The sequence below is a fragment of the Pipistrellus kuhlii genome, unplaced genomic scaffold (genome assembly GCF_014108245.1).
Source record: "Pipistrellus kuhlii isolate mPipKuh1 unplaced genomic scaffold, mPipKuh1.p scaffold_m20_p_123, whole genome shotgun sequence".
In the NCBI taxonomy this organism is placed as follows: Eukaryota; Metazoa; Chordata; class Mammalia; order Chiroptera; family Vespertilionidae; genus Pipistrellus; species Pipistrellus kuhlii.
In genome coordinates this window covers 265,001-377,500 of record NW_023425431.1, presented here as the reverse complement: position 1 = coordinate 377,500, position 112,500 = coordinate 265,001, and the positions used below count along the sequence as shown (strand labels likewise).

At 55.8% G+C, this 112,500-nt stretch overlaps 10 protein-coding genes across 13 annotated transcripts in view; 5 read left to right on the top strand and 5 right to left on the bottom strand.

Moving 5' to 3' along the window:
* Positions 1-7,493, top strand: part of NLRP8 (NLR family pyrin domain containing 8) — an 11,751-nt gene extending 4,258 nt beyond the window's left edge. The window contains exons 4-9 of the mRNA XM_036434459.1: positions 403-570; positions 1,537-1,689; positions 2,935-3,105; positions 5,188-5,358; positions 6,515-6,685; positions 7,349-7,493. Coding sequence (XP_036290352.1) covers positions 403-570; positions 1,537-1,689; positions 2,935-3,105; positions 5,188-5,358; positions 6,515-6,685; positions 7,349-7,493 — 979 coding nt within the window. The remainder of the gene's footprint in view (positions 1-402; positions 571-1,536; positions 1,690-2,934; positions 3,106-5,187; positions 5,359-6,514; positions 6,686-7,348) is intronic.
* A 9,066-nt stretch (positions 7,494-16,559) lies between these two features.
* NLRP5 (NLR family pyrin domain containing 5) lies at positions 16,560-33,241 on the top strand. The gene is made up of 15 exons (XM_045580384.1): positions 16,560-16,848; positions 17,509-17,586; positions 19,278-19,334; positions 19,993-20,049; positions 20,755-20,811; positions 21,729-22,648; positions 23,579-24,267; positions 25,128-25,322; positions 26,039-26,206; positions 27,115-27,285; positions 28,508-28,678; positions 29,588-29,758; positions 30,806-30,976; positions 31,812-31,982; positions 33,074-33,241. The coding sequence occupies exons 1-15, from the start codon at positions 16,560-16,562 to the stop codon at positions 33,213-33,215; spliced, it is 3,507 nt and encodes a 1,168-aa protein (XP_045436340.1). The 3' UTR covers positions 33,216-33,241.
* A 3,825-nt stretch (positions 33,242-37,066) lies between these two features.
* Positions 37,067-48,756, bottom strand: ZNF787 (zinc finger protein 787). 2 transcript variants are annotated; one of them, XM_036434445.2, is made up of 3 exons: positions 48,344-48,756; positions 40,320-40,407; positions 37,067-38,199 (listed from the first exon to the last, which is right to left on the bottom strand). In XM_036434445.2, the coding sequence occupies exons 2-3, from the start codon at positions 40,396-40,398 to the stop codon at positions 37,127-37,129; spliced, it is 1,152 nt and encodes a 383-aa protein (XP_036290338.1). In that variant the 5' UTR covers positions 40,399-40,407; positions 48,344-48,756; the 3' UTR covers positions 37,067-37,126. The 2 variants fall into 2 exon arrangements, with proteins under 2 accessions (XP_036290338.1, XP_045436339.1); XM_045580383.1 differs by lacking the exon at positions 48,344-48,756 and adding an exon at positions 43,313-43,440.
* A 7,926-nt stretch (positions 48,757-56,682) lies between these two features.
* On the top strand, positions 56,683-64,954 carry ZNF444 (zinc finger protein 444). 3 transcript variants are annotated; one of them, XM_036434444.2, is made up of 4 exons: positions 56,683-56,861; positions 59,964-60,317; positions 62,273-62,357; positions 63,722-64,954. In XM_036434444.2, the coding sequence occupies exons 1-4, from the start codon at positions 56,811-56,813 to the stop codon at positions 64,333-64,335; spliced, it is 1,104 nt and encodes a 367-aa protein (XP_036290337.1). In that variant the 5' UTR covers positions 56,683-56,810; the 3' UTR covers positions 64,336-64,954. The 3 variants fall into 3 exon arrangements, with proteins under 3 accessions (XP_036290337.1, XP_045436338.1, XP_045436337.1); XM_045580382.1 differs by lacking the exon at positions 56,683-56,861 and adding an exon at positions 57,407-57,422; XM_045580381.1 differs by lacking the exon at positions 56,683-56,861 and adding an exon at positions 58,589-58,634.
* A 2,635-nt stretch (positions 64,955-67,589) lies between these two features.
* On the bottom strand, positions 67,590-69,002 carry LOC118716933 (zinc finger and SCAN domain-containing protein 5B-like). Its single transcript, XM_036434439.2, is given in 3 exon segments — positions 67,590-67,845; positions 67,848-68,336; positions 68,791-69,002. Coding segments are annotated over 3 exon segments (723 nt in total). The 5' UTR covers positions 68,855-69,002; the 3' UTR covers positions 67,590-67,675.
* A 3,463-nt stretch (positions 69,003-72,465) lies between these two features.
* On the bottom strand, positions 72,466-78,270 carry LOC118716950 (AMMECR1-like protein). Its single transcript, XM_036434457.1, has 3 exons — positions 77,567-78,270; positions 75,033-75,056; positions 72,466-72,484 (listed from the first exon to the last, which is right to left on the bottom strand). Exons 1-3 carry the CDS (start codon positions 78,268-78,270, stop codon positions 72,466-72,468), a joined length of 747 nt encoding a protein of 248 aa, XP_036290350.1.
* Positions 78,271-82,244: 3,974 nt separating this feature from the next.
* LOC118716949 (AMMECR1-like protein) lies at positions 82,245-83,102 on the bottom strand. The gene has a single exon (XM_036434456.1). It carries the CDS (start codon positions 83,100-83,102, stop codon positions 82,245-82,247), a length of 858 nt encoding a protein of 285 aa, XP_036290349.1.
* Positions 83,103-86,131: 3,029 nt separating this feature from the next.
* LOC118716948 (zinc finger and SCAN domain-containing protein 5B) lies at positions 86,132-89,604 on the bottom strand. Its single transcript, XM_036434455.2, has 3 exons — positions 89,171-89,604; positions 88,392-88,574; positions 86,132-87,016 (listed from the first exon to the last, which is right to left on the bottom strand). Exons 1-3 carry the CDS (start codon positions 89,567-89,569, stop codon positions 86,132-86,134), a joined length of 1,467 nt encoding a protein of 488 aa, XP_036290348.2. The 5' UTR covers positions 89,570-89,604.
* Positions 89,605-98,404: 8,800 nt separating this feature from the next.
* Positions 98,405-101,779, top strand: LOC118716947 (zinc finger and SCAN domain-containing protein 5B). Its single transcript, XM_036434453.1, has 3 exons — positions 98,405-98,788; positions 99,362-99,544; positions 100,895-101,779. The coding sequence occupies exons 1-3, from the start codon at positions 98,405-98,407 to the stop codon at positions 101,777-101,779; spliced, it is 1,452 nt and encodes a 483-aa protein (XP_036290346.1).
* Positions 101,780-107,108: 5,329 nt separating this feature from the next.
* LOC118716930 (AMMECR1-like protein) lies at positions 107,109-107,855 on the top strand. The gene has a single exon (XM_036434437.1). The coding sequence runs from the start codon at positions 107,109-107,111 to the stop codon at positions 107,853-107,855; it is 747 nt and encodes a 248-aa protein (XP_036290330.1).
* The last annotated feature ends 4,645 nt before the right edge of the window (positions 107,856-112,500 follow it).

Here is a 112,500-nt window from a genome sequence, read left to right as displayed (position 1 = left end):
TTCCCCCTAAAATTTTAAATTATATATTATATTATATTATATTATATTATATTATATTATATTATATTGATTTTTTTTACAGAGAGGAAGGGAGAGGGAGAGAGAGTTAGAAACATCGATGAGAGAGAAACATCCATCAGCGGCCTCCTGCACATCCGCCACTGGAGATTTGCTGCAACCAACGTACATGCCCTTGACGGGAACTGAACATGGGACCCTTCAGTCCTCAGACTGACACTCCATCCACTGAGCCACACCTATTAGGGCTGGGCCTTTCTCCTTAGAGGGAGCCTTACTGGCCTCACCACGGGGTCTGCGATGGTCACTAGGGTGGGAGTTGACTGGCCCACTTTCTCCAGTGTCCCCTCTAACGCCGCCCCCACATCCCTCCCGCCCACACAGACCGGAAGGCACCAACTGGCGCCTCTGCTGGTGGGAGGAGCTCTGCTCGGCGCTGTCCCAGCAGAACCTGGAGGCCCTGTCCCTGACCAACAGCGTCGTGGAGCTGGACGCCGTGCAGGCCCTGGCCGCCGCCCTGGACAGCCCCGGCTGCAGACTGCACACTCTGAGGTGAGCAGCCCCAGCCTGGTCCCCCGGGGCCGCCTCGAGGGGCACACGGTGCGTTCTGCTGTGACACCCGCCCCTCAGAGAGTCACCAAAACGGTGATTCCTCGTGCTTGGTGAGCTGGGGTGTCGTCCCATCCATGCACCAGAAGGTTGGGGGTTCGATTCCCGGTCGGTTGGTCGGTCAGTCAGGGTGTATGCAGGGGGCCCTCTCTCACCGCGTCTGGTGGGTGGTGAGGAAGCAAAGCTTCTCTCTCTCGGCAAACGCCATGCAGATAACGGCGTGAACTGTCCTCCCTGAGGGGGGCATCGGATCCCCCAAGAACTGATCCATCTCACACCTGCAAGGTTGTGCCCTTTGACCATCATCTCCCCCCCACCCCCATTCCCGGTAACCACCCTTCTGGTCTCCGGTCTGACGTTTCCTGCAGCTGGAAAAGGACAATGAGGTGGTAATACCCTAGGCCAGTGGTCGGCAAACTCATGAGTGCATAGAGCCAAATGTCAACAGGACAACGATGGACATTTCTTTCTTTAAAAAAAAAATAATAATTTTTTTTTTTTAGTGATTTTTTTACAAAGAGGAAGGGAGAGGGGTAGAGAGATAGAAGCCTTGATGAGAGAGAAACATCGATCAGCTGCCTCCTGCACACCCCCTACTGGGGATGTGCCTGCAACCAAGGTACATGCCCTTGACCAGAATCGAATCCAGGACCCCTCAGTCCGCAGGCCGAAGCTCTATCCACTGAGCCACACCGGTTTCGGCTCAGACTCTATCTTTAGAGCCAATGGTTGGAGAGCCGGTGTTGGCCCCAAGGGTGCATCCCCCCGTTTCCGCTGATAACTCATCGCCAGGGTCCGGGGCGGGGGAAGGTGCAGGCGACCCGGAGCCGCCCTGCGGGGGGAGGTGGAGGGGGTCTGTGGGCGCCGGCTCCCCGGGGATCTGAGTCCCGACGTCCATGTGGCCCCCAGGTTGGAAGGCTGCTGGTTCGCCCCGGGAGGTTTGCTGGAGTTAGCCAGGGACCTCTCACGGAACCTGAGGCTGAAGACGCTGTTGGTACGGAGGGTGCGCCTGGAGGACGCCGAGGCCTCTTTCCTGGCCGAGGCCCAGTGGGAGAGGCTGGCGTGAGTGCTGTTCTTTTTTTTTTTTAACTATATTTTAGCCGAAACTGGTTTGGCTCAGTGGTAGAGCTTCGGTCTGTGGACTGAAGGGTTCCAGGTTCAATTCCAGTCAGGGGCATGTACGTTGGTTGCGGGCACATCCCCAGTAGGGGGTGTGCAAGAGGCTGATTTGCATACTCACTCCTGATTGGCTGGTGGGCATTGCTAAGGTGCGGTTAATTTGCATCTTACTCTTTCATTAGTGTAGATATTAGATATTATTATATATATTATTATATATATTATTATATACATTAGATTTTATATATATATATATATATATATATATATATATATATATATTAGCCTATATAATGAAAGCCTAATGTGCTAAGTGTCTGGTTGACCAGTCGGCCGTTCAGCCAACCAAAGCGCGTCATGTGCTGATGACATGCTAAGGCTGCTCAACTGCTCGCTATGATGTGCACTCACCACCAGGGGGCAGATGCTCCAACCAGTAGGTTAGCTTGGTGCTGGAATCAGGCCAATCAGGACGGAGTGAGATGAGCTGGACACACCCTGGAGCCCTCCCGTGGTCTCTCCCTGCTGGCCAACCTCCCACATCGCTCCCCATCCCGATTGTGCACCCATGGGGTCCCTCGGCCTGGCCTGCACCCTCTCGCAATCTGGGACCCCTCATGGGGTGTCAGAGAGCCGGGTTCAGCCCGATCCCACAGGCCAGGCCGAGGGACCCCACTGGTGCACAAATTCATGCACTGGGCCTCTAGTATGTATTATGTATATATTATATATTATATCACATATAATGTAGTATATAGTATTATATATATAACGAATTACATATAATATATCCTATATCATAGTGCTATGTATAACCTATAGTTATATATTATTTATAATTATGTATTGTTTATTTTATATCTTTAATGTAAATGTCATATAGATAGATGATAGATAGATATAATGCAGTTATGCCTACTAGTGTGGCTTAGTGTTTGAGTTTTGACCCCTGAACCGAGAGGTCCCTGGTTCGATTCCTGGACAAGACACATGCCTGACTTTCAGGCTCGATCCCTGATGGGGGGCATGCAGGAGGCAGCTGGCTGATGATTCGCTCTCATCGACGTCACTCTCTCTCTCTCTCTCCCTCTCCCTTCCTCCCTCTCTGAAATCAGTAAAAGTGTATTTCTGAGAAGCCCACCCGGCGGTGGGCAAGCAGTGAGCGGCCTCCCTCTGTGTCCGCCCCAGGCTGGAGTGCTGTGACCACAAGCTGCTCTCCCACCAGAGCCTCATCCTCCCTCTCCGCAGCAACCACAGGCTGACCCACCTGAGCCTGGCCGAGAACGCCCTGAGCTACCACGGCGCCCGGGACCTGTGGTGCGCCCTGCAGAAAGCCCGGTGCCCGCTGCAGAGGCTCGTGTGAGTCCAGGGGCTCTGCCCCGATAGGATAATGCATATCATAATAACGTATATAATAGCATATATAATAACGTATATAATAATGTATACAGGGCGTACAGCACAGCGCGGGGAACAGAGGCACAACCCCTCTCTCTCTCTCTCTCTCTCTCTCTCTCTCTCTCTCTCTCTCCATATATAGATAGATAGATAGATAGATAGATAAAAGCCTAATGTGCTAACTGCCCCTCCCACTGTTCGATGGCTTGAGCAGTCGCTATGATGCACACTGACCACCAGGGGGCAGACACCTGATTGATAAGTTAGCTTGCTGCTGGGTCTGGCTGGTTGGGACTGGGTGAGATGGGGCCGGACATGCCCTGGAGCCCTTCCCTAGCCAGGGTGGAGTCCCAGATTGCCAGAGGGCACAGACAGGCCAAGGGACCCCACCGGTACACAAATTCGTCCCCTGAGCCTCTAGTATTATAGTAACGAGGGATGGGACCAGGTGGGGACTAGACTTATTAGGGGGTCCCCTTGCTAAGTTACATACATGTCTAATCATTATGTGATACCCCTGAAACGGATATAATATGGAATGTCAACTGTCATTGAAAAATAAGTCTTTTTAAAAAATGTATTTTATTGATTTTTTACAGAGAGAAAGAGAGAGGTATAGAGAGTTAGAAACATCGATGAGAGATACATCGATCAGCTGCCTCTTGCACACCCCCTACCGGGGATGTGCCTACAACCAAGGTACATGCCCTTGACCGGAATCAGTCCGCAGACCGACGCTCTATCCACTGAGTCAAACCGGTTTCAGCAGTCTTTTCTTTTTTTTTCTTTTTTTAAGTTGGCTGGCCCTGCCAGTATGGGTCAGTGGTTAGAGTGTTGACCCAAACACCAAAGGGTCACAGGTTTGATTCCTGCTCCAGGACATGTATCTAGGTTGCAGGTTTGATCCCTGGCCTGGCCTGGGTGCATGTGGGAGGCAACCAATTGATGTGTCTCTCTCACATCAATGTTTTTCTCTCTCTCTTCCTCTACTCTCTAACAACAACAACAACAACAAAAATCAATGGAAAAACATCCTGGGGTGAGGATTAGCTACAATGACAAAAAGCACCTCAAACCTACGGACACTTTTTAGTATCCCCAAAGAAGCAGGAAATGGGGCCACTGCTTTGGGACAATCGTCTCACGGCTCCTAAAAGGGCAAAACGTACAACGTACGAGTCAGCAGCTCCACCCCTAGGTACTCACGCCGGAGAAATGGAAACCTGAGTCTGTACCAGGATGTGCACACAGCTGGTCACAGCTGCATCGGTCATGGCCGCCCACACGTGCAAGCAAGCCAAGGGCCCCTTGGCTGGTGGACGGGCAAACAAAGTGGAATAGTATTGGGTCGTGAAAAAGAACCAAGAGCCGAGAAGTGCCACGGTGTGCGTGAATCTTAGAAATAGTATGATCTGTGAGGGAAGCCAGGCCACACAGACCACAGGGTCCATGACCCCATGCACACTGAGTGGCCAGATTATGATGATCTCTGAACGCATAATTTGGCCATTCAATGTGTGTGTGTATGTGTGTGTGTGTGTGTGTGTGTGTGTGTGTGTATACATGAATCCGTGCATGGGTGGGGTCCGGCCAGCCTGGCCAGGGACAAGAAACATGGGCAGTTGGCCAGCCTGCCTGCTGATAGAACTCCTGGTCAAGGGGACAATTTGCACATTAGCCTTTTATTCTACAGGATATACACTGAGTGACCAGATTATTAGGCGTTCAGAGGTCATCATCATCTGGCCACTCAGTGTATATATCACGCGTCCAGAGCTAGCAAATCTGTCACTCGTCAGTGAACATGGGGGGCGTAGACATTCTTTCTGACTGATGTTTCGGGATTGCTAGGATATGTTTCCAGAAGTGGGATCAAACGGCAGTTCCATTTTTTTAAAATTTTTTATTTGAGGGTTAGTTCCATTTTTGAGGAAACTCCATAGTGTGTTCGGCAGTGTCTGCAGTAGTCTGCATTCCCACCAGCAGTGCACGATAGTGGAAGGGTGTGTGGGATGGCTCTTCCCTCCTTTGTTCCCTCCGCAGGCTGAGGAGCTGCAGCCTGACCGCCAGCTGCTGCTGGGAGGCGGCCCGCACGCTGGTCCGGATCGCCACCCTGCGGAGCCTGGACCTCAGCTTCAACCGGCTGATGGACGAGGGGCTGGCCCTGTTCTGCGAGGCCCTGCAGGACTGGGACTCCGGGCTCCAGGTGCTCGAGTGAGTGGTTCCCCCACCCCCACCTTCACCCCCCCCATCCCCATCCCTGCTGTGAGACCAGAGCATCCCGACATCCCCCCCCTGAAAGGTCCCAGATTGTGAGAGGGCACAGGCCAGGCTGAGGGACCCCCATAGTGCAGATGGGGGCTGGGGAGGGACTGCGTGAGGGCTCCAGGGCGTATCCAGCCTGTCTTGCTCAGTCCCAATCCACCAGACCCCAGCAGCAAGCTAACCTACCGGTTGGAGTGTCTGCCCCCCTGGTGGTCAGGGCACATCATAGCAGTCAAATAGCCTTAGCATATTATAAGTTTATTATGCTTTGATTGGTTGAACAGCCAACTGGTCAACCAGACACTTAACATATTAGGCTTTTATTATATAGGATATATCTTTATTGATTTCAGAGAGGAAGGAAGAGGGAGGGAGGGAGGGAGAGAGAGAGAGAGAGAGAGAGAAACATCAACGATGAGAGAGAATTATGGATTGGCTGTCTCCTGCATGCCCCCCTACTGGGGATCAATCCTGCAAATCGGGCATGTGTCCTGACTGGGAATGGAACTGTGACCTCCTGGCTCATAGGTAGACGCTCCACCACTGAGCCACACCGTTGCTTCTTGTGTATTCCCTGAGGATCAAACCTGCAACCTAGGATGACACTCTAAGCAACTAAGCTCCCCACCAGGGCAGCATTCAATTTTTGAAGGATAGACACGGAGTGGCCAGACGATGATGATGATCTCTGAACACATAATAACCTGGCCACTCAGTGTAAATCCTGTAGAATAAAAGGCTAATATGCAAACTGTCCCCTTGACCAGGAGTTTGACCAGCAGGCAAGCCAGCCAATCACCCATGTCCCCTCCCCCTGGCCAGGCTGGCTGGACCCCACCCATGCACGGATTCATGCTCCGAGCCTCCTATATAATAATCTGAGATCATAATCATCTGGCCACTCAGTGTAGATGGCTCATACCATCGTGGAGTTAGGGATGGCATAGCCCACTCTGAATAACACACAAAGCAACGGACCCAACACCTCAGCATACATTTTGGGGGAGGGGCCCACCCGGAGTGAGCTTTCCGGGCAGGACCATTGTCCGGCTGAGGCCTCAGGCGTGGGCATGGGGACGCTCCAGCCGCCTGTGTCCGCCCGCAGGCTGGAGCGATGCTCCCTCACCACCTACTGCGACCAGGCCCTGGCCCACCTGCTCTGCACCCTCCAGGGCCTGAGGCACCTGGACCTGAGCAGGAACCAGCTGGGGCTCCGGACCATCCAGCGCCTGCATGAGACCTTCCACTGGCGGGCGCGGGCCACGAGAGTCGTCCTGTGAGTGTCCGGGGGACCTCCGCCCCTTCCTCCTCCTCTTCCTCCTTTCCCTCCCCCTCCCCCTTTTCCTCCTCCCCCTTCTCCCCTTCCTCCTCCTCTTCCTCCTTTCCCTCCCCCTCCCCCTTTTCCTCCTCCCCCTTCTCCCCTTCCTCCTCCTCTTCCTCCCTCTCCTCCCCTTCCTCCCCTCCCTCCCCCTCCTCCTCCCCCTCCCCCTTTTCCTCCTCCTCCTCCTCCCCCTTTTCCTCCTCCTCCTCCCCCTTTTCCTCCTCCTCCTCCTCCCCCTTTTCCTCCTCCTCCTCCCCTGTTTCCTCCTCCTTCCCCTTTTCCTCCTCCTCCTCCTCCTCCTCCCCCCCTTTTTCCTCCTCCTCCTTCTCCTCTTTCTCCTCCTCCTCCTCCTCCTGCTCCTCCTCCTCCTCCTGCTCCTCTTCCTCCCCTCTGCAGGGACAGACCGGGGTCGCCCTGGGCCCCTTCTGCAGGGACAGACGCGGGATCTCCCTGAGCGCCCCCCCCCCCCTGCAGGGACAGACCCGGGGTCTCCCTGGGCCCCTCTGCAGGGACAGACCCAGGGTCTCCCTGGGCCCCTCTGCAGGGTCTCTCTCTCCCCCAGAGGCGGGCCTGCCCTCTGTCCCCTCCGGGCGGACCCAGAGCCCTGTCTTCCCGCAGGGAGCGGAAGCCTCCGCGCAGGGTGCACTTGGCGCTGCGGCTGGAGGGGCCGCCGGTGGACGGCGCGGTGCTGAGGATCCTGCAGGACCTGGAGGAGGGCTCCTTCCCGGGGCCGCACGCGGGGGCGGGCCCCCCGACGCCCTGAGGGACCCGGGGCGGCTCCCCGTGGGAGATGGGGTTCGGGGTGCGGATTCGGTTCTGATGGAGGGCAACCCTGCAGGAGGCAACCGACCTGTGGGTCTCTCTCTCTCTTCTCCTCTCGCCCTCCCCCCGCCATTTGTGTCTGCGGGCCCTTCTGTGTCTGGAATCGCACAGTTGGGTGTGGGGCAGGCGTGACCCCCACAGGCGCCCGGGAGGGACTGAGGTGGCTGGTGGGGTCCCAGCCCCCAGCCTCGGCTGTGCCTGTGCCTTTGGACACGTCCCGGCCCGTTAGCTGGGCTGTGGGGAACGCAGGTTCGCTTTTTAGGTTATTTAATTAAGCTTGTACACGAGTGTTTACATTTGTACCTGAGTGTTGAATTAAACTTGTACACGGATGTCATTTGCAAACTTGCCGGGTGTCCTTTATCCATCCGCTGTTCGAAGGATATTTCCCAGGGGGACAGAGCGGGGGGGGGGGGGCTCTCCCCACTGCCCTTGTCTGGTTCTTTTCTATTTTATTTTTTCATAAACTTATTTATTTCATTCGTTCATCTCTTTGTTGTTAATCCTCCCTCGAAGATATTTTTTCCATTGATTTTTTATACACTTATTTTATTGATTTTTTACAGAGAGGGAGAGAGAGTCATAAACATCAATGAGAGAGAATCATCAATCAGCTGCCTCCTGCACACCCTCCTCTGGGGATGTGCCCACAACCAAGGTACATGCCCTTGACCGGGATCGAACCTGGGACCCTTGAGTACAAAGGCCAACTCTCTATCCACTGAGCCAAACTAGTTAGGGCTTTATTGATTTTTAAAGAGAGTGGAAGGAGGAAAGACAGGGGGAGAGAGAGAGAGAGAGAGAGAAGGTAAACATCCATGTGAGAGAGACCCATTGGTTGGCTGCCTCCTGTAGGCGTGCCCTTGACCAGAACCAAACCCAATGCCCTTTGGTCCTTGAGTGGATGCTCTGACCAGAGAAAAACTGGCCCGGCCTCTTCTGTGAATATATATATTTACTTATTTTAAACATTGGAGAGAGGAAGGGAGAGGGACAGAGAGCAAGCAACACCAATGGCTGCCTCCTGCAGGCCCCCTAATGGAGAATCGAGCCCACAGCCCTGGGCATGTGCCCAACCAGGCGATAGAACCTGGAACCCAGGTTTGTGCCGACGGGGGATCAAACCTGCAACCCTTTGGTGTACGGGGTGACACTCCAACCAACTGAGCCACACCGGCCAGGGCAATAGTCGTGTGTGTGTATGTGTGTATGTGTGTGTGTGTGTTTTACTTTTCAATCACAGTGAACATTCAACACTATGTTCTATGAGTTTCAGGTGACCCCCACCCCATTCCGAAGAGTAGGCAAAAAGAAAGCCCTAGCTGGTGTGGCTCAGTGGATAGAACGTCGGCCTACAGACTGAAGGGTCCCAGGTTCGATTCCCATCAAGGGCACAGGCCCGGGTTTTGGGCTCCATCCCCAGTAGGGGGTGTGCAGGAGGCATGCAATCCATGATTCTCTCGCTTCACTGATATTTCTCTCTCCCTCTCCCTTCGTCTCTGAAATCAAATATATATATATATATATATATATATATATATATATATATATATATATATATATATATATATATTGGAAAGGCCCACCCAAAGCCAAGCTCTGATGTGAACATGCTTTAGTCTGTTCTCCAGAGCCCAGAATTTCACAGCTGGAGCTGATCCCGATGCCTCACTAAGAGCCCCAACCCCCGCCCCCCCAATAAGTGAAGGTCTAGCTGAGGTCATTGGGAAGCCAGAGACCCCACCCGCTGAGGTGCTCCCCAAAATGGCCTAGGAGACATCTCTTTCCTGAAGCAATGAGGACACATTCCTGGGGAAGACCAGGGCTGGATGGGAGTAGGACAGAGCTCCCCGGTCTTGGTGGCACGTTAATTGACACGGGGACCTTTAAACATGCATGGGGGTGGGGGGCAATAGGGGGTAAGGACACATATGTAATGCCTTCATCAATAAAGGAAATTGTGCCATGCCAGCCCAGCCAAGTGTGAGCCTGAGAGGAGGCGGTGAAGGACGGAGAAGAGACAGACAAGAGAATGAAAGCTGGGTCCCAGTGGGACCCTGTTCTCTCTGAAGGAGAGCAAGCGACAGCATCACGGATGGACAACAAGTCGAGTCTTTATTTTACAGCCGATGCCCCCGGCAAAGGAAGGGCGTGGTCAGGATGTTTACAGCGTTCCCGTGGGTTTCCATCCTCCTCAGTTACATGCACCTGGTCCAGAGTTGTTCACTTGCAGCCGACATCACTCAGCACTAGGGGCCATGTGTTCGGGCCACAGGTTCAAGCTCACAACCGCAGCTGCTGGCTATCTTGGTGCTGGTTGGCTCTGCCCTTCACGCTGGGACGTGCACATCTCATTTTTTTAAAATTATATTTTATTGATTTCTTACAGAGAGAAAGGGAGAGTTAGAAACATCGATGAAAGGAACATTGGATCAGCTGCCTCCCGCACACCCCTCCCTGGGGATGTGCCCACAACCAAGGTATATGCCCTTGATCGGAATTGAACCTGGCACTCTTCAGTCCGCAGGCCGACGCTCTGTCCACTGAGCCACACCGGTTTCAGCCCCATTGAATTTTCAATAGGGTGGAAGGGAGGGGGAGAAACAGAAATGTTGGTATGAGAGAGACACATGGATTGGTTGCCTCCCGCAGGAGGGGGATGGAACCTGTAACCAAAATACGTAACCTTGACCAGAATTGAACCCAGGCCCTGCAGTCCGAGGGCTGGTGCTCTATCCACTGCACCAAACTAGGGCTCATTGAAGTTTCTATCTCTCTATCCCTCTCCCTTCCTCTTTCTAACATCAATACAAATATTATAGCCGAAACCGGTTTGGCTCAGTGGATAGAGCGTCGGCCTGTGGACTGAAGGGTCCCAGGTTCGATTCCAGTCAAGGGAATGCATCTTGGTTGCGGGCACATCCCCAATGGGGGGCGTGCAGAAGCAGCTGGTCGATGTTTCTCTCTCATAGATGTTTCTAACTCTCCCTCTCCCTTCCCCTCTATAAAAAAAATCAATAAAAATATATTTAAAAAAAAAACACACGTGCACACACACACACAGTTACGGCTGCAGGATGCACAGGTGAAGGCCATGGTCGCCTGGAGGCCCTGGCACAGCTGCCCCTCATTGACCGGGCCTCGCCCTCCCCTGCCCCAGGCGGCCAATGGCTGGAGGCAGCCAGGGGCCCGTGGCCACGTGACCACCCAGGACTCCCCAAAGGCCCTCTGCAGGTGGGCTGGCTTGGCGCTGACCTTGGCCGTGAGGACGGGAGGGTATCGGTGAGTGTGAGCCCCCTCAGGTCTGGTCTCAGCGCCTTTCCTTCTCTCTCAAACACTCAGACCTGCTTGTGGGGTCCTGGCCTGGGTCCCAACCCTCCCCTGGGTCTCCCCCTCCCCTGGGCCCCCACCATCCCCACGGAGGCCCTCAGAGCCCAGAGCCACCTGGAGAAAGAACAGCGGTCCCGTCTCCCAAGCAGAACGCTCCCATGTGGGGCTCTTAGGGGCCTGCCTCGCCCTTCCAGTCTCTGCGTCTAACCCTGAGGAAGGAGCCTGGGTGCTGGGGCTCAAGGTCAAAGTCAGGGTCACAGAGGTGGTGGGAGGCGGGGGGTGGCTGTGTCCGCGGTGCTCACGTGAACTGTGGCTCAGCCACGCGCCCTGAAGGGGCTCTCTGTCCTGGGAGGAAGCGGTGGCCGGTGAGGGGACCCGCTGGGGAGGCTGGGACCCCCTCTGAAACCTCACAGTAATGGGAACAGGCTATGTGGGGTCCCTGGAGACCCTGTGATGTCCTCAGGAGGGAAAGGGTGGGGGGCAGGGGAGAGAAACATGGCTCCCCATTGTGTTTGCTTTCTCTAAAATACAGACGGTATCTCCCGTGAAAGCATCTTTTAGGGGAAGCTGGTGGATATAAATGGGTTTTACTAACATGATTGAGCTGCTACCTTTACCACCATCTATTAATGACAGACAGATGGGGGCGGGGGAGAGAGAGAGAGGAGGAGGGAGGAGAGAGGAGAGAGAAATGGGGAGAGACAGAGATAGGGATAGAGCCATGTTCGGCAAACCATGGCTTGAGAGCCACCTGCGGCTCTTTGGCCCCTTGGGTGCGGCTCTTCCACAAAACACCACGGCCTGGGTGAGTCTGTGTTGAAGAAGTGGCGTTAGAAGAAGGTTAAGTTTAAAAAATGTTGGCTTTCCAAAGAAATGTCAATCGTACTGTTGATACGTGGCTCTGTGGACTCATGAGTTTGCCGACCACTGAGATGTGGTGAGAGACAATGTGGGGAGGGAGGGAGGAGGAGAGATGAGGGAGAGAGCCATGAACTCTCTCCCTCTCCCTCTTGTCTCGTCATTTAGTCTCAAAATAGCCTTCACCTCCCAGCTTGCTTGTTTGTTTTTTTTTGTTTGTTTTTGTTTTTGTTTTCAGTTGAGACAGCACTGGTTAATAAAATGATGTAGGTTTCAGGGGTAAAATTCTACATCACCTATGTGTTGTGTGTTCACCCCCCCCCCCCCAAGGCTCCTGGCATCACCATTCCTCCCCCCTTAACCTTTTTCTACCCCCACCCCCTACCCCCTCCGGTAATCGCCCTGCTGTGGTCTGGGAGAGATTAAGCAAAGAAAAAACTTGCCTGGCGGGAGCAGGGTGCAGGGGGTCGATAGGGGAAAAGAGGGAACTGGGGTGGTACACCTGTCATACTCTCAACAGTAAAAATAAATTTCAAAAGAAAAGAACAAACTCAGCGGAAACCGTTTTTGGCTCAGTGGATAGAGCGTCGGCCTGCAGACTGAAGGGTCCCAGGTTTGATTCCAGTCAAGGGCATGTACCTTGGTTGCGGGCACATCCCCAGTGGGGAGTGTGCAGGAAGCAGCTGATTGATGTTTCTCTCTCATCGATGTTTCTAGGTCTCTATCCCTCTCCCGCTCTGTGAAACAGATCAATAAAACATATTTAAAAATAAAAGGATATAGGTCTCCCATGTACAGTTCCATAATACATCCTCCGAATATTGTATTGTGTTCACCATCCCAGTCAAGGCTCCTGTCACCATATGTTTGACCCTCTTGACCCTCCAGCCCCCTTCCCCTCTCATAACCACCACGCTGTGGTCTGTGCCTATGAGTCTGTGTGTGTGTGTGTGTGTGTGTGTGTGTGTGCTGCTTTGTTTTATACCCACAAAGGAGGGAAACCATATGGTTCTTACTTTCTTCCATCCGACTTATTTACTCAGCATGATACTCTCAGGATCCATCCATGTTTTATCAAATGACACTGTTTTCTTATTTTTCATATAGTTTCTCTTTTTTAATGTTTTTATTCATTTTTATTTTTTTCATCCTCACCTGAGGATATTTTCCCATTGATTTTTAGAGAGAGTGGAAGAGAGAGGGAGAGACAGAAATATGGATGTGAGAGAAACACATTGATGGGTTGCCTCCTGCACACTCCCTGCCTGACCAGGGAAGAGCCTGCAACCGGGGTGCATGCCCTTGACCGGAATTGAACCCGGGACTCTTCAGTCCGCAGGCCAACGTTCTATCCACTGAGCCAAACTGGCCAGGGCTGGGCTATATGTTGAATTCAAATGTCTCCTTCAAGTCGTGGATGTGTATGAACATGTTTCCTTGTGACCGCCCAAAATTCGTTCTTTTAAGTAAGCTTCCTCATTAATGTAATCAGCCAAGCAGCTGAGAGAGTGTGAGTGAGTGTGTGTGTGTGTGTTTTCCATCTCCAGGTATCCAGGTTCCTACGTGTTAGCACATGTGTCAAACACAAGGCCCGCGGGCCAAATCCGTCCCGCCAGGCCTTGCAATGTGGCCCGCACCGCGCTGTCATCACTGCACTCCGCTGCGTTTCCATCACAATGACAGTTTATGACTGTTCAGTAAACCATTCGGCCCACAATTTAGGCTGAATTTTAGATTTTGGCCCCTTCTCTGATTGAGTTCGACACCCCTATGTTAGAGGTTTGGGAAAACGTGGAAATCTTCACTTTAACTTTGACGAGGAAATTTGAATTAGGATGTAACCTTTCCCACTTGTTCTTAGAAATCAGTGGAGTCATTTTCCCTCCCACAACCCCCACCCCCGCTCTCACCACCAATGGGGTCGATGGTTTTCCTGGGTGTTACTTGGGAATGTGGAGAAACGCTCATTTTCTTGCTAGGGGTCTGTTTTGAATAATCAGCACATAAACGTTATCATCTGTCCATTGTCAGTAATTTTCTTCTCTCTCTGTCTCTGTCTCTCTCTCTCTCTCTCTCCCCCTCTCTCCCCTCTCCGTCTCTGTCACTCATAGATGGGTAATGGTAACAGCTCAATTATTTTAATAAAACTCTTATTTCTACCAGCTTCCACTAAGATGATGCTTTCACTGGAAATGCCTTTCCCTATTTTAGAGGAAGCCAACACGACAGGGAGGTATAAAGCAAAACGTGTCCTTTGATTCACCCTCCCCACTCACCCCATGTCCTGCTCATCCCCCAGAACAGTGCGTGTGGGGGAGAGGGGGCACTGATAGCTCACAGGTGAGCCACGTTCTGGCTGGGGCTGGGCACTAAGGCTGCAGAGCTTGAGTGGACACACCTGCCTCGTTGTTTTTGTGGAGAGGATTACAGGTGTCCCCCGTTTTTCCCCATTTTCCCCCCACCCGCCTCTGCCCCCTCCCCAGGCCTTCACCCCTCTGTTGTCTGCGTCCCCGGGCTGTGCCTGCACCCGTACACGTTCTCCGGTTCATTTCTTCCTGCCTCCTCCCCCTTCCCTGTGAGGTTCCACCCTCCGTTCCACGCTTCCATGCCTCTGGGCCTATTTTGTTCATCACTTAGTTCATTCGATTCCACGTGTGAGTGAGATCATGCGATCCTTGTCTCTCTCTGACCGGCTTATCTCACTCAGCAGGATGCTCTCCGGGTCCCTCTGTGCCTCTCACAGGGTACAAGGTCCTCCTTTTCCACGCTGCAGAGTATCTCCCGGTGTGAATGCACTACAGCTGCTGCTGCCTTTGTTGTTTATTTTTTAAATAAATCTTTATTCAGATTATTACAATTGTTTCTCTTCTCCCCCCCCCCCCCATAGCTCCCCTCCACCTGGTTTTCATCACACCCTCTGCCCTTACCCCCCCCAACAGCTGTCCTCATCCATAGGTTTACGATATTTGTCCAGTCTCTTCCCGTACCCCCCACACAGACACCCCTTTCCCCCTGAGAATGGTCAATCCCCTCCCATTCTGTGCCCCTGGTTCTATTCTATTCACCAGCGTATTCTGTTCTCAGATCTTTAATTTACTTGGCTTTTAGACTCACTTGTTGATAGATGTGTATTGGTTGTTCATCATTTTTGTCTTTACTTTTTTCTTCTTTCTCTTCTTAAAGAACACCTTTTAGCATTTCCTATAATATTGGTTTGGTGCACCACAGCTTCTTTATCGTCTCGTCCACGGATGGGCACGGGGGCTGGCTCCAGATCTTGTCTCTTGTAGATAACGCTGCAGCGAACACCGGGGGGGGGGGGGGCACGTGTTCCTTCTGATGGGAGCGCACCTGTCCTCGGTCAGCAGCGGGTGCCGAGTGATATTGGCAGTTAGAGAGCACAGAGCTCCTGCGAGACTGCCCTCCACAGAGATGGCCCCAGCCCAGTGGTGGGCAAACCTCGGCTCTCGAGCCACCTGCGGCTCTTTGGCCCCTTGAGTGTTTAGCAAAGGCCAGCTTAGGAGTCCCCTCATTAAGTTAATAACCATGTACCTACCTATACAGCTTAAGTTTAAAAAATTTAGCTCTCAAAAGCAATTTCAACCGTTGTACTGTTGGTATGTGGCTCTGTTGACTAATGAGTTTGCCGACCATTGCCCTAGCTGATTTGGCTCAGTTGATAGAGCTTCGGCCTGCGGACTGAAGGGTTCCAGGTTCAATTCCAGTCAAGGGCACATGCCCGGGTTGTGGGCTCGATCCCCAGTGGGGGGCGTGCAGGAGGCAGCCGGTCAATGGCTCTCGCTTGTGGAGAGCGGTCACAGTGTGTGGACAGGTCCAAGCCTCGGACTGAGGGCACAGTCCTCTCATGGCCACGTGCACGTCTCAGCCTGGAGGGCAGAGCCTCCCAGCACCAAGATAGCCAGCAGCTGCGGTTGTGAGCTTGCACCTGTGGTCCAAACACGGGCTCCACGGCCCCACTGCCTGAGTGACGTGGGCTTCAGAGTTCAGGTGCACGTCGTTGAGTGGGATCAAAACCCTCGAGAACGTTGTAAACATCACAAGTTCGCAAGCAGAAGGCAGTATATTGCAAGGACATTCTTTGCTGCCAGTTATCATAGGCTGTTTTAAGTTAGAAAACTGAATAGCAACACCGAATGCTGCAGAAATGCACTTTTGCTCAGTAATACCTGAGTTGTTGCAATATCTGATTATCCATTTGGCTGTGAGAAAAAAATTCTCCACTGTAACTGATGGTTGTTGCCGTAATAGTGTATCGCCTGTATGTCTACCTCTAGCAATGGGCTTTACGTGCTAGATTTTAATATCCTTGAGCCTAGGCAAGTGCGCACTTCTTTTTAAAAAAGAAACGGGGTTTACTTGCACAAAGCAGATTGGTTGGGGAAGATCGTTAATGCCCTTGAAGTGGTTTTCGGTGGGTGTGGAACAGATGGTGAGAATTTGAATTGGTCCCTTTTGTTATAGTAGTATTGAAATTAAGCCTACTTAATTTATCAAGCCATGTTCGTGCCCTGGTTTTATATATTATACTTGTACCTATCAATCAACATTGTGATACTTGGGAAAAAAATTAAAAAGAAGTGACGAACAAGATAGGACCAGAAGCAGGAGGCATGGATCAGACGAAGAGACCTCAGAGAGAGAGGGAGTGGGGTGGGAGGGAGGGCAGGGCATGCGATCCTGGGATGCAGACTCTCCTTTGACCCTTGTCCCTCTCCCCCTCCCTGACCCCCACCAGGTCCCATCTGCTCCCTGCAACCCCTCCCTCCGCACCGGGACCCTCCGCCGGGCAGGCGTCGCGATGGGGGAGGTGGGCGTGTCGCCCTTCTCGGACTGCGGCCTGGGCTGGTGCCTCCAGCAGCTGGACCAGGAGGAGTTGCAGGCGTTCAAGGAGCTGCTCATGGGCAGCGCGGCGGGGCTGCTGCCCGGCGCCTTCCCCTGGGAGGAGGTGCCCGGGGCGGACGCCCAGCGCCTGGCCTTCCTGCTGCACGGGCACTGCCGCGCGGTGGTGGTCTGGAGCGCCGCCATGGACATCTTCCAGGAGCTGAGCCAGCCCGTGCTGGCGCAGAAGGCCAGGGAGGAGATGGAGAGTGAGTACGGCCCTCTCTCCCCCTCTCTCCCCCCGGTGTTCCTAACCCTCTCTCCCTCTCCCTTCCTCTCTGCAAAAAAAATCAGCAAAATAGCCGAAACCGGTGTGGCTCAGTGGATAGGTCAAGGGCATGTACCTTGGTTGCGGGCACATCCCCAGGGGGGAGGGGGGATGCAGGAGGCAGCTGATGGATGATTCTCTCTCGTCGATGTTTCTAACTCTCTATCCCTCTCTCTTCCTCTCCGTAAAGAATCAATTAAAAATATATTTTTAAAAAATTAAAATAAAACAAAAAATCAATAAAATATACTTAGAAAGAAAGAGAAGAAAAAAGCTGCCCAGTCAGCCAGCATGACTCAGTGGTTCAGCGTGAACCTGGAAACCAGGAGGTCGTGGTCCGATGCCTGGCTCCACCCCCAGGAGGGGGCATGCAGGAGGCAGTTGATCCATGATTTTTTTAAAATACATTTTATTGATTTCTTACAGAGAGGAAGAGAGAGGGACAGAGAGTTAGAAACATTGATAATGAGAAAGTAACATCAATCAGCTACCTCCTGCACACCCCCCGCTGGGCGTATCGGGACGATGCTCGAACCCACTGAGCCCCAGCCAGGGCCGTGGCTGTGACATCGTGGCCGCTGTTCTGTCCTCTGTGTTGCAGAATGTTCCCTGGCTGAAATCCTGCAGGATTTGACACCCACGAGGACTGACCGAGGAACGAGCATGGGCCAGCCTCCAGGTCAGTGAGGGGGCTGGGGCGCGGGTTTCCTCTCTCGGTCCGAGGCCCTGCCATCCACTGCGCTACTCACCCCAGAAGTCGGTCGTTATTTTTAGTGTTAAGAGGCCCGGTGCACGAAATTCGTGCAGGAGTGGAGTCCTTCTGCCTGGGGAGTAATAGGGGCCAATCAGGGCCGTCTCATCCAGATCTAAGGCGTGTCGGGCCCCATCTTGTCCAGTCCTGATTGGCCAGACACACACACACACACACACACACACACACACACGCAGCAAGCTAACCTACCACTTGGAGCATCTGCCCCTGGTGGTCAATGCATGTCATAGCAACAGGTAAGTTGACTAGTCTGTTGGACACATACCGTGTTTCCCCGAAAATAAGACATCCTCCGAAAATAAGACCTACTTACAGGTTTCCTTCTGAGTGAAATATAAGGCATTCCGCCCCCCCCCCCGAAAATAAGCCCCCCCTCCAAGCTAAACATGAGAGATTTGATTCTGAAAGAAATGGAGTCACAAGAAATCCACCAGGAAATTCAGGAATTGGATTGTTATGATGATGTTCCAGAAGATGATGACATGATTGTCATTGAATAAATGAGTAAATTCTTGATACTGTAGGATTCAGTTTGTCTGGTTTGTGTTGACAACTACCGTACTACCGTACCATATACAGGTAATAAATTTCTCCTATTTTCATTTAACAATAAATGTGTACCATATTCTTCTTCATGGAAAAATAAGACGTTCCCTGAAAATAAGACCTAGCGCATTTTTGGGAGCAAAAATTAATATAAGACACTGTCTTATTTTTGGGGAAACAGGGTAGCATAGTAGGCTTTTATATATATATAGATAGATGTTTATTTCTGATTTTTTCTCTACCTTCCACCTATTTCATCAGGAAATCCTATGAGACCTACCTCTGACATAGGAATTGTTTCGCTGCCTTTTTAAAAAATATATATTTTATTGATTTTTTCAGAGAGGAAGAGAGAGGGATGGAGAGTTATAAACATCGATAAGAGAGAAACATCGATCAGCTGCCTCCTGCACGCCTCCTACCGGGGATGTGTCCGCAACCAAACTGTCAGCATATGCCGGGAAGCAGAACCTCAATGAATTGAGATGATGCTCCAGAGAATGGCGGGTACATTTCTGTTTATAAATTGCCATCGAAGGAGGGACATAGGTGGGTGACATGAAATCCATTGGTTGTGGAGTAAGGAGGCGGGAGAAAGCAAAGCGGTGGGAAACCCCTGGGATTGGATAAAAAGTAAAACGATGGCCGAAACCGGTTTGGCTCAGTGGTAGAGCGTCGTCTGTGGACTGAAAGATCCCAGGTTCGATTCTGGTCAAGGGCATGTACATTGGCTGCGGACACATTTCCAGTGGGGGGTGTGAAAGAGGCAGCTGGTTGATGTTTCTCTCCCATCGATGTTTCTAGCTCTCTATCTCTCTCCCTTCCTCTCTGTAAAAAATCAATAAAATATACTTAAAAAAAAAAAAGTAAAACAATGGGCGTGTACTTAGGTGAGTGCAGTAACAATTAACATGATAAGGAATTCGAGGCTTATTCATATTTTCTCTTCCCTCCCCCCTCCCCCTTTTCCTTCCTCTTTCTCTCAAAATCAAAAAACATAGCTGTATAAACACAGTGGGTGGGACTTCATTCTTCTCCCCTCTTGCCTGCAGAAGTGCCTCAAGTTGTACTGCCAGAGGATGCCATAGCAGCAGAGACAAGAGACCAAGGTAAAGAACTTTGGCTTGTTCATGTTTTCTTTCTTTTTTTTTTTTTTAAAGAATTTTAGTGAGTTTATTTGAGCCAAACTGTCAGCATATGTTGGGAAGCAGAACCTCAATGAATTGAGATGATGCTCCGGAGAATGGCGGGTACATTCCTGTTTATAAATTGCCATCGAAGGAGGGACATGGGTGGGTGACATGAAATCCATTGGTTGTGGAGTAAGGAGGCGGGAGAAAGCAAAGCGGTGGGAAACCCCTGGGATTGGATAAAGTAAAATGATGGGCGGGTACTTAAGGGAGTGCAGGAATAATTAACGTGATAAGGAAGGAATTTGAGGCTTACTCATATTTTCTCTCCCCCCCCCCAACCTCCACAACCAAAGTACATGCCCTTGACTGCAATCGAACCCGGGACCCTTCAGTCCGCAGGCCGACGCTCTATCCACTTCATCTTTCTTTCAAAATCAATAAAAAACGTATCTGCCCTGACTGGTTTGGTCCAGTGGATAGAGCGTCAGTCTGTAGACTGGAGGGTCCCCGGTTTGGCAGGGCGGAGGTGAACTCTGGTGCTGCAGACCCTGTGTCGGGGACCCGGTGGGTCTGACCTGGGTACCTCGCCTCTGAGTGGGTGGGACTTCCTTCTTCTCCCCCCTCTTATCTGCAGAAGTGCCACAAGTTGTACTGCAAGAGGATGCCATAGCAGCAGAGACAGAAGACCAAGGTAAAAAACTCTGGCTTACTCCTCCCCCATACCCCTCTCCCTTCCTCTTTCTCTCAAAATGAATTTATAAAAAAAACACACATCTGCCCTAGCCGATTTGGCTCAGTAGATAGAGCGTCGGCCTGCGGACTGAAGGGTCCCGGGTTCGATTGCAGTCAAGGGCAGGTACCTTGGTTGCGGGCACATCCCCAGTAGGGAGCATGCAAGAGGCAGCTGGTCAATGTTTTTCTCTCATCGATGTTTCTAACTCTACCCCTATCCCTTCTTCTCTGTAGATAGGAAGGTAGAGGGATAAAATAAATTTTTTAAAAAAAAAACATAGGAAAAAAATAATAAATAGAAAACATATCCTTGCACTTGTCCAGCATGGCTCAGTGGTTGGGCATCAACCTATGAACCTGGTCAGGACACACACCTGGGTTGCAGGCTCCATCCCCAGTAGGGGGCGTGCAGGAGGCAGCCGATCCATGATTCTCTCTCATCATTGATGTTTCCATCTCTATCTTTCCCTTCCTTTCTGAAATAAGTTTACATTTTTTTTGTATGTGCAAGTGAGGAATAATATCGATAATAATCACAAGGCGAAACTGGTGTGGCTCAGTGGATAGAATTTTGGCGCTGCACTCAGGGATCCGGTGGGTCTGACCTGGGTACCTCGCCTCTGAGTGGGTGGGACTTCCTTCTTCTCCCCCCTCTTGCCTGCAGAAGTGCCACAAGTTGTGCTGCAAGAGGATGCCATAGCAGCAGAGACAGAAGACCAGGGTAAAGAACGCTGGTTTATTCATATTCCCCTACCCCTGCCCCTCTCCCTTCCTCTTTCTCTCAAAATCAATAAACATATCTGCCCTAACCCTGTGGCTCAGTGGATAGAGCCTCGCCTGTGGACTCAAGGGTCCCGGGTTCGATTCCCGTCAAGGGCATAAACCTTGGTGGCGGGCACCTCCCCAGTGCGGGGTGTGCAGGAGGCAGCTGATCAATGTTTCTCTCTCGTCGATGTTTCTGACTCTATTCCTCTCCCTTCCTCTCTGTAAAAAAAAAATAAATAAAATAAAATACATAAATTTTTAAAAATCATCATCATCATCATCGCAGTAACACATGGCTGAGAAGAAAGTCTCCTGCATGTAGAGAGTCTTCCATTGTTGCCTCTTATTTTTAAAAAAATATTTTTTGATTTTTTTTTTTTTTTTTTTTTTTTTTTTTATGGAGAGGAATGGAAAGGGATAGAAAGTCAGAAACATCGATAAGAGAGAAACATCTGCCGAAACCGGTTTGGCTCAGTGGATAGAGCGTCGACCTGCGGACTGAAAGGTCCCGGGTTCGATTCCGGTTGGGGGCATGCACCTTGATTGCGGGCACATCCCCGGTAGTGGGTGAGCAAAAGGCAGCTGATCAATGATTCTCTCTCCTCGATGTTTCTAACTCTCTATCCCTCTCTCTCCCTTTCTGCGAAAAATCAATAAAATATATATTTTTTTTTTAAAAAAAGAAACATCTATTCACTGCCTCCTGCACGCCCCCTACTGGGGATGTGCCTGCAACCCAGGTACATGCCCTTGACCGGAATCGAACCTGGGACCCTTGAGTCTGCAGGCGGACGTTCTATCCACTGAGCCACCCCGGTGAGGGCCCAACGTTGCCTCTCCTTCCTCTCCTCTCTCTCCCGCCCTCTCCGTCAGCCATGGGCCCCGGAGGCCATGAGGGGAGGTACAGACGCTACGTGATGGTGCGGTTCGCCCCGACGCGGGACGCCCACCACAGCTTCCGAACCTTTGCCGCGGATTGTCGTCCGGCGCAGGCTCTGTCGGCCGCCTTCGCCCCGGACCCCCAGGGCTTCCGGCCGCTCACCGTGGTCCTGCACGGCTGCCCGGGCGTCGGGAAGTCGGCCCTGGCCAGGCGGGTCCTGCTGCACTGGGCCCGCGGGGAGCTCTACGCCGGCATGTTCGCCTTCGCCTTCCTCCTGGACGCCCGGGACCTGCCCTGGAGGGGGAGTGTCACCCTGGCCGAGCTCCTCTCCAGGGAGTGGCCGGGCCCCGAGGTGCCCACGGCCCACATCCTGGCCCAGCCCGAGCGGCTCCTGCTCATCATCGACGGCGTCGGCCGCCTGGACCTCAAGCCCCATGACATCAGCTACAGCCTGGGGGAGAGAGATCCCGTGTCCCACCTGGTGGGCAGCCTGCTGGCGAAGGCCCTGCTGCCAGAGTGCTCGCTGCTGCTCACCGCCCGCGACGAGGACCTGGAGAAGCTGCAGGGGCTGCTGGTCTCCCCCCGGTACCTCCTCGTCCAGGGCATCGCCACGGAGACCCGGGTCCGGGCCCTCCTCACGCACGTCCAGGGCGAGCACCGGAGGGCGGGCGCCCTGCATGCGGTGCTGGACAACCACACGCTGACCGGCCCCTGCAAGGTGTCCCTCACATGGTGGCTGCTGTGCCGGGCCCTGGAGCTGCAGGCGGCGCCGGGGACGGGCCTGCCCCCGGCCGCCGGCGCCTGCCAGACCCTCACGGGGCTGTACGCCACCTTCGTGGCCCACCAGCTGGCCCCTCCCGGCGACGAGGACGCGGGGCGCTGCCTCGGCCCCGACGAACGGACGGTCCTGAAGGTAAGGGGACCAGACGGCCCCAATTCTAACCAGCTGTCCCATGTCCTGCAGTGTTTAAAAAAGGTCCCGATGTTTGTTTGTTTGTAAACGTATCTTATTTATTTTTTACAGAGAGGAAGAGAGGGATAGGGAATAAGAAACATCGATGAGAGAGAAATGTCCATCAGCTGCCTCCTGCACACACCCCCCCACTGGGGATGTGTCCGCAACCAAGGTCCATGCCACATGTGTCAAACACAAGGCCCGCGGGCCAAATCCGTCCCGCCAGGCCTTGCAATGTGGCCCGCACCGCGCTGTCATCACTGCACTCCGCTGCGTTTCCATCACAATGACAGTTTGTGACTGTTCAGTAAACCATTCGGCCCACGATTTAGGCTGGATTTTAGATTTTGGCCCCTTCTCTGATTGAGTTCGACACCCCTAGTCCATGCCCTTGACCGGAATCGAACCCGGGACCTTTCAGTCCGCAGACCGGTTTTGGTAAGGGGGTTAGGGGGTGTTCTTGATGAAAAATTTGGTCTATATGGAGCCACAAGAATTCTCATAGAATTCAAAAATAGTTTTGTAATTTTATATTTTTTTTATTATAATTTCAATGTAAGTACAATGTACAAATAAAATTTAAAAAAATTATGGCCGAAACCAGTGTGGCTCAGTGGATAGAGCGTCGGCCTGTGGACTGAAGGGTCCCGGGTTCGATTCCAGTCAAGGGCACATACCTTGGTTGCGGGCACATCCCCAATAGGAGGGTGTGCAGGAGGCAGCTGATGGATGATTTTTCTCTCATCGATGTTTCTGGCTCTGTATGCCTCTCCCTTCCTCTCAGTAAAAAAAAAAATCAATAAAAAACATATATTTTTAAAAACACCCACCCCACCCCGGTCCATGGTGTCCGGCTTTACCCATGTCCGTTCCCGCCGCCTCCCGCAGGGCCTGTGCCGGCTGGCAGCGTGCGGCCTGTGGGCCGGCCGCTCCCTGTTCTCCGCCGAGGACCTGGGTGCGGCCGGGCTGACGGAGCGGGAGCTGGCCGGGCTGTTCCAGAGGCACCTGCTGCTCCCGGACAGCCAGGGCGAGCGCTGCTTCTCCTTTCCGCACCCGAGCCTGCAGGCCTTCTTCGCGGCCCTGTGCTACGTGCTGGAGGGCCTGGAGGCCGGGTGGGCGCCCCAGGCCCCGGGCGGTGAGGCCTCGGGGCAACCCCCGGAGCCCCGGGCCTGCGACCAGCTGCTGCTGCAGGCCCGGCGCTTCCTGTTCGGCCTCCTGAGCCGCAAGGCGGCCGGCGCCCTGGAGGGGCTGCTGGGCTGCGCCCTGGCCGCCCCGGCCGGCCTGAGGCGGCTGCTGCTGTGCTGGGTGGGCCTGCTGGGCCGGCAGCCGGCCGCCCCCGCCCCGGCCGATGCCCTGGAGGCCTGCTACTGCCTCTTCGAGACCCAGGACGAGGAGTTCGTCCGCGGGGCCCTGGGCGGGTTCCGGGAGCTGAGGCTGACGCTGGCCAGGACCATGGACCTGCTGGTGGCCGCCTTCTGCCTTGGGCGCTGCGGGCGGCTGCGGGCCGTCCGGCTGGACGTGAGGGAGGTGTTCCCCGAGGACGAGGCCGCCGAGGCCTGGCCCGTCATCCCCCGAGGGTGAGTGAGTGGCCCCCTCGGCCATCGTTCTTAATTAATCTCTTTATTGATTAAGCAGGGGTCTTCAAACTACGGCCCGCGGGCCACATGCGGCCCGCAGAGGAGTCTGATCCGGCCCGCCAGGTTTTTTGGGCAGTGAGCGCAGCCGAGGTGTTACAGTAGGAATTAGTAGTTCATATAGTCCGGCCCTCCAGCTCTCTGAGGGACCGTGATCTGGCCCCCACTTTAAAAAGTTTGAGGACCCCTGGATTAAGGTATCGCATGTGTGTCCTCAATCCCCCATTACAATCCCCCACCCCCCCACTAATGCCCCCCTGTTGCCCTTAACCACTGGTCAGGCTCCTATGTGTGCACACAAGTCCTTGGTTAGTCTCTCCCTTTACCCCCACCCTCCCTCTGAGGTCCGACCATCTGACCCCTGGCTCCTTGTCTCTGGGTCTGTTCTTGTTCGTCCATCTATGTTGTTCACCATTTCCCCCAGATGAGTGAGGTCATGTCCTACTGGAAATATAGTTATAAGAATCGAAAATGAGACAAGCAATAATCGTTATGCTGAGAGGCATATGAATCAGTCTGTGGTGAGTTTCTTTCTGGGCCATCAGTTCTTTTAAGACCCAATTTCAATGTCAAACAGTTCCTCATGTGTACATGTCAGCCGTGCTATTTCAGTCCTGGATGGTGGGCACCTGGTGCTAATGCAGGTCCAACCCTCTCTGGTTTGGTCCTGGGCAGCCTGCAGTGACACACAGCTGCTGACTGCTATCGCGTCGTCAGCATCTTCCATCTCTGGACTGCTTCTCTTCCGTCTTCATGGCTGGAGCAATATTTATAGTTCTTTAAACCCATCCAGCGGACGCCAGCGTTTCCTCCCCTCCCCCACGCAGGCTGCAGGCCAAGCCCCTGGTCCTCGAGTGGTGGGAGACCCTCTGCTCGGCGCTCAGCAGCCACCCCAGCCTGCAGCAGCTGGACCTCGCCGGCAGCGTCCTGAGCGAGTGGGCCCTGAGGACGCTGTGCGTCAAGCTGCGCCAGCCGGACTGCAAGATCCAGAAGCTGATGTAAGGCTTTCCCGGCCCTGCCTGCCCCGTGCCCCGGGCGTGGCCGTGTGCCGGCGCCAAGGCCCATCGGTAGACTGTATTGGGGGGGGGGGGGGGAGACACACATGTGGGGGAGGCATAAGAACCAAGCTCCCAGAAGCCAATGCGACGGGAAGGGACTCGAGACCTTGTGAGGGGATGACGGAGGTGGGTTCATGGCATTCGGGTTTTGAGGGATGAATAGGAGTTGGTTAGTAAGGGGGAAAAGAGAAGGGAGCTCACTCTGGGCGAGTGTCCAGCATGAGGCAATGAATGTAAAGATCAAAATGTATGATTTACTGAAGCACTTCAATCAGTCCTTAGTGTGTTTAAGGTCATAAGGTCCTATTATCAATATATACATATAAAAGGCTAGCTGAAACCAGTGTGGCTCAGTGGATTGAGCGTCGTCCTTCAGACTGAAGGGTCCCAGGTTCGATTCCGGTCAAGGGCATGTGCCTTGGTTGCGGGCACATCCCCAGTGGGAGGTGTGTGGGAGGCAACTGATCTATGATTCTCTCTCATCGATGTTTTGACTCTCTATTCCTCTCTTCCTCTCTGTGAAAAAAAAAATCAATAAAATAAATTTCTTAAAAGATCAATGAGAAAAACATCCTCAGGTGGGGGTGAACCACAGCGGAAAGAATAATAAGGCTGCACCTGACCATCTCACCCTCGCCCCCCTCGCCCCCCTGCAGGTTTAAAGGGACGCAGATCGCCCAGGGGCTGAATCACCTTTGGAAGACGCTGATCCTCAGCCAGAGCATCAGACACCTGAGCCTGGACAACATCCACCTGCAGGAGGAGGACATCTGGGTGGTGCAGGAAGCCCTGCGACACCCCCACTGTGTGCTGGAGTCTCTGAGGCGAGTCCCGGCCTGGCTCTCACTTCCTTTTCTTTCTTTTTTTTTAATTTAGGGAGCCTTTATTAGCCGGCCAGTCGGCCGGCCGGCGGCTGCTCTGCCTTTCTCCACACACAGAGTCCAGAGAGAAGCAACGACCCTTTGTGCAGGACCACTTTCTTTTTCTTTTTCTTTTTTTTATTAAGGTATTATATGTGTACATATCTTACCATTGCCCTCCCCTCACTTTCCTTTTTTAATCCTCATCTCAAAGATTTGTTCAGAGAGAGGAGGGGGGAGATCAAGAAAGAGAGAGAGAGACATCCGTCGGCTGCCTCCCACCCACGCCCTGCCCAGGGATCAAACTCACAGGCCAGGTGCGTGCCCTGAACAGGAATTGAACCCACAATCCCAGCCAACTGGAGCCATCCGGACAGAGTGGTTTTCACTTTTTTTTTTATATATATATTTTATTGATTTTTCACAGAGAGGAAGAGAGAGGGATAGAGAGTTAGAAACATCAATGAGAGAGAATCATCGATCAGCTGCCTCCTGCACACCCTCTACTGCGGATGTGCCCGCAACCAAGGTCCATGCCCTTGACCGGAATCGAACCCGGGACCTTTCAGTCCACAGGCTGACGCTCTATCCACTGAGCCACACCGGTTTCAGCACTTTTTTTTTTTTTTTTTTTTTTAATCCTCACCCAATGATATTTTCCCATTGATTTTTAGGGAGAGTGGAAAAGAGAGGGAAAGTAGAGAGAAACATTGATGTGAGAGACACAATCTACTGGTTGCCTCCTGCATGACCAGGGTTCGGTCCCAGCCAGACTTGGCCACAGCAGACAGTGCTGGGGACCCGCGGAGGGGCCCGGGGGCCGGGGGCGGCCCGGGGGGGTGGTTCACAAGCCGCCTCTCCTCTGTCTGCAGGCTGGATCACTGTGGGCTGACGGACGCCTGCTGCCCGCCCCTCGCCCAGACCCTGCTGGCCTCCCGCAGCCTGACCGCCCTGAGCCTGGCAGGCAACAAGGTCACGGACGAGGGCGTGGCCTCCCTCTGCGAGGCCCTGAAGGTGCCGCAGTGCGCCCTCCGCAGGCTCGTGTGAGTGCCGCCTCCTTTTTAAATTTATTTTATTAATTTCTTCATTGATTAAGGTATCACATATTTATCCTCAACCCCCCATTCCAATCCCCCACCTCCCCACACGCATGCCCCTACCCCCCTATTGTCCTTGACCCCTGGTTAGGCTCCTAGGTGTGCACACAAGTCCTTTGGTTGATCTCTCCCCTTTATCCCCACCCTCCCTCTGAGGTCCAACCGTCTGACCCCTGGCTCCTTGTCTCTGGGTCTGTTCTTGTTCACCCGTCTGTGTTGTTCACCATTTCCCCCAGATGAGTGAGGTCGTGTCCTACTGGAAATATAAGAATCAAAAATGAGACAAGCCATAATCGTTAGGCTGAGAGGCATATGAATCAGTCTGTAGTGAGCTCCTTTCTGGGCCACCAGTTTTTCTGAGACCCAATTTCCATGTCAAACAGTTCCTTATGTGTACATGTCAGCCAGGATATGTTTTATTTCTTAATACATTGATTTTCTACAGAGAGGAAGGGAGAGGGATAGAGAGTCAGAAACATCGATGAGAGAGAAACATCTTCCAGCTGCCTCCTGCACACCTCCCACTGGGGATGTGCCCGCAACCAAGGTACATGCCCTTGACCGGAATCGAACCTGGGACCCTTCAGTCCGCAGGCTGACGTGCTATCCACTGAGCCACACCAGTTATGGCTCGACGGGGAGTTCGAACACTCGCTATGGTGTGCACTGACCACCAGGGGGCAGCACGGAATGAAGAAAGACCCTGATCAGCCACGATGGCCAGCCAGGCCGAGGGTCCCTATCTGTGCACGAATTCCATGCACGGGGCCTCTAGTGATGATATTGATATAAAAGACAGCAGCCGGGCCCTAAACAATGTGGCTCAGTGGATAGAGCATCAGCCTGCGGACTGAAGGGTCCCAGGTTCGGTTCCAGTCAAGGGCATGTACCTTGGTTGCGGGCATATCCCCAGTAGGGGGTGTGCAAGAGGCAGCTGATCGATGACTCTCTCTCATCGATGTTTCTGACTCTCTATCCCTCTCCCTTCCTCTCTGTACAAAATCAATAAAATATATTTTAAATAAATAAATAGATGAAAAAGAAACATAAAAAGAGGGCAGCCAGTCCTGCGTGCGGGCTCCCGGCCGTGCCCGTGGGGGTCCAGCCCTCGCTCCGGGACCTGGAATGAGTGCCCGGGGGGGTGTCTGAGGGGCCGTCTCTCCCGCAGCCTGGGCAGCTGTGGCCTCACGGACGCCGCCTGCGCGCACCTGTCCGAGGCCCTCGCCGGCAGCCAGAGCCTGACGCACCTGGACCTGTCCACCAACCCGCTGGGCAAGGACGGCGTGGCCCTGCTGTGCCGCGGCCTCAAGGCCCTGGCCTGCGCCCTGCAGAGGCTGATGTGAGTGTGTCCCCCCTCCCGCTCCCCGGGGGCCCCGTGGCTCCCTGGCCGGCGTGGGCCCGTCTCAGCGCACGGAGCCAGGAAAGGTCCCTACGGGTCACCTTCCAGCTTCGCGCTTCCTAGGAACGTTCTCTCTCTCTCCGTTTGCATCTTCCTTTCTCTTTATTATTATTATTATTATTATTTTATTATTATTATTATATTTTGATTTTTTTTACAGAGAGGAAGGAAGAGGGATAGAAGTCAGAAACATCCATGAGAGAGAGACATCGATCAGCTGCCTCCTGCACACTCCCCACTGGGGATGTGCCCGCAACCAAGGCACATGCCCTTGACCGGAATTGAACCCGGGACCTTTCAGTCCGCAGGCCGACGCTCTGCCCACTGAGCCACACCGGTTTCCGCTGATCAATGTGATTTAAATTCTTTATTGTTGAAGGTATCGGCCAAAACCGGTGTGGCTCAGTGGATAGGGCATCAGCCTGCGTACAGAAAGGTCCCGGGTTCGATTCCGGTCAAGGGCATGTACAGTGGTTGCGGGCACATCCCCAGTGGGGGGTGTGCAAGAGGCAGCTGATGGATGTTTCTCTCTCATCGATGTTTCTAGCTCTCCATCCCTCTCTCTTCCTCTCTGTGAAAAATCAATAAAAATATAATTTTAAAAAATAGTCTTTAAAAAAAAAAAAAAAGTGTTGCATTGCCTCCTTTTCCCCCATTGACCTCTCCCCGGCTTCACCTGACCTCCACCCCCCAGCTCAGGCCTCACCCCTGCTCTTACCACCAGCGCCAGCAGCCTTCTAGACACCAGCATCACCCTCCGCGGACAGGCGGCCCCGGGAGGGGTCGGGGGTCGGGGGTCAGGGGTCAGAGGTCGGGGTGTGACCTCCCTGACCCCTGGCCGCCCCGCAGGCTGCGGAACTGCGGCCTGGATGCCGTCAGCTGCGGCTTCCTGTCGCTGGGGCTGGTGGGCAACCGGCACCTGACGCACCTGAGCCTCAGCCTGAACGCCGTGGGCGACGCCGGCTCTGACCTGCTGTGTGAGGCGCTGCTGGAGCCGAACGCCCGGCTCCGGGACCTGGAGTGAGTGCCCCCCGGGGGGGGGGGGGGCGGAGGTCAGGAGCCAGGAGCCAGCCCGGCTGGTGCGGCTCAGTGGATAGAGCGGCGGCCTGCGGACTGAGGGGTCCCGGGTTCGATCCCGGTCAAGGGCATGGGCCTTGGTTACAGGCACATCCCCAGTGGAGGGTGTGCAGGAGGCAGCTGATCGATGATTCTCATCGATGTTTGTAGGTCTCTCTCCCTCTCCCTTTCTCTCTGTAAAAAAATAATAATAATAATAATAATAATAATTTTTTAAAATAAAAGGAGACGGGAGCCAGAGGACAAGCCCAGGGTGCCCGCACTCCATCTTTACCTCTTTATCCTTTCCTTTTCTCATTTCTCATTGGTCTGAGAGAGGGAGACAGACACTGGTGTGTTCCTCTGAGCGATGCATCTGTTGGCTGATGCCTGTATGTGCCCTGTCGGGGATCGAACCGCCACCGTGGAGTAGGAGGACCATGCCCTCAGGCACTGAGCTGCCTGGTGGGAGTTAGCGGCCCAGGAAGCAGGCTCCACCCACGGAGACGCCATGGAAGGGGGGGGCGGTTGGGGTTGCATTGAAGTGCTCAGGGACTAGGGCAGGGGTGAGTGTCCACCTAGGAGCCAGGAGGTCAGGGCTGGATTCCCAGTCCCGTGTTTCGGGCTCGGTCCCCAGTGGGGTGGGGGGTGCAGGAGGCAGGCGGTCCACGGTTCTCCTCACTGCTGTCTCTCTCCCTCTCTCCCCCTCCCTCCCTCCCTCCCTCCCTCCCTCTCTCTCCCTCTCTCTCCCTCTCTCTCCCTCTCTCTCCCTCTCTCTCCCTCTCTCTCCTTCTCCTTCTCTCTCCTTCTCTCCCTCTCCCTCTCTCTCTCTCTCTCTCCCTCTCTCTCCCTCTCTCTCCCTCTCTCTCCTTCTCTCTCCTTCTCTCTCCTTCTCTCTCCTTCTCTCTCTCCCCCTCTCTCTCTCTCTCTCTCTCTCTCTCTCTCTCTCTCTCCCCCTCTCTCTCTCTCTCTCTCTCTCTCTCTCTCTCACCACCCCCCCCACACACACAGGCTGGTGCGCTGCGGCCTCTCGGCCGCCTGCTGCCGGAAGCTGGCCCTGGTGATCCGGACCAGCCCGCACCTGCAGAGCCTGGACCTGGCGGCCAACGCGCTGGGGGACGGCGGCGTGGCCACCCTGTGCGCCAGCCTGCTGCTCAAGACCGCCCCGCTGCGGAGGCTCGGGTAGGCCGGGTCAGGGGTCAGGCTCAGGGCTCAGGGCCGGGGTCAGGGCTTAAGGCTGGGGTCAGGGGTCAGGCTCAGGGCCGGGGTCAGAGGTCAGGCTCAGGGCCAGGGGTCAGGGCTTAAGGCTGGGGTCAGGGGTCAGGCTCAGGGCCGGGTCACGCTCAGGGTCGGGATCAGGCTCAGGGCTCAGGGCCAGGGGTCAGCGCTTAAGGCTGGGGTCAGGTGTCAGGGGTCAGGCTCAGGGCTCAGGGCCGGGGTCAGGGCCAGGGATCAGGGCTCAGGGCCAGGGGTCAGGGCTCAGGGCTGGACTCAGGGATCAGGGCTTGGGGCCGGGGTCAGGGGTCAGGGCCAGGGCTGGGGTCACAGTTCAGGCTGGGGATCAAGCCTGCAACCCTGGGCATGTGCTTTTGACTGGAATCAAACTGGGATCCTTTTTTTAAAAAAATATATATTTTATTGATTTTTTTTTAACAGAGAGGAAGGGAGAGGGATAGAGAGCTAGAAACATCGATGAGAGAGAAATATCCACCAGCTGCCTCTTGCACGCCCCCTCCTGGGGATGTGCCCGCAACCTAGGCACATGCCCTTGACCAGAATCGAACCCGGGACCGTTCAGTCCGCAGGCCCAGGCTCTATCCACTGAACCACTGGAGCCGGGGCTCACAGCATCGGGGCGCACGCATTCTCCCTGTGGGATGGAGTGCGATGCTTCTCTTTTCTTTTTTCTTTTTTCTGTGAAAGGGGAGGTCAAAGGGGCGGTGGGAAGAGGAAGGGGGCGCAGCGCTGATCTCGGGGTCACCCCCCCTGTGTCTCCCCCCCTTGTGTCCCCCCACAGGCTGGAGGCCTGCGAGCTGACCTCGGGGTGCTGCGAGGCGCTGGCCTCGGTGATGCTCTGCAGCCGCGCCCTGCACAGCCTCAACCTGCTGCGCAACCCGCTGGGCGCCGAGGGTGTCCGCACGCTCTGCCGCGCCTTCGCGCGCCCCGCGTCCAAGCTGCGCGTCATCGGGTGAGTCCGCGGCCGTCCATCCGTCCGTCCAACCGGCCTCCGGGGACAGGCCTCTCTCCCAGACAGCGGGGGCAGCGGGAGGGGCAGGTCCTCACACACACGCGATGCTGATCCTCAAAAACCTAAAAACAGCCTGAGCCGGTGTGGCTCAGGGGACAGAGCGTCAGCCTGCGGACTGAAGCGTCCCGGGTTCGATTCCGGCCAAGGGCGTGCACTGCAGGAGGCAGCCGGTCCATGATTCTCTCTCCTCATGGACATATCTTTCTCCTTCTCCCTTCCTTTCTGAAATCAACAGATACATCTTAAAAATAAATCAGTAAACATATCCTCGGGTGAGGATTTAAAAAAAAAAGATGGAAGGTTCAGCCCTAGCTGATTGAACCTGTGGACTGAAGGGTCCCGGGTTCGACTCCGGCCCCGGGCACGAACCTCCGTTACAGGCTCCTCCCAGGCTGGTAGGGCGTGGGCAGGAGGCAATCCGTCCATGTTTTCTCCCACATCAAGGTTTCTCTTTTCCTCTCTTCCACTCTAACAATCAATGGAAAAAGTCCTCCAGTGAGAATTAAAAAAAAAAAGGCGGGGGGGGGGGGTGCGGGGGGGGGGGGGGGGAGGTGTCAGGTTCGCTAGGGCAGTGTTTCCCAACCTTCTCTCATGATGAGAATCACCTGGTGGAGTTGTTAAAACACAGATTCCTGAATCCCAACTAAGAAGTGCTAAACTAGAATTTTTGAGAACATATAGGTAAAAATTGCATACCTAACTTAGTGCTCTGTATATAAAATCTGTCTTAGAACACTAGTTAAGTATACAATTTTACCTATATGTTCCCAAAAATTCTAGTTTAGCACTTCTTAGTTGGGATTCAGGAATCTGTGTTTTAACAACTCCACCAGGTGATTCTCATCATGAGAGAAGGTTGGGAAACACTGCGCTAGGGGATCCAGGGATGCGGAGGGAGGCGAGCTGAAGCAGAGCCCTGTGCCCCTGCCCCTGCCCCGCCCCCTGAGCCTCTCCCTGCCCCCCCCCCGCTCCGCCCCCTGTGTTCTCTGGCCCGCCCCTGCCCCACCCACTAACCCCTGCCCCGCCCGCAGGCTGTGGAAGTGGCAGTTCCCTGAACACATCGTCAAGCTGCTGGAGGAGGCCGAGCTCCGCAAGCCCAACCTGGTCATCGACGGCCGCTGGTACTCCTCGGGCGCAGAGGACGAGGGCGACCGGTACTGGTGGAGAAACTGAGGCCGGCCCCCTTCCCCCTCCCTTTCCCCCCCTTCCCCCTTCCCTCCCCCCTCCCTTTCCCCTCCCTTCCCTGCCCGACCCGCTCCGCTGGGCTCCGGCGGAGAAACCCGGGACCGGCTGTGCCCAAGGACCCTCCGCGGGGCGGGCCTGAGGTCCCACAGCCCCAAAGCCTCACTGCGGGGTCCCGGATGTACTGCGTCCGCCCCGGATGTAGGACCCAGACTGAGCACCGAGCGAGCGGCTGGGCACTGCCTCTCCCCCTCCGAGCCTGGAGCGTGGACCCAATAAACACAGCATTCGGCAGACGTGTCCGGTGTGCTTTATATATTTTACTTTTTAAAAAAATGTATTTATTGATTTCAGAGATGGAGAATGAGAGAAAGAGAAACATCCATGATGAGAGAGAATCATGGGTCGGCTGCCTCCTGCACGCCCCCCCTCCCCCCACTGGGGATTGAGCCCGCAACCAGCCTGTGCCCTTGACCGGGAATTGAACCGGTGACCTCTTGGTTCAACCACTGAGCTACCCCGGCTGGGCCATTCCCTCTTTAAAAAGTCTCCTTTGTGACCAAACGTATCTGTTCCTGAGCCAGAGGCCCCCATCTGTGAGCCAGCAGAAGGGTCCACGAGCGGATGGACCGGGGTGGCTGCGGGCGTCCCGTTCAGACGTTTACGATCTGCCTGCCGCCTGGGAGCGCCTGGGGGAGACGCCCTCCCCGAAGCCTCCGTCTTCTCTGTGAAATGGGGGCGATGCATGCTCCAGGGAGGTCTTAGGCGATGGAGGAAGGGGAGCGGAGCTGTCACTCAGACCCGCGGCGGGCTCTGTCCATGGTGCTGAAGGCTCGCCCTGGAGGCCGGGGCAGGGGAATGGGGGGGAGTTGGGGGAGGTTCTTGGGCAGGCTTTGAACCCGCGGGCAGGAGAGGAGGCGAGATGGAGGAGGCCATAAACACCCCTTGAGCCGAAACCAGTTTGGCTCAGTGGATAGAGCGTCGGTCTGCAGACCGAAGGGTTCCAGGTTCGATTCCTGTCAAGGGCATGTACATTGGTTGCCGGCACATCCCCGGTGGGAGGTGTGCAGGAGGCAGCTGATGCATGTTTCTCTCTCATTGATGTTTCTAGTTCTCTCTCTCCTTTCCTCTCTGTAAAGAATCAAAGATCCCATCACCCACAGCCTCTTTGGGAGGTAGTGGGAAATGGATGAGCGGATTATCTCACACACACACACACACACACACACACACACGCTCAGCCAGCGTGTCTCCGTGGTTGAGCAGGAGGTCATGATCCAATTCCCAGTCAGTGGCACAGGCCCGGGTTGTGGGCTCAATTCCCAGCGTGGGGCGTGCAGGAGGCAGCCGATCGAGGATTCTCTCCCATTATTGATGTTTCTCATTCTCTCCCTCTCCCTTCCTCTCTGAAATCAATAAAAAACACTTTTGTTAAAAGATGTGTATAGCTGAAACCGGTTTGGCTCGGTGGATAGAGCGTCAGCCTGCGGACTGAAGGGTCCCAGGTTTGATTCCGGTCAAGGACATGTACCTTGGTTGTGGGCCCATCCCCAGTAGGAGGTGTGCAGGAGGCAGCTGGTTGATATTTCTCATCGGTGTTTCTAGCTCTCTATCCCTCTCCCTTCCTCTCTGTAAAAAATCAATAAAATATATTTTTAAAAAGATGCGTATAGTTGTCCCTCAGTAGCCGTTGATGGATTGGTTCCCAGACAATCCGTGGATGCCGAGTCCCTTATGTGACAGGACGTGGTACATACATGCGTGTAACCTGTAGGTGCTCCCCTGGGTTGTACGTGTGTAGAGTTTACCCCAGAGGCCATCCCCTTGGGCCCCCAGAACCAGCTCTACCAACTGGGAGAGAAACCCAGCGTGGGTTGGGCCTGCAGGTGGCGAAGACCCCTGCTCCGGGGTCCTGGTACCGAGAGCCCTGGGCTGGGGGTGTCTGACGCTGAAGGAGGCACACACCTCCAGCCGAGCGTCCCATTCCATACAATCCCGTGTGGCCAGGCGAACTGTCCGAGAGAAGCCAGAAGCCAGATCTGTGTTGTTGCTGTTACTGCTGCCCTGAGGTTATATCCCGTTGATTTTTAGGGAGTGTGGGGGGGGGGGGGGGAGAGACAGACATCGATGTGAAAGAGACACAGATGGGTAGCCTCTGGCACAGTGCCCCCTGCCCCCAATCAAGGTAAGTGCCCTTGACCAGGGATCGAACCTGCGACCCTTGGATGGGCAGGCCAACGCTCTAACCACTGAGTTACCCGCCAGGGCCCGCCCCTCCCCGCTTTAAAGTGACCTGAGTTCTCAACACCAACGGAACCCATTCCAAGCAGGTGACGGCCCTCGAAAACGGGCCTTTCAGACCCAAAATCAGGCCCGGGGCGGCCTAACGCGTCCTCGGAGAGCCGCGCCTCTGCCAGGTGGCAGAGGAGAGCTCACCCCAAACGTCACTTCCTCCTCCAGCCCTTCCTCTGCTGCCGGCACCCTCTCCCCGCCCTCCCACCCCATCCTCCCCCTCCCCCAGCGGCCTCTGCACAACCTGGGCCTGCCAGCCTGCCTGATACCCCCTGGCAGGGGGCCCCCCAGAGGGCAGCCCGGGAAGCCTCCCGGATCCTAGGGTCACGAGTCCCCTGGCCGTGGGTTCGGGAAGCCGGAGGAGCATCAGAGAGCCGCACCCTGACGAGCCCCACCCAGCTGCCCTCCCCTGCAGGACTGACCCTGCAGGGACTGGGGGGACCCGGCCAGGCCCTGGACAGCAGGCGCCGGTCCCTTCCCCCCTGGCTGGCCCCTCGGGTGGACCCCATGGAAGCGGTAACCGCCCGCAGGTCCTTGTTCCTGCTCCCAGGGTCGCCCTGACGCTGGGCGATGGCCGCCTTCCCGCCCCGTCGGGGGATGAGGAGGGAGCTGGCCCCCGGAGGTCCTCAGGGCGCCCCGCGGAGAGGACGCCCCCCGCCCCCGCTCCGGAAGGTAAGCTTAGGAAGCGCATCAGTGGCCCCGGCCCGTTTGGCTCAGTGGTCGGACCTCAGCCTGGGAGTGAAGGGTCACGGGTTCAATTCCGGCCACGGTTCCTCCCCGGCCGCAGGGGCCCTGTCCCGCGCGAGGAGGATGCGACCCATCCTCGCGTCTCTCACATCCTGGTTTCCCTCTTTCCTCTCTCCCAGGAGATCAAAGGGAAATGCCCTCCGGCGATTAGCAACGAAGCCGAAGTAGGGCCCTCCCCGCCCCTTAACCTCCTCCTCCTCCCCCCCCTCTACAGTCCCTCAGGGCCGGCTGGCGGCCCCCTCTCCGGGAACCCGCGCAGCCCGCACCGGGTCCGCACGGCCCCCGCTCCGTCTCTCCTCTCCCCCAGTGAAGAACAGGCACACGGACGGTCGGACAGCGCCTTTTATTGGCCCGCACCCCCCTCCACGCGCCCGGCCACCCTCGGCTCCTGCACCCGGGCAGGAGAGGGCGGGGCCGCGGGAGGGGGAAAGTAACGGGACAGGGGGGGGGGGCGGGTACAATGAAAACAAAACTCTAAAAGGGAGGACCCTCTTCCCCTTCCACCTGGGCCCACTGACTGCGGGGCCCGTGGCTCCGGCTCTACCGCGCCCCCGCGAGGGGCGGGAGAGCGGGCGCGGGGTCCACGGGGGGCTTGTCGTCGCTTGGTCGCTGGTCCGCATCGTCTCTCGGGCTCCGCCGAGAACCCACGGGGGGCGGCCGGTCCAGGTCCGCGTTCGGCGGGGAGGGCGCAGCGGGCGAGCGGGGCAGCGAGGCGGCCCCCGGCGCCCTCCCCAGGCCCCTGCGCCCCGGGGCGGGCCCGGAAGGGCGGCGGCTGCGGCTCCGGGCCCCTCGGTCCATGTCCCCCCCGGGTCTCTGGGTCCTGCGCCGTCGCCGCTCCCGCCGAGCCCGAGGGGCCCCCGCCCCTACCGGGCCTCCCCGCCGCGGCACTCGCTGCAGCGGCCGCCTGCCGCCTCGGCCCCGCCGTCCTCCTCGTCGCCGCCGCCGCCGGCGCGGTAGAAGCTCTGTCCGCAGCGGCTGCAGACGGAGGGCGCGCCCACCGCGTGCACCCGCTTGTGCCGGCGCAGCGCCGCGCCCTGCACGAAGCCCTCGCCGCACTCCACGCAGATGTGCGCCGGCTCCTCGCCGCCCGCGGGCGCGTCCCCGTGCTGCGCGCGCTGGTGCGCCAGGAGCGCGGCCGCGTGCGCGAAGCCCTGGCCGCACTCGGCGCACACGTAGGGCTTGGGCGCGGGCGCGCGGCGGGAGCGCGGCCCCGGCGCCCTGGCCCCCGCGCCCCCCGCGCCCGCCGCGCCCGCCGCGCCCTCGCCGGCCGCGCCCACCACGAGGATGCCGTCGCCGTCGCCCACGGGGATGGCGATCTCGCCGTCCGCCGCCGCCGCCTCGTCGCCGGGCGCCTTGGCGCGCCGCACGCTGGCCGCCAGCACCTTGGCCGCCACGCCGGGCCCCGCCAGCTCGGGGTGCAGGCGCAGGTGGCGCGCCAGGCTCTTGGGCTGGCTGAAGCCGCGGCCGCAGCGCGGGCACACGAAGGGCTTGAGGCCGCTGTGCGAGCGCCGGTGCTTGGCCAGGCTCTTGCTCTGCGTGAAGCTGCGGCCGCAGTCGGGGCAGGCGTAGGGCTTCTCGCCCGTGTGGATGCGCTGGTGCTGCATGAGGTTGGAGCTCCAGCTGAAGCGCTTGCCGCACTCGGAGCAGGCGTAGGGCTTCTCGCCCGTGTGGATGCGGCGGTGCTGCACCAGGTGCGAGCTCTGCGAGAAGGTCTTGCCGCAGTCGGTGCAGGCGTTGGGCCGCTCGCCCGTGTGCGTGCGCTGGTGCCGCGTCAGCTTGGACCAGTGGCTGAAGCTCTTGCCGCACTCGTTGCAGATGTAGGGCGCGGGCGGGCGCGGCCGCGGCGGGGGGCCGGCCGGGGGCGCCGACGGGGGCGGGGACAGCTTGGTGGGGGGCCAGGTGGGCACGTCGTCATCGTCCATGATGAGGATGTCCACTGGAAGGAAGGCAGAACGGGGGCAGGGTCAGAGGCCGGCGCCGCGGGGCCTTCCGCGGGAGCGCGGGAGGGCCGGCTGCCTGTCCTCTACCCCACCCCACCCCCCGCTCCCCCTTCACCCCCTGGCAAGGGGCGTGGCAGCAAGCCCGGCCCCTGGGCTTTGTCAGCTCGCACCCCCCCACACACACACACACACACACAAACACTCCACCCTGGGCCTGCGTCCCGCTGGCAACATGCGAGGACTGGTGCACAGACACCAGGACCGCAGGCTGTGGCTGTTGTATTTGGGGCACAGGACCCCTTCGTACTGCAGCAATGAAGCACAATAGCGTTTATCTCGGGTGAAAACGGCCGTTTAAACTTTGACCTGCTGTTCTGGCCTCTGAGCCCACCTGCTCGCTTAAACAATAGGGAAGTTGCCTCAGTTCCCAGAACGGAACCTGGAAACTCGGTAAGTCTCCCCATTGTGCTGCTGGCCCACGGCCCACTGCATGGTTTATTTACAAAGGCCATTCGCAGCGCCTGAGAACCAGGACTGCAAACATGGCCGCCGGTGGCTCTGGCTGTGGGCGCTGGGACTGTGGTGCCCTTTGGAGGTGGTTAACTGTGCTCAGTTTTGCTTCTGTACAACCCGCTTTCCCTGGGTATCCCACATCCCCACGCCTCGCAGGGGCGGTTAGCCTTTATAAGCTCGATAGAGAGCCACTTGGGACTTCGAGACTAGGAGAATGGAAGGGCAGATAAAGAGCTTCACAGATCAGAAAAAGCTAAAGGAGTTCATCACCGCCAAACCAGGATTATTTGAAATGCTGAAGGGTGTTCTTTAAGAAGAGGAAGAAGAAAAATGTAAACATAAAAATTATGAACAACAAATACATGTCTATCAAGTGAATCTAAAAATCAAGTGAATAAAAAGTCGGAGGAACAGAATAAACTGGTGAATATAATGACATCAGGGGCAAAGAAAGGGGGTGGATTGATAATTATCGGGGGGAAGAGACTGGACAAAAATGGTACACCTATGGGTGAGGACGGTGGGGTGGGGGTAAGGGCAGAGGGTGGGGTGGGACCAGGTGGAGGGGAGCTATGGGGAGAAAAGAGGTACGCCTGTAACAATCTGAGCAATAAAGATTTATTAAGTTAAAAGCCTTAGGAAGGCCGAGAACCACTGCAGTGGAGTGCCGTGGGTGAAATCGGGTGATGTACAGGGTTTTTACTTATTTTTTCGGGGTTTTTAATGCCGCAGGAAACACGAACCCCCAGCCCCGGGGGCGGCGGCGGAGCCGTCACCCGTCTGTTCCTGTGGGAACTCCCACCGTGAGCCCCACTGTCCGGCTACTTCCACAGGCGCCAGGCCAGGCCGTGTGGCAGGGAGGGGCGCGGCCCTGGGAGCTGGGGGCGCTGGGGGCGGCCTCTGGGGCGGGTGCATGGCAGACAGGGTGCATGGCAGACACGGTGCATGGCAGACGGGGTGCGTGGCAGTCGGGGTGCATGGCAGTCGGGGTGCGTGGCAGACAGGGTGCGTGGCAGACGCGGTGCATGGCAGTCGGGGTGCATGGCAAACGGGGTGCATGGCAGTCGGGGTGCGTGGCAAACGGGGTGCATGGCAGTCGGGGTGCGTGGCAGTCAGGGTGCATGGCAGACGGGGTGCGTGGCAGACGCGGTGCGTGGCAGTCGGGGTGCGTGGCAGACGGGGGCAGGTGGAGCTGCGGAACCCTGGGACCTGGGGCTGCTGTGGATGGCGTTTTAGCTGCAAGGCAGCGGCGCCCTCACTTCCGCTACCGGATGGGCGGGGCCTGGGGACCGGAAGTGCTTCCGCCCAGGCCTTTACGGCAGCGTTTGCGACCACGTGGCAGCGGGTCAGCCGAGGCCCCGGGCGGCGGGTGAGCCCGGAGGGAGCCGCCGCGGAGGGCGAGCTTCACGGAGCGGCCCGCACCCACGTCTAAGGGAGTCACCGAGCATCCGGTGCCGGCCCCGCCGGCCCTCCCGGCTCGCCCCGGCCCCCCCGGCCCAAAGCTTCCCGCCCGTGGGGAAGGGGGAGCAGGCGCACCCGCTACGGGGGCCGCCCAGCCCGGGAGGTGGGGGACCCCGGGGCCAGGCCGGGGAGGGCCGCTCACCTGGGTTCTCGTGGCTGGCCATCTGCTGGTCCTCGGAGTCCAGCGGCCCCGGAGACCAGGCCTCCTCCCGCAGCTCCATGGTGCGTCCCTGTGAGGGGACGGACAGGCCGAGGTCACGGCAGGGCAGGGGCGCTGAGCCAGGAGCGCCCGCGCGGTCCTGCGGGCGGGGACGGTGGGAAACGGCCCCCTCGTCCCCGCCGGACGGGGGACCAGCCCGGCTGCACCGCCCGGAGCCACCGCCATCCAGGGACGCCGCCTTCCCACGGGCAGAGACCGGCGGACACGCAGCCCCGGGCCTCCCCGCGTGCTCAGGTACCAGCCCCGCGGGGCCGTAAGGTCTGGAGAGATCTCCGGGAGGGGGCGCTAGGCCCGGCCTGAAGGGGCACCATCACTGCTCAGCCGATGCGCACACGGCGGAGCCGGTCACGCGGTGGGCGCGGGGCCGAGGACAGGGGCCCTTCCCGGATGTGATGGGCCGCGGAGGGAGAGCCCCTGCCTGCAGCCATCTCCCCCCGGACCGCTACCTCCTCAGCGCCCCCCCCCCCCCATGGCCCTGAGACCGGGGGCCGCACCCGCGCGGCCCCGCCGCCCCCCGCTGCCCCGGCCGGTGGAGGCGGCCCTGGCCGGTGACCCTCCGCCCGCTCCTGGAGGGAGAACACTGGCTCCTGCACCAGAGGAAGTCAGGCCGTCGCGGACTCAGGTCAGGGAAACGAAGGAGCCGGGGCCCCGCGGGAGGGCCTCGGGGGCGCCCACGGAGGCACCGCCTGGGGGACAGCTGCCCCCCTGCTGACGGCGGGAGAGCGAGTGTAGCTTCTTAAAGCCCTCCTCTCCCATCTGCACGCTGATGGCGGAGGGCTCTGTGGGAAGGGGCATTCTGGTGGCCACGAGGCTGGGCATGGCATGGGGCAGCGGCAGGGCAGCCTGCCTGGGTGGCACAGGCCGGGCTGTGGGCTCCATCCCCAGCGGGGACGGGAGGGGCAGCCCATCAGTGATTCTCATCATCGATGTTTCTCTCCCCCTCCTCCTTCCTCCCTAAAGTCAGTAAAAATATATTTTAAAATGATCATCTTGGGCACCCAGATGGACACAGGGCCCAGGCCGGGTCGCCCCGCAGCCGCTGGAGAAACGGCCTGGCCGGTCCTTGGAGGGGAAGCGGGCACCAGGTGAGCCCGGGCCACACAGGCGTCAGGGCTTTGCTGCCCCTCGGGTCACCGGCGGCCAGAGGGCCCGGGGGCGGCCGAGGGGCGGCCAGGGGCCCTGGGTGTCAGGCTGCCGGCCGCCGGCGGGAAGAGGGGAGGGAGCCGCGTGCTGGTAAAGGGGAGGATGCAGCGTGTGCGGCTCATTGAAGACATGCGCGGTCTTGTTTGCAGGTAAACACTTAGCGTGGGGAAGCACGGATCGAAGCTGCCGACGTGGGGGGGTGAGGGGGGGGCGGGACCAGACCCGTTTGCAGGGGCTCCGTGCTCCCGCATAGCGGGGTGTGAGCCGGAGGGGCTTCCCCGCCGAGCCTCCAGGGAGCCGCAGGGGGGCGGGGGGGGGGGGGTCTGTCTGCAGCGGGCACGGCTGGCCGCCCAGGAGCCCACGGCAGAGACCCGCACGGAACCGCCACGCGCACGCGGTTCCCCGCGGGAGGGCGGGGAGACAGGGAAGGGGACGGAGCGGGAGGCTGGGCCTGAGGAACAGGCGCCCCAGCAGCCACCAGGCCGGTTAATCTGGACTCAAGGCCGCGGCAGGTATAGCCAGTGCTCAGTCTCCTTCCGGGAGCTGGAGCGGGAGCTCCCTGCCCTCCCCTCTCCCCTCCTACCCCCTCCCCTCCCCCCTGCCCTCCCCTCCCCCCTCCCCTTCTCCCCCCTCCCCTCCCCTCCCCCCTCCCCCACCCGGGAACGTGCCCGCTGCAGGAGGAAGTCTTATCTCGGGCAGAGGCCAGCCCGGGAGAAATCTGTGCGGGTGCCATGGCCATGGCAGCGGCTCCCAGGCTCCTGTTCCCTGCGTCCGGAGAGCCTGGGGCGGAGGGCCTGGCTCCCGCACAGGGGGAGGGTCCGGGACAGGACGTGTGGCCTGAGCCTCAGGGGCCCGCACGCTCTGGGCCCCTGCAGGTGCCCACAGAGCCGCGTGAGGACCGGGAAGGTGCGAGCTGCCTGCGAGGGGCCCGGGGAGCTCAAGGGCATGCACGCCTGGCGGCCGTGGCTCAGTGGGCAGAGCCGCTGGCTGCGGGGTCCCGGGTTCGAGTCCAGTCAAGGGGACATGCCCAGGTGGTGGGGAGGGGGCGTGCAGGAGGCAGCGGATCAATGTTTCCCTCACATCATTGATATTCCTCTCTCATCCCTCTCCCTTCCCCTCTGAAATCAATATAAAAAAAAAAAATACTGAAGATTGCACAAAAAAATTAAAAAGGGGGGGCATTCTCTACATGTGACCCACTCCCGCTCGCTCGCTCCCAGCACCGAGGCCTCCCCCGGGACCTCGGGTGGGGGGCTGTCCCCTCCCCCCGGGGTGGCTGCACAGAGGGAGAGCCAGGGCTGTGGCCGGGCAGGGCCCGCAGCTCGCAGGGCAGTGCGGAGCCGGCCTGACCCGGAGCGGGACCACCTCTGAGGCTGCACGGGGGCTCCCACCCCGCTCCCCAGTTCTCAGCTGGAAGCTCAGAGCCCCCCAGTCCGCTCCCAGCCACCCGGGCCCTGGGGCGGCCCAATTAGCAGCAGGGCTGCAGGCCGGGGCTGGGAGCTGCAGACAAATTACTGTTATTGCGCTATTAGCGGCCGCCCACCTCCTGGCAGCCTGCCCGCCGTTACCCAGTCACCGCCGGCTGCTGCTGCCAGCGGCCCCGCCGCTTCTCCCTCCGGCTGCTCTCTGCCCCCCTGCCCTCCTGCCCCAGATCCCGCTCCCCCCCCTCCTCCCCTGACCTCCGGGTCACCCCCAACCACTGCCCCTCCCGCCCTCTGCTCACCAGATCCCTTGGCTCCCTGCCCACCCCCTGCCCCCCTCACTGTCCTCACCCCAGAGGAGCTCCTCTCCCTACGCCCCTCCTTCCGGACAGAAGTTCAAGGGCGGCCAGCTCGGCGTGGAGGTCCACCCGGGAGCAGGAGGGCACCGGCCGGCTGGTGGGCTCCAGCCCGTGGGGGGCCTGCGGGAGGCAGAGACCCATGGTCCTCTCACCATTGGTGTTTCTCTCCCCCTCTCCCTTCCTCTCTGAAATCAATATTTATACATACATATACATACATATATAATTTTTTTTTTAAGGCAGAGGATCAGAACAGCCCCGTCTCCAGAGAACTGCCCGGGCTGCCAGGCGGGTGAACGATGCCCATCACCGCCACCGGGGACCCACGTGCACAGCAGGCCCGTGGGGGCCAAGAGCAGCAGGTGGGCGGGACGGAGGGGATGGGGGGCCGTGGGACCCACAAGCCCCTTCTGGGCACCACCCTCCTCCCCGAGAAATGACACCCACAGCACCAGCACCGCCCCAGAAGCAGGGGCCAGGGCCGTGCCCACAGCAGCCGCGGCGGACAGCTGCGGCCCCTCCGCTGTCCCACAGGGGCTGCGGCCGCAGGCGGAGGCAGGACCGCAGGCTCCGGGCGTGGGTTTCCCAGGAAACTCCGCACGCCGGGGCTTCCCAGGCGCGGAGTCCACGTCGCCCCGCCTCCCCCGGCCCCGCACGTGCCCGCACCGACCCCAACACCCGCCCGGGCCCACGCCCCGCCCTCGCCCCTCCCTCCCAGCCCGCCGCCCGCCCGCAGCGCACCGGGCCTCCCCGTCCCTCCCTCCCTCCCGGGCCGCAGCCGCGGGCACCGCCGGGAGCAGCGGCGGGGAGCCGGGGCACAGCCCGCCCCACTTCCCCTTTCTGTGCCCCGCCGCCCTCTGCCCCAAACTCAGCCTGCGGTCCTCCCCCCGCCCGCGGGCATTCTCTGCGACCCCCCCCCTCTCCCCTACCCCCAGCCGAGGCCCCGCCCCCCGGGTCTGCGCCGATTCCCGCGGGGCAGCGGGAGAGTCCCGGCCGGCCCCGCCCCCGCCCCCGCGCAGGAGCCCCGCTGCCCCCCCCAGCGCCTGCCCCGGCGCCGCACTCACGCCCCGCAGCTCCCAGGCTGCTCCCGCACGGCCGCCGGGAAGGAGTGAGGCCCGGGCGCAGGCGGCCGGCACGCCCCCTCCTGCGCGGGAAAGTTCTAGAACTCCCAGAACCTTGACCGGGGCGGCCGCGGGGAGTGGCAGGGCCGGGCCATCTGCTGCCAGCCCGCAGGCCCACATTTCTGGGTGTGAGTGACGGGGGTTGTTTACAAACACGCACTGTTTACAAACACGCACTGTTCACAAACACGCACCTGCGGGCCCGAAAGCCCAGGGGCCCGGCCTCCTGATGTCCCCTCCAGTGGGGCCCGCTGGGTGCTGCCGGCCCATGGGAACAGAACACCCCCCCCCAGGAGCCGCCCCAAATGTCCCTCCCTCAGTGCCGTCCTGCCCCCAGACAACAGGCCGGCCACCAGGCACAGACTCCAGGGCCCCCAGGGAGACAGGACAGGCTGCCCGGGTCCCTCTGCCCCCCCACCACCACCACCATCACCACCACCACCACCATCACCACCGCCACCGCCACCGCCACCACGTGACCGGCCTCATGGCCTCAGCATCAGTGACGGCCTGTGCGGTGCCTGAGCCAGGTGCTCAGTGAGGGCTTAGACGGCCAAGCAGCGGCCAGCGTCACAGCCGGAGCAGCAGGCGGGGCTCGGGGTGCGGTCCCCGCGTCAGCTCTGCCCTCCCCTGGGGCCCTGGCACTTGTCCCTGCACCTCCCATCACCGCAGCCAGCCCTGCATCCCTGAGGGGGTCCCACCCCGTCCCCACCCCACCCCAGCAGACCGCCCACTGGGCGGAGGGGCTGGCTCCCAGCAGACCCCATACAGCAGCCCGGGAACCCCTCTGAACAGCTGGGCGCGGGCTGCCCAGGCTGCTGCCTGGCTGGGCCCCAGGTCACTGAGGGGGCCCACAGGCTCCCTTTCCCGCGGAGGGACGGGTGTTCGGGGCCAAAGGCCGGACGGACAGACCGGGAAACCCCGCGCTCTGTGCTCCCGCTGGCCTGGCGGTGTGACAGCCCCGCTGCCCTCCTGCCCGGCCTGGCCCCTGAGAAATCCCGCCTGAGGAGGGGCGGTCCCCCAGCCCCATGACTGACGCCGAAGAGGCTCCCAGCCCCACCCCCGGGGACAGGAGGAGAGTCCCAGCGTGCCTCGGGGGAGAAGGGCAGTCATGGCCTGGACGAAGTCTCCTAACACGGGCCGCTCCCCCCCAGGCCCTGGGGCTCCCACAGGGAGCGGGCGCAGGCAGGCACCTCCCGGTGCCCGGCCAGCCAGTGGGCATCTTCACCAGGAGGAGCGAGTGCCGTCAGGCTGCGCCCGCCCACCCCCCGGGGCGGCCACTGCCCGTCCGCAGCTGGCCGCTGCCTCCTGGAGTCCAGGCCCTTGGTCAGGTCCTCTGTCCCTGGGCGTCCGCCCTGACCAGTGAGGCAGGGAGGGAGACTGAGTCAGCGGTGCGAACAGCTTGGCCAGCACCTGCCTCCTCCTCCCTCAGCATGGCCTCCTCCCTCAGCATGGAGCCCCAGGCTAAGGGGCTGAGGTTCTGGCGGCATCAAACGCTCTCACAACGAGGCCTCGGGGCGAGTTTGGGTCAGACCAGAGATAAAGTGCAGGCCTCTCGCTGTGCTCCGGGCAGGAAAGTGAAAGCGGAGGGACCCGCAGCCGCTCAGTGACAGTGACCAGTGACCCCTGCCCCGGCGCTGGCCAGTCCGTGCTGACCACAGCCCTGTGGGCGCCCTGGAGCGCTGACGGTCATTCTGTTGTGGCCCTGCCCGAGGCTTCCCCTAGAAGCCCTGCCTTTCAACAACACACGGGAACTATGAAGACGGCCCTGGCGGTGTGGCTGCGGACCGAAGGGTCCTGGGTTCGATCCCGTCAAGGGCACCAGCCTCAGTGGCAGGCCCCTCCCCGGCCTGGGCCCGTGCAGGAGGCAACCAGTAGATGTGTCTCACGTGGATGTTTCTGTCTTTCCCTCTCTCTTCCACTCTCCCTAAAACTCAACGGGAAAACACCCTCGGGTGAGGATTTAAGACAGAGAACCCCGCACACCCACCTCCCCCTTTTCCTGCGGGCGTCTCTGCTGCTTCTCCAGGCCCTCCTCCTCCTCTGTGGTTGTCTATGGTGCTGGGGCCTCCCTGACTCCCTCCTGAGGGCCGAGGCAGCCAGGCGCGCTCCTTCCTGCGACCGGGACCTTTCCACCCTCCTCCAGCCCCTCCTCCCGCCGTCCCCGCTCTAATGAACGTGCTCTCCGCGTCTCCGAGTCACCTGCGCTGGCTGTGAACGCTTTCCCGATGGAAGTGAGAGCGCACACGGGGACCATCGCCCCCAGCAGGGATCCTGGGACCATGCACACCCAGCCACTCCGCCCAGCAGCCGAGTCCTGTGTGGGACAGACCGCCCCCTCCCGCCGAGCAGGGGCTGCACCGGCCGTGTGGCCACAGGGCGGCCGTGTGGGGCAGCGGGCGGGCGGACAGGGCTAGTCCAGTGGAGAGCGGAGAGGAGGAAACGGCCGGGAGAGGAAGTGACCGGTCCAAGGTCACGGGGCCGGGGAAGGGGAGCGGAGGGCGGCCGGGAGCACCGGGCCCTCTGCACACCGCACACCCTCCTCCGGGTGGAAAGAGGAAGCTTTCCAAGGTCACCGCTCTCCTCGCCGGTTCCGTCCGGGCAGAGACCCAGCGCCTCCCCTAAGGTCACGGAGGTCTGAGCGTGGGGCTGGGACTCGGACCCAGATTGTCTGCCCGGGGAGCCGGGCCAGCGCCCTGATAAGCCCTTCCTGTACCCACCTCCTCCCCCGGGTGGGGGTGGGGGCGCGGAGGGCCTGGGAGGCTGCCAGGAGGAAAAGGCACAGACGGAGATAAGGCCAGGGGAACCCGATAGGAAGGTCCTCGGCCGCACCAGCTGCGCCTCGCAAAGAGGCTTACAGACTCAGGGCGATAAGCCGGGATCAGCGGCACCTGTGCATACCGCCGGGCCTGCCGCTGGGCCCGGGCACTGCATTGCCAGCCTGGGGCCTGGCACTGGGAGCCTCAGGAAAGCCCCAGCCAAGCCAGGCCGCCCGGGGACCGGGCTGTGCTGGGCTGAGGGCCCCCCTGAGCCCCCGCGGCCCGGCGACCTCTGCACCGGGGTCCCGGCCTGAGTCTCTGCTCCAGGCCCGTCCTTGGTGCCCGCCCTGCAGGACCCGCGGCCACTCTCGCTGCAGCCTCTCGAGCCTGCGGGTCACTTTTTCCTTCCGATCCTGCAGGATCCCGAGGTCCCAGGGGCACTTAAATCCACGGACTGGAGTGGGGCACACGGCGGGCCCTGCACCGCGGACCACATGGGACCTGACCTTGGCCCAGCCGCTCCCCCCCACCCCAGCGGGGCGCACGCGCCTTCTGCCCCCGCCCGCCCGGCCCGGCCGGCGAATGAATGAGCCCGTAACCACCGCCCGGAGCAAAGTCCGCACGCGGCCCGCCCCGCGGCCACCGGCCCAGGTGCTTGGAAAGGGGAAGGAGTGGGGGGACCGGCTTCCGGTCAAGCCAGCTCCTCCGCGCGGCCCCCGCCCCCACCGGGGCCTCAACTTCCCTCCGGAGTCGCCACGACTTCCGGCCGCCGCCAGCCGGCGGGATTGGGGGGGCGGGGGGCGGGGCGGGACCCGCGGGGCCCCCACCCGGAGCCGGGCCCCGGGCACAGCCCCCGGCGCTGCGCACGCGCGCTCCCCCCCTCCGCGCGCGCGTTCCCGGGCCGCACGGCCGCGCACGCGCACTCCGCGCCCCGCACGCGCTCCGCGGCGCGACCCCCCCCCCCCGCCCGCCGGCCGCGCGCCCTCACGCCCCCCGGCGGCGCGCACGCGCACTCACGCCCAGGCGCGCTCGCCGTCCGGCCGCCGTCCCGCCCGCCCCCCGTCCGCAGCCCGGCTCCGCGGGCGCCCCCCGCCCCCCGGCCCGGCCCCGGCCGCACGCCCCGGGCCCGCGCCCTCCCCTCACCTCCTCGCTCCCGGGGCCGCCGCGCCGCGCTCCTCCTCCTCGCGCCTCCCTCACGGATGGTGGCGGCGGCGGCGGCGGCGGCAGCGGCGACTCAGACCCTGGGGTCAGGGGGACGGGCGCCCAGGCCGGAAGTGACCTTCCCGGCCGCTTCCGCCCGCGCCGCTCCCCCCTCCCCCTCGCCCCCCTCCGGCCGCCACCCCGTCCTGGCCGCTCTAGGAAGGTGAGCCCGCGACCCCCTCGGCCGCCGCCCCGCCCCCCCCCGGCCCCCGGCTCGGTGGTGCGGCGCCCGCGCCGGAGGGGGCCACTTCCGGGCGCGTCTAGGACGCGGGTCCTCCGGCCGCGCTCTATGGCGCCGCGCGCGGAGGGGCCGCGGCCCCGCCCCCTCCCCAGGACGGAGGCGCGGGCTCGGCCCGTTAGGCGGAGACTTCCGGTGTCTGGGGAGGTGGCCCCCCTTTTTCTCCCCCCCCTCCCCCCGACACCCCGGGAGGCGGGCCCTCGCGCCTGCGTAGTGCGCTCCCCGAGCCGGCCGCGGGCGCGGGGTGCGCGGCGGGCGGCCGGGGCCCCTCGTGCCGCCGGGTCCTCCAGGCGTCTCTATCGTCGTAACCCCTTCCCTGCCGGCGCCTTCGCGGTGCTTTCCATTCTGGACAGAGCGCGCTGCTGGCCTCAGCCTCAGTTTCCCCTCCTGGAGCAATCGCCCAGTTGGAGCGGCTCCGAGGGCTTTGCGTGCAAAAGGTCCTAGTCCTCACCTCCCGTCTGTGCCCGCTTTGCTGGCCTCAGCCTCAGTTTCCTCTCCGGGAGCAATCGCCCAGTTCGAACGGCTCCGAGGGCTTTGCATGCAAAAGGTCCTAGTCCTCTCCTCCCGTCTGTGCCCGCTTTGCAGAGCAGGAGGGGCACAGAGAGGTCAGGGCACTTGGGGAGTGTCCCGGGCTCGAACCCCGGAATCTGGCCGCCTCCTCTCACATGTAACTGTAGCCAATCAATCACACCGCCTCCTGGGACAACATTGCAAGGAGGGCGCTGAGTGCGCGCTGCTGGCTGCACGTTGGCTGGTGCCGTGAGCATTCTTCTGCTGTAGCGTACCCCGAATCTCACCAAGGACGCCTCAAGAAGTGTAATTACGGAGTCATTTGTTAACGGCCGGCTGCTTACGAGGGGCAATCGGCGCTCCAGACTTCGCAGCCCCGAAAAGCTCACCACACCTGGCTCATGTGGGCAGAAAGTCACAAAGGCACCGATTCCATCTCTGGGTCTGGAATGAGGAACCCGGTGTACACAGAGCAGTTACAGAAGCGAGACTGGGCGAGTTAGTGATCTGTGAAGATTACGTACAGTTTTGGGTGTATGGGTCCCTGAGTCAGCAGAAATGCATTGTCTGGGGCCACCGAGGCGATTCAGGGTAATTGCTCTGTCCTGGTCCCCAGAAGAATGTGCTTCTGTGACTGGTGAGGTCACCATCATGGGACACACAAACCACCATCCGTGGAGGGTTCAGTCGACTGGGACAGCATCCCTAAGTTCAGAAAATCAAAGTAACCTTTCTATTGTTTCAGCCAGCAAACAAGCACAGAAGCCAAAGAGCAGGTTAAAGATAAAGTTAAAAACCAGTTTCTACCTGAGGTGATTGCTACCAGACTTCATTGTGGGCATTCTTCTATAAAATGTGTGTTTGTAAATCACTAGGTCAGTGGTCGGCCAACTCATTAGTCAACAAGCCAAATATCAACAATTCAGCAATTGACAATTCTTTGGAGAGCCACATTTTTTAAACTTGAATTCTATAGGTAGGCCCATTGTGATTAACTTAATTAGGGCATTATAATTAAGCTGGCCTTTGCTAAACACTCAAGGGGCCAAAGAGCCGCAGGTGGCTTGCGAGCCGCGGTTTGCCGACCACGGTCTTGGGCGACCCCTGTGAAAGGGTCGTTCGGTCCCCCAAAGGGGTGGGGACCCCCAGGTTGAGAACCGCTGCCCTGGGGTAGCCGGTATTGAGTCTTTGCCCCCAGGCTTCCGATCTTTCATTTTTCTTCCCGAGGGAATCCAGGGAAAGGGTCGCAGGGGAAGATCCATCAGCTTTCCAGGGGCATGTTTCCTGCGCTGATGTGTCAAGGTGAGCAAGTGGGGGGGGGGGAGGGGGAGGGATGTCATTCTCTTGGACCGTGGTTGGCAAACTGTGACTCGCTAGCCACATGCGGCTCTTTGGCCCCTTGAGTGTGGCTCTTCCACAAAATACCATGGTCTGGGCGAGTCTATGTTGAAGAAGTGGTGTTAGAAGAAGTTTAAGTTTAAAAAAATGTGGCTCTCCAAAGAAATTTCAATCGTCGTGCTGTTGGTATTTGGCTCTGTGGACTAATGAGTTTGCCGACCACTGGGCTAGAGTGTCGGCCTGTGGACTCAAGGGTCCCGGGTTCGATTCCGGTCAAGGGTATGTACCTTTGTTGCAGGCTCGTCCCCAGTCCCTGGTTGGGGCACGTGCAGGAGGCAACCAATCCATGTGTTTCTATCACATCGTTATTTCCCTCTGTCTTTCCCTCTCTCTGAAAATCAATGGGAAAATATCCTCAGGTGAGGATTAGAAAATGAAACTAAACATCCTACATAGTAAGAGCCTACTATGCTGTGTCCTACCCTTCAACCAGTCGCTATGATGTGCACTAACCACAAGGGGGCAGACTCTCAGACCGGCAGGTTAGCTTGCTGCTGGGGTCCAGCCCATCGGGACTGGGCACTGGGCAAGGGAGGCCAGACACGCCCTGGAGCCCTCCCTCGGTCCCTCCCCGGCCCTGATCATGCACCTGTGGGGCCCCTCAGCCTGGCCTGCGCCCTCTCACAATCCAGGGCCCTGGGGGATGTCGGAGAGCCGGTTTCAGCCTGATCCCCATGCACTGGGCCTCTGGTTATTTATAAACAGTCGATCCTCATGGTAGTTGGCTTCCATATCTGTGAACTCACCTGCCCGCTAAAATGTCTGATAGATCCTTCTTTCCCCCTACTGATGATGGAGAATGACATAAACTCCCCCTGCAGCCGGACATTCCTGAGCACCTGACCAGGCACCTTACACGGACTGTACACTGAACCGCCAATCAGCACCTGCCAAGTACCCTCAGCCCCCCGATCCCTAAGTCCCTAGGTCCCTAATCACGTGCCTTACGTGAAACCACCAATCAGCGTGTGCTGAGTGTCCTAAGCCCCATCCCTTCCCGTTCCTCCCCTCAAAAGGCGTGTTCACCCCCGACACTCTCTCTTTCCTCTCTGGAAGGCAGCTGGCAGGGACTTCTCCTCCAGTAAAGCCTGTGTCCTGGTCTCCGGCCTCTGTCTCATCTTTCAATGTGCGTGTCCCCCACATCAATCCCTGTGAGGTACCCACCCACACGGGAGCTGCCTACACCGGGACCTGGGGGCCATCGAGCCTTGTCTGACTCCTTCCTGCCGTGGGCCCTGCTCACGGTCCCTGTGTCCAGCCGGGGGAGGTGGGGCAGGGACCCCCAGAAGCAGGACCAGGCCCCCCAGCAGCCGCTGGCCACCAAGCCTGGGAGTGGCCACCTGGGCCGCTCTCGCTGTGTCCCTCGGGGGAGGTGCACCAACCTCGCCCACCTCTCCTCCTGTTGTGTGTACGCCCATCTCACAAAAGGTGCCTCAGGAAGTCCAGTTACGGGGTCATTTGTTAACGGCCGGCGGCTTACGAGGGGCTAAAGCGCCCCAGACCTCGCAGCCTGGACAGCTCGCCAGCCTGGCTCATGGGCAGAACGTCACTGAGGCATCATTCCGTCTCTGGGTCTGGAGTGAGAGCCTGTTTCGCGATGTCACAGACGTGGAACGGAGCGAGTTTTTATCTAAAGTATCTACGGTTCACCGAATCCACAGAAGCACGTGAGCTGGGACGGACAAACTGGGCCATTTAGGATAATTGTTCTGTCCAAATTCCGGGACCACTGAGTCAACCGAAACTCATTATCTGCAGCTACTGAAACAAGTTAGGATAACTGAGCTGTCCTGGGTCCCAGAAGAAGGTGCTTCAGGGACCAGTGAGTTCCCATCCATGGGACATTCAGACCACCATCCATGGAGTATTGGGACAGCATCCCTACGTTCAGAAAATCAAAGTAACTTTTCTAGTGTTTTTTTTTTCTTTCCTAAAAATATATTTTATTTACTTTTTACAAAGAGGAAGGGAAAGGGATAAAGAGTTAGAAACATCGATAAGAGAGAAACATCCATCAGCTGCCTCCTGCACACCCCACACTGGGGACGTGCCCGCAACTAAGGCACATGCCCTTGACCGGAATCGAACCCTGGACCCTTGAGTCTGCAGGCCTATCCACTGAACCACACCGGCTCCGGCAACTTCTCTATTGTTTTAGCGAACAGATAAGCACAGAAGCCGACCAGCAGTTTCCGTCCGAGGGGATGGAAACCCTGTTTCCCTCCCTCTCCTCCCGCTGTAAATAAACCTGTAAATAAATGGGCTGGCAGCTGGTGCTTTGATCTGGGGCAGCCCATCATTAAGCAATTCGTTTGCAATTTAATTATTTATTCTTAAGTGTCTCCTGAGGCCCCGAGAAGGTGAGTCATGCTCAAACCCAGCCCCTTCCCCCAGCCATTCCTTTCAGGAACTCCTCCCCCTTCCTTCCCCCTTTCCCTCCCTGAGTGCATTCACCTGCTCACCCACCACCTGTTCCTCCAGGGAACATTCCGGAACCTCCAGGTGCCTGGGCTGGAGACCCAGAGAGGTCCCAGGTCCCCTCCCCGCCCCCAGCATCCTCAGCCTGCACGAGGGAAGGTTAATTATTATTTTGGGTAATAATTACAGCTCGGGGCTGGGAGGCACAGGCTGGCTGCTCTGGAAGGACAGGAGCTGCCAAAGGAATGCTCGCCCTCAGGCCTGGGAAAGGGGGGGAGGGGGGCAGAGCCACCTTCCTTAGTCCTTGCTAACTCCCCAGCCCCGGGAGCTGGCAAGGCCTGGGTCTCTGTTGTTGAGTTGTTAACAGGAGGATGGGATTGAAAAAAAATAGTCCAGCGGAAGCCGGTTTGGCTCAGTGGATAGAGCCTCGGCCTGCGGGCTGAAGGGTCCCAGGGTCAAGGGCATGGACCTTGGTTGCGGGCACATCCCCAGTGGCGATTGTGCAGGAGGCAGCTGGTCGATGTGTCTGACTATCCCTCTCCCTTCCTCTCTGTAAAAAAATCAATTATATATATATATTGTGTATATATATATATATATATATTTAAAAAATAGCCCAGGCTGAAACCGGTTTGGCTCAGTGGATAGAGTGTCGGCCTGCAGACTGAAGGGTCCCAGGTTCGATTCCGGTCAAGGGCATGTACCTTGGTTGCAGGCACATCCCCAGTAGGGGGCGTACAGGAGGCAGCTGGTCGACGTTTCTCTCTCATCGATGTTTCTGACTCCCTATCCCTCTCCCTTCCTCTCTGTACAAAAAAATCAATAAAAAATGTATTTTTAAAAATAGCCCAGGCAGGAGATGGAGAGAGAAGGGGCACCCCCCCCCCCCCCCGCAAGCTCCAATGAGGCGCCTTGTCCAGGGTGATTGGGGTGGGAGTGGCCTGGGAAGGCTTCCTGGAAGAGGCGGCGTTTGAACCGGGAGGGATGTGAAGAGGAGGGAGGGAGGAAGAAGAAGGGGAGTCAGTCCTTCGTCCCTCTGCTCACCGGTGCTGATGGTGCGCTGGATGCTGGGAGACCGTGCTGGTGGGCATGCTGGGAGCACACCGGCAGGGAGGTGGGGATGGGAGCCGCTGGAAGCATGCTAGCCGTGCGTACCCCGGATCTCACCAAGGACGCCTCAACAAGTCCAATTACGGGGTCATTTGTTAACAGCCAGCGGCTTACGAAGGGCAGTTCAGCCCTCCAGACCTCGCAGCCCTAGAAGCTCACCACATCTGGCTCAGGTGGGCAGAAAGTCACAAAGGCACCGATTCCATCTCTGGGTCTGGAGCGAGGAGCCCGGTGTGCACAGAGCAGTTACAGAAGCGAGACTGGGCGAGTTAGTGATCTGTGAAGATTACGTAGAGCTTTGGGTCTGCGGGTCCCTGAGTCAGCAGAAACGCATTGTCTTGGGGCCACGGAGGTCACACAATTTAGAATAACTGTGCTGTCCAGATTCTGGGCCCACGGAGCCACCCGGAACGCATTATCTGCAGCCGCTGAGACAATTTAGGGTAATTGATCTGTCCTGGTTCCCAGGTACAGAAGAATGTGCTTCTGTGACCAGTGAGGTCACCATCCACGGGGCACACAAACCACCATCCATGGAGGGTTCAGTCGACTGGGACAGCATTCATAAGTTCAGAAAATCAAAGTAACTTTTCTATTGTTTCAGCAAGCCAATGAGTACAGGAGCCAAAGAGCAAGTGAAAGTTAAGGTTAAGCCAAAACCGGTTTGGCTCAATGGATAGAGCATCGGCTTGGGGACTGAAAGGTCCCAGGTTCGATTCCGGTCAAGGGCATGTACCTTGGTTGCGGGCATATCCCCAGTAGGGGGTGTGCAAGAGGCAGCTGATCCATGGCTCTCTCTTATGGATGTTTCTAACTATCTCTCTCCCTTCCTCCCTGTACAAAATCAATAAAATATAAACTCAATAAAATATATTAAAAAAAACAAACAAAAAACTTCAATTAAAAAAATAAATAAATAAAAAAGAAAGTTAAGGTTAAAAACTGCGAACCGGTTTGGCTCAGTGGATGGAGTGTTGGTCTGGGGACTGAAGGGTCCGAGGTTCGATTCTGGTCAACGGCACATGCCCGCCCAGGTTGTGAGCTCAATCCCCAGTGGGGGGTGTGCAGAAGGCAGCCGATCAATGATTCTCTCTCATTGATGTTTCTATCTCTCTAACCCTCTCCCTTCCTCTCTGAAATCAATAAATGTTTAAATAAACAAACAAACAAACAACCTCCCTCCCCTGCAGTTTCTACCTGAGATGGTTGCTACCTTACTTCATTCCACACTGGCTTTATGTGCAGCAGTCAAATCCTGGACTCATCCTTATCCGTGAGGGGACTGTACTGCCCCCTAAATTCAAGTGGTCTGACTGCATTAATTTTTCTTAATTTTTCTACACTGCCTGCTTGGCACAATTCGTTTTCTATCTCCTCACCCCGCTTCTTGTAAGGGCATTCTCTGTTCTGTTCCTGCTCTCCTGTCCCCTAGCCCTGTGGTCGGCAAACCACAGCTCCAGAGCCACATGGGGCTCTCTGGGCCCTTGAGTGTGGCTCTTCCACAGAATACCACGGCCTGGGCGAGTCTATGTTGAAGAAATGGCGTTAGAACTTTAAGTTTAAAAAATTGGGCTCTCTGCCCCAACCGGTTTGGCTCAGTGGGTAGAGCGTTGGCCTGCAGACTGAAGGGTCCCAGGATCGATTCTGGTCAGGGGCATGTATCTTGGTTGCAGGCACATCCCCAGTGGGAGGTGTGCTGGAGGCAGCTGATGGATGTTTCTCTCTCATCGATGTTTCTCACTCTCTATCCTTCTTCCTTCCTCTCTGTAAAAAATCGATAAAATATATTTTAAAAAAAGAAAAGAAAAGAAATGTCCAAGCGGAGAGACGTCCAGCGGGCAATGGGATGAGAGTGGGAACCAGACCAGCGCGGCCCTGGAGCAGACTCCATCCCGCCTCCAGCTCTCTCCCGCTCTGAAGACCAGCGCTGCTTCTCCCCGTTTCTGAGACGGGGAAACTGAGGCCGCCGCCGCGAACGATGCGGGCACGTCGGGACGTGAGGCAGGAGGTACCCTCCCCATTCACAGAGGGGGAACCGAGGCTGTGCCAGGGCTCTGGGTCACGGCCGAACCCCGCCAGGACCGGGCACCCCGTTAGCTCCGCCGGTGGGGGAGGGGTGAGCGGCGGCCCGTTGCCATGGAGACACACCCAGCACGCCGGGATTGGGCTCGGGGCTTCGGTTCAGGCCCCTCCTCCTTCTTCCTCAGCCCGTTCCTGGGTCCCAAGGGCCCCCCATTTCCCAAGTGCCCGGCTGCGTCCCGCCTCCTCCGGTCTCCACGGCGACGCCACCACGGTCCCTCCTCCTCCCCACCTCCACCGTCCGCACGTCTGCGCATGCTCGGCCTCGGCGCGCGACCCCACGGGAAGCCCCGTCTGCCTTCTGGGAAATGTAGTCCGAGAGCCCGGCGGCGCGCTAGGTAGGCGAGGCCGTATTTGTGCCGGCCAATAGGCGCCTCCGCTGGCTAGCCCGCGGTGCATCTTGGGAAATGTATTTCTGGCGCTGGCGGCGCCGCTCGGGGGACGGACGCGCACGTGAGGAGAGAGCCAATGGGAAGCCTCCGTTGCCGCGCCGCTCCCTGGGAAATGTAGTGCCGGCGAGCTCCGGTGGGGGGGGGGGCGGTTCGTCAGGCGGAACGGAGCACTAGGTCCCCGGGGGAGGGGTGGGGGGGGAGGGGAGGACGGAAGAGTTTGGCGCAAGGCCTGCCGGGGCATGGAGTCCCGGTGAGCGTTGTGCGCATGTGCGAGGAGGCGCAGGGGGCTTGGGGGGGCCTCGCCGGGGAGAGTGAGGTGAGTGCGGGGACGTGAGGGAGGGTTTGGGGGAGGTTGGAGCTTTTGGGGGTGGGGGGCGCCGGTGAAGGGCGGGCGGGAGGGGGCGATGTGGGGAGGGGGGAACAAGGGGGTCGCGGTGGGGGAGGGGGAGGGGGAGGGGAGGTCGATCGGGAGGGGGAGGGGGGTCAGGGAGAGGGGTGTCGAAGGAAAGAGTTGGAAACAGAGCGAGTGGAGTTGGGGAGGGCCTTGGAAGGGGGGCGAGGGGAGGGGGAGGGGGAAGGGGCGGGGACGGGGTCCTGGGGACGAGTCTGGGACCCCAGGTATGGGGGAAGGGGCTTTAGGGGGAGGGCATGCCCCGCCCCCCCGCAGACGGGGTGCAGGTGAATCCTTTCCCGTGCGCTTTCCACGCACTTTGCGAAGTTGGGGGGTTCCCCAAGATTTCTGGGTTTCTGTCTTTATTATTATTATTATTTTAATTTTATTGATTTTCACAGAGAGGAAGGGAGAGGGACAGAGAGCTAGAAACATGGACCAGCTGCCTCCTGCACACCTCCCACTGGGGATGTGCCCGCAACCAAGGTACATGCCCCTGACCGGAATCGAACCCGGGACCCTCCAGTCCGCAGGCCGATGCTCTGTCCACTGAGCCACACAGGTCTCGGCTGGGTTTCTGTCTTGGTGAGGAGTGTGTCCCGCCCCACCACCCCGCCTCAGCTTGTGGCTCTTATCACCCGAGGCAGCCCCCCTCCCCCTGCCACCCCCTTCCACCCCGACAGCCTCCAGTCACTGCCTTTAATGCCTTTACTTTTAAATATATATATTTTAACACATGCATTGCTTTCCGGGAGGAAGGGAGAGGGAGAGAGAGAGAAGTAGGAACATCTACGATGAGAGAGAATCATGGGTTGGCTGCCTCTTGCACGCCCTACACTGGGGGGGGGGGATGGAATCCTGGCCGGGAATCGAACCTTGACCTCCTGGTTCATAGGTCAGTGTTCAGCCACGGAGCCAGGCAGGCCCGGCTACTGCTTATCTTAATGCCTATTCCAGTTTGCAGCTAGATTTCCAACGCATGTAGGTGCTTGTGGGGCCCTGGCCTGGAGGCCTTGATGACCCCGAGCTTGGGGGTTCCATCCCCAGTCAGGGCTCATGCAAGAATCAGCCAATGGCCCTGGCTGGTGTGGCTCAGTGGATAGAGCGTCGGCCTGCAGACTGAAGAGTCCCGGGTTCCATTTCGGCCAAGGGCACATGCCCGGGTTGCTGGCTCCATCGCCAGTAGGGGGCGTGCAGGAGGCAGCCGATCCATTATTCTCTCTCACCATGGATGTTTCTCTCTCCCTCTCCCTCTCTCTTCCTCTCTGAAATCAATAAAAAAATATTTTTTAAAGGAAGAATCAACCACGGCATGGGCGAGTCTATTTTGAAGAAGTGGCCTTAGAAGAAGTGTAAAAGTTTAAAAAATGTGGCTCTTAAAATAAATTTCAATCCTTGCACTGTTGATATTTGGCTCTGTTGACTAATGAGTTTGCCGACCACTGGACTGGGGCTAACACTTTTATCGATTGATTTTAGAGGGAGGAAGGGAAAGAGAAATACTGATTTGCGGTTCCTTTGATTTATGCGTTCATTGGTTGCTTTTTGTTGTTGTTGTTCCTCACCTGAGGATGTTTCTCCGTTGATTCTTAGGGACGTGGAAGAGAGAGGGAGAGACAGAGACACATCGATGTGAGAGAAACACACCTCTTGGCCGCCTCCTGCACAAGCCTGGCTGGGGAAGAGCCCGCAACCAAGGTACGTGCCCTCGACCGGAATCGAACCCGGGACCCTCTGGTCCATCCACTGAGCCACACCGGCCAGGGCCATTGGTTGATCCTGGTATGTGCCCTGACCGGGGATCGAACCCACAACCGTGGAGTATCGGGACAGAGGGTTGAACTGTTACTGCCGCCCATGGGTCTGTGTGATTTTGGCCCCGGGATCGGAGGCCGTGTACCTTGTTCAAGGACAGCCGGCGGCTGGGCGGGGCGGGGGCGGGGGCGGGGGCGGGGCAGAGGCGTGTGGGAGTCCTTGTGCGCGGGGACATGTGGCAATGTGTGTGGACATGTTTGGTGGCAGAACTGGGGAGGAGCTACCGGCACCCAGTGGAGAGAAGGTCAACATTTATTTTTCTTTTTAAGTTTTTCTTTTTATTTATTTATTCATTTATTTTTACATTTTTTTATTAAGTTATTATCTCTGTGCATATTTTAACATTGCCCTCCCCCCCTTAAGTTTTTATTGAATTTATTTATTTTTAGGGTCAAGGTTAGGGCTAGAGGTAGGGTTTATTGAATTTATTGAGATGATGTTAAGAACAGTATGTTGTTGTTTTAATATATTTCTTTTTTTTTAAATATATTTTATTGATTTTTTACAGAGAGGAAGGTAGAGGGAGAGAGAGTTAGAAACATCGGTGAGAGAGAAACATCGATCAGCTGCCTCCTGCACCCCCCCAACTGGGGACGTGCCAGCAACCAATGTCCATGCCCTTGATCAGAATCGAACCCGAGACCCTTCAGTCCACAGGCCGATGCTCTATCCATTAAGCCAAATTGGTTAGGGCTTAATATATTTCTTTATTGATTTCAGAGAGGAAGGGAGAGGGAGAGATAGAAACATCAAGGATGAGAGAGAATCATCGATTGGCTGCCTTCTGCATGCCCCCCACTAGGGATCAAGCCTGAAACCCGGGCATGTGCCCCTGACCAGAATGGAACCCGGGGCCCTTCAGTCTGCAGGCTGACGCTCTATCCACTGAGCAACACCAGCCAGGGCCGTTGATGGCTTCTTGTATGTGCCCTGACCGGGGATCGAACCGGTAGCCTTTGGGTTCATGGGACGATGCCCTTCCCGTTGAGCCACCTTGTCCAGGACAGCGCTTTGTTTTATGGGGGTGTCGGGGACGGGGGGGAAACTGAGGCAGAGAGAGGCGGCATCACTTGCTCCAAGCCGCTCTGGTCCTGAGGGGGGACGCTGGGGTGTGCACCCGCACCCCTGCTCCCATCCCTTGGCGGCAGGAGGTGGCCGGGGTCCTGGCAGAGCCGGAGGTGCCCTCACCGTGCCCGGTGTCCCCCCTCGCAGGTGCCGCCGTCCCCGCTGCCCGGCCCGGGCTCGCCGGCCCCGATGGAGATTCCGGCGCCGCAGCCGGTGAAGCAGGAGGGCCCGGCCGCGGAGCTGCTGGTGCTGGACTCGCCGTGGCACCGCTTCCGCCGCTTCCACCTGGGCGACGCGCCGGGCCCGCGCGAGGCGCTGGGGCTGCTGCGCGCGCTGTGCCGGGCCTGGCTGCAGCCCGAGCTGCGCACCAAGGAGCAGATGCTGGAGCTGCTGGTGCTGGAGCAGTTCCTGAGCGCCTTCCCCGCCGACGTGCAGGCCTGGGTGTGCAGCCGGCGGCCGCAGAGCGGCGAGGAGGCGCTGGCGCTGCTGGAGGAGCTCTGGGTGAGCCCGGGGGCGCGGGGAGGGGCAGCTGGGACAGCGGGCAGGGTGTGGGGGGAACCCCGCTCCCTGGCGCCTCCCTGTGCGTGGACAGGCCCGCCCCACAGCCTCACCGCAGCCTGGGGACCGAGGGTGTGATGGGGGCGCTGCCGGTGGGAGCCTCAGGCTGGTGGTACTCTTTATTTGTTTGTTATTTTCTGTTTTTTATTTATTTATTTTTAAATGTATTTTATTGACTTTTTACAGAGAGGCAGGGAGAAGGATAGACAGTGAGCTCTATCTGCTGAGCCAGACCGGTTTTGGCACTTTTTAAATTTTTATTGATGTCAGAGAGGAAGGGAGAGGGAGAGAGAGAGAGAGAGAGAGAGAAACACCCACGATGAGAGAGAATCATTGATTGGCTGCCTCCTGCACCCCTCCCCACTGGGGACCGAGCCCACAACCCGGGCATGTGCCCTTGACCAGAATCGAACCCAGGACCTTTCAGTCCGCAGGCTGATGCTCTGTCCACCGAGCCAAACTGTCTAGGGCTGTTATTTCTTTTTTTCATCCTCACTTGAGGATATTTTCCTATTGACTTTATTTTTTAATTTTAAGATATATTTGATTGATTCCTTACAGAAAGGAAGGGAGAGGGATAGAGAACTAGAAACATTGATGAGAGAGAAACATCGATCAACTGCCCCTTGAACACACACACCCCATCCCCCCCACTAGGGATGGCCCGCAACTAAGGTACATGCCCTTGACTGGAAACCAACGCTCTATCCACTGAGCCAACAGGAGCCAAACCGGTGCTGGCGGCCCCTTGAGCTTTTAGCAAAGGCCAGCTGAGGAGTACCCTAATCAACTTAATAACAATGTACCTACCTGTATAGTTTAAGTGTAAAAAATGTGGCTCTCCAAAAGAAACTTCAATCGTTATACTGTTGCTATTTGGCTCTGTTGACTAATGAGTTTGCCAATCACTGGCCTAAGACATCCTGCTTATCAGATGTTTCCATTACGATTCGTAACAGTAACAAAATGACAGTTACGGAGTAGCAAGGAAAGTAATTATATGGCAGAGGCACACCGGCTGACCGGGCCCCCACGACGGCAGCTGGGGGCATCGCTCCGCCAGTGGGGGTTACCACTGAGCCCTCGGGGGTCGGAACCCCAGGCTGCACCCCAACCAAGAGCACCAGGACCGGGCGGAGGGAGGACGGGGCCAGGAGTTGCTGTCCGGCGGGGAATGCAGATACCCTCTTAAAGGGCCAGCACACATGGTTTTGCGGGCAGCCCCTCCCCCTGGTCCCCGGCAGAGAGAGGGCAGAGCGGGCTGGAGCTGTGTGAGCACAAGCCGGGGTTGGGGCCTCCGGTCAGACTGTGGGAGGCAGACGCCCCGTTCTGTCCCAGAGTTTGCAAAGGGCAGGAAGAAGCTCAGGCAGCCTGGCTGGTGGGGCTCAGTGGTTGCTCCAGGAGGTCAGGGTTCGATTCCTGGGTTGCAGACTCTGCCCCCGGGGGAGGGTGGGGCATGCAGGAGGCAGCCTGGTCCATGGTTCTCTCTCATCACTGATGTTTCTGTCTCTCCCTCTCCCATAAAAAACAAACAAACGAAAAAGCAGCAGCAGCAGCAGCTAGTGCACCGTTCAGAGCAGCTGTATCGGTCAGCTGCAGCTGTGTAACAGGTGGCCCCCATCTTGGTGGTTTAAAAATAGACGCAGCGTCCCACGCAGTCTCTGAGGGTTGGGGTCTGGCGCCTCGTCTCAGGAGGTTGCAGCTAAGGTGTCGGCAGACGCTGTGGTCCCCTAGGGGGCTCTCACAGGCCTCGTGGGGTGGCCGAGCGAGCATCCCCCGGCTCAGGGCCCTGGCGCTGGGACTGGTGAGAGGTGTGAGGTGCCGTTGGGAGGGGAGGGGGCGGGAAGTGCAGGCCATCCCTCGGGCGTTTCACCTCACAACGCGGCGTCTCCTTCCAGGGACCAGCGATGCGGGCCCCCGGGGAGGGGACGGAGGGGGCCGGGGTCGGCCTCCAGAAGGACGACGCCGGGATGATGGCGCTAGGTGAGTGGCCGGCCCTTCCCGCCCACGGCTTTCTCCGGGCCCAGCGCGGGGTGCCCCGCCCACCCGCCCCTCAGTGGGTGTCCCTGGCTGCCTCGCTGTAGGCCCCCGGACCCTGCGCAGGGCCCGCGCAGCAGGGCAGAGTGGGGGGCGGGGAGGGGGCTGGACAGGCCCAGGGAGGTTCTGGCCCGGGAGCTGCAATCCCACCGCAGCCCCAGCGACGCGCAGTGGTGCCCGCGTCCTGTAGCTGCACCGCCCGGTCCCGGACACACCCGTGACGGGGGGAGGGAGGTCAGGTGCACCTGTGGGAGAAGGGGGATGGGCAGGGCCTGGGACAGCTGCACAGCGAGATGCTCTCCCGGTGCCGGAAGAGGGCTGTGTCCTAACTGCAGCTTCAGGGTCATCTCAGGGCCGATGGGGAGGCAGCAGGATGGAGGCCAGGGCAGGGAGGACTCGGGGAGAGTAGGGAGGGTCACAGGACAGGGACTACCCAGCCATCATCCATCCATCCACCCACCCACCTATCCACCCATCCACCCATCCACCTACCCACCTACCTACCCACCCATCCATCCATCCACCCATCCATCATTCCTCCATCCACCTACCCACCCACCCACCTACCCACTCATCCATCCACCCACCCACCCACCCATCCATCATTCCTCCATCCACCTAGCCATCATCCACCCACCCACCCACCCACCTACCCACTCATCCATCCACCCACCCACCCACCCATCCATCATTCCTCCATCCACCTAGCCATCATCCATTCATCCACCCACCCATCAACCCACCTATTCACCCACCCACCCACTCATCCATCCACCCATCCATCATCCATCCACCCACCCACCCATCATCCACCCATCCATTCCTCCATCCACCTACCCATCCATCCATGCATCCATCCATCCACCCACCATCTACCTACCATCAATCCATGCATCTACCCACCTACCTCTCCATCATCCGTACATCCAGCCACCCATCTGTCTACCTCCATCTCCCTACCATTCATCCATCCACCACCTCATCCTCCATCCACCCACCTGCCCACCAATCATCTGCCCATTCACCGATCCATTCATCTATCATCCATCCATCCCCTGCATGTACTCATTCCTCTCCCCATTTCCTCCTCCCTTCTTCCATCCCTCCGATCGCCCTTCAGTCTCTTCTGTGACCTGTACCCCTCCCTCCCTCACACACCCGCACACACATTGGCACGCCTGTGTAGCGCTGACTGTTTGAGCCGCAGGGACGGATGGATGAGAGCCCCTCCCCCAGCGCTGCCCGCCCCGCCCGCGGCCCTCACCCTGCCCGCCCTGCCCGCCGCCGCCTGACCGCGCCTTTGCCCGCAGGAGATGCCGTCCCGGGAACTGAGGAGCCGGCCTCTGGCGACGCCCAGGCCGCGCGGCCCTACAAGCAGGAGCCGGGCAGCCCCCCGCTGGCGCCGCCCGCGCTGCCCGCGCCCGCCCTGCCCGCGCTGCTGGCCGCCGCCGCGGGCACCGTGTCCTGCCCCGAGTGCGGCAAGACGGCGCTGAAGCCGGCGCACCTGCTGCGCCACCGGCAGAGCCACTCGGCCGAGAAGCCGCACGCCTGCCCCGAGTGCGGCAAGGCCTTCCGGCGCAAGGAGCACCTGCGGCGCCACCGCGGCACGCACCCCGGCGGCCCCGCCTGCCCCGGGCCCGCGCTGCGCCCGCTGCCGGCCCGCGAGCGGCCGCACGCCTGCTGCGAGTGCGGCAAGACCTTCTACTGGCGCGAGCACCTGGTGCGCCACCGCAAGACGCACTCGGGCGCGCGGCCCTTCGCCTGCTGGCAGTGCGGCAAGGGCTTCGGCCGCCGCGAGCACCTGCTGCGCCACCAGCGCATCCACGGCCGCGCGGCGGCGGCGGCTGCAGCGGCGGCCGCGGCGGCCACCGGGGCGCCGGGCCCCGAGGGCGGGGGGCCCTTCCCGCCGTGGCCGCTGGGGTAGCCGCCGCCCGCCCCCGCCTGATCCCCGGGACTGAGCCTCCTCCCCCGACGCCTCCTCCCGGACTGAGCCGCCCGCCCCCACCTCCTCCTCCCGGACTGAGCCTCCTCCCCGGACTGAGCCCCCCCGCACCCCAGCGTCCTCAGGTCCCGTCCGGCTGTGCGCGCCCCGAACCCCGCGCTCCTGGCGGCGGCGCAGGAGGAGGCGGTGCCGGAGGGAAAGCTCCGGTTGCGGGCGGACTTGATTTTTCCCCTGAGTTCACAGTAGCGTGTGTTTTTCTTCTGAATTTCGCCCCAGTTCGCAGACGGCAGAGAGAGGTGGGGCAATCCGACCTCCGCTCTGCCCCCCTCCTGACCGCCAGCCGCCCCGCCCTGTGCAGGGGCCTCCCCGTGTCCCTGACCCGCGCACCGCCCTTTGGGGGGAAGGGCGGGCGGGGCCCAGGGGAGGCGCTCAGGAGGCCCCTGGGCCAGAGGGGCGGCCGCAGGCGGGGGGCCGGGTCCTGCCCCTGCCCTCCGCCTCGCCCGGACAGGTGGGGGGCAGGGGTGCGCGGAGATGGCGCTCCGAGAAGCGCGTGGACGCGGTTCACCAGCATCTGCCCGGAATAAAGTCACTGATGAGGGGCAAGCCCCGCCGGCCTCTGTGGACGTGCCCTGCTCCCTGGAGGGGGGGGGGGGGAAAGGGGGCGGAGAGAAGGAAGGGTGCGGGGGGCGGAGCCCTGGAACCCCCCAGCTCCCGGGGCCGCCGTTCCTGCTCTCCAGTCTAAAGATGGGCCCCGGTGAGAGGTGGTGGGAGGTGCCACACGGGCCCCTCACACCTGTGAGCGGTCCCGGTCCCTCTCCCAGGCGGGGAAGGGCGGCTGGCTCCCCGCCTGCTGGGGCTGTGGGTCTGGAGACCCGGCCGGGCTGGTGCTCCCAGAGGCCTGTGCGCCGCGGTGGCCAGAGCCCCGGATTGGGCCCGGGGTGGTCCTGTGCCGCCTCCTCCGGGTCTGGCCGGCGGCTCTGTAGTGTGCGCCCTCTCGGCCTCCGCACCCCTCCCGTATGGGGCGCCTGGCCTGGGGCCGGGGGCATCGCCGGGAGTGACTGGAGCAGCCTGGGCCGCCCTCGCTTGGTCCCCGAACCCATTCCAGCCCCAATTCCAATCCCCCCACCCCGCCGTGTCCTCCCCAACCCCTCACCCTCCCGACGGCCCGGCAGTCGCGGCTTCCGATGGCTCTGGGTGAGAGAAGAGGCGGCAGCGAGCTCCGCTGAGCAGGAACCCTCCGTGTCTGCCTGCGCCCGGGCCTCCACCTGCAGACCCGGTGGCGGGCGCGGGAGGGGCAGCACCTGTGCGCCAGCCCGGCCTCCTGCAGCCGCGGCCACCGCGCTGCGACGGACACTGTTAATGCAAGATCCATGGGCGCCTGGAGGAGCCCGAGCCCACGGGAAGCCCCTGTCCGGCCGCACTGAAGCTGAGGCTCCAGGGAAAGAGGAGGAAGGCCGACAGCCAGCAGATGCGGAGACAGCCGGGGACCTGGTTTTAAATAAAGGAGAGACCCGACCCGTGGCTCAGTGGGCAGCGCGTCAGCCTGCGGACCAAAGGGCCTCGGGTTGGATCAGGGCTGGTGCAGGAGGTGGTAACCCATCTGTGTCTCTCACATCGATGTTTCTCTGTCTCTCCCTCTCTCTCCCTCTCTCTCCCACTCTCCCTAAAAATCAATGGGAAAATATCCTCAGGTGAGGACTAACAAACAAAGCAACACACACACAAAAGGGAGGGTGAGCCCACTGGCATAGCTCTGGTTGAGCTTCAAACTATGACCCTGGAGGTCACGGTTCAAGTCCCCGTCAGAGCCCAGGCCCGGGGTCGGCTCCATCCCATGGGGGCGTGCAGCCAGTCAGATTCTCATAAATGATGCTTCACTCTCTCCTTTCCTCTCTGAAATCAATGAAAATATATTTAAAAACGGAGGGTGATGGGATGGAAAGGGTATTTGGGGGTGGGCAGTGGAGGCTCAGGGCTCCAGGAAGGGCTGTGAGGAGGGGCCCGGCTGGGGGCCTGGGTGACTCCGGTGGCGCCGGCGGGAGTCCCAGGCGCTGTGAGTGTGCCTTCACTGTTGTCCTGCGTAGCTTCTGACTCTGACTAGCATAGGAACTGACCAATCAGAACCATAGGTGGGTGCTGGCTGCCTAGGAGGCGGAGCTTCTGATGCTGACTGGCATAGGAACTGACCAATGGGAAACAAAAGTGGGTGCTGTGAGGAGCCAATGGCTGCCTAGAAGGCAGAGCTTCTCATGCTGACTGGCATAGGAACCGACCAATGAGAACCAAATCTGGGTGCTGTGATGAGCCAATGGCTGCCTAGGAGGTGGAGTTTTTGAGGCTGACTGGCATAGGAACTGACCAATCAGAACCAAATTGGCCAGCAGAGGAGGGCAGTTGTGGGCAACCTCAGGCCTGCAGGAGAGGGCAGTTAGGTGTGATCAGGCTGGCAGGCAGAAGCAGTTAGGGGTAATCAGGCAGGCAGGCAGGTGAACAGCTAGGAGCCAGTGGTCCCAGATTGTGAGAGGTTATCTGACTGCCAGTTTTAGGTCTCATCCCTGTGATCAGGCCTAAAATGGCAGTCAGACATCCCACAAAAGGTCCCTAATTGGAGAGGGTGCACACTAAGTTGAGGGAATCCCCCTCTGTGCATGAATTTCGTGCACCCAGCCTTTAGTATATAAATATTTTGCCCAAACTGGTTTGGCTCAATCGATAAAGTGTCTGCCTGCTGAATCAAGGGTCCCAGGTTGGTTCTGGTCAAGGGTATGTACCTTGGTGGCAGGCACATCCCCAGGAGAGGTGTGCAGGAGGCAGCTGATTGATGTTTCTCATCAATGTTTCAAACTCTCTATCCCTCTCTCTTTCTCTCTGTAAAAACAAACAAACAAAAACCAATAATATATATATATTTACAAAATAAAAAAATATGGTGTGTCAGACATCCACACTGCACTGGGTATTCTGTAGGGAGTCTGGCCACTCTCCTGGGACCTCCCTATTTTACAAGGAAACAAAGGACAACAGGAGGACAAACAGAAGATAAGGGTTTAATCATGAGCTATTTATTGAAAAAAAAGGTAGCAAGACTGACACAGGATATGGGGCCAACAGGGAACATGAGGGATCATTGGAGGACCCCAATCCTAATCCACAGCGCCTCCTGTGTCTAAGTGCTCATGGACCATTTCTGCACCCATTCCTGTCCTTCTGGGTCAGCAGGGATGTGGAGCCTCCGGACCGCCTGGTTGACATGCCCTTTGGTGGCGTTGAAATGTCCCCAGCTGGCGGAAGGCCCTGTCGCACCGGGGACACCGGTAGGGCCTCAGGCCCGAGAGGGGCCACATGTGGATGTTGAGGCTCCCTCTGTGGCTGACCTTCTGGTGGCAGACGTCCCACTGGTACGGCCTCTCCCGGGTGTGGACCCGCTGGAGGCCACGCAGCATGGACTCCTGGGCGAACCTCTCTTTGCGGACGGTAAAAGCGGATCGGCTTCTGGCCCTGGTGAGTCCGATGGTGGACCCTCAGGTCCCAGGCCTGAGGGAATCTCTTGGGACAGAAAAGGCATTGGAAGAACCTCTCTCCCGTGTGTGTCCTCCGGTGAAGGTCTAACTGGGATTTATTACTGAACCTCTCGTGGCAGTCCTCACACTCGTTTGGGATCTGTCTCCCGGGTTCTGTGCCAACAGGGTGACCAGCTGGCTCCACAGCGTTTGATGCACCAACTGAATCGGACCCGGGCTGTCCTACAGCTTGTCCTTGGCCCAATGGCACGGCTGCTTCCTGAGGCTCCTCTTGGATGGTGGGAGTGTTCCCCCTTTTTCTCTTGTGGGAACCTCTTGCATGCCGAGAACCTCTTCTCTTCTGACGCTGAGTCAGGGCCCGAGTCTCTGGGATGTGGGCGGGAGGTTTGTCAGCAGCATCCACACATTCAAGGCTGATTCCTTCTTGGGGGCTCTGCTCCCCCTCTGTCATCACCGTATCTCCTGAAAGAGAGGGTTCAACGCACAACATGAATAAAAGCCGTTTCGACCTGGCTCGGGGACTGAGCACCCACCCAGCAGCCAAGAGTCGCCAGCTCCACTCCCTGTCAGGGCAGGTGCCCGGGGTGTAGGGCTCCGTCCATGGAGGAGGCAGCCATTCCATGATTTCCTCTCTCATCGATGTCTCTATCTCTCTCTATCTTCTCTGCACTCTCTCTCTAACAGTCATATGAGAGAGAACACTTTTAACACCCCCAAAAGCCTCTGAACCAAAGCTGATGGTGCTTGAGAAATTCCCATCAACCAACAAACCTGAGAGACTAGACCTTAGGACACCAGGGTGTCTGTAGTGGACAAGGCTTGGCATGGAGAGCCACCTGTCGCCAATAGAGGACCAGGCTGCATCCTCAGCACAGGGAGCATCCATAATCGCTCTGAAGCCCCGATCCATACTCACCAGGACTGCTGGGAAGCGGAGCCTCTGGAGCTGTGAGAACCGCTGCCTCTTCCTCTTCTACCATCACGTTCTCCTCCAACTCCTCCAATCTCTCCGCAGGCCTCACACCATGCGGGTCACTGTTCTTGGGAATCGTCTCTGGCTGGAGGACTTGCTGCCTCTGACCATGGGCAGACAAGGGTGGTTAGACGTGTCTGAAACCAGGAGTGGGAAGCTCTGTCCCTCCTTCCCCCATCCCGGTGGTCGGCAAACTGCAGCTCACGAGCTTCATGCAGCTCTTTGGCCCCATGAGCTTTTATCGATAGCAAAGGCCAGCTTAGGAGTGCCCTGATTAAGTTGATCACAAAGGACCCACATATAGTTTAAGTTTAAAAAATTTGGCTCTCAAAAGCAATGTCAATCGTTGTCCTGTTGATATTTGGCTCTGTTGACTCATGAGTTTGCCATCCAGTGCCCCATCTGGTCCATCTCCCTGACCTGGACCCCAGGTTACCTAACACCACAGTTTTGGGGCTCTGTGTAGACTTCCTTGGGGCCAAACCCATCACCCCCAACTCCCAATTCTGGACCCAGCCCTCCCCACTCCTCACCCTGGTAATGCTCAAAGGATCAGTAGATTTCTACTGGTCTGTGGACCAAGCACAGAGGTCAGGGACTCTTGATGGTCCACGTTGGTTCAGAAATGCCCATGAACTGAACGCTTCCCCTCGATGCATTTCAGGGTCCCTTTCTAGCCTGTGTCCAAATTCCCAAATGCCATGGCAGCTACGGGCTGCACGAACCCTTGAACCTGCTCCCACCTGTCCCCACAGATCAGGGCGTCACAAACTCACCTGTCCCCAGGCCACATCACTGGGTCCTGGCTGGTTTCCCAGCTCTCCAAGGACCTCCGTGCTGTTGTCAGGATGTTCCCCCGCCTCACTGATGGGGGTTGAAGACTTCATAGACAAGTCCAGCACCAGGTCTTCCTCCGAATTCTCCAGAAGATATTCCTGCCCTTGGATGGTGAGCACCCTCTGTGGGGAGGAAATGAAAGAGGATGAGACCCGGGAGGCACCTTCCTCCTTGCCTGTGTCCTTCTCACACTCACACTTAAAGTTTCCCTCTGTCTCCCTTCCCCATTCTCTCTCTAAAAAAGGAATTCTTTCAATCATCCGCGCACATGGTGGCAACCAAACATGTCTCCCAACATTGCCACAGGCTCCCTGGAGAGCACAGGCACCATCCCTCCACCTGGTCTGTGCCTCAGTTTCCTCACCCATGAGGCAGAACCAACAAGTCTACCTCCTGGGGTTATTCTGAGATCATTAGGAATGTGTGGTTCTGGATGGAAGATCACATGTCAGAAGATGTCCATCTAAGGAATGCTCATGTGGCCTGGGTGTTGAGGCTCAGTGGCTGGGTATCTACCTATGAACCAGGAGGTCACAGCTCCATTCCCGGACAGGGCATACCACCGGTTTCAGACTTGATCCTCAATGGGCTGGTGGGGGTGTGCAGGAGGCAGCCAATCAGTGATTCTCTCTCATCATTGATGTTTCTCTGGCTCTGTCTCCTCATCCCTCTCTGAAGTCAACAAAAATATATTTAAAACATAAAAACACAGAACACTGCTGAAACTGGTTTGGCTCAATGGATAGAGCGTCGGCTTGGGGATTAAAAGGTCCAGGGTTCGATTCCGGTCAAGGGCATGTACCTTGGTTGCGGGCATATCCCCAGTAGGGGGTGTGCAAGTGGCAGCTGATCGATGACTCTCATCATCGATGTTTCTAACTCTCTATCTCTCTCCCTTCCTCTCTGTACAAAAGCAATAAAATATATTTTAAAAAACAAACAAACAAAAAAACACTGAACACTAAAGAACATTGACTGGCCTCCCTTGCCCTGCCCATCCTGAAGGTCCCACTCACCCATTTCCTGGGTTTCTCCTTCTTCCTCAGCAAGGTTTCCAGCTCCTCGCAGCTCTGCACCTTCCTCTCCCTGACCAGGACCTGCAGCTCCAGGGGCATGCAGGTCATGAACTTCTCCAGCACCAGCTGGTCCAGGATCTGCCGCGTGGAGCGCATGTCCGGCCTCATCCACAGGTTGAGAGACTCCTTAATTGTGTGCAAGCTCTGGAGGGGGTCCGAGCCCTCTGAGGGCTGGAATTCTCTGAAGTGCCTGTGCCACCACTCGGAGTCCTCGTACTGTCTCTCTGTGAGGCATCCCTGAGGCCATCCTGTCGGTGGCAGCGCCCAGCCCAGGCTTCCCTGTGCGCTCTCAGGACCACCTGAGAACACCTGGAATGTAGCCATCGTCACTGGAAAGGTCTTCAATGGTACTGGAGCGAACCTGTCCTGAAGTCAGCTCCTGAGGGAGAGCGAGAGAAGGGACAGACAAGGTAACAGACACACAGTCCTGGGGGAAGAGAGGAGAGAATTTGATGAGTTGGAGTGTTGACCCGCCCAGTATGAAACACCCCTTATATGGGTCCCATATTTAATGCCACGGAGGTTAACCCATAGTATTCTTTTTAAAACAAACAAACAAACATGTTTTTATTGATTACAGAGAGTAAGGGAAAGGAAGAGAGAGATATAAACATTAATTAATGTTTCTCATTAATGCACTCATAATGATGAGTGAATCATTGATCAGCTGCTTCCTGCACACTCCCCACTGGGGATGTGCCTGCAACCAAGGTACATGCCCTTGACAGGAATCAAACCTGGGACCTTTCAGTCCGCAGGCTTACGCCCTATCTACTGAGCCAAACCGGTTTTGGCTAGTATTCTTCTTTTTAAAAAAATTTTCATTTTATTGATTTTAGAGAGAGAAATGAAGAGGTGAGAGAGAGGGAGAAACATCAATCAGCTAACACCTGCACTCCCCCAATGGGGAATGGAGCCTGAAAGCTGGGCGTGTGCCTGACCAGAAAACCATCCAGTGACCTGTGGGCTCATGGGTCGACACTCAACACCGGAGCCACAGCCGCTGGGCTCCAAAATCTACTTCAATAAAGAAGTCAGTGTCTGTAGCTTCTCCAGACAAGATGCAGGGGCCTAGCCAGGTGGCTCAGTTGGTTCGTGCATGGTCTTCGCCAAGCATACGAAGAGAGTGAGAGAGAAATTTGTGTGTCCAGGTTGATTCATGTAAGTGTCCTGATTGGGCGCTCTAACCAACTGGGCTGCTCAGCCAGTCCTTAAGTTTTGTTTAATGAGTTTAATTCGCAAGAATGAGGAACTGGTCACACCTACATAATCCCACCCCAGAAAATGCGATTTGCTCTTGGAAATTTGGAGGTAACAAGATTTTATATGAGAAACATTCACCGTAGTTTGATTGGCTTAGTGGATAGAGCGTTGGCCCAAGGACGGAAGGATCCATGTCAAGGACTCATCCCTCAGGTGCTGGCTAAATTCCCAGCCTTGCATAGGGTGGGTGCACCAGGCAACCAATGGATGTCTCTCCCACATCCAATCCTTCTCTCTCTGTGTGTGTGTCTGGCTCTCCCTTGCACTCTCTCTAAAATTCAATGGAAAAGCATCCTCGGTGAGGATTAACCAACAAAGAGGAGGAATTGTCACAGGCCCTAAGGGACCTTCCAGAGGGAAGAGCCACTTCCCAGGATTCTCAGAGACCAAGTTTCTCTCAAGGGCAGCAGCTATGAACACAGGGCCCCCAGCCATCCTTTCCTCACAGGGAGGGGGTCCACCTGAAGGTCAGGGCAAGGTCGCTGGAGAGTCAGGAGGATGAGATCATAGGTTAGGGGTGAGTGTGTGTGTGTGTGTGTGTGTGTGTGTGTGTAGGAGGTTCCCTAGAGTTTCTTGTTTGGAAGGTAAGAACACATGTGTGAAAGCATGAAGCCAGGAAACCATGGGATTTCAGAGGTTTCCTGCCCCTGGAAATCAGGGAGGAGGCAGGAATATGTCAAGTCATTTCTAGAAAGTGTGGGCTCCTTTCACGTTAAGGAAGCCATGGACAAACGGACAAAAAACCACCACCACCCACAGAGACAGCCATGGATGGAGTCACAGAGACACACAAAACCAGCTCCACGATATGGCATCACCCAACACACCCATGAATGAGACCTAGGGACCCAGCAGAGCGGGTGCCTGTACACAGGGGAACGTTACTCGGACATAAAAATGGATGAGACCCTTCCATTGGCCAAAGCTGGGGTGAGCCTCAAAGAGTCTTAGGCTGCGAGAAACACCCCAGTCAGAGAAGGACAAGTTACCACTAGATTTTCCTTCCACGTGGGATCTAAAGAACAAACTAAAACACCAAACTCACTCCCAGACACGGAGAACGGACTGATGCCTGTCCCAACCGGGCCTGGGGGGAGGGGAGGCACTGCAAGGCTCCCTAAGGTGCACAGGACAGCACCCACACCTCACCCCCAAAATAAAGATGAATCTGGTCAAAAAAAGCTAACAGTGTCCTAGACTGCACAGCTTGGTTTTGAATAGAAACCACGCCTCATGTGTGAAAGCGAGTGCTGGGGAAATACCTGGTTTTCACAGGATCTCAGAAATGATGCACAGCGCACACACGTGGGTCATTCTAAGACAAATATCCATCCACCCACCCATCCACTCATCCACCCACCCATCCACCCATCCACGCATCCACGCATCCATGCATCCATCCATCCACCCATCCACCCATCCACGCATCCATCCATCCATCCATCCATCCACCCACCCAGCCAGCCACCCAGCCATCCACTCATTCATCCTTTCGTCCGTCCATCGGTCCTCATTGACTTACAAACGCCCAGCCTCTGATACCCTCGCCCCACTCACCGCCTCCGCAGCGCTCGAGCCGCACCTCCTGCAGCCTGCACTGGCCAGCTCTGTGCTGAGAGCTGAAACCCCCCTGTTTATATACACGCTCCTGGCATCACTTCCTGTTTAAGCCCCGCCCTGAGATTGGTTAGAGACCAGGCACTGATCCCTTTCTCATAATCTGTTTAGATGGGGTTTCCAGGAGAGAAACACCCCGCGGCCTCAGGGGCGTGTGGGCCTCTGAGCTCCTCCGCACATGTCTGCAGCGTTTGAAGGACCCCAGACACGTAGACCTGGCCCTGGCGGCTGTGGCTCAGTGGTTCCAGCGAGGGCCTGGAGCCGAGGGGTCGCGGAGGGCCCCAGGTTCGGTTCCTCTCTATCTTTTTCTCTCCCTAGAATTAATTTAAAAAGAATAAATAAAAACGCCCAGCCAGCGTGGCTAAGTAGTTGAGCATCGACCTATGAACCAAGAGGTCTATGATTCTGGATCAAGGGCATTGGCCTGTGTTTCAGGTTCAATCCCCAGTATGGAGCATGCAGAAGGCAACCGATCAATGGTTCTCTCTCATCATTGATGCTTCTATTTCTCTCTTCCTCTCTGAAATCAATAGAAATCTATTTAAAGCCCTAACCAGTTTGGCTAAGTGGATAGAGTGTCGGCCTGTGGACTGAAGGATCCCAGGTTCGATTCTTGTCAAGGGCATGTACCTTGGTTGTGGGCACATCCCTAGTAGGAGTTGTGCAGGAGGCAGCTGATTGAAGTTTCTAACTCTCTATCCCTCTCCATTCCTCTCTATAAAAATAAAATCAATAAAATATATTTTAAAAATAAATCAAATGGCTAATTTTAAAAAAAGAATCTAAGTTAAATCTATTTAATAGTTTAGATAGTAAATTTCATGTGACTGGTATTTTATCTCAATAAAGAATGTCTTCTCACTTTATTTTTATTGTTGACACTAAGACATTCTCACCTCCTCTATCCCTGCCCTTAGCCCATCTCCACTCAGTTCCCATCCTCCCTGCCCTCAGGCCCTCACCTCAGGGCTGTGCTCCTGCGCTCCGCAAACGAATTATTTCTCTAATCCCTTTACCTTCTTTTCGACAGTTCCCACCCTCTGATCCCCTCATCCCCTCACCGTTAGACAAATATGATTATTTCTCTAATTCCTTTACCTTCCTTCAGACAGTCCTCCCCTCCCTGCTCCCACAGCTCATAGCCTAATATATTAAAAAAAATTTTAAAAACTAGTCCAGCCGAAGTGACTCAGTGGTTGAACGTCAACCTACGAACCAGGAGGTCACAGCTCTGTTCTGGGTTAGAGCACATGACCAGTTTTCAATGTTGTTCCCCAGTGGAGAGGCATGCAGGAGACAGCTGATCCATGATTCTCTCTCATCCTTGATGTTCTTTCCCTCTCCCTCTCTGAAGTAAAAAAAAATTTTTTTTTTAATAAAAAAAGAGTTAACCAGTGAATGCAATGCTCTTTGGAACTACACATTTCTCTCTTCTCTCTCTCTGTATCCCTGACTTTCAAAAATCGTAATAAAAAAAAACAAAAAACACCAGCAATGGGGATGTGATTGGTAAATTTGAATCCGTGTTGGTCACCTCAGGGCTGTGCCCATGCGCTCTGCATATGGATTCTTTGTCTAATCCCTTTACCTCCTTTCGGACAGTCTTCCCTTCCTACTCACATGGGTGTTAGCCTAACTTATTAAATATTTTTTTAAAAACTAGTTCTGTCCATCTGGCGTGGCTCAGTGGTTGGCATCAACCTACAAACCAGGAGGTCACAGATCAACCTCTGCTGAAGGCACATGCCCAGGTAGCAGGCTCTATCCCCAGGGTGGGGTGTGCAGGAGGCACATGATCCATGATTCTCTCTCATCCTCCATGTTTCCCTTTCCCTCTGCCTTCCTCTCTGGAACAAATATGTATGTTCTAAACTACTTGGGGAATTCATGCAAGGGTGGGGTCCATCTGCCTGGCCTGCTGGATCCAGCCTAAACCGGCCCTCCAACATCCCCCAAGAAATCCCAGATTGCAAGAGGGTGCAGGCCAGGTCAAGGGACCCCACTAGGGCATGATCAGGGATGGGGAGGGACTCAGGAGGTTGGCCCGCTGGCAGGGATGTTGAGAGAGGTCCAGGGGGAGTCTAGCCTGTCTTGCTCAGTCCCTATGAGGCCAACCTACAGGTCAGAGCGAATGCCCTCTGGTGGTCAGTGCACATCACAGTGAGAAGTTGAGTGGCCTTAGCATATCGTCAGCATATTAAGCTTTGATTGGCTGAATTGGGGACCAGATGACTGGGCACTTAGCATATTAGGCTTTTATTATATAGGATCGTGGACAGTGTTACTGATGTCCTCCACTTTACCCCTCCTTGCACCCCTGCCCCACCCCAGGCCTTCCCACACGGCTGTCTGTGACCATGAGCTATGCCATATGCACAGCAATCCTTTGGTTCATCTCTTTCCTCCTCCTCCTTCCACCCCCCTCACCCCTGTCAGTCTGTTGCAAGCATCCAGGCTCCTGGACCCATCTTGTTCAACAGTTTATTTTGTTCATTAGATTCCACCCTTGATTGGAGCATTTAATCCATTTACATTTCTCTCAACATGATGCTCCGTGAAATGTGAGTGACACATAAAGGGATAATTCAGAACACACACGTCTAAAACATGCTGTGGACCTGGCTGGTTTGACTCAGTGGATACAGCCTTGGTCAGCAGACTGAAAGGTTCCAGGTTCAATTCATATAAGGGCACCTTCCCAATTATGGCCTCCCAGCCTCACTATGGAAATACAGGAGGCAGCTGATAAAAGATTCTCTCTCACCACTGATGTGTCCATCTCTCTCTTCTTTCTTCTCTGAAATCAATAAAAAATTATATATATATATATATATATATATATATATATATATATATATATATATATTTTAGGGAAAAAATGGGTTGTATCTGACATCCACTTTGCATTGGGTATACTGTAGACCAGTGTTTCCCAAACTTTTGAAATATGTGTACCCCTTCTATAATTTTTGTAATGCTGAGTACCCCTCGTACTCATGAGAACGTAGAATTAGGAGCAGCTAAGCACGGTGCAGTGCATATCCCCACCAAACTATGGTGCAACGCGTACCCCCACCAAACTCTTCCCGTACCCCTGGGGGTATGCGTACCACACTTTGGGAAACACTGCATAGGCAATCTGGCCACTCTCCTGGGACCCCCCTATTTTACAAGGAAATAACGGACAACAGCAGACAGGAGGGTAGCATCCTGCAATATTTATTGAAAAAAACAGCAAGACTGACATAGCATAGGGCCCAATGGAAAACATGAGTCATCATCAGAGGACCCCCATCCTAATTCACAGTACCCCCCTAAGTGTCCATTTCTACACCAGAGGCCTGAATGAACCTCGGGGGGGGGGGGCGGGGGGCACCGGAAGGGCCTCTCTCCCGTGTGTGTCCTCCGGTGAAGGTCAAACTGGGATTTGTCCCTGAACCTCCTGCTGCAGTCCTCACACATTTACGGGATCTGTCTCCCGGGTTCTTTGCTGATGGGGTGACCAGCTGGCTCCACTGCGTTTGATGCACCGACTGAATTGGACCCGTGCTGTCCTACAGCTTGTCCTGGATCCGATGGCATGGCTGCTTCTTGAGGCTCCTCTTGGGGGGTTGGACTGCTCCCCCTTTTTCTCTTGGGGGCACCTCTTGGATGTCAAGAACCTCTTCTCTTCCGAAAATGGGTCAAAACCTGTGTCCAATTTAGTCAGCGCATCAAACACCGTGGAGCCAGCTGGCTAGCCTGTTGGCAGACGTGGCAACGGGAGCTAGGGTTAGAGAATGGTGCAGTAATGGAAGTCACTGGACCGGTAAGAGGAGGCGAGCGCTTCAATGATATCACAGCCATGGGTGGCCTTGGGAGCGTGGCTCTGGTCATGTTGCCGGGAGTCAAGAGTCATGATTGCAGAGGGGCGGGGCGAGACAGACGCGACGTACTCCGCATAACGGACCGTCACCTTCTCGCTGCGGTACCTGGTGAGTCTGAGGCTTTCTCGGAATTCGCTGGTAATGGGACCCTCAAAGCCGCCTTTCCTGAGCAGGGAGTCTATTGTCTGGACGTGGTCCCAGCCTTGCCCCTCGGCAACCTCCGGCAGATACGTGGCTGTGCCTTGGACACCCTTCTCATCGACGAACTCAATTAGAATCCCGTGGACGCCCACCTCCCAGTCCAGGTAATTGCGGGCTTCCTCAAAGTCAGTGAGGAGGGAGACGGAGCAGGAGAGTGTAGGCAGCTCCCGCGGGGTCAGCGGGGGGAACCGGCTGTCCCTAAGGGCGCTGATGAGCGCGTACCCCCTGAGTCCAGAGTGGAGGCTCAGGGCTGAGAAGGTGCCCATGCAGCCGCGAAGCTGCTGATCTCGCCCCGCCTCCCATGTCACAAAGAGCGGGAAGGGGTCGTTGGTGAATCCGGGACGCGGTGGCTGAGGGAAGCCATGGAGGTGACAGTAGAGGACGTCGAAGCAGTAGCAGCACATCTCCGGGGTCACCACCGGACTCTCGGTGGCGCTGGCGGCTCCGTTGGGTCCGGGAAGAGGACGCAGAGCTCCCGAGGCGGGATTCATTCCTGTGGGGGGAGGGGTTCCAGATTCCGGGGTTAAGTCTGACACGTTCTCCCCACCATTGCTGCCATCCATCTCGACGAGGAATCTAAAGAACAGAATAAACGACCACACTCACTGCCAGACACGGAGAACGGAGTGATGGGGCTGGGGGGATGGGAGGCACGGCAAGGCGCCCTAAGGTGCATAGGACAGCATCCCACCCTAAAATTAAATGAAATAAAGATGAATCCGGTAAAAAATGCCAATAGTCGCCTAGACTGCAATGTTCTGGTTTTGAATAGAAATCACACCGTGCGTGTGAAGGAGGTTTGGGGAGACCCTTGGTTTTCACAGGATCTCAGAAATGATGCACAGCCCACACACCTGGGTCATTCTGAGACCAACCTCCATCCATCCACCTACCTATCCATCTTCCCATCCATCCACTCATCCAATCAACCATCCCCCCATCCATCCACTCATCCATCCTTCCACCCATTCATCCACTCATCTAATCATCCATCCCCCCATCCATCCTCCCATCCATCCACTCATCCACCACTTATCCATCATCCCCTCCATTCACTCATCCAATCATCCATCCATCCATCCATCCACCCACCCATCCATCCATCCATCCATCCATCCATCCATCCATTCATCCAACCACTTTTCCGACCGTCCATCCGCCCTCACTCACTTCCAAATGCCCCACCAAGGATGCTCTCGCCCCACTCACCGCATCCGCAGCGCCCAGACCCGAACCTCCTGTAGCCTGCACTGGCGAGCTCTGTGTCCAGAGCTGAAACCGGCCTGTTTATATACACGCTCCTGGCATCACTTCCTGTTCTGGTCCCGCCCTGAGATTGGTTAGAAGAGACCAGGCACTGATCCATTTCTCATAATCTGTATAGATGGGATTTCCGGGAGAGAAACACCCCGCGGCCTCATGGGATGTGGGCCTCTGAGCTCCTCCGCCCCTGTCTGCAGCGTTTGAAGGACCCCAGACATATAGGCCCGGCCCTGGCGGCTGTGGCTCAGTGGTTCCGGCGAGGGCCTGGGAGTCGAGGGGTCAGGGAGGGCCACAGGTTCGGTTCCTCTCTATCTTTTTCTCTCCCAAGCATCAATCCAAAAAGAATAAATAAAAATTATAAAGTCCCAGCCAGAGTGGCTCCGTGGTTGAGCATTGGTCAAGGGCACACGCCTGGATTTCAGGTTCAATCCCCAGTGTGTGGAGAGGGAGGCAGCCGATCAATGGTTCTCTCTCATCATTGATGCTTCTATCTCTCCCTCTCCCTTCATCGCTGAAATCAGTAGAAATCTATTTAAGGCCCTAAGCGGTTTGGCTCCGTGGATAGAGTGTCGGCCTGTGGACTGAAAGGTCCCAGGTTCCATTCCGGTCAAGGGCATGCACCTTGGTTGCGGGTACATCCCAATAGGAGTTGTGCAGGAGGCAGCTGATCAATCTTTCTAACCCTATCCCTCTCCTTTCCTCTCAGTAAAAAATCAATAAAATATATTAAAAATAAATAAATAAAATAAAGCAAATGGCTAATTAAGAAAAAAAGAAATCTAAGTTAAATCTAACAGTTAAGATGGTAAATTTTATGTGGCTGGTATTTTATCTCAATACACAAAGTCTTCTCACTTTATTGTTGATGCTACGACAGCCGTTCTCACCTCCTGGACCCTGACCTTTGCCCATCTCCACCCAGTTCCCATCCTCCCTGCCCTCAGGGCTGTTCTCCTGCGCTCTGCATATGAATTATTTCTCTAATCCTTTTACTTTCTTTCAGACAGTCCTTCCCTCCCTACTCCCACACCTGATAGCCTAATATAATAAATATTTTTTAAAAAAGCTTGTTTGGTCCAACCAGAATGGCTCAGTGGTTGAACGTTAGCCTAAGAACTAGGAGGTCATAGCTCAATTCCAGGTCAGGGCACATGTCCAGGTAGCAGGCTCCTTGCCCTGTGTTGGGGGCGTGCCCGCCACCAAGGTCATGCCCTAGATCGGAATCAAACTCGGAACCCTTAAGTCAACAAGCTGCCGCTCTATTCACTGAACCAAACCAGTTTCGGCCTTCTTTGCCTCTTTCACACCCTTTGGGTTACAGTCTTTCATCTAACAGGAGCTTTGTTAACCCAGCTTTTTGATTCTACCCTTATTTGCATGACATCTCCTTCCCACCCCTTTCCTTTCTGTCTATGTGTCTTCCAAGCTGAGGGGAGTCCCTTGCAGACAGCATGTGCGCGGGTCTTGTCTTCTGACCCATTCAATCACCCTGTATCTTTTTATTTATTCACTAGAGGCCTGGTGCAGGAATTCATGCACAGGAGGGGTCCATCTGCCTGGCCTTGCTGCATCCAGCCCAAACCGGCCCTCCAACATCCACCCAAGGGGTCCTGGATTGTAAGAGGGTGCAGGCCAGCAAGTTTATCTACAGGTTGGAGAGAATGCCCCCTGGTGGTCAGTGCACATCATAGGGACAAGTTGAGTGGCCTTAGCATATCATCAGCATATTAAGCTTTGATTGGCTGAACGGCCGACCAGATGACTGGGCACTTAGCATATTAGGCTTTTATTATGTAGGATTGTGGACAGTGTTACCGATGTCCCCCACTTTCCCCCTCCTTGCACCCCTGCCCCACCCCAGGCCTTCCCACATGGCTGTCTGTGACCATGAGCTATGCCATATGCACAGCAATCCTTTGGTTCATCTCTTTCCTCCTCCTCCTTCCACCCCCCTCACCCCTGTCAGTCTGTTGCAAGCATCCAGGCTCCTGGACCCATCTTGTTCAACAGTTTATTTTGTTCATTAGATTCCACCCTTGATTGGAGCATTTAATCCATTTACATTTCTCTCAACATGATGCTCAGTGAAATGTGAAAGTCACATCAAGGGATAATTCAGAACACACACGTCTAAAACATGCTGTGGACCTGGCTGGTTTGACTCAGTGGATACAGCCTTAGTCAGCAGACTGAAAGGTTCCAGGTTCAATTCATATAAGGGCACCTTCCCAATTATGGCCTCCCAGCCTCACTATGGAAATACAGGAGGCAGCTGATAAAAGATTCTCTCTCACCATTGATGTGTCCATCTCTCTCTTCTGTCTTTCTTCTCTGAAATCAATAAAAAATTATATATATACATTTTTTTTTTTAGGGAAAAAATGGGTTGTATCTGACATCCACTTTGCATTGGGTATACTGTAGACAAGTGTTTCCCAAACTTTTGACATATGTGTACCCCTTCTATAATTTTCGTAACGCTGAGTACCTCTCGTACTCATGAGAACGTAGAATTAGGAGCAGCTAAGCACGGTGCAGTGCATATCCCCACCAAACTACGGTGCAACGCGTACCCCCACCAAACTCTTCCCGTACCCCTGGGGGTATGCGTACCACACTTTGGGAAACACTGCGTAGGCAATCTGGCCACTCTCTTGGGACCCCCCTATTTTACAAGGAAATAACGGACAACAGCAGACAGGAGGGTAGCATCCTGCAATATTTATTGAAAAAAAACAGCAAGACTGACATAGCATAGGGCCCAATGGAAAACATGAGTCATCATCAGAGGACCCCCATCCTAATTCACAGTACCCCCCTAAGTGTCCATTTCTACACCAGAGGCCTGAATGAACCTCTGGGGGGCGGGGGGTGCCACCGGAAGGGCCTCTCTCCCGTGTGTGTCCTCCGGTGAAGGTCAAACTGGGATTTGTCCCTGAACCTCCTGCTGCAGTCCTCACACTCCTACGGGATCTGTCTCCCGGGTTCTTTGCTGACGGGGTGACGAGCTGGCTCCACTGCGTTTGATGCACCGACTGAATCGGACCCGTGCTGTCCTACAGCTTGTCCTGGATCCGATGGCATGGCTGCTTCTTGAGGCTCCTCTTGGGGGGTTGGACTGCTCCCCCTTTTTCTCTTGGGGGCACCTCTTGGATGTCAAGAACCTCTTCTCTTCTGAAAATGGGTCAAAACCTGTGTCCAATTTAGTCAGCGCATCAAACACCGTGGAGCCAACTGGCTAGCCTGTTGGCAGACGTGGCAACGGGAGCTAGGGTTAGAGAATGGTGCAGTAATGGAAGTCACTGGACCGGTAAGAGGAGGCGAGCGCTTCAATGATATCACAGCCATGGGTGGCCTTGGGAGCGTGGCTCTGGTCATGTTGCCGGGAATCAAGAGTCATGATTGCAGAGGGGCGGGGCGAGACAGACGCGACATACTCCGCATAACGGACCGTCACCTTCTCGCTGCGGTACCTGGTGAGTCTGAGGGTTTCTCGGAATTCGCTGGTAATGGGACCCTCGAAGCCGCCTTTCCTGAGCAGGGAGTCTATTGTCTGGACGTGGTCCCAGCCTTGCCCCTCGGCAACCTCCGGCAGATACGTGGCTGTGCCTTGGACACCCTTCTCATCGACGAACTCAATTAGAATCCCGTGGACGCCCACCTCCCAGTCCAGGTAATCGCGGGCTTCCTCAAAGTCAGTGAGGAGGGAGACAGAGCAGGAGAGTGTAGGCAGCTCCCGCGGGGTCAGCGGGGGGAACCGGCTGTCCCTAAGGGCGCTGATGAGCGCGTACCCCCTGAGTCCCGAGTGGAGGCTCAGGGCTGAGAAGGTGCCCATGCAGCCGCGAAGCTGCTGATCTCGCCCCGCCTCCCATGTCACAAAGAGCGGGAAGGGGTCGTTGGTGAATCCGGGACGCGGTGGCTGAGGGAAGCCACGGAGGTGACAGTAGAGGACGTCGAAGCAGTAGCAGCACATCTCCGGGGTCACCACCGGACTCTTGGTGGCGCTGGCGGCTCCGTTGGGTCCGGGAAGAGGACGCAGAGCTCCGGAGGCGGGATTCATTCCTGTGGGGGGAGGGGTTCCAGATTCCGGGGTTAAGTCTGACACGTTCTCCCCACCATTGCTGCCATCCATCTCGACGAGGAATCTAAAGAACAGAATAAACGACCACACTCACTGCCAGACACGGAGAACGGAGTGATGGGGCTGGGGGGATGGGAGGCACGGCAAGGCGCCCTAAGGTGCATAGGACAGCATCCCACCCTAAAATTAAATGAAATAAAGATGAATCCGGTAAAAAATGCCAATAGTCGCCTAGACTGCAATGTTCTGGTTTTGAATAGAAATCACACCGTGCGTGTGAAGGAGGTTTGGGGAGACCCTTGGTTTTCACAGGATCTCAGAAATGATGCACAGCCCACACACCTGGGTCATTCTGAGACCAACCTCCATCCATCCACCTACCTATCCATCCTCCCATCCATCCACTCATCCAATCAACCATCCCCCCATCCATCCTCCCATCCATCCACTCATCCATCATCCCCTCCATTCACTCATCCAATCAACCATCCCCCATCCATCCTCCCATCCATCCACTCATCTAATCATCCATCCCCCCATCCATCCTCCCATCCATGCACTAATCCACCCACCCACCCATCCATCCATCCATCCAACCACCCTTCCGACGGTCAATCGGCCCTCACTCATTTCCAAATGCCCCACCATGTATGCTCTCGCCCCACTCACCGCATCCGCAGCGCCCAGACCCGAACCTCCTGCAGCCTGCACTGGCGAGCTCTGTGCCCAGAGCTGAAACCGACCTGTTCATATACATGCTCCTGGCATCACTTCCTGTTCTGGTCCCGCCCTGAGACTGGTTACAGAACAGGCACTGATCCCTTTCTCATAATCTGTTTAGATGGGGTTTCCGGGAGAGAAACACCCCGCGGCCTCATGGGATGTGGGCCTCTGAGCTCCTCCTAACCTGTCTGCAGCGTTTGAAGGACCCCAGACATATAGGCCCGGCCCTGGCGGCTGTGGCTCAGTGGTTCCGGCGAGGGCCTGGGAGTCGAGGGGTCAGGGAGGGCCACAGGTTCGGTTCCTCTCTATCTTTTTCTCTCCCTAGCATCAATTCAAAAAGAATAAATAAAAAATATAAAATCCCAGCCAGCGTGGCTCCGTGGTTGAGCATTGGTCAAGGGCACACGCCTGGGTTTCAGGTTCAGTCCCCAGTGTGTGGAGAGGGAGGCAGCGGATCAATGGTTCTCTCTCATCATTGATGCTTCTATCTCTCCCTCTCCCTTCCTCGCTGAAATCAGTAGAAATCTATTTAAGGCCCTAAGCGGTTTGGCCCCGTGGATAGAGTGTCGGCCTGTGGACTGAAAGGTCCCAGGTTCCATTCCGGTCAAGGGCATGCACCTTGGTTGCGGGTACATCCCAGTAGGAGTTGTGCAGGAGGCAGCTGATCAATCTTTCTAACCCTATCCCTCTCCTTTCCTCTCAGTAAAAAATCAATAAAATATATTAAAAAAATAAAATAAAGCAAATGGCTAATTAAGAAAAAAAAGAAATCTAAGTTAAATCTAACAGTTAAGATGGTAAATTTTATGTGGCTGGTATTTTATCTCAATACACAACGTCTTCTCACTTTATTGTTGACGCTACGACAGCCGTTCTCACCTCCTCAACCCTGACCTTTGCCCATCTCCACCCAGTTCCCATCCTCCCTGCCCTCAGGCCCTCACCTCAGGGCTGTTCTCCTGCGCTCTGCATATGAATTATTTCTCTAATCCTTTTATTTTCTTTCGGACAGTCCTTCCCTCCCTACTCCCACACCTGATAGCCTAATATAATAAATATTTTTTTAAAAAGCTTGTTTGGTCCAACCAGAATGGCTCAGTGGTTGAACGTTAGCCTAAGAACTAGGAGGTCATAGCTCAATTCCAGGTCAGGGCACATGTCCAGGTAGCAGGCTCCTTGCCCCCTAGACCGGAATCAAACTCGGAACCCTGAAGTCCACAAGCTGCCGCTCTATTCACTGAACCAAACCAGTTTCGGCCTGCTTTGCCTCTTTCACACCCTTTGGGTTACAGTCTTTCATCTAACAGGAGCTTTGCTAACCGAGCTTTTTGATTCTACCCTTATTTGCATGACATCTCCTTCCCACCCCTTTCCTTTCTGTCTATGTGTCTTCCAAGCTGAGGGGAGTCCCTTGCAGACAGCATGTGCGCGGGTCTTGTCTTCTGACCCATTCAATCACCCTGTATCTTTTTATTTATTCACTAGAGGCCCGGTGCAGGAATTCATGAACAGGAGGGGTTCATCTGCCTGGCCTTGCTGGATCCAGCCCAAACCGGCCCTCCAACATCCACCCAAGGGGTCCTGGATTGTAAGAGGGTGCAGGCCAGCAAGTTTATCTACAGGTTGGAGAGAATGCCCCCTGGTGGTCAGTGCACATCATAGGGACAAGTTGAGTGGCCTTAGCATATCATCAGCATATTAAGCTTTGATTGGCTGAACGGCCGACCAGATGACTGGGCACTTAGCATATTAGGCTTTTCTTATGTAGGATTGTGGACAGTGTTACCGATGTCCCCCTCTTTTCCCCCTCCTCGAACCCCTGCCCCACCCCAGGCCTTCCCACACGGCTGTCTGTGACCATGGGGTGTGCCATATGTACAGCAATCCTTTGGTTCATCTCTTTCCTCCTCTTCCTTCCACCCCCCTTGCCCCTGTCAGTCTGTTCCAAGCATCCAGGCCCCTGGACCCATCTTGTTCATCAGTTTATTTTGTTCACTAGATTCCACCCTTGATTGGAGCATTTAATCCATTTACATTTCTCTCAACGTGATGCTCCGTGAAATGTGAGTGATACATAAAGGGATAATTCATAACACACACACACACACACACACACACACAACTAAAACAAGCTGTGGCCCTGGCGGGTTGGCTCCGTGGATACAGCATTGGCCAGTAGACTGAAAGGTCCCAGGTTCCATTCCCTACTTTACAAGGAAATAAAGGACAACAGCAGACATGAGACATATTTATTCAACATATTTATTCAAACAACCAGCAAGACTTACACAGCATATGGGGCCAACAGGGAACAAGAGTCATCATTGGAGGACTCCGATCCGAATTCACAGCACCCCCTAAGTGTCTACGTGCTCATGGACCATCTCTGCCTCAAAGAGGACCCGTGGCTGAACTTCCGGGTCAGCGGGGTCCCGGCGCCCTTGGAGCGCTCCGTGGCAGGTCCTCTGGTGTCGCTGGAACGTGCCCAGCTGGCGGAAGGCGCCGTCGCACCGGGGGCACCGGTAGGGCCTCACGCCCGAGTGGGTGCGCAGGTGGACGTTGAGGTTGCCCCGGTGGCTGAAGCGCTTGTTGCAGTCGCCGCACTGGAACGGCCTCTCCCGGGTGTGGACCCGCAGGTGGCCGCGCAGCGTGGACGCGTGGGTGAACCGCTTCCCACAGACCGCGCAGCCGAATGGCTTCTGGCCCGTGTGGATGCGCTGGTGCACCTTCAGGTCCGAGGCCTGGATGAACCTCCTGACGCAGGAGGGGCACGGGAAGGGCCGCTCTCCCGTGTGCGTCCTCCGGTGAAGGTCAAACTGGGATTTGTAGCTGAACCTCTTGCTGCAGTCCTCACACTCGTACGGGATCTGTCTCCTGGGTTCTTTGCGGACAGGGTGGCCGGTTGGCTGCACGGTCAACTGGTCACCAACTGAATCGGACCTGTGCTGTCCTACGACTTGTCCTCGGTCCAATGTCACAGCTGGTTCCTGAGGCTCCGCTTGGACGGTGGGAGTGTTTCCCCTTTTTCTCTTGGGAGCAGCTCTTGGGGTCCGAGGACCTCCTCTCTTCTGACGCCGATTCAAGACCTCTGGGACGTGGGTGGGATATTCCTCAGGGCTGTTGTCAGGATGTTCCCCCGCCTCACTGATGGGGGTTGGGGACCTCGCGGACAAGTCAATCACGAGAGGTGTGTCCCAGACTTCCTCGTCCGAGTACTCCTGCTCTTCGACGGCGACCATCCTCTGTGGGGAGGAAATGAAATGGGATGAGACCCCGGAGGAAAGCCGCCTCCTTGCCTGTGTGCTCCTCACACTCACACTCACAGTACAATCTCACAGGGATATCCCCCTCTTTGTCCTTATGTTCACTCATCACACCTGTATGTCAAGCCCATGCATCCTACCTACTCCTTACTCTTTTTGTTGTTGTTGTTCACCCTCACCCCAGGATATCTTTCCCATTGGTTTTTAGAGAGCAAGGAAGATAGGTGCCCAGAGAGAAGTAGGGAGGGAGTGAGGGAGAGGGGAAGAGGGAAAGAGGGAGATAGAGAGAGAGAGAGAGAGAGAGAGAGAGAGGGACGCTGATGTGAGACAGCAACATTGATCAACTTGTGTCCCAGTGCACAAAGTTCATGCACATTAAAAGGGAATTAGAGGAAATATATATTTTTAAAATATATTTAATTGATATTTTACAGAGAGAAGAGAGAGAAATTGAGAATTGGAACATCAATGAGAGAGACTTAGATCTGCTGCCTCCTGCAACCTTCCCCCCACCCCTTACCCCAATTGGGGATTATCCCACAACCAAGGTACATGCCCTTGACCGGAATCCAGAGAGACAGAGAAAGAGACAGAGAGAGAGATGAGACACTTGACAGGTTGACTCCTGCACTCCCTCAAACTGGACAGGGAATGAAACCTGCAGACCAGGTATGTACCCTTGACTGGGAATCAAACCCAAAACCCTACAGTCCTGGCTCTGATGCTGGAACCACTGCAAACACTGGCGAGGGCCAGTGTTTAGTCTTCATTCTCTAGACGGACCTCCCCTGGGCATCTCAACTGCTGACTGCCTCCAAGTGTGGAAGCAAAGCCATTCTGGACCCAGCTTTCCCCACTCCTCACCCTGGTACCGCCCAGAGGAACAGTAGATTTCTACTGGCCTGTGGGCCAAAGACAGAGGACAGGCACTCTTGACAGTCCACATTGGTTCAGAAATACCCGTGGTTTGCCGAAACCGATTTGGCTCAGTGGCAGAGCGTCAGTCTTCGGACTGAAAGGTCCCAGGTTCAATTCCGGTCAAGGGCATGTACATTGGTTGCACACACATCCCCGGTAGGAGGTGTGCAAGAGGCAGCTGGTCGATGTTTCTCTCTCATTGATGTTTCTAGTTCTCTAGCTCTCTTCCTTCCTCTCTGTAAAATATCAATAAAATATATTAAATTTAAAAAGAAAGAAAGAAAGAAATACCAGTGGTTTGAATGCTTTCCCTGGATGCATTCCGGGTCCCTTTCTAGCCTCTGTCCATATTCCAAATGCTGTAGCAGCTAAGGGTACCCCATCCCCTTGAACCATCTCCCACCAGTCCCCACAGATCAGGGCATCACACACTCACCTGTCCCCAGGCCACGTCACTGGGTCCTGGATGGTTCCCTGGCTCTCCTAGGACTTCCGGGCCATTCCCAGGATGTGCCCTGGCCTCACTTATGGGGGTTGAAGACTTCATAGACAAGTCCAGCACCAGGTCTTCCTCCGAATTCTCCAGAAGATATTCCCGCCCTTGGATGGTGAGCACCCTCTGTGGGGAGGAAATGAAAGAGGATGAGACCCGGGAGGCACCCTCCTCCTTGCCTGTGTCCTCCTCACACTCACACTTTCCCTCTGTCTCCCTTCCCCATTCTCTCTCTAAAAAAGGGATTCTTTCAATCATCTGTCCACATTGTGGCAACCAAACATGTCTCCCAACATTGCCACAGGCTCCCTGGAGAGCACGGGCGCCATCCCTCCACCTGGTCCGTGCCTCAGTTTTCTCACCCATGAGGCAGAACCAACAAGTCTACCTCCTGGGATTATTCTGAGGTCATTAGGAATGTGTGCTTTGGGATGGGAGATCACATGTCAGAAGATGTCCATCTAAGGAATGCTCATGTGGCCTGGGTATCTAGCAGCTCGGTGGTTGAGTATCTACCTATGAACCAGGAGGTCACAGTTCGATTCCTGGCCAGGGCATACCACCAGTTGCGGACTTGATTCTCCATGCAGGAGGCAGCCAATCAGTGATTCTGAAATCAACAAAAATATGTTTAAGCAATAAAAAAAACAAAACACTGAAGAACACTACCCTGTACATTGACTGGCCTCCCTTGCCCTGCCCATCCTGAAGTTCCCACTCACCCATTTCCTGGGTTTCTCCTTCTTCCTCAGCAAGGCCTCCAGCTCCTCGCAGCTCTGCACCTTCCTCTCCCTGACCAGGACCTGCAGCTCCAGGGGCATGCAGGTCATGAACTTTTCCAGCACCAGCTGGTCCAGGATCTGCTGCGTGGAGCGCATGTCCGGCCTCATCCACAGGTTGAGAGACTCCTTAATTGTGTGCAAGCTCTGGAGGGGGTCTGAGCCCTCCGAGGGCTGGAATTCTCTGAAGCGCCTGTGCCACCACTCGGAGTCCTCGTACTGTCTCTCCGTGAGGCATCCCTGGGGCCATCCTGTCGGTGGCAGCGCCCAGCCCAGGCTTCCCTGTGCGCTCCCAGGACCACTTGAGAACACCTGGAATGTAGCCATCGTCACTGGAAACATCTCCAATGGGACTGCAGTCAGCTCCTGAGGGAGAGCGAAAGGGACAGACAAGGGAACAGACACACAGTCCTGGGGGAAGAGAGGAGAGAATTTGATGAGTTGGGGTGTTGACCCGCCCAATATGAAACACCCCTCATATGGGTCCCATATTTAATGCCACGGAGGTGAACCCATAGTATTCCTCTTTTTAAGAAATATTCCATTTTATTGATTTGAGAGAGAGAAATGAAGAGGTGAGAGAGAGGGAGAAACATCAATCAGTTGACAACTGTACCCCCTTCCCACCACCAAATAGGAATGGAGCCTGAGAGCTGGGCATGTGCCTGACCAGGAAACAATCCAGTGACCTGTGGGCTCATGGGTTGACATTCAACACCTGAGCCACAGCCGCTGGGCTCCAAAATCAACTTCAATAATAACATCACAGCGAACACACCTGGGTCATTCTGAGACCATCCATCCATCCATCCATTCATTCACCCTTCCATCCCATCAACCCACCCATCCATCCATGCACTCTTCCATTCATTCACCCACCCATTTAGCCAGCCTTCTCTGTCCAAAGATGCATCCATTGGTCCTCACTCACTTCCAAACACAGAACCGGGTCATTCTGAAACCAACCTCCATCCATCCATCCATCCATCCATCCATCCATCCATCCATTATTCCATCCATCCATCCATCCATCCATCCATCCATCCTGCCATCCTTCCATCTATCCAGCCAGCCAGTCAGCTATCTCTCCGACCATCGGTCCCTCGATCCTCAATCTCTTCCAAATGCCCAGTCTGGCCCTGTATTGGATGCCCTGGCCCCACTCACCTCCTCCGCAGGACTAACCTGCAGCACCCGAATCGCACCTCCCGCAGCCTGCACTGGCGAGCTGTGTGCTAGGAGCTGAAATCCGCCAGTTTATATACACGCAACTGGCAGACCTTCCTGTCACCGCCCCGCCCTGTGATTGGTTAGGCATTGATCCATTTTTCGAAATCTGCTTAGATGTGGTGTCTACAGGATTTGAAATCCTCAGATGAGTAGGCCCCGCCCTGGAGGGTGTGGCTCAGTGGTACCAGCCTGGGCCTCGGTGCGGAGGGGACGCGGAGGGTCCCAGGTTTGGTTCCCCTCTGCCTTTTTCTCGCCCTAGCATCAATTTTAATATATATTTTATTGATGTTTACAGAGAGGAAGTGAGAGAGACAGAGAGCTAGAAACGTCGATGAGACCAGCTGCCTCTTGCACACCCCCTACTGGGGATGTGCCGGCAACCAACGTACATGGCCCTCACCGGATTCGAACCCGGGACCCTTCAGTCCGCAGACCGACTCTCTACCACTGAGCCAAACCAGTTTCGGCCCTAGCATCAATTTTAAAAGAAGAAATAAAAATTATAAAATCCCATCCAGCGTGGCTCGGTGGTTGAGCATCGACCTATGAACCAGGAGGTCACGGTTGAATTCCTGGTCAAGGGCACATGCCTGGGTTCCAGGTTCAATCCCCAGTGTGGGGCATGCAGAAGGCAGCCAATCCAATTCTGCCCTCTTCATGGAAGCTTCTCTCTCTCTCTCCTGCTTCCTTTCTCTCTGAAATCAGTAGAAATCTATTTGCAATAATAGTTAAGATGTTACATTTCATGTGACTGGTATTTTATCTCAACTAAAAAAAAAAAGTTTTTTTAACTTTGTTTTTATTGTTGATCCTATTACCTGTGCCTCCCTTCCCCTTACCCGTGCCCTTTGCCCACATTCATCCAGTTCCCACCCTCTGATCCCCTCATCCCCTCACCGTTAGACAAATATGATTATTTCTCTAATCCCTTTACCTTCTTTCAGACAGTCCTCCCCTCCCTACTCCCACAGCTGTTAGCCTAAAATATTAAATATTTTTTAAAAACTAGTTTGGCCAAAGCCAGTTTGGCTCAGTGAATAGAGCGCTGGTCTGCGGACTGAAGGGTCCCAGGTTTGATTCCAGTCAAGAGCATGTACATTGGTTGCGGGCACATCCCCAGTTGGGGGTGTGCAGGAGGCAGCTGGGTTGGTGTTTCTCTCTCATTGGTGTTTCTAGCTCTCTATCTGTCTCCCTTCCTCTCTGTAAAAAATCAACTATACACACACACACACACACATATATATATATATATATATATATATATATATATATATATATATATATATATAGAGAGAGAGAGAGAGAGAGAGAGAGAGAGAGAGAGAGAGAGAGGATTTTTTGGTGCAGCTGACATGGCTCAGTTGGTGCAGAGTCAACCTCTGAACCAGGAGGTCACAGTCAATTCCAGGTTAGGGCACATGCCCAGGTTTCAGGCTCCATCCCCAGTATGAGTCAGGAGGATGAGACCATAGGCTAGGGGTGAATGTGTGTGTAGGAGATTCCCTAGTGTTTCCTGTGTGAAAGGAGAGAACACATGTGTGAAAGCATGAAGCCAGGAAACCCTGGGGATTCAGAGGTTTCCTGTCACTGAAAATCAGGGAGGAGGCAGGGATTTGCCTGGTCACTTCTAGAACGTTTGGGCTCCTTTAAGAAATCCAGGGGAAAACAAACAAAAAATCACCACTAACCACAAAGACAGCCATGAAGTCACTGAGACACACAAAACCAGCGCCACCATATGGAAGCATCTGACACACCCATGAATGAGACGATGGGACCAAGCAGAGGTGGTGCCTGTACACAGGGGAACGTTACTCGGCCATAAAAAGTGATGAGACCCTCCCATTGGCCAAAGCTGGGATGAGCCCAGGAGGTCTTATTCTGGGTGAAACACGCCAGTCAGAGAAGGACAAGTTACCACACGATTCCCCTTCCCCGTGGAATCTAAAGAACAAACTGCACGGCCAAACTCACTCCCAAACCCAGAGAACCCACTGATGGTTGTCACAACCAGGCTTGGGGGGAGGGGAGGCACTGCAAGACACCCTAAGGTGCGCAGGACAGCACCTCCATTCTCCCCCAAATAAAGATGAATCCGGTCAAAAAGCCAACAGTGGCCGAGGCTGCACAGCCCTGGTTTTGAATAGAAAACACGCCTCATGTGTGAAAGGGGGTGCTGGGGAAATACCTGGTTTTCACAGGATCTCAGAAATGATGCGCAGCACACACACCTGGGCCATTCTGAGGCCAACCTCCATTGTCCATCCATTTACCCATCCATCCATCCATCCATCCATAGGCCCATCCATCCATAGGCCCATCCATCCATAGGCCCATCCATCCATCCATCCATCCATCCATCCATCCATCCATAGGCCCATCCATCCATTCATCCATCCATAGGACCATCCATCTATAGGACCATCCATCCATCCATCCATCCATCCATCCATCCATCCATCCATCCGTCTATCTGTCTATCCCTCTATCCATCTATCCATTTATCCAGCCAGCCAGCCAGCCAGCCACTCATCCTTCCGTCAGTCCATCCGTCCTCATTGACTTCCAAACGCCCGGCCTCTGATGCCCTCGCCCCACTCACCACCTCCTGCAGCCTGCTCTGGCCAGCTCCGTGCCCAGAGATGAAACATGCCTGTTTATATACGCGCTCCTGGCATCACTTCCTGTTTATGCCCCGCCCTGAGATTGGTTAGAGACCAGGCACTGATCCCTTTCTCATAATCTGTTTAGATGGGGTTTCCGGGAGAGAAACACCCCGCGGCCTCAGGGGCGTGTGGGCCTCTGAGCTCCTCCGCACATGTCTGCAGCGTTTGAAGGACCCCAGCCACGTGGGCCCGGCCCTGGCGGCTGTGGCTCAGTGGTTCCAGCGAGGACCTGGGTGTGGAGGGGTCAGGGAGGGAGGCCCCAGGTTCGGTTCCTCTCTCTTTCTCTCCCTAGCATAAATTTTTTTCATTTTTTAAAAATTAAGGTATTATATGTGTACATATCTTACCATTGCCCCCCCGTACATGGCCTCCCTCCCCAGAGTTTTTCGTCCATTGGTTATGCTTATATGCATGTATACAAGTCCTTTGGTTGATCTCTTATCTCCCCCACCTACCCTGTTTCCCAGAAAATAAGACAGTGTCTTATATTAATTTTTGCTCCCAAAGATGTGCTAGGTCTTATTTTCAGAGGATGTCTTATTTTTCCATGAAGAAGAATACGGTACACATTTATTGTTAAATGAAAATAAAGGAAATTTATTACCTGTATACAGTACGGTAGTACGGTCGTTATCAACCCAAACCAGACAAACTGGGAATCCTACAGTATCAAGAATTTACTCATTTATTCAATGACAATCATGTGATCATCTTCTGGAACATCATCATAACAATCCAATTCCTGAATTTCCTGGTGAATTTCTTGTGACTCCATTTCTTTCAGAATCAGTGGACCAAATCTCTGATGTTTAGCCTAGGGGGAGGGGGGCCTTATTTTAGGGGAGGTGCCTTATATTTCACTCAGAAGAAAACCTGTAAGTAGGTCTTATTTTCGGAGGATGTCTTATTTTCGGGGAAACACGGCATATATATATATAATTTTTTTTTTTTTTTTTTTTTTTTTTTTTTTTTTTTTTTTTTTTTTACTGATTTCTTTCAGAGAGAAAGGGAGAGGGATAGAGAGTCAGAAACATCGATGAGAGAGAAACATTCACCAGCTACCTCCTGCACACCCCCCACCAGGGATGTGCCCTCAACCAAGGTACATACCCTTGACCGGAATTGAACCTGGGAACCTTCAGTCCGCAGGCCGACGCTCTATCCACTGAACCAAACTGGATTCATTTTTATTTTGGGGTTGGGGTGGGGGTGCTGCCCTTTGCATCTTGGGTGCCTTGTGAGTGTGTTTGGTGTCTGAGACTGAGTCAGAATGGCTGGCTAGATGGGTGGATGGACAGATAGGTGGATGGATGGATGAGTGGATGGATGGATGGGTGGGTGGGTGGATGGATGGATGGATGGATGGATGGGTGGATGGACAAACAGATGGATGGACAAACAGATGGATGGATGAATGGATGGATGAATGGATGGATGGATGGATGGATGGATGGGTGGAGGTTGGTTTCAGAATGACCTGGGTGTGTGGGCTGTGCATTGTTTCTGAGATCCTGTGAAAACCAAGGATCCTTCAGAACCCCCTTCACACATGGGGCGTGGTTTCTATCCAAAACGAGGGAATTGCAGTCTAGGCCACTGTTGGCATTTCCCCCCCCCCCCCACCACCACCACCAAATTCATCTTTATTTTGGGGTGAATAGGGGTGCTGTCCTGCGCACCTTAGGGAGCCTTGCAGTGCCTCCCCTCCCTCAGGCCCGGTTGTGACAGCCACCAGTCTGTTCTCTGTGTCTGGGACTGAGTTTGGTTGTTTAGTTTGTTCTTTAGATTCCACGTGGAAGGGAAATCGTGCGGTAACTTGTCCTTCTCTGACTGGGGTGTTTCTCGCAGCCTAAGACCGTCCAGGCTCATCCCAGCTTTGGCCAATGGAAGGGTCTCATCCCTTTTCATGGCAGAGTAACGTTCCCCTGTGTACAGGCACCCGCTCTGCTGGGTCCCTAGGTCTCATTCATGGGTGTGTCAGATGCTTCCATGTCATGGCACTGGTGTTATCTTTCTCTGATGCCATGGGTGTATTTGTTGTTGAGTTTTTGTTTGGTTTTCCATGGCTTTCTTAATGTGAAAGAAGCCCAAAAGTTCTAGAAATGACCAGGTAAATCTCTGCCTCCTCCCTGATTTCCAGGGGCAGGAAACCTCTGAAATCCCATGGTTTCCTGGCTTCATGCTTTCACACATGTGTTCTCACCTACCACACACAGGAAACTCTAGGGAACCTCACACACACACACACACACACACACACCTGACCTATGATCTCATCCTTCTGACTGTTCAGCGACCTTGCCCTGACCTTCAGGTGGACCCCCTCCCGGTGGGGGAAGGATGACTGGGGGCCCTGTGTTCATAGCTGCTGCCCTTGAGAGAAACCTGGTCTCTGAGAATCCTTGGAAGTGGCTCTTGCCTTTGGAAGAACCCTTAGAGCCTGTGACAATTTCTCCTTCTTGCTGGTTAATCTTCACCAAGGATGCTTTTCAACTGATTTTTAAAAATATATATATTTTAGTGATTTTTTACGGAATGAAAGGGAGAGGAATAGAGAGTTAGAAACATCGATGAGAGAGGAACATTGATCAGCTGCCTCTTGCACACTCCCTACTGGGTATGTAGGTGCCCTTGACCGGAATTGAACCTGGGACCCCTTAGTCCCCAGGCTGATGCTCTATCCACTGAGCCAAACCGGCTAGGGCTCAAATGATTTTTAAAGCAAGTGGAAAGGAGAGGAAGAGACACACAGAGAGAAACAAGGATCTCGGAGAGACACATCGATTGGTTGTCTCTTGCACGCAACCTATCTGACCCAGGAATTGAGCTTGCACCTGAGGTATATGCCATTGCCATGGATCCTTCAGTCCATGGGCCAACCTTCTTTCAGTTGGGCCAAACCAGCCAGGGTGGACATTTCCATTAAATATTTTCTACCTCCAAATTTCGAAGAGCAAAGAGTACTTTCTGGGGTGAGAGAGAACAAGAGAAATTTGTAGTTCCACTTGGCATTGCATTAATTGGTTAACTCTATTTTTTTAATTAATTAATTTTTTTTTACTTCAGAGAGGGAGAGGGAAAGGAATATCAATGATGAGAAAGAATATTGATCAGAAGTCTCCTGCATGCCCCATACTGGGGATGGAGCCTGAAACCTGGGCATGTGCCTTAACTGGAATTGACTGTGACCTCCTGGTTCAGAGGTTGACACTCAACAACTGAGCCACACAAGCTGCACCAAACGAGTTTTTTAAAATATATATATATTTTGTTGATTTTTTACAGAGAGGAAGGGAGACAGATAGAGAGCTAGAAACATCAATGAGAGAGAAACACCGACCAGCTGCCTCCTGCACACCCCCCACTGGGGATGTGCCCGAAACCAATGTACACACCCTTGACTGGAATCAAACCTGTGACCCTTCAGTCCGCAGACCAACGCTCTATTCACTGAGCCAAACTGGCTTTGGCCAAACTAGTTTTTAAAAAATACTTAATATTTTAGACTAATAGCCATGAGAGTAGGGAGGGGAGGACTGTCTGAAAGAAGGTAAAAGGATTAGAGAAATAATTGTATTTGTCTAACGGTGAGGGGATGATGGGATCAGAGGGTGGGAACTGGATGAATGTGGGCAAAGGGCACGGGTTAAGGGGAAGGGAGGCACAGGTAATAGGATCAACAATACAAATAAAGTTAAAAATCTTTTTTTAAGTTGAGATAAAATACCAGTCACATGAAATGTAACATCTTAACTATTATTGCAAATAGATTTCTACTGATTTCAGAGAGAAAAGAAGCAGGAGAGAGAGAGAGAGAGAGAGAGAGAGAGAGAGAGAGAGAGAGAGAGAGAGAGAGAGAGAGAGAGAGAGAGAGAAAAAAAGCTTCCATGAAGAGGAGAATTGGATCAGCTGCCTTCTACACACCGCACACTGGGGATTAAACCTGGAATCCAGGCATGTGCCCTTGACCGGGAGTTCAACTGTAACCTCCACGTTCATAGGCCGATGTTCCGCCATGGAGCCACGCTGGCTAGGATTTTATAATTTTTATTTCTTCTTTAAAAATTGATGCTAGGGAGAGAAAAAGGCAGAGGGGAACCAAACCTGGGACCCTCCGCGACCCCTCCGCACCGAGGCCCAGGCTGCTACCAGTGAGCCATACCCTCCAGGGCGGGGCCTACGCATCTGGGGATTTCAAACCCTGCAGACACCACATCTAAGCAGATTGCGAGAAATGGATCAATGCCTAACCAATCACAGGGCGGCGCGGTGACAGGAAGGTCTGCCAGTTGCGTGTATATAAACTGGCGGGTTTCAGCTCCTACCACAGAGCTCGCCAGTGCAGGCTGCAGGAGGTGCGATTCGGGCGCTGCAGGCTAGTGCTGCGGAGGAGGTGAGTGGGGCCAGGGCGTCCAATACAGGGCAAGGCTGGGCTTTTGGAAGAGATTGAGGACGGAGGGACCGATGGTCGAAGAGATAGCTGACTGGCTGGCTGGATAGATGGAAGGATGGCAGGATGGCAGGATGGCAGGATGGATGGATGGATGGATGGATGGATGGATGGATGGATGGATGGATGGAGGTTGGTTTCAGAATGACCCGGTTCTGTGTTTGGAAGTGAGTGAGGACCAATGGATGCATCTATGGACAGAGATGGCTGGCTAAATGAGTGGGTGAATGGATGGAAGAGTGGATGGATGGATGGATGGAAGGATGGATGGGTGGATGGATAGATGGGTGAATGGATGCATGGGAGGATGGAAGGGTGAAAGAATGGGGTAGAAGGGTAAATGAATGATGGATGGAGGATGGTCTCAGAATGACCCAGGTGTGTTCGCTGTGATGTTATTATTGAAGTTGATTTTGGAGCCCAGCGGCTGTGGCTCAGGTGTTGAATGTCAACCCATGAGCCCACAGGTCACTGGATTGTTTCCTGGTCAGGCACATGCCCAGCTCTCAGGCTCCATTACTATTTGGTGGTGGGAAGGGGGTACAGTTGTCAACTGATTGATGTTTCTCCCTCTCTCTCACCTCTTCATTTCTCTCTCTCAAACCAATAAAATGAAATATTTCTTAAAAAGAGGAATACTATGGGTTCACCTCCGTGGCATTAAATATGGGACCCATATGAGGGGTGTTTCATATTGGGCGGGTCAACACCCCAACTCATCAAATTCTCTCCTCTCTTCCCCCAGGACTGTGTGTCTGTTCCCTTGTCTGTTCCTTCTTTCGCTCTCCCCAGGAGCTGACTGCAGTCCCATTGGAGATGTTTCCAGTGACCATGGCTACATTTCAGGTGTTCTCAAGTGGTCCTGGGAGCGCACAGGGCAGCCTGGGCTGGGCACTGCCACCGACAGGATGGCCCCAGGGACGCCTCACGGAGAGACAGTACGAGGACTCTGAGTGGTGGCACGTGCACTTCAGAAAATTCCAGCCCTCGGAGGGCTCAGACCCCCTCCAGAGCTTGCACACAATTAAGGAGTCTCTCAACCTGTGGATGAGGCCGGACATGCGCTCCACGCAGCAGATCCTGGACCAGCTGGTGCTGGAGAAGTTCATGACCTGCATGCCCCTGGAGCTGCAGGTCCTGGTCAGGGAGAGGAAGGTGCAGAGCTGCGAGGAGCTGGAGGCCTTGCTGAGGAAGAAGGAGAAACCCAGGAAATGGGTGAGTGGGAACTTCAGGATGGGCAGGGCAAGGGAGGCCAGTCAATGTACAGGGTAGCGTTCTTCAGTGTTCTGTTTTTTATTGTTTAAACATATTTTTGTTGAATTCAGAATCACTGATTGGCTGCCTCCTGCATTGAGAATCAAGTCTGCAACTAATGGTATGCCCTGGCCAGGAATCAAAGTGTGACCACTGAGCCTCTAGGTACCAAGGCCACATGAACATTCCTTAGATGGACATCTTCTGACATGTGATCTCCCATCCCAAAGCACACATTCCTAACGACCTCAGAATAACCCCAGGAGGTAGACTTGTTGGTTCTGCCTCATGGGTGAGGAAACTGAGGCACAGACCAGGTAGAGGGATGGCGCCCGTGCTCTCCAGGGAGCCTGTGGCAATGTTAGGAGACATGTTTGGTTGCCACCATGTAGGCGGATGATTGAAAGAATTCCTTTTTTAGAGAGAGAATGGGGAAGGAAGACAGAGGGAAACTTTAAGTGTGAGTGTGAGGAGGACACAGGCAAGGAGGAGGGTGCCTCCCGGGTCTCATTCTCTTTCATTTCCTCCCCACAGAGGGTGCTCACCATCCAAGGACGGGAATATCTTCTGGAGAATTCGGAGGAAGACCTGGTGCTGGACTTGTCTATGAAGTCTTCAACCCCCATCAGTGAGGCGGGGGAACATTCTGACAACAGCCCGGAGGACCTTGGAGAGCCGGAGAACCAGCCAGGACCCAGTGACGTGGCCTGGGGACAGGTGAGTGTGTGACCCCCTGATATGTGGGGATGGGTGGAAGCCGGTTCAAGGGGACACAGAGCCTGTAGCTGCCACAGCATTTGGGAATTTGGACATAGGCTAGAAAGGGACCCAGGAATGTATCCTGGGGAAGTTTTCAATCCACGGGCATTTCTGAACCAACGTGGACCATAAAGAGTCTGACCTCACAGGCCAGTAGAAATCTACTGTTCCTCTGAGTGTTACCAGGGTGAGGAGTGGGGAAAGCGGGGTCCAGAGTGGCTTTACTTCCACACTTGGAGGCAGCCAGCAGTTGAGATGCCCAGGGGAGGTCTGCCTAGAGAATGAAGACTAAACACTGTGGCCCTCGCCAGTGTTTGCAGTGGCTCCAGCATTAGAGCCAGGACTCTAGGGCTGTGGGTTTGATTCCCAGTCAAGGGCACATACCTGGGCTGCAGCTTCCATTTCCTGTCCAGTTTGAGGGAGTTCAGGAGTCAACCTGTCAAGTGTCTAATCTCTCTCTCTCTCTCTCTCTCTCTTTAAAAAAAAATATATTTTATTGATTTTGTACAGAGAGGAAGGGAGAGAGATAGAGAGTTAGAAACATCAATGAGAGAGAGTCATCAATCAGCTGCTTCTTACACACCCCCTTCTGGGGATATGCCCGCAACCAAGGTATATGGCCTTGACCGGAATCGAACCTGGGACCCTTCAGTTCCCAAGTTGACCTCTATCCATTGAGTCAAACCGGTTTTGGCTCTCTGTCTCTCTTGATTTCGGTCAAGGGCATGTACCTTGGTTGTGGGCACATCCCCAATTAGGGGTGGTGGGGGGAGGTTGCAGGAGGCAGATCTAAGTCTCTCTCTCACTGATGTTCTAATTCTCTATTTCTCTTCCGTCCTCTCTGTAAAATATCAATAAAATATATTTTAAAATATATATATTCCCTCTAATGAATTCCCTTTTAATGTGCATGAATTTTGTGCACCGGGACACTAGTTGATCAATGTTGCTCTCACCTCAATCTCTTTCTCTCTCTCTCTCTCTCTCTCTCTCTCTCTCTCTCTCTCTCTCTCTCTCCCTCTTTTTCTCGTCCCCTCTCCCTCACTCCCTCCCTACTTCTCTCTGTGCACCTATCTTCCTTGCTCTCTAAAAACCAATGGGAAAGATATCCTGGGGTGAGGGTGAACAACAACAAAAAGAGTAAGGAGTAGGATGCATGGGCTTGACATACAGGTGTGATGGGTGAACATAAGGACACAGAGGGGAACATCCCTGTGAGGTTTCACTGTGAGTGTGAGTGGGAGCAGCACACAGGCAAGGAGGCGGCTTTCCTCCGGGGTCTCATCCCATTTCATTTCCTCCCCACAGAGGATGGTCGCCGTCGAAGAGCAGGAGTACTCCGACGAGGAAGTCTGGGACACACCTCTCGTGATTGACTTGTCCGCGAGGTCCCCATCCCCCATCAGTGAGGCGGGGGAACATCCTGACAACAGCCCTGAGGAATATCCCACCCACGTCCCAGAGGTCTTGAATCGGCGTCAGAAGAGAGGAGGTCCTCGGACCCCAAGAGCTGCTCCCAAGAGAAAAAGGGGAAACACTCCCACCGTCCAAGCGGAGCCTCAGGAACCAGCCGTGACATCGGAGCGAGGACAAGTCGTAGGACAGCACGGGTCCGATTCAGTTGGTGACCAGTTGACCGTGCAGCCAACCGGCCACCCTGTCCGCAAAGAACCCGGGAGACAGATCCCGTACGAGTGTGAGGACTGCAGCAAGAGGTTCAGCTACAAATCCCAGTTTGACCTTCACCGGAGGACGCACACGGGAGAGCGGCCCTTCCCGTGCCCCTCCTGCGTCAGGAGGTTCATCCAGGCCTCGGACCTGAAGGTGCACCAGCGGATCCACACGGGCCAGAAGCCATTCGGCTGCGCGGTCTGCGGGAAGCGGTTCACCCACGCGTCCACGCTGCGCGGCCACCTGCGGGTCCACACCCGGGAGAGGCCGTTCCAGTGCGGCGACTGCAACAAGCGCTTCAGCCACCGGGGCAACCTCAACGTCCACCTGCGCACCCACTCGGGCGTGAGGCCCTACCGGTGCCCCCGGTGCGACGGCGCCTTCCGCCAGCTGGGCACGTTCCAGCGACACCAGAGGACCTGCCGCGGAGCGCCCCGGGGGCGCCGGGACCCCGCTGACCCGGGAGTTCAGCCACGGGTCCCTTCTGGGGTAGAGATGGTCCCTGAGCATGTAGACACTTAGGGGGTGCTGTGAATTAGGATCGGAGTCCTCCAATGATGACTCTTGTTCCCTGTTGGCCCCATATGCTGTGTCAGCCTTGCTGGTTGTTTCAATAAATATTGCAGGACGCTACTCTCATGTCTGCTGTTGTCCTTTGTTTCCCTGTAAAACAGGGAATGGAACCTGGGACCTTTCAGTCTGCTGGCCAATGCTGTATCCACAGAGCCAAACCTGCCAGAGCCACAGCTTTTTTTAGTTGTGTGTGTGTGTGTGTGTGTTATGAATTATTCCTTTATGTGACACTCACATTTCACGGAGCATCACGTTGAGAGAAATGTAAATGGATTAAATGCTCCAATCAAGGGTGGAATCTAATGAACAAAATCAACTGGTGAACAAGATGGGTCCAGGGGCCTGGATGCTTGGAACAGACTGACAGGGGCGAGGGGGGAGGAAGGAAGAGGAGGAAAGAAATGAACCAAAGGATTGCTGTGCATATGGCACATCCCATGGTCACAGACAGCAGTGTGGGAAGGCCTGGGGTGGGGCAGGGGTGGGAGGAGGGAGAAAAGAGGGGGAAAGTGGGGGACATCGGTAACACTGTCCACAATCCTACATAATAAAAGCCTAATATGCTAAGTGTCCAGTCATCTGGTCCGCCATTCAGCCAATCAAAGCTTAATATGCTGATGATATGCTAAGGCCACTCAACTTGTTCCTATGATGTGCACTGACCACCAGGGGGCATTCGCTCTGACCTGTAGGTAAGCTTGCTACTGGGGTTGGTCTCCTAGGGACTGAGCAAGACAGGCTGGACTTTCCCTGGACCTCTCTCACCATCCCTCCCTGTAGGCAAACCACTTATGTCCCTCCTCATCCCTGATCATGCCCCAGTGGGGTCTCTGGGCCTGGGCTGCACCCTCTTGCAATCTGGGATTTCTTGGGAGATGTTGGAGGGTGGGTTTGGGCTCGATCCATCAAGGCCAGGCAGATGGACCCCTCCTGTGCATGAATTCCTGCACCGGACCTCCAGTGAATAAATAAAAAGATACAGGTTGATTGGGTCAGAATACAAGACCCACACACATCCTGTCTGTAAGGGACTCCCCTCAGTTTGGGAGACACATAGACGGAAAGGAAATGGGTAGAAAGGCAGTTTCGTGCAAAAAGCTGGCGTAGCAAGGCTCATGTCAGATGAAGGAGACTGTAACCCAAAGACTGTGAATGAGGCAAAGAGGGCCGAAACCGGTTTGGCTCAGTGGATAGAGAGGTGGCCTGTGGACTGAAGGGTTCCAGGTTCAATTCCAGTCAAGGGCATGCCCTTGGTGGCGGGCACATCCCCAGTAGGGGGTGTGCATGGGGTAGCTGATCAATGTTTCTCTTCGATGTTTCTAACTCTCTGTCCCTCTCCCTTCCTCTCTGTAAAAAAATTAAAAAAAAAAGAGCAAAGAAGGATCCAGCCAGCTCCCGTCTGGGAACTTCTCTGAAGAAATGCAGTTTCTCTTTCACTCTCACTGGCTGGGATAACCACGTCATGGGCTCATCTGATTGTGGACGGGCCCCCGGGAGATGGAGGCACAGAATGCCTGGAAGTGCAGGGAAGGAGGGAACTGGGAAGCGTCAGCCTGGACCTTTTCCCTGCCTGCCCCTGGGGCCAGGAACAGGGTAACACTCCCCAAACCACACCCCCCCCCCACACACACACAGCCTGGAGACACACAGAGACACTGCCTGGTTAACTAACTAATTAACTAACTAACTCAGTAACTGAAAGTGCTTTCTCTACCCAACAGCCCCGGGAGGGCACCTCCCGCCAGCCAGCGGCTCTCCTCTGGATAACAATGGAGACGCAGAGACGCCTTCTCCTCCGAGGGTCCTTGTCTCCATGTGTCTTCCCCTTGTTTTTGCCCTCCCCCAGGGGACGGGAAAAGAGAACATGGAGCAGGTGCGCCAGTGCCTCCGAAGAGCCATGACCCACACATCACTTTGTGACCACGCTGGGCTGCGATGAGCAGGGTTGGGGGGGGAGAAGTCTTTGAAAGGAGAGGAGCCCCTCTTCCCAGGTGCCAACCCCCTCCCTGTGTCCTGTTGTTGCTGGGCAGCCGGGAGACAGGCCTCCTGTGCTCAGAGGGGGCAGTGAGGGACCCCCCTGAGGAAGGAGGAGGGCAGGGGGCCATCCCTGGCCAGGGCCCCTCTAAAATCAAACTCCCCAACTAGTTTAAAACATACATATTGGTTCCAGAGAGGAAGGCAGAGGGAAAGAGAGACATCAAGGATGAGAGAGAATCATGGATCAGGTGCCTCCTGTACGCCCCACACTGGGGAAGGAGCCTGCTACCTGAGCATGTGCCCTGACCTGGAATCAAACCGTGACCTCCTGGTTCATAGGTTGATGTTCAACCACTGAGCCACTCCGGCTGGACCCAACTAGTTTTTTTGTTTTTGTTTTTTTGTTTTTTTAAGTATTTAATAAGTTAGGCTAACAGACCTGGGAGAAGGGAGGGAAGACTATCTGAAAGAAGGTAAAGGGATTAGACAAAGAATCCATATGCAGAGCACATGGGCACAGCCCTGAGGTGACCAACACAGGGATTCAAATTTACCAATCACATCCCCATTGCTGGGTTGTTGTTTTTTTTTAATTATGATTTTTGAAAAATGGAGATGCAGCGAGTGAGAGGAGAGAAATTTGTAGTTCCAAAGAGCATTGCATTCACTGATTAACTCATTTTATTTACTTCAGAGAGGGAGAGGGAAAGGAACTTCCATGATGAGAGAGAATCATCCATCAGCTGCCTCCTGCACACCCCACAGTGGGGAACAACATTGCAAACTGGTCATGTGCTCTAACCCAGAACTGAGCTGTGACCTCCTGGTTCAACCACTGAGCCACTTCGGCTGGACTAAACTAGTTTTTTTAAAAAAATATTTTGCTGGGACCAGTTTCGCTCAATGGATAGAGTGTCGGCTTGGGGACTGAAGGGTCCCGGGTTTGATTCAGGTCAAGGGCATGTATCTTGGTTGCGGGCATATCCCCAGTAGGGGGTGTGCAAGAAGCAGCTGATCAATGACTCTCTCTCTCTCTCTCTCTCTCTCTCTCTCTCTCTCTCTCTCTCTCATCTATGTTTCTAACTCTATCTCTCTCCCTTCCTCTCTGTATAAAATCAATAAAAAATATATTTAAAAAAATATTTAATATATTAGACTATCAGCTGTGGGAGCAGGGAGGGGAGGACTGTCTGAAGGAAGGTAAAGGGATTAGAGAAATAATCATATTTGTCTAATGGTGAGGGGATGAGGGGATCAGAGGGTGGGAACTGTCGGAAAGAAGGTAAAGGGATTAGAGAAATAATTCGAATGCAGAGCGCAGGAGCACAGCCTGGAGGTAAGGGCCTGAGGGCAGGGAGGATGGGAACTGGGTGAAGATGGGCTAAGGGCAGGGACAGGGGAGGTGAGAACGGCTGTCGTAGCGTCAACAATAAAAATAAAGTGAGAAGACGCTGTGCATTGAGATAAAATACCAGTCACATAAAATTTACCATCTTAACTGTTAGATTTAACTTAGATAGATTTCCCTTTTTTTTAATTAGCCATTTGCTTTATTTTTTTTTTTAAATATATGTTATTGGTTTTTTACTGAGAGAAAGGAGAGGGATAGAGATTTAGAAACATTGATCAGCTGCCTCCTGCACATCCCCCAATGGGGATGTGCCCGCAACCAAGGTACATGCCCTTGACCGGAATCTGGGACCTTTCCGTCCACAGACCGACACTCTATCCACGGAGCCAAACCGCTTAGGGCCTTAAATAGATTTCTACTGATTTCAGCGAGGAAGGGAGAGGGAGAGATAGATAGAAGCATCAATGAAGAGAGAGAACCATTGATCCGCTGCCTCCTGCATGCCCCACACTGGGGATTAAACCTGAAACCCAGGCGTGTGCCCTTCACCAAGAATCCAACCCTGGTCGATGCTCAACCACGGAGCCACGCTGCCTGGGACTTTATAATTTTTATTTATTCTTTTTGAATTGATGCTTGGGAGAGAAAAAGATAGAGAGGAACCGAACCTGGGGCCCTCCGTAACTCCTCGGCTCCCAGGCCCTCGCTGGAACCACTGAGCCACAGCCGCCAGGGCCGGGCCTACATGTCTGGGGTCCTTCAAACGCTGCAGACACGTGAGGAGGAGCTCAGAGGCCCACACCCCATGAAGCTGCGGGGTGTTTCTCTCCCGGAAACCCCATCTAAACAGACTATGAGAAATGGATCAGTGCCTGGTCTCTAACCAATCTCAGGGCAGGACCAGAACAGGAAGTGATGCCAGGAGCGTGTATATAAACAGGCCGGTTTCAGCTCTGGACACAGAGCTCGCCAGTGCAGGCTGCAGGAGGTTTGGGTCTGGACGCTGCGGATGCGGTGAGTGGGGCGAGAGCATCCGTGGTGGGGCATTTGGAAGTGAGTGAGGGCGGATGGACGGTCGGAAAAGTGGTTGGATGGATGGATGGATGGATGGATGGATGGATGGATGGATGGATGAATGGATGGATGGATGGGTGGATGGGTGGGTGGGTGGATGGATGGATGGGTGGGTGGATGGATGGATGGATGGATGGGTGGGTGGATGGATGGATGGATGGATGGATGATTGGATGAGTGAATGGAGGGGATGATGGATGAGTGGTGGATGAGTGGATGGATGGGAGGATGGATGGGGGGATGGATGATTAGATGAGTGGATGGATGGGTGGATGGATGGAAGGATGGATGAGTGGATGGATGGGAGGATGGATGGGGGGATGGATGATTAGATGAGTGGATGGATGGAAGGATGGATGGGAGGATGGATGGGGGGGATGGTTGATTGGATGAGTGGATGGATGGGAGGATGGATGGAAGGATGGAAGGATGGATGGGAGGATGGATGGGGGGATGGTTGATTGGATGAGTGGATGGATGGGAGGATGGATGGAAGGATGGAAGGATGGATGATTGGATGGATGGGAGGATAGATGGGAGGATGGATAGATAGGTGGATGGATGGAGGTTGGTCTCAGAATGAGCCAGGTGTGTGGGCAGTGCATCATTTCTGAGATCCTGTGAAAACCAAGGGTCTCCCCAAACCTTCACACGCACGGTGTGATTTCTATTCAAAACCAGAACATTGCAGTCTAGGAGACTATTGGCATTTTTTACCGGATTCATCTTTATTTCATTTAATTTTAGGGTGGGATGCTGTCCTATGCACCTTAGGGTGCCTTGCCGTGCCTCCCATCCCCCCAGCCCCATCACTCCATTCTCCGTGTCTGGCAGTGAGTGTGGTCATTTATTCTGTTCTTTAGATTCCTCGTCGAGATGGATGGCAGCAATGGTGGGGAGAACGTGTCAGACTTAACCCCGGAATCTGGAACCCCTCCCCCCACAGGAATGAATCCCGCCTCCGGAGCTCTGCGTCCTCTTCCCGGACCCAATGGAGCCTCTGGCGCCACCAAGAGTCCGGTGGTGACCCCGGAGATGTGCTGCTACTGCTTCGACGTCCTCTACTGTCACCTCCATGGCTTCCCTCAGCCATCGCGTCCTGGATTCACCAACGACCCCTTCCCGCTCTTTGTGACATGGGAGGCGGGGCGGGACCAGCAGCTTCGCGGCTGCATGGGCACCTTCTCAGCCCTGAGCCTCCACTCCGGACTCAGGGGGTACGCGCTCATCAGCGCCCTTAGGGACAGCCGGTTCCCCCCGCTGACCCCTCAGGAGCTGCCTACACTCTCCTGCTCCGTCTCCCTCCTCACTGACTTTGAGGAAGCCCGCGATTACCTGGACTGGGAGGTGGGCGTCCATGGGATTCTAATGAAGGGTGTCCAAGGCACAGCCACGTATCTGCCGGAGGTTGCCGAGGGGCAAGGCTGGGACCACGTCCAGACAATAGACTCCCTGCTCAGGAAAGGCGGCTTTGAGGGTTCGATTACCAGCGAATTCCGAGAAACCCTCAGACTCACCAGGTACCGCAGCGAGAAGGTGACGGTCCGTTATGTGGAATATGTGGCCTCTCGTCTCCAGAATGGCATGCTTCACGCCCCGCCCCTCTGCAGTCATGACTCCTGACCCACAGCGACATGACCAGCGCCACCCCCTTGATTCCGGTCAAGGGCATGTACCTGGGTTGCGGGCGCATCCCCAGTGGGAGGTGTGCAGGAGGCAGCTGGTCGATGATTCTCTCTCATCGATGTTTCTAACTCTCTCCCTTTCTCTCTGTAAAAAAAAAAAAATCAATAAAAATATATTTAAAAAAATAAAAAGATGTTTCTAACTCTCTATCCCTCTCCCTTCCTCTCTGTAAAAAGTCAATAAAAATACATATATATTTGAAAATGTCTTGGGGTGAGGATTAACAACAACAAAAACAGGCCAGTCTGGCCCAGGGCCGGGTGGTTCAGTGGGTTTGAGCATGGTCCTGTGTACCCAAGCGTGACAGGCTGGATCCCAGATAGGGGCACATATCCAGGTTGTGGGTCCCATGCCCGGGCAGGGCACATTTGGGGGCAATCCAGCAAGATAAAGAGCTAATGTACAGATGGTCGTCCTCCCCTCCCACAGGGGACCTGAGCCCAGCCCGTCCCATCTCCCCTCCCCCAGGCAGGGCTTGCCCGGGTTGCGGCTGGCTGGGGCTGGGTCTTGAGCTATTTCGAGGTGGGCACGGGTCCCTCTGCATGCCCCAGACTCTGACAGGAGGGAGGTTTTCATATACATTTTCCTAATTTTCTTTCATCTCTTAATAATTTTGTTATAGAAAAAGGGCAAGTATCAATATTAAAATATTTCCACTAGCCGAAACCAGTTTGGCTCAGTGTATAGAGCGTCAGCCTGCAGACTGAAGGGTCCTAGGTTCGATTACGGTCAAGGGCATTTACCTTTGTTTTGGGCACATACCCAGTGTGGGGTGTGCAGGAGGCAGCTGATCAGTGTTTCTCTCTCATCAATGTTTCTAACTCTCTATCCCTCTCCCTTCCTCTCTGTAAAATATATGTAAAAAAAAAAATACATTTCCTCTAATTAATTCCCTTTTAATGTGCATGAATTTCATGCACCGGGCCACTAGTTGATCAATGTTTCTCTTTCACATCAATATTTCTCTCTCTCTCTCTCTCTCTCTCTCTCTCTCTCTCTCTCTCTCTCTCTCTCTCTCTCTCATCAATAAAAAAGAAAGCAATCTGGGAGTCTGGGAGAGATGCCCCCAGTGCACAGTCCAGGGGGGGGGGCACCCCACAATGCTGTGACTTTGCCTGGCGTTAGGCAGTGCCCCGAGAAAGACAAATGTCAGAGACACATTCAGACAGAGCCTAGGGCCGATGCCATGGGTGCCTCTGCTGCACACGGAGGCAAAACACATCGAGCACGGGGCCCTGGGGGTTCCCCGAAGGGACACCCACAAGGGGGAGCTGGTCTGAAGGGGGGGACCAAGAGAGAAGATCTGTCGGACATCCCCGGAGACATGTCTGGAGGGAGATACCCGCCCTGGCCATCATCCCCGAGGGGTATTGGGGTTCAGAACCAGGGGAAGGAGCGAGGGCAGGGAAAGGGGCCCCAGGAACAGTGGGGTTGGCCAGGCCAGGGAAGAGGGATGCGAGCGGAGAGCAAACACTTGTGACGTATCGAGAATCCGCACTCCTGCCAAAACCGGTGTGGCTAAGTGGATAGAGCGTCATCCTGCGGACTGAAGGGTCCCGGGTTCGATTCCAGTCAAGGGCATGTACCTTGGTTGTGGGCACATCCCCACTGGGGGGTGTGCAGGAGGCAGCTGGTCAATGTTTCTCTCTCATCGATGTTTCTGGCTCTCTATCCCTCTCCCTTCCTCTCTGTGAAAAATCAAATATATATATATATTAGAGAGAGAGAGAAAGAGAGAGAGAGAGAGAACCCGCACTCCTGCTGCCTCCCCTGGGCCCGGCAGCGGGAGATGCCCCTGGGGCTGACCTCCTTGTCACAGGAGGAGTCACAGGCGGACACGGGCCACTTGCTCCTGGCATTTGGGCAGGGGGGAGGGGGGCGGGTGTTGCTCCGGTACCAGACGGGTCACTGGTGTGCAGACGCAAGACGCCCACCGTCCGTCCTGGCCGGGCCCGGAGCTGGCCGCCTCCCACGTTGGCCTTTTTTCTGCAGGAGACCTGATCCCCTCAGACAGCGAGGCTCAGGGGGCCTCCCAGGCGTTGTGGGCACATCCCTTCAATCTCTTGCTCCCACGTCGGGTCCGTGGGGGGTCCAGGAACCCCGAGAGGCCCATCGGGGAAGCGTGTGAAGAGCCAGACCAAGCAGAGCCCAGGAAGTGGGTGGTGGGCTCCCGCACCCGGCCAGGGCATGGCGTGTGCTGGGAGTGGGAGCGGGGAGCAGGCGTGCCCGGGGCAGCGGAGCGTGGCGGGGAGGTGGGGGGAGGCAGGTCAGACCTGCTCGGGGGCAGCACCTGCGTGGGGGCTGCCGTGTGGGGGGAACAGCCCTGGGGCAGCACAGACAGCGCGTTCTCCCTCCTGGACTGAGCTTGGGGCTCCTCCCGGCACGGCCTGGGCCTGGGAGGCTCAGAGAGACTCCATTAACTTCCCCGTGGGGAGCTGGGGGAGCCGTCGCTGCTTGTGTCAGTGTTCAGTGTGATTCGTTTTATAGGTAGTCGCTGTGCTTGGAGGTTTTTTGTTTTTGTCTGTTTGTTTTTTTAATACAGGTCGCTATTTTAGTGTTATTCTTAGAGACTTTCATGTCTTTTTCCACACTAAATGTTTTTATTTTTTAAAAGAAATTGTCATTTATTTACTTATTTTAAATATATTTTATTGATTTTTTTTTTTTAAGGGAGAGGGACAGAGAGTTAGAAACATCGATGAGAGAGAAACATCCATCAGCTGCCTCCTGCACACCTCCCACTGGGGATTTGCCCACAACCAAGGTCCATGCCCTTGATGGGAATTGAACCCAGGACCCTTCAGTCCGAAGGCCGACGCTCTATCCACTGAGCCACACCAATCAGGGCAAACCGTTATTTTTTAATGTAAGAAAAACCCAACACTCTAGGCTCGTTGGTTCTACAGAAACAGGAGATGGACAGGGTTTGGTCAGTGGGTCCTGGACGGCCAGCACTGTGCCCGGCCTGACCTTGACCTTGTCCCACAGGTTGCTCTCAGGCCAACGGGCAGCTGTGGGCGGGGAGAGGCCGTTCTGTGTGAACAGCCAGGGGTGTGGGCACAGGCGGGTCCTTGCGGGCCTGCGGGCAGGCCGGAGGGCACGTGTGGGCAGCTGGCTGTGCCCTTGGCGTGGGGAGAGCCGGCGGGGTGAGCTGAGTCCTGTCTGGTCCCGGCCCCGCCATGCACAGACCAGAGCTGCTTCTGAGGATGGCCCTGCTGCTTCTGCTCCTCCTGGGGCTTGCCGAGGCCTGCATCCCCCGCGAAGGTGAGGCCTGTCTCCCCTCCTGGCCTCCCTCCTGCCCTTCCGACCATGGTGGGAGGGCTGGCCCCAGACAGGGCCTCCCAACCTCTGACTGGACTCCTTCTTGCTTCAGGGTCCGACAGTCTCCCCGCCCTCTTCTTTCTTTTATTATTTTTTTTTAATTTCAAGAAAAACTATTTTACGTTTGCCCACCATCCAGGCCCAGAAAGAAACGCTCTACAGGCTGATTCATCTGCCTTTCGGCATAACCATGAAAGCTTGTCTCATTTTTGATTCTTATAACTATATTTCCAGTATGACATGACCTCACTCATCTAGGGGAAACGGTGAACAACATAGACTGATGGACAAGAACAGACCCAGAGAGAAGGAGCCATGGGTCAGACTGTCGGACCTCAGAGGGAGGGTGGGATAAGAGGGAGAGACCAACCAAAGGACTTGTGTACACACATATGAGCCTAACCAGGGGTCGAGGACAAAAGGGGGGTGAGGGCATAAGTGGGGGGGTCCTTGGGGGATTGGAATGGGGGAGTTGAGGACAAATATGTGATATCTTAATCAATAAAGAAATTAATAAATAAAAAAGAAAAACTATTTTAAAAATAATAATGTTGCATGCAATAAACATGAATGTTTCAAGAAAACGACTTGAAATATAGTATTACATGAAATAAAAATCTTTCAAGAAAAAAATAATTTAAATATAATAATATAACCAAAACTATCCTAACACAGTATGTCATCACAGAAAGTGTAGAAAATATTTTTAAAATCTGCAAATAACAGGATCCCTTCTATGATATTCTATGATGATTTTTCCCCTCTGGCTCTGTTTTGGTTTATCAGTGTATGTTGTTCCTTATTTTCCACCAGGGAGAGAGATCATGTGGTATTTATCTTTCTCTCCTCTCCCTTTTCCTCAGAGGAGATGGGGGAGGGGAGGAGGAGTGCTGGGTGCAGGAGGTCCCTGCCATTGCAGATGGACAGACTCCTGTCTGCGTCCGGGTTTTATCGTGGACACGGTGGCTGGTGGGGACATGCTGCCCACACAGCCTCACCATCCTTGGGGACCAGTGGGCATCCTCCCATCCACAGGCGGGGCTGAGTGTCCTCAGAGAACTTGTGTGTGTGTGTGTGTTTGTGTGTGTGTGTGTGTGTGTGTGCCCGGAGGTTCATGTCATTAGGATACAGACCCCAGCCCCTCCCAACATGAAGACACCACATGTTGGGGGCAGCACAATGGAGCCATGTTCCTATGTTGTCATTTGCTCCACACACAAGTCTGCTGGGCTCCCGGGGTGTTCCATGTGCTGAAGTGAGG

What these genes read in the sequence shown, in the direction of transcription:
- ZNF444 (XM_036434444.2), top strand. Translation starts at nt 56,811, where the DNA reads ATGTGCGAGGAGGCGCAGGGGGCTTGGGGGGGCCTCGCCGGGGAGAGT. An exon ending in CGCTGCTGGAGGAGCTCTGG is followed by an intron (nt 60,318 to 62,272) that starts GTGAGCCCGGGG and finishes GTCTCCTTCCAG; the next exon opens with GGACCAGCGATGCGGGCCCC. An exon ending in CGCCGGGATGATGGCGCTAG is followed by an intron (nt 62,358 to 63,721) that starts GTGAGTGGCCGG and finishes CTTTGCCCGCAG; the next exon opens with GAGATGCCGTCCCGGGAACT.
- NLRP5 (XM_045580384.1), top strand. Translation starts at nt 16,560, where the DNA reads ATGGGGGAGGTGGGCGTGTCGCCCTTCTCGGACTGCGGCCTGGGCTGG. An exon ending in TGCGCCCTGCAGAGGCTGAT is followed by an intron (nt 28,679 to 29,587) that starts GTGAGTGTGTCC and finishes GCCGCCCCGCAG; the next exon opens with GCTGCGGAACTGCGGCCTGG. An exon ending in GCCCCGCTGCGGAGGCTCGG is followed by an intron (nt 30,977 to 31,811) that starts GTAGGCCGGGTC and finishes GTCCCCCCACAG; the next exon opens with GCTGGAGGCCTGCGAGCTGA.
- LOC118716947 (XM_036434453.1), top strand. Translation starts at nt 98,405, where the DNA reads ATGGCTACATTTCAGGTGTTCTCAAGTGGTCCTGGGAGCGCACAGGGC. An exon ending in AGGAGAAACCCAGGAAATGG is followed by an intron (nt 98,789 to 99,361) that starts GTGAGTGGGAAC and finishes TCCTCCCCACAG; the next exon opens with AGGGTGCTCACCATCCAAGG. An exon ending in GTGACGTGGCCTGGGGACAG is followed by an intron (nt 99,545 to 100,894) that starts GTGAGTGTGTGA and finishes TCCTCCCCACAG; the next exon opens with AGGATGGTCGCCGTCGAAGA.
- LOC118716950 (XM_036434457.1), bottom strand. Translation starts at nt 78,270, where the DNA reads ATGGATGGCAGCAATGGTGGGGAGAACGTGTCAGACTTAACCCCGGAA. An exon ending in CGTTATGCGGAGTACGTCGC is followed by an intron (nt 75,057 to 77,566) that starts GTCTGTCTCGCC and finishes AGAAATGTGTAG; the next exon opens with TTCCAAAGAGCATTGCATTC.
- ZNF787 (XM_036434445.2), bottom strand. Translation starts at nt 40,398, where the DNA reads ATGGAGCTGCGGGAGGAGGCCTGGTCTCCGGGGCCGCTGGACTCCGAG. An exon ending in GGCCAGCCACGAGAACCCAG is followed by an intron (nt 38,200 to 40,319) that starts GTGAGCGGCCCT and finishes CCTTCCTTCCAG; the next exon opens with TGGACATCCTCATCATGGAC.
- LOC118716949 (XM_036434456.1), bottom strand. Translation starts at nt 83,102, where the DNA reads ATGGATGGCAGCAATGGTGGGGAGAACGTGTCAGACTTAACCCCGGAA.
- LOC118716930 (XM_036434437.1), top strand. Translation starts at nt 107,109, where the DNA reads ATGGATGGCAGCAATGGTGGGGAGAACGTGTCAGACTTAACCCCGGAA.
- LOC118716948 (XM_036434455.2), bottom strand. Translation starts at nt 89,569, where the DNA reads ATGTTTCCAGTGACGATGGCTACATTCCAGGTGTTCTCAAGTGGTCCT. An exon ending in AGGAGAAACCCAGGAAATGG is followed by an intron (nt 88,575 to 89,170) that starts GTGAGTGGGAAC and finishes TCCTCCCCACAG; the next exon opens with AGGGTGCTCACCATCCAAGG. An exon ending in GTGACGTGGCCTGGGGACAG is followed by an intron (nt 87,017 to 88,391) that starts GTGAGTGTGTGA and finishes TCCTCCCCACAG; the next exon opens with AGGATGGTCGCCGTCGAAGA.